This window comes from Podarcis bocagei (assembly GCF_964188305.1).
Source record: "Podarcis bocagei genome assembly, chromosome: 3".
NCBI lineage: Eukaryota > Metazoa > Chordata > Lepidosauria > Squamata > Lacertidae > Podarcis > Podarcis bocagei.
This window is the reverse complement of record NC_138127.1, coordinates 12,039,721-12,183,899: the sequence shown is the minus strand read 5'-3', so window position 1 is coordinate 12,183,899 and position 144,179 is coordinate 12,039,721. Positions and strand designations below refer to the sequence as shown.

Sequence of the window (144,179 nt, the reverse complement as noted above, 5' to 3'; positions counted from 1 at the left end):
CTCAAGGCAAATCTAAAAAAAAAAATGTAGTATAAATTGGGGAAACACTAGCCTGCAAGCACTCCAATTGGAGAACAGCCTTTACCAAAGGTGTCATGGACTTTGAAGACGCTTGAACTCAGGATGAAGGGAGAAACATGCTAAGAGGAAGGCATGCTTGGCAAACTCTCACAGTGATCAACTCCCGCCTGGAACCTATGTCCCCACTGTGGAAGGACGTGTGGATCCAGAATTGGCCTCCACAGTCATTTGCGGACTCACTTTTAAGACTGTGTTCATGGAAGACAATCTCACTAAGTTATGAATGACTGCCAAAGAAGAAGGGGGGGGGGAGAACTTATTTACAGTGGTGAAAGTTCTTAAATTGTTAGTACAGGAACTCAAGAGAGATTGGTAAGACTCATGTGGTCTGAACTGTAGCAACCAGCTCAGACCTCACATGTTGAGCTTCTTAGGTAGAGTGGGGAAAACAGAGGCTTGATTACCTAATCCCTCCCAAGGTGAGCTAAGCCTGGCAGTACATCTAACTCTATGGTTTTAACCCCTTCATCCATTAACTAGATTTAAATACCGTATGTTGGTTATTTAAGGCTAGTTATCTCACACTGTTAACCCCACCCACTCTGATGAGTTGTTTCTTAAAGGGCTATCGTCTGATTCTCCAGCTTCTGGTCCCTATTGTGTGGGAGTGGCGAGGACAATCAGTCTTTTAATTATTACAACAGACAAAAAAAATGAAAAGGAATTCTATCGCTGTATCACCATAACACTATTTTTTATATTATGGTGAAATAATGTGAATAATTATTTTTATTATTTTAAAAAAACATTGCTCATTGTGGGCCTTTTAACAGCATTTTTAATGGCAGTGACCAGCAAGGTTTTTAAAATGAATAAAACATCACTGTAGTGTGATATTTTTATAATTATTATGATTATTAAATATCTTGCCCACCCTTCACGAGCAAGTCCCAGGGTGGGCTACAGCGATCTTAAAATTCAGAATTAAAAACAGCTAACATATTGAGATTATATGTATTATAAAATATTTCAGTTGTAGTCTTATACCTCTCTTCCATTCAAACAAATTGTAGCTGAAAGATGGTTGAGGAATAATGACAAAAATATAGTAAGGAAAAAACAGTGTCATAAAATGGCAGCTATCACAAATGTTATAATGAGGGTGTGTAGAGCCATGGTAGGTTCACTTTCTTGATATATCTAATCTGCCCTTTTAAAAAGTTGGAAGAGCAGAGCTAAATTCAACTACACCTGTGGAGGTCATGCTCCTCTATCTATCTACTGATAGATGCTGGCCTTTTCAAAGTCTCGGAAAATATAGAAGTTCCACAGGGAAAATAGAAGATAACAATGAATGGGTTATGATGCCACATAGATGTGTGCAACTCACACATGGTAACTGCACACTACAAACACCTAGTGGTTAGGTGTTTAGACAGAGGGCCTTCTTGGTAGTGGTGCCCACCCTGTGAAACACCCTCCCATCAGATGTCAAGGAGATAAGTAACTATATAACCTTTGAAAGACATCTGAAGGCAGCCCCGTATAGGGAAGCTTTTTAACGTGTAACATTTTACTATGTTTTTATATATTGGAAACCACCCAGTGGCTAGGGCAGCCTAGTCTGATGGACGGGGTACAAATAATAAAATTATTATATTATTATTATTTAGAAGCACCCTATAATGCATTTAATAAAGCAAACAGTTGCCAAAGGAATCTCAATCTGCAACCATTTTGTTCATCTTTTATAGTACCACAAGATTTTTTGTTGTTTTTGTTCTGGCTATGAAGTTGCATACTATAAAATATTTCAAAATAATGCATCTGTAGTTTTATAGCACCAATTCTAAATCTGATTCAGCTATTACATCTTATGGATTCAGATTCAGAAAAATGTCAACCAATCAGCTCGAGCAGAATCTATAGCAAAGAATAACCGCATGTCTTACTAGTAAAGAACACATTTTTAACATCTCATTAAAAAAAAAATTAAATAACAGTGTTGCCCTTGTATTATAGCCAGTGGCTACTGGTCTTGGAATATTTATGATGATTTATGGCTGAAAATTCGGTTTGGAGCTATACAACTTTGTCTGCCTCGGCAGAACTATAATTCAACTACCACTGGCTACTTTGCAAGCAAAACCCTATTATAAAATCCCTCAGGTGTCTGGCCCAAGAATGTAAACAAATAAAGCTGGAAGGAAGGGGGGTTTACGCTAATGCCCACTTCAAAGGTCAGCTGATCGGAGTATAACATCTAACCTTTGAGGCTACATGGCCACATTTTGGGGGAAATCTCAATGAAATGTGACTTTTGCAACTCCTGGCTCTGTCACTTTCTCATCCAGTGAATGCCATCTACAGTGGCTCCCTGTTTGGCTCTGTAAGTTTGAATATTATCTTAGTGCTTACATTTCATACACTACAATATTTTGGAAAGGTAAGGTAAAGGTAAAGGTACCCCTGACAGATAGGTCCAGTCGCGGACGACTCTGGGGTTGCACGCTCATCTCGCTCTATAGGCCGAGGGAGCTGGCGTTTGTCCGCAGACAGCTTCTGGGTCATGTGGCCAGCATGACTAAGCTGCTTCTGGCGAACCAGAGCAGTGCACGGAAATGCCGTTTACCTTCCCACCAGAGCGGTACCTATTTATCTACTTGCACTTTGACGTGCTTTTGAATGGCTAGGTAGGCAGGAGCAGGGACCGAAGAACGGGAACTCACCCCGTCACGGGGATTCGAACCGCCGACCTTCTGATCAGCAAGCCTCTGTGGTTTAACCCACAGAGCCACCCGCGTCCACTGGAAAGGTACACCCCCCCTTTTTAATACAATGCTCCACTGTCAATTTAACATGGCAAGAACAGCTGAGGCAATCTACGCTTGGTCCCATGCAGCATCTCTAATTAAGGTTCCACTTCCATACTGCAGCCCAGAATGCTTGCCACAAGTAGATCCTACTGAGTTGCCATCTGCCATTTCAAAGAACTTCCATCTACAACAAGATAATAGAATCATATGATTCTATAGAATTGTAGAGTTGGAAGAGACCCCAAGGGTAATCTAGTCCAATCTTCTACAATGCAGGGATCTCAACTTAAGCATCCATGATAAATGGATATTGAACCTCTGTTTAAAAGCCTCCAAGGAAGAAGAGTCCACAACCTTCTGTAGGTTCACTCACTGCAAGAAATAAAGTTACAGGGAACCAGGTAGGGGGCCTTCTCGGTAGTGGCACCTGCCCTGTGGAATGCCCTCCCATCAGTTGTCAAGGAAATAAACAACGATTTCACTTTTAGAAGATATCTGAAGGCAGCCCTGTATAGGGAAATTTTAATGTTTTGTGTTTTATTGTATTTTTAATATTTTGTTGTGAGTCAGATGGGCAGCATGTGAATAAAACAGTCATTGTTATTCAGTTATTTTTGGAAATTCCCCAAATCTCTCAAGTTTGTTTTATATATTCCTTCACACAACCAGCAACGGACTGGCTCTACATTAGCCCAATTCAATACCCCAAAAGAACCCACAAGAGCTTAAACTGGAGAGGGCAATTGGATGTGCCCACCCTGTCTTATCAGGGTTCCTGATAAGGAGATTTGTGTGTTCACTTTCAAGCTCCCTTCAGATATTCTAGGAAGGGTAAGATGGGGAGGCATCTGGCACACAAGGGGACACTAGGGTGGGTTCAGCAGTTTAAGCTCTCAGGCATCATTTTGAACACTTGAACAATTTTGCCATTTCTCCACAATGTACATTCATTAACTTTGAAACATGCTTGTGAACACCCTGAGATGTTCGGCTGAAGGGTGGTATATGAATTTAATAAATAAGGGCACATGCACACATATTAAAGCTCAGTGTCTATATACCTAGACTTGGTTGGTGTTAGGGTTGGGGGGGATTCAATTCAGTTTGCCTTTAAGGTGAACCTTCCTAACCTGCATTTTCTGAAACTATAAGAGAACCAAACCTTAGAAATTCACATTTCCCCGAATTTTGCAATGCAGTTCTCCAGCCAAGTAATGTGGCTTGAATTCCTTGCCAACCTCAGAAAACCCCAGCCATCCCTCATTAACCCCACCCCCTAGACCTTGCACCCCCAAACCCCCACTAACTGATTACACTTGGGGTGGGAAATCTTTCTGGCTTCCATTCCATGGGCCAACTCTGACAGGTGGGCATTGCAAACCATTGGTCAATCACATGACATAACTCTGATGCCACATGATTGACAGGTTGGCTTCACTGCCCACATGTCCAGATCTGGACAACAGTGTTGGAAATTTGGAGCTTGGGAAAGGTAGCAAAACCTGTCCCGTGCTCATCCTTTCAACCCTTCGCAATCCGCCCTGTGTCAAAGGTGCAAAGGAGTGTTGGAGAAGGAATCAGACACTTTGTCTAGAAGGTACTGAGTTGAAAGGAGGGGAAAATGTCCTTCTCAACTGAAGAAATTTGCACCAGAATTCTGATGAGCTTTTTTGATTGTTAAACTGCGAAATGATACGGAAATGTGGGAATGTACTGAACTTCAGACTGGAAAAAGAAACAGAGAGAAGCCTAAATTGCCTGATTTGCGCTTCCCTTGTTGGTGTGGGGAGTTTTCTCGCTTCAGATTAGAAGAAAGGGATCATGATGTCTTTCTACACCCTGGCCACATCTCCCCTTCCAATAGTTGTGTAGGAGGAAAGAGCCGTCTATTTTTATGAAACACATAAGCTTCATATTTCTGTTGCAGTTGGCTTCGGCCTAATGCACTTTCAGCTTCACCTAGACATCATTGGTGCATATTAGCTGCTCCCATTTCGAAGACACCCTTGTTTAGAAGCCCCACCTTCATCATGCAAGCTGCCAAGGAAGAGAATTAAATGTAACCAGAGCCACCTTCCATTTGCAGCCACAGGGAGAAGTGATTAAATTTAATGGAAACTGCGGCTTCTAAATAAAGGCACCAAGAACTTCCACTCCTACACAGCAGGGAGCGAGGCTGCATACAGGGAGCTAAATTAATCCCTGGTATAACCACATTGCTATCGCAGGGCTTACACTACGGAAGCTTCTTGGCCTGTCGTATTCTTTCCTCCGGCTGTAATGAAACGGAAGAGCCACACACTCGCATTCAGTCACACACAAAATGGAATCCGGGACAAAACGTCGCCAAGCAGCCTAATGATGGGCCCTGCAAAAGGTTGCATTTCCTTGCTGGTAGATTCTACCATGTCACCTGCTTAGGGTGGACAAATGAGGGGGCCAAGGAATTCACAGCTAGATTTCCTGACTAAGCTTAATGAGAGGAGAGAGAGAAAGCTGCTACCAGAGGAATTAAATCTTCTCATTTCCTAGCCGATACAATCAGGCAGAAGACATTTTCCATATGCTGGGAGAGCTGGGATGTGTTCCTCCAGGAAATTAAAACCTCCTATTTGGTTGGATCTCCAGCAGAAGATGCAATTAAAATTAGATTAAAACAAAACAAAACCCAAGGCATTCTCACCTCAGTAAGAGTACATGTCTGACTGCCAGAATAAAGCTGAAGGGGGAAACAGGCCCTCAGCTCCCACAAAAGATTATCTGCACCATGATTATTACTTAGCTATCTTTAGTAACACTGTACAAATAAAAAACTCCTTTGTACATGACATGGGAGTTGAGGAGGGGGGCAGGGAGAAATGGGTAAACTCTAAATAATTCTAGTGAATACTGACATATTGTACTGCTTTTAAAAAATCCCCAGCTATCCAATGCAATTCCCCCATAAAGACTGCGTGTTTTTTAGGGGGGGGGGCTATATACAGCTTCAAAATGTGAAATTTCAGCTTTTAGTAGCATTTTAGAAGAAGGGGCACCTCTAATAATACACAATATCTGGCAATCCTAAATGACAGTGTGGTGATGCAGAGTCTTAGACAGCCTTTTCAGTCTGTAAATAATAATAAATAATAATAATAATAATAATAATAATAATAATAATAATAATAATAACAACAACCAGTGCATGTGGCTGGGTTTCCCCAGCTACTCTGGGTGGATTCCAGCACATATAAAAACATAAAACATTAAAAACATCCTGATACAGGGCTGCCTTCATAGGACTGATGTGCTAATAACTGCAGGAATCAGCAGTTTATTCCCATGGGTATGTTGAGGGAGATTCAGCTGCAGCTTCCATGCAGAATTACCAGCCAGTGTTCTGTTAGGTAAAGGTAAAGGGACCCCTGACCATTAGGACCAGTCGCGGCCGACTCTGGGGTTGCGGCACTCATCTCGCTTTATTGGCCAAGGGAGCCGGCGTACAGCTTCCGGGTCATGTGGCCAGCATGACTAAGCCGCTTCTGGCAAACCAGAGCAGCGCACGGAAACGCTGTTTACCTTCCTGCCGGAGCGGTACCGGAACGGTACTTGCACTTTTTGGCGTGCTTTTGTGCTTTCGAACTGCTAGGTTGGCAGGAGCTGCAACTGAGCAATGGGAGCTCACCCCGTTGTGGGGATTCGAACCGCCGACCTTCTTATTGGCAAGTCCTAGGCTCTGTGGTTTAACCCACAGCGCCACCCCTCCCATGAGTGTTCTGTTAGGTAACAAATCTTCGTAGGGCTGATGCCAGGGGTTCAGCACTGCAGGGCTGGAGTCAAGATCCACACTGTTATGTAGTGTAGTTTCACCCTGGGCCAACAGGGGGATACTGTATATAGTTTTCACTCAGGTCTGTAGATAGTTTTCACTCAGGTCCGCGGCAGTTAGTTTAGGCGGGAACTCTGAGCTGTTGTGGTTACAATGTTGACAGCCGGCTGCCTATAAATACAGGCCGGCTGAGCTGTTCGCAGTCAGTTCTATTCCAGCTTATCTTAATAAAGAGCTACTTGAAGAAATCGCTGTGCCGGCTGCTATGTCAACCCACTCTTTAACACTGGCGACGAAGGTGGGATAGGATGGACATCAGAGCACAGCCAGATGCGGCCAGCCTCTGAACTGAGCTGAATCACAGAGCGAAATCACTGAGCGAAATCACTGAGCGAAATCACTGGGCAGAACCAATTCAGAGCTGACTGTTCTGGCTAGAGCACTGTGTTCCATCCATCGCCCTTCACGCCGGCATCGGAATCATGGCTTCATTTGTGCCTCTACCGCCGTTTGCGCCAGCCTCTGAGTCATGGGACTCCTACCTCGCTCGGTTCGACTGCTACCTCCAAGCCAACGAGCTGACAGCAGTATCAGTGGATCGGAAGCGGGGCCTATTCCTCAGCCTCTGTGGGCCTGAGGTGTTTGAGACGGCCCGAGCATTGGTTGCGCCTGAAGCAGTCCAGGCAACACCATGGGACACGATCCAAGAGAAGCTCCGCAACCACTACGCACCAAAGCCGTCCAAGATTGCTGCCCGCCATGCGTTCTACCACCGGAACCAGGCAGAGGGGGAGTCAATCAACAACTACGCCACCGCCCTGCGACAGGCTGCAATGCACTGTGAGTTCCGAGACTTAGACGATGCCCTGATGGATCGAATCGTCTGCGGGGTCCGGGACATCCATCTGCAACGGCGTCTCCTAGCCAAGCCAGACCTCACGCTACAGAAAGCCATTGAGGAGGCTGTGGCCTCAGAAGCTGCTGAACGCTCCGCCCAGGAGATCCGCAAGTCCAGCAGCCCGCGTCTTGCTAGGGGGCCAGTTCCGGTGCATCATGAAGAGGCCAGCAGTGATGAGGCATCCTCCAGTGAAGACGATGACGTGCACCAGACAAAGCGGGAGCGCAGGAAGCTCCAACAGAAGTCCAAGGGCCAACCGGAATGTGCTGGCTGCGGAGGCGACCATTCCCGTGCCAAGTGTCGATTCAGAGACGCCATCTGTAGGAGGTGTTCCAGAAGGGGCCACATCGCTAAGGTCTGCCGATCGGCTCCGTCTGACACCCCCCCTTCATCGACTCGCAAGTTCAAGTCTTCACTCCAGTCTGCCAAGGAAAGTTGTTTCGCTCTCACCAACTGCCGCTGCTCGTCTGGAACCACGATTGGCCAAACCGACTCGTCTACGCGACGCAAGCTGAACGTCACGGTGCTCATTGAAGGAGCTCCATGTGACATGGAGATTGACACCGGGTCTGCCCTGTCCGTCGTGTCATGGAGCACCATCAAAAGACTGGTACCCAGAGTATCCAAAAGGCAACTCGACTCTCACCGCTTACACCTGAGAGACTACCAGGGAAACAACATTCCCGTGGTAGGCGTTGGCCGGTTCCGGATCGCCTTCAAGGATTTTTCGGGCCTGCTCCGGTTGGTGGTGGTCGAAGGTCAGCGGCCAAGCCTCCTAGGGCTAGACTGGTTTGATGCCCTCGGCCTGGAAGTCACCGGCATCAACTGCATCTCTAACGCAGAGACTGAGGGTCTGGTCAAAGACTTTGCCGAGGTTTTTGACGGTACCTTGGGACAATATACTGGTACGCCCATCTCCTTTAGCCTTGATCCACAAGTCGCCCCCATCAAGCTCAAGCCACGCCGGGTTCCCTTTGCTCTCAAGGCTAAGGTGGACGAACAACTGGACAAACTGATCGCCCAAGGAGTTTTGGAGCCCGTTGACCACGCAAAGTGGGAAACCCCCATCATCACGCCTGTCAAGCCAGATGGGTCGGTGAGAATCTGCGCTGACTACAAGTGCACAATCAACAAGGCACTTCAGCAGCACGCTTATCCGGTTCCTGTTGTCCAACACCTGCTGCATTCCCTGGGTGAGGGTAAGGTCTTCGCTAAGCTGGACCTTGCCCAAGCCTATCAACAACTGCCAGTCGATGATGCCACTGCTGAAGCCCAGACGATCGTCACCCACCGGGGGGCATTCCGTTGCCGCCAGTTGCAGTTCGGGGTGAGTGTGGCTCCTGGCATCTTCCAAAGCCTTATGGAGCGTCTCCTGCAAGGGCTTCCAGGCGTGGTACCATATTTTGATGACGTCTTGGTGTCTGCAGAATCACACCAGCAGCTGTTCGAGCGCCTCCGTGCCGTGCTGACCAGGTTCCAGGAGGCCGGGCTCAAGGTAAAGAGGGAGAAGTGCCTGATTGCCGTTCCACAGGTAGAGTTCCTGGGCTATCTTATCGATGCCTCCGGCCTTCATCCAACCACATCCAAGATCCGCGCTATCCAGCAGGCCCCCACCCCAAAGGACAAAACGGAGTTGCAGGCATTCCTGGGGCTGCTGAACTTTTATAACATGTTCCTGCCCCACAAAGCCACTGTGGCTGAGCCTCTTCACCGACTCCTTAGCACTAAGACGCCTTGGGCCTGGGGTCATCGAGAGACGGCGGCCTTCAACGCGGTCAAGGCTCTCCTTTCTTCAGACAGTGTGCTGGTACAGTACAGTGAATCCAGGCCGCTGGTCCTTGCCTGCGACGCCTCACCTTTTGGCATCGGTGCTGTCCTTAGTCACCGTTTCCCAGATGGAAGAGAAGCACCGCTCGCCTACTTTTCCAGGACACTATCTCCGACGGAACGGAATTACAGCCAGCTCGACAAGGAGGCATTGGCACTTGTGGCTGGAGTGAAGAGGTTGCATGAATACCTCTATGGCAGGACTTTTGACCTCATCACTGACCACAAGCCACTCCTGGGCCTCCTCGCCGGTGATCGTCCAACTCCACCGGTCCTCTCACCACGCATGCTGCGATGGACTGTTTTCCTGGCTGCCTACCACTACCGGCTCATCCATCGCCCGGGGAAATCGATGGGCCATGCCGACGCCCTCAGCCGTTGCCCTCTTCCAGCATTTGTGGAAGACCCGGCTCCAGCTTCATCGCTCCTTCTGATTGAGGATCTTCCGGCGGCGCCTGTATCGGCTGCCACTGTGGCCTCCGCGTCTGCCCAGGATCGCACCATCAGCCGGGTGCTCAACTGGGTGTGGAGGGGGTGGCCACAAGGGCCTTTTGCATCGGAGTTCCAGCCCTTCGCAACCAGACAACATGAACTCTCAGCTCATCGCGGCTGTCTGCTGTGGGGAGACCGCGTCGTGATTCCCCAGGGACTCCGTCAGCGCGTCCTGGAGGCTCTGCACGCTGGCCACCCGGGAATTGTCAAAATGAAGGCGTTGGCTCGGTGTTACGTCTGGTGGCCTAATATGGACGATGCCATCACTGCCTGGGTATCCGCCTGTCAGGCGTGCCAAGAGTCGAGGCCTGCACCACCGGCAGCTAAGGGACACACCTGGGAGACGCCAAAGACACCCTGGTCGAGGGTGCACATCGATCTGGCTGGCCCCTTTCACGGCTGGACATTTATGGTAGTGGTGGACGCCTATTCCAAATGGCTGGAGGTCACCCTGATGCCCTCCACCACTACCGAAGCTGTCATCCGGGTGCTGCGAGGCCTGTTTGCAACGCATGGGTGTCCTGATGTCCTTGTCTCTGACAACGGACCGCAGTTCACGTCAGGCACGTTTGAGCGGTATCTTTTGGGACTGGGCATCCGCCATGCCCTAACGGCACCTTTTCATCCATCCAGCAACGGGCAAGCGGAAAGAATGGTGCGCTCGACAAAAGAGGCACTGGCGCGCCTGGACCGGGGAGACTGGCATGAGCGGGTCGCCGAATACTTGTTCGTGCAGCACATCACTCCTCATGCGGCCACAGGGAGGAGTCCTGCTGAACTGCTTATGGGCCGCCGCCTCAGGTCACCGCTCGACCGGCTACACCCAGACTTTGCCGTGGCTGAACCCCCAGGCTGTGCCAACGCACCACGGTCATTTGTCCCAGGAAACCAGGTCTTTGCCCGGAACTATGTCGGGGACATTCCTTGGGTGCCAGCCACAGTAGTGGGAGTCACTGGACCTCGCTCGTACCAGGTGGCACTCGAAGACGGACGTTTGTGGCGACGGCACATAGACCAGCTTAGGCGCAGGGTTGGCGACTTAGACACTACCGAGGCGCCCCCAACTGTGCTTGCGGCTCCAGAAGAGACACGTACAGATGGCGAGGCCCCACCTACACCTCCCTCGCAAACTGCCAGCCTGGAGCCGAACCAAGCCGTCTCAGAACAGACTCAGACCACTCCACTTGCGGAGGCTCCACCCACAGCAGCGGATCCAGGGGAGTTGGTTCCAACGCCACCTAGGGTCGCACCACAGCCTCAGCGAGAACTGTGTGGCCCTCCGGACTTGGCTACCAGTCCCCGGCGGTCTGGCAGAGTTTCCAAGCGCCCAACTCATTTAAAGGACTACGTTGTTGGACAGGTATCACTGTTGGTCTAAGTATGGGAAATGTAACCGATATGCTTTTGTGCCTAATTGAACCATTACGCGTAGTGCTGTATATAAGGAAACCATTACGATTGTAACTAACGCCTTATCTCGGTGGGGAGGGGTGTTATGTAGTGTAGTTTCACCCTGGGCCAACAGGGGGATACTGTATATAGTTTTCACTCAGGTCTGTAGATAGTTTTCACTCAGGTCCGCGGCAGTTAGTTTAGGCGGGAACTCTGAGCTGTTGTGGTTACAATGTTGACAGCCGGCTGCCTATAAATACAGGCCGGCTGAGCTGTTCGCAGTCAGTTCTATTCCAGCTTATCTTAATAAAGAGCTACTTGAAGAAATCGCTGTGCCGGCTGCTATGTCAACCCGCTCTTTAACACACACCCTGGTAGGAGCCCATTCCAGAACTCTCTTCTCCCACTGCCGCCACCATTTGTTCACTTGCCCCTTCTGAGCAAGTGACAAGAACAAGCAGTGACAGGAGCAAGGAAAATGAGTGTCGGTCTCTCACTGTATCTCTCTGGCTGTGCAGTTAGTGCAGCTTGGCCCCAGTAGGAAAGGGCAAGCAATGAGCTGCTATGAGTTGATGGGACTCCTCAGAGAGGAAGACCCACCAAGGGCCAAATGATCCCCCAAACCTAGAGCTGGCACTTACTGCGGTCTGGAAAGCTAATTAAACCCAGATCCTGACACATTCCACCCACGACGCAACAGATCTAGCCCTGGCTTTTGCTGCTGTTTTTCCAAATTAAAATCTGCTCCTGCCTAGCTAGATTCCTCTAAGTCAGGGGCCGGCAACCCGCGGCTCTGGAGCCACATGTGGCTCTTTTACACCTTTGCTGCGGCTCCGGGGCGGATACTAGCGAGGGGAGGAGGCGCATTGTGCGCCCCGACACTCCCCACTGTGGCGGGCGCTGTACTGGCTGTGACGTTGCATGGGGGCGGTGCGTGCGTTAGTCACGCACCGTCCCGATGTCACCTTCCTGCCTGCCCACCCGCTACATTGTAAGGGGCATGTATGCTGGTCACTGCATTGAAAGGGGGCATGTACGCTGGTCACTGTTTTGAAGGGGAGTGAAGAACACACACACACACACACACACACACACACACACACACACAAAAGGTAACTTGTTAATTTATCATTTATTTCTGTGAGGAGGAGTAATTCTGAGGGGTCAAACAAAGAAATAATAAAAAAGTGACAAAAAAGTTATTTTTATAATGATGAGTTTTGCGGCTCCCAGTTTTTTTTCCTTCGGAAACGGGTCCAAGTGGCTCTTTTTGTCTTAAAGGTTGCAGACCCCTGCTCTAAGTTGTGCTCTCTGTCATGATTCTGCCCATAAGCCACCAGGCACTGCCCTTGTTCTGGCTTCCCTGACTATAACCACTGGAAATATTTTTGAAATTCAAATTTGGCAACCACTTGTACATCTGCAATCTGGGACTTATGCTTCCTCATCGCACCCTCTACAGCTTCCTTAAATACGCTTCTCCAACATTAATACAATGGGTGATGGACTCACATGAGCAGCGATTGGCACATGTCAGAGGCGATTCATAACATTCGAACCAGGAGGGATGTCAGATAAAAAGTTCAAAATTATGTCTAACCTTCTCTCACTCTCTCCTGAAATCACAATCCTGAAATCTTCCTCTTGGTCTCTGTTAGTAAACACAGAATGTTTGAGATGCTGATGGTCAGGTAAGGCTTTCTTCCAGTCGGAACTCGCTTCTGGAACCTCTCAGGTGGGTGCCATTGCCATTATAAGAGAACAAGAGGTGTTCATTGTGAGTTCTAGAAAAATAGCACCTCTGATGGTGTTGAAAGCACTCAGTGTAAGTACAGCATGCTGTAGAAGAGGGATAGGCAGACTTGTGAGAGCTTTTTATAAAACAAATAAATAAAAATAAAATAGAACTCTTGAGATACACCAACCAGAGCCTTCTGCAAAACATACATACATAGCAATAAATAATTATGAGCCCAGGAATTTGAGTACCAGAACTGGAAGGAGCCCACACTCCTTTTACACAATTTCTTCATTTCAGCACAATTATTTAGGGCAATAGGGGAGACATTTCATTGAGAGTTAGAAATCTTTGCCACTCAATTTTAAATCACCCAGTAGATCCAGATCTACCTTCTGCCCACCCCTGCAACAAAGATCAAATGAAAACCTTTTATTTTTGTACAAGATGATCTTTTTCTCTGAAGCATTCATATGCAAATTAATGGAATCTGGTTTTGATTTCACTTTCCCCCCTGCCTTTTAAGCTCCCCCACCCCACCCCCTACCTCATTACCATATATTTTCACAATTGCTGTAATTAGGTCTAATTACACAATTAGTGGAACCCATGCGTGATCATGTCACCAAAATGTGTAATGATGTGCAATTACATAATTACCACGCTTAACAGCACTAGGGTGCAAAGCTCCTAAAATATTACAAGAGAATGTTGTGTGGGTTCAGAAAAGGGGTATTATTTTTTCCTGGTACAAATAAAATAAATCAGTCTGCAATGTCAACAAACTTTATTAAAGAGATGATGGGCCAACTCTCCTACAGGTAGAAATGGACTTCAAAGTGCCTAATTAACTCTCCATTAAATCAATCATTTGTGCAGTAAAAGGAGTAATGACCAGTGGCTCCTTACTGTTGTGCAGCTCTGTTTGTCCCGCTTCAAGGTTACATTTTTGTCGGTGGGATACTGAACGGCTCCAAAGTGCTGTTCTATGAAAAATGTACTATTTCCACCCAATAAGTGCATTCTTTATTGTTGTGAATGTTGGTTTGCATGTGTTTCACAGGCTAATGGGTGTCATTCTTGATGTACCGTATTTTTCGCTCCATAGGACGCACCCGACCATAGGATGCACCTTGTTTTAGAGGGGGAGAACAAGGAAAAAAAAATTCTCCCCCTCTCTGCTCAGCGCTCCTTCAGCGAAGCAGCAGGATAAACGGAGCCCCTTCCATTTCTCCTCCCGCTTCGCTGAAGCGGCGCTGCACAGCTCTCCCTCTCTGCTGAAGCCAGGAGAATCTTGCTCTCCCGGCTTCGGCAAAAGGAACTCAAAGCCTTCGGAGTGCAGCGCAAGGTCCTGCTGCGCTCCAGAGGCTTCAGGCGGCTATCCCTGAAGCCTGGAGAGCGAGAGGGGTTGGTGCGCACCGACCCCTCTCACTCTCCAGGCTTCAGCAAAAGCAACGCGAAGCCTCCAGAGCGCGGAGGGAGCACTCCCTCTGCGCTTTGGAGGCTTCACATTGCTATCGCTGAAGCCAAGGGGCCTGCATTCACTCCATAGGACGCACACACATTTCCCCTTAATTTTTGGAGGGGGGAAAGTGTGTCCTATAGAGCGAAAAATACGGTAATTAGTGATTTTGTGAAGCCTTCACTTTAACACTGGATCAGAGACAGTCAAAAGTGAAGTGGACCAGTTTCAAGGTGTTGACACCTCTTCGGTGCTGCAGAAAAGTTTCTAAGGTTTGTTTTCACTAGTTTTATGTTATTTTCATAACTTCCCTCAAGTTCTCCATAAATGAAAAATGTCAGGCAGACAGCAGGTGGAGTTCAGGGCAGCAAACAACAAGTGATAAAACAATAGCTCAGTTGGTGATAGTTTAGTTGGTAGAGCATGAGAATCTCAGGGTCGAGGGTTCAATCCCCATGTTGGGTGAAAGATTCCTGTATTGCAAGGGGTTGGACTATTTTCATAGTCCCTTCCAACACTACAATTCTGTGATTCTGTAATAATTTTTTAAAAAAAACCATTGGGAAAGAACTCAAGTTAAAAGGCTACTTGAAAGAGGAAGGTCTTCAGTAGGTGCTGAAAAGAGAATAGATACCTGTCTTATAGTCAAGGGAAGGGAATTGCAAAGGGTAAGCACCCCAACCTTAAAGTCCTGATTCCTATATGCAGTGGGAAAGACCTCCTGATAAGATGGCATGTGCAGGAGACCTGCAGAACACAGCTATTGATTGGGTATATAAGAGGTGATGTCTCCTGCTCCCAAGCTGTGTAGAACTCTATACAACAAAACCAGCACTTTGTACTTAGTCTGCTGTTGTGCAAGTCAATTAAAAACCTTATCTTTTTGGGGGGGCATGCATTATTTGTCTGACATTTGGCAGGCTTCATCATCACAGAGAGGGACACGGGTGGCGCTGTGGCCTAAACCACTGAGCCTCTTGGGCTTGCCAATCATAAGGTCAGTGGACTTCTCCGCGACCCTTCCCCTCTGCAGGGAGGTGGGACCAATTCGGATGGTCCGCCCCCGCCACTTAATGGATCCAAATGGTTTCCAGAGACTGGTAGGGGATGCTTTATCCCATGTTGATGGCCTTTCAGCTGATTCCCTGGTGGCCCGCTGGAATGCGGAGTTAACCAGGGCTATCGACTGTCTGGCTCCGAAGTGCCCTCTCCAATTGCATGGAGCCCGGACAGCCCCGTGGTTTTCTTCGGAGCTGAGGGCGATGAAACAATCGCTGAGACGGCTAGAGCGTCGGTGGCAGAAAACTCACTCCGAATCTGACCGGACACAGGTTAGAGCTCAACGTCGAGCCTACCAAGTGGCGACAGCGACGGCGAAAAAGACTTTCTTCACCGCCTCTATTGCATCTGCAGAAAATAGTAGCAGGAGACTCTTTCAGGTGGTCCGCAATTTAACGGAACCACCTTTACCATCGGGGCCTTGTAAAGACCCCAAGATCTCCTGCAACGATTTTGCAAAGTTTTTTGCAGATAAAATCACTCATATTCGGAAGGAGCTAGACACCACCGTGGGAGCAGGGCTGGGGCGGGAGAGTGCTAGAGCCCTGTCTGGTCAAGTTGCATGGAATCAATTTCAATCCATTACCCCCGAGGATGTGGACAGGCTGCTTGGACGAGTGAAACCAACCACCTGTCTCCTTGATCCTTGCCCATCCTGGCTTATAAAAGCTAGCCGGGAAGGGCTGGGCGATGGGCTCTGCGGGGTGGTGAATGCTTCCCTCTGTGAGGGAACATTCCCAGATCCGCTGAAAGAGGCGGTCATTAAACCGCTTCTTAAAAAACCATCTTTAGACCCGGCCAGTATGGCCAACTATTGCCCAGTCTCAAATCTTCCATTCTTGGGCAAGGTGATTGAGCGTGTGGTTGCTGAACAACTCCAGGCATGCCTGGAGGATGCGGACCATTTGGATCCCTTCCAATCAGGGTTCAGGCCTCATCATGGGACTGAAACTGCCTTGGTCGCACTGGTTGATGATCTCCGGCGAGCTAGGGACAAAGGTGAGAGTTGTTTCCTAGTTCTGCTGGATCTCTCAGCGGCGTTTGATACCATCGACCATAACATCCTTCTGGACCGTCTAGAGGGGTTGGGAGCTGGGGGCACTGTTATACAGTGGTTTCGCTCCTTTCTCCTGGGCCGTGTTCAGAAAGTGGTGGGGGGGTGAGTGTTCAGACCCTTCGGCCCTCACTTGTGGGGTGCCTCAGGGTTCCGTCCTCTCCCCCATGCTTTTTAACATCTATATGAAGCCGCTGGGAGAGATCATCAGGGGGTTTGGACTGGGTGTCCATCAATATGCAGATGATACCCAGCTCTACCTTTCTTTCAAATCAGAACCAGTGAAGGCGGTGAAGGTCCTGTGTGAGTGCCTGGAGGCAGTTGGAGGATGGATGGCGGCTAATGGATTGAAGTTGAATCCTGACAAGACAGAAGTACTGTTTTGGGGGGACAGGGGGCGGGCTGGTGTGGAGGACTCCCTGGTCCTGAATGGGGTAACTGTGCCCCTGAAGGACCAGGTGCGTAGCCTGGGAGTCATTTTGGACTCACAGCTGTCCATGGAGGCACAGGTCAATTCTGTATCCAGGGCAGCTGTCTACCAACTCCACCTGGTACGCAGGCTGAGACCCTACCTGCCCGCTGACTGTCTGGCCAGAGTGGTGCATGCTCTAGTTATCTCCCGCTTGGACTACTGCAATGCGCTCTACGTGGGGCTACCTTTGAAGGTGACTCGGAAACTACAGCTAATCCAGAATGCGGCAGCTAGACTGGTGACTGGGGGCGGCCGCCGAGACCACATAACACCGGTCTTGAAAGACCTACATTGGCTCCCAGTACGTTTCCGAGCACAATTCAAAGTGTTGGTGTTGACCTTTAAAGCCCTAAACGGCTTCAGCCCAGTATACCTGAAGGAGCGTCTCCACCCCCATCGTTCTGCCCGGACACTGAGGTCCAGCGCCGAGGGCCTTCTGGCGGTTCCCTCATTGCGAGAAGCGAAGCTACAGGGAACCAGGCAGAGGGCCTTTTCGGTGGTGGCGCCCGCCCTGTGGAATGCCCTCCCATCGGATGTCAAGGTGATGGACAACTACCTGACATTCAGAAAACATCTTAAGGCGGCCCTATTCAGGGAAGCTTTTAATGTATGATATTTTAGTGTTTTTTGGTTTCTGTGGAGGCCGCCCAGAGTGGCTGGGGAAACCCAGCCAGATGGGCGGGGTACAAATAATAAATTATTATTATTATTATTATTCGAATCCCCATGACAAGGTGAGCTCCCATTGCTCAGTCCCAGCTCCTACCAACCTAGCAGTCTGAAAGCACATCAATGTGCAAGGAGATAGGTACCAATCCGGCAGGAAGGTAAACAGCATTTCCGTGTGCTGCTCTGGTTTTGCCAGAAGCGGCTTAGTCATGCTGGCCACATGACCCGGAAAAACTGTCTGTGGACAAATGTCACCTCCCTCGGCCAGTAAAGTGAGATGAGCGCCGCAACCCCAGAGTCGTTTGCGACTGGACTTAACTGTCAGGGGTCCTTTACCTTTTTTATCATCACGGAAGGAGCAGCTATGTCCGTAAATTTCATTCAACTCTGCCAATATATGAAGAAGTTATATGCATTGGTTAATTACCCATTGTGATCAATCAAGAAGGCATCAAGAACTTCAGAATATGAGGTAAAGCAGCCCTCTGCCTCAATCCAAGCCACTCAGCCACACAACCCCTCTGCAAGCCAACAAAGTCAGTTCCACTGTGAGTATTTTGTTTCTGTGGACAGCCCTACAGAATGCTACCATCAGACAGGGAGGTTCCAGTTACCTGCCATAACTGTTGATAAACCTATTCACCATTAATTTGTCCAATCATTTCCTAAAAACCATCTAAGTTTGTTGTCATCACCTTATCCTCTGGCAATGAATTCCATAAGTTATCTATGAAATGTTACTTTTACCTGCCTGATCATAATGAGTCTTGGATGAATTTATTGTCCAGAACTGCTACTTGCAGCTCCTTTTATCAGTGATGCCACAAATTGAACATGTGATCTACGGTACTGTTTTTGTTTGTTTGTTTTGTTTTATTAGACTTTGCCTTTTTGGCCTTTATAACACCTCAGCAACTAAGTTTAAATACAGCAATGCTTGAAGAAATTCTCACCTTAAGCCCCTGGGAATAAGTGTCCTCCCGATTTAGAAACAATTGTTCTTTAAACAATATGCAATTACATCCCACTTCAAATTCATAGGTTAAAAAAAAGTCAGAGTGTAATATATAACCACTTTTCATGGTTGGAATTACATTTCAAAGGTAATTAGAGATCTTGAAGTGTACAAAGCAATTCGCAAATGCTTCATTTTCTCTCCCAACTTTCTTAAATATATGTATATTTAGAGGAAATGTTTACCTCCCTTCAATAACTTGAATGAAAAACCACGGAACTTCCTACATCTCATGACCCTGAAAAGGCCCAAATGACTTTTATTGTATATCATTTTAGTGGTAATTTTTTATGGGGGGTGGTGGTTTTCATTTTTATGTTATCTTAGATCATTCTGACAAGCCAGTCTCTCATTTAGGGAGGGGGAGGAAAGTGCCATTTACAACAACATTTGTTATAAAATGATGTGAACATTACAAATGATGCTTGCCCAGGAAATTTATTGGCAAATATAATTATGAGCTCAAATGCGATAGAGCCTTATAAATCACCAGCCTCAAACTCCAGTGCCGTAATCCTCAAATAGGCTATTGTGGACCTTTAGTGCACCTTTCCCATAAAACTGTATGATATTTCATCTCAGGTGATGTTTGTGGGATTTTAAAAGTATACAGTCATGAGAACACTTTGGGTGTGATGAGCTAAACGAAACAGTGTATAATATTGTTGCACACCATTCCAATATCTGAGCTGTGTGAGATGCCAGGAATTCACTCAGAGTTTGTATTTCCTTTTGGGAATGCACCACAGTAGAAACTGTGGTGTCTTTATGGTATATGGTTTATTTACACACATATAAAACCTGAGCCTACAATGGAGAGGTTCACAGCATTAACATCCCAAGAAGGTTCTGCTTCTCCCATGGCCACAGCCTTGGATTCAATCAGAGATCTGGCATGGTGCTCCCTCACTCCTTCTCTCTCTGCTTTGCTTCAAGTTCACATCAGAACCCCAAAACTCTGCCTTAAAACTCAGGCTTTGTCCTTCTAACTATCTAAGAATTGAAGGGGGTGCCCTTTTCCTTTGTTCTCATAATGGCCCACCCATCACCCAGGTGATTACCTCATCAGGAAGCTAGCTTGATTTATATTTTAGCCTTTGTCATATCCAGGGATTAAGGCTCCTGGCACCCACAAACTCATAATATATCCAAGCAAACTGCTTCAAGTGTTTTATACTTCAGGACGTAGAAGAAGCCTGAGCCCACTCACAGCTTTGAGTTGAAAGATGAAACATCCACTGACTTCAAAGAAAACCAACAAGCAGTTTCTTACTCTTGGACTTGGAACACATCTACCATGGCCTTTTCAGCCCCACATTATATCTGTGCTATACCACTTAATCCCACCCCTGCCACCACTGAGAATTCTGGGAATTATGGTTTGGTGAGGCTGTTTGCTTGCCCACCCGCAGCTCACAGAATTACCAAAACCTCATGGGAAGGATAATCATTAAAACCAGTCTAACCCTCCTGCGCCATTACTGGAGACATTATCAACCCACTGACTATTGAGGTCTTCTAATGTCATAGCTGGATATAATGATTATGAGGGACATCCAAACATTGCCATCAATAAACAGAACAGACTTTCCCTTTCTCTCTTCTCCACTGCAGCCCCCTCACATTAGCTTACACTACACTGGATATCGCCCTATCATTTCAAAATGACCCCAATTCAAGAGGGTAGGGGAATAGATCACATTCCAAACCACTTGAATCTGAGTGGTGTGAGATTCCAGGGGTTCCAGGCACCTTTCCAAGGGTCAGTTTCCTTGGGATGAGGGCAGCAAAAACTGTTGTGTTTTTATTGGTTTATTTACACATACACATATATATAACCTGAGCCTATGATGGAGCGCCACAACCCCAGAGTTGTTCACGACTGCACTTAACTGTCAGGGGTCCTTTACCTTTACCTTTTTATGACGGAGGGCTGCACAACATTAACACTGCAAGAAGGCCTTGATTCTCTCATAGCCACAGCCTTGGATTCCAACAGAAAATAGGCATGGGTCTGTCTCTCAGCTGTCCAGCCTGCAGCTTCTTACTTCTAGCTCACACAACTCAACTCTTTGCTTTTGTCTTTCTAACTACCAGGCCGTGGAAAGAGGGGGCCCACCCATTTCACCTCTGGCGCCAAGCCACTTCCTTTGTTATCTTACTTCACCAGGCTAGTCCGTGAACTGAATCTGTACTGGATCCCAGAATTAGAAGGGGGCTCAGGCATACAGACTACCCATCCCCAAAACTCACACCAATAATCTAACACAAAAGCTACAGTGGTGCCTCGCAAGACGAAATTAATCCGTTCCGCGAGTCTCTTCGTCTAGCGGTTTTTTCGTCTTGCGAAGCAACCCTATTAGCGGCTTAGCGGATTAGCGCTATTAGCGGTTTAGCGGCTATTAAAGGCTTAGCGGCTATTAAAGGCTTAGCGGATTAGCGGCTTAGAAAAAGGGGGGAGCAGAAAAAAATCGGAACACTCACAAAACGTTTTCGTCTTGCAAAGCAAGCCCATAGGGGAAATCGTCTTGCGAAGCAGCTCAAAAACGAAACCCTTTCGTCTAGCGGGTTTTCCGTCTTGCGAGGCATTCGTCTTGCGGGGCACCACTGTATTAGGGTACATTGGATCTCCCAGTGTTACCTTAAATTCCTCATTGGGCTACCAGGAAGCCTTGAGGAAGAAACAGAAGAGGTGTGTTGCAAGTTTGTGTCACAGTCCGGTTCACGGGCGATCGAAGTCCCAGCAGGGGAAGTCAGTAACCGGGGCAAGATGGTGGGGTGGGAGTAGGAATGAGGGGCCAGAAGCCAAGAGTCCGAGGGTCAGAGAACCAGGAGTCAAGAAGCCGAGGGTCCAAGGGTCAGGAAGCAAGGAGTCAAGGGTCCGAGGATCAAGAAGCAGGGAGTCAAGAAGCCAAGGTTCTTTTTTTTAATAGATATTTATTAAAGTTTCAGAAATTATATACAAAAAACAAACAAGACACAGACAAAAAACAAGTATAATTTCCATCCCTTATTTTCTTATCCTTACTTCACTGACCTCCTCCTACCTCCCCTTTCTGTATTCCAATTTCAAAATATTTATTCAGCAAGTCCTCTCCCTTAATTTCCTTTAGTTTTAACCATTCCTTTCTTTTAACTTAAACATTACTGCTATAAACTACTTAGCTTCTAAACCATCATCATTCTAACATTTATTAATTTTGCCGTGTTTCTCATCCCTTTCTTCATCTTTATTAACCTTATTTTCATTTGGTTTAGTTCATTTAAAAAAGAAAAATCCAGTTTTACCTTATCCAAACTTAATCATCGAATTCATACCTCAGTTCATATTCTTAAAACATTTTTTCTAAGGTCGACCAAGGTTCCCTTCCACGAATTTCCCAGTTTACATAGCAATAATATAAGAAAATGAAAACAACAAAATAAATTATAATTATGAACCCTTTGGATTCCCAAGCTCCTCCCCCCCTTCCCGGTTTCAGCCCCCCAAAATGTCCATCAGTCTTAATCTATTATCAGCCTGGAGATCTCACGTCCGAGGCACTGGATTGTCTTTCAGTTCCTCTCTGCCGGTCTTTTGGATAGACCTTAATATTAAACACCAAATCTTGGAGAGGCTCCGGCCCAACAGGATCCATGTTCTTTCCGGCTAGGCCTCCATACTTAAAAATAGAGCCATTGGGGTGTTCAATTTCTTCTTTCTTGCTCCTTTCCAGTCCAAAAGTCCCCAAAGGTCTAACCTCCATCTTAACCACATTTGTAATCCTTAGGTCTTCTGATCTCCACATAAGAACATCTCTCCATTTCTCCATCTCCAATTCAGGCCATGCTTTCCACATCAGATTTTTGTATTCCTTTATTGCCGTCATGCCAGGCCTCAAAGTAGAACTCTCTTTTAACATCTGCACCCCAGCTCCTCCTTCCTTTCCTTCAGGGGCGACATATGTCTCCTTCTCCATATTCTCAACACTCTCGGATTTCTCTGTTTGTCCAATTAAATAGGCTCCTTGTTCCTAGTCCTTATCCGGTCCAAGAGTGTTATTTACTGTTGAGTCCACAGTTGAAAAATTTGTAGCCATAACATTATATTGACCTTGTAACTTTCCCAAGAGAACAAATGCTCTATACAATTCTGCCTGGATTTTCCCTCCTCCAGCCATTTCTGTAATATTGCTAGATCCCTCTAGGGGGATTTTAGTTCCTTAGTATTCTTTTCAGCTCTAGTCCGGAAATCCAGTTATTTTGTAACAGCCCTTCCTTATTGTCAACAAATTATAACAAATTGTATCCAATGTAGCTGGCAGAAGCAACCAAAACCAAAGATTTCTTTCTCTGTCTTGATAGCTGACTTGACAGCTGTCAAGCACTTCAATACTTCATCATCAGGCTCTCTCGGGGCGATCCCGGGTCTGGGGGGGGATGGAACTTCAACTCTCAAAAGTCAGTTCTTAATCCTCCAGTAAAATTTTTATGATGTCAGACCGTGAAATTAAAGTCTTTTACAAAAGAAAAAAAGAGAATTTTTACAACCTTAGGTAGCAGGTCCTTTGCTTTATAATGTTTACAAAGAGGGGGGGCGGACTTCCTTTTTAACCCTTCCCCGCTCGTTCCTGATTCAAACAAATTCTTCCTTTAGAGCCCAAATTTCCATGATTACTCACGAGTTGTTACTTTGAAATCCGATTATTAAAAAGAAGAAGTCAGCGCTCTCCGACAATGGCTCGCGGCTTCACTCCACAGAAGAAGAGGAAGTACTCTCAGCACCGCGCCGCACCCCAACCCCATTCCGGAGCCTTTAAAAAGGCTCCTTCGCAGATCGGGGGGGCGCAAATGGTGCCCGCTGAGTCACCACGTTCACAGGCTTCTCCACCTGTGATTTTTTAGGGTCCCCGCTTCGCCGCAGCGGTAAGACCCGATCCTGCAAAGCCGATTCCCTCCGGAGCTCGGAGGGAATCCGCCATTAGTCGCTGGTGCTAACCGGAAGTCCAAGAAGCCAAGGTTCAAGGATCAGGAAGCAAGAAGCCGAACACAGCAAGCGTGTTGCTGTGGCAAAGAGCCAAAGGGAAATGCTGAACTTATATCCCTTTCCAGCTCTTGCCACCAAGTGCTGTGAGTTACCAATCGGCCTCACCTGTGCAGCCACGCCTTGCCTCTTCAGAACAAACTTAAGAAGGCCCCAGTCCTGCAAAGTCCTATTGGTCACCGGGCCTGGCTCCTGCGCGCACACCTGACAGATTGTAAACTCCTTTGTTAAAATAAGCACAAATTGGAGCAGAATTAAGCCCTGGTGGAGGAATCCAAACCCCTTTGCACTGGGCAGCAGAGGGTTGAATAGCAGGGGGAGCCTCCCTCCACTCAACCCGGCCAAACTCTGCTGGACTTTGCCTATCAGTGAGCTACAGTTTCCCCCTTCCTCTCTTAGTTATACAGAAAATGTCTAATCTAGCAATTTAAAATTCGTAGGTAGTTTCCTATGGATGTCAGTGCAGTACAGATTGTTTTCAACATTTCTGGCAACGACAGCAATAAACCTGAAGGATTCCAAGCTGAGAGGCTCAAAGAAAACATAAAGTACCGTATCTGTTTAGGGATCTGGACAGCAGTAGTAATAAACAGGGTTATAACTACACATTTGCAACTTCTGCCTTTGCCAATAGCTAAAATTCATACAAAATCAAAGCTTGTGGTTAACTTAGTGAGCTTGTGTCCCCTTTTGCAAGTGGGATGTTTCTGTTTTTTTATGAGACAATTGGATAAAGTAATTGTTTTGCTTTGTTTTTTTGTAGAAACTTTTCCAGTGTGGCACCTCTGTGGCATATTAATTAAAGTCTTTGAAGTCTCACTTTTTGGGGAGTGTTTAAAGATATTATTTCCTTCTTGTCAATAAAACTGACATTTAGTGGTGCCGTCTTCCTCTAGCTCCCCCTGTGCGAATGCCTGCTGGCATTCTAAAACCATTAACACAGCTGCATATTTTCTGCATTTTTATAGAAGGCTTGAGACCTGAACAATCAAGATTATCATTTTACACTCCTGTTTGTTTTACCACTGGGGTGATAACATGATTAAAACAGTAAATGTCAATTTGTTCCTCCAATATATTATGCCTATATTCTACAGGTCAATTCGTCACAGAGATGCTTAATTTTTATGGCTTGTGTTTTTGGGTTTCTTTCTTTCTTTTCGAAAAAAAAAGATTTAAATTACTACTCCTACAAACAGCAGAGAAAGCATTACGGGACAAGACAAGCCGAGTTCTTCAGCATTTATTTCAAGTGGGTGGGGGTCTAGGAGGCGATTCATATGGTACCAGTTGCTGTAATAACTAGTCACCTCATAAATTAATATTTATCCTCATGGGATTCCTGTAAGCTAAACACAGCAATCCTCATAACCCCACGCCAGACTTGGGTAAGTTATGTCCCATTCCAAGCCATCTAGGAAGGCCAACTAGTGGCTGAAAACTAGGGTGAATGTGTGTCCTACTTTACAGAGGACACTCCTCTGTCTGAAGGTATATCAGAGGACAGTCTTCTGTTTGAAGGTGTCCTCCCTGTGAAAGGTTGTCTGGTCAAAGGTTGAAGCAAGGATGGGGAACTGAGAGCCAGTGTGGTGTAGTGGTTAAGAGCGGTAGTCTCGTAATCTGGGGAACCGGGTTCGCGTCTCCGCTCCTCCACATGCAGCTGCTGGGTGACCTTGGACCAGTCACACTTCTTTTAAGTCTCTCAGCCCCACTCACCTCACAGAGTGTTTGTTGTGGGGGAGGAAGGGAAAGGGGAATGTTAGCCGCTTTGAGACTCCTTAAAGGGAGTGAAAGGTGGGATATCAAATCCAAACTCCTCCTCCTCCTCCTCCTCTTCTTCTTCTTCTTCTTCTTATTTTTCAAAGATAACTTTCCAGGGGCCCATTGCCAGGCTATTTTGCTCCACAGGCAAGGCTAACTACTTGTACACACACACACACACACACACACACACCAAAAAAAAACCACTTCAATTTTCAAGAATAGATGTCATGTAGAAAAAAAAAGAAAAGAACGAAACTTGAAACTGCTAAATTTATTTTAAATTGCAAGAATAAGTAATACAACAATTTTTGATTGTTTTTCTCAAATGCAAAAGAAAATGTTTTAGTGCCCAAATCATGTGATATTAAATCAATTGTGATATTAAAATTTAAGTCTCTTAAAAGTTTCAATTTAATTTGCCCTTTGGTGCACTGAAACCAAATATACAACTCTTCCAAACATATGATATATGGAGTGAAGAAAATCCAAAAGATTTCAGTTTTACATTTCATTCAAGATTGTATGGCCCCCAATCTGGATTTTAATTTTTACTGCTCACTCCACAGTTAATTCCCATCGTAAAATTAGTGAAAATTGTTGAATGTTACCTGTTAATTTTGTTCTATCCTGTTTTTCCTTTTGTTTTGTTTTATCCAATTCATGAACCCAGAACCTATACAATGACCTCTAATGATGAACCATATGCTGTAGATATTATTGCAAATTTGGTATGCCATTTTCGGGACATGAGAAGACTTGGAATGTTTGTAGTATTTATTATTCAAATGATATTTGTTTATAAGACCCCAAAAAAGTTATTAAAAAAACCCAAATAGTAGAGAAACATTTTCCAGAAAAATAAATATCTCTAGAATATGGGCTATGCCCAAAAGCTTTTTCTAAAAAGTCTTGTTACTGCTACTATATGTTCAAGCAAATAAAAAAATTTCTCAAAATCCTTCATGACTGGCTTTACATTAATGAACCTAATTATTATTAAAAAGTATAGTCAGGCAAAAGAATAAAGAAAACCAAGCTACCACGTCTTGGGCTACTGTTCCCAGAGGCTAAAACCCCTGACAGTTATTTTTAATGAAGTTTTTATATATATATATTACTGATTCATACTAACCATAGAATTTATGGAATTTCTTTTCTGTTGGGAATATAATGGCTTCAAAGCATCTGGAGATGCCAAGGATTTCTTAGTCCAAGCAAGTATAATTAAAAATAAGGCTCCTACACTGAAGAAAACATTGATGGACTGCAGTAAAAATCATATTTGATGAAGTAACCGCTTCAGAATTTAAATTATTAAATCTCTTTCCACAAAGCTTTGATACAGCAAAACTGTATTGTTGTAATAGTATTCCATTGGTCATTTTTTCCCTCAAAGAAAAAGTAACCTTTGAGGAAGGGAAAAGCAGACGGGGTAGAATTTATAACTAGAAACTTTTTGAAGACCCTTCAGGGGGGCAAAGTAGCAGGCAAGAAGAGAGATTAAACATAGCTTCATACCTAAGATCCAAACTAGACATGATATGGGTAAGGCAATGCTCAATCATCTGGTGTTTTCCCACACATTTATCTTAAAACAGCTGTGTTTCTACATGTGAAGGTCTATCTTATCACCATCCATCTTGTTCAGATATCCATTTGAACATATTTTTATCAGCATCGTTGTTGATAATTTGTTGTCAATATATTGATGATTTCATTATAGGTGCCACTTATTATATTTGCTGGCCACGTTTCTCACATACTGACCCAAAGCAACTTACAATGAAAGCAGTTAAGAAAAACAATAGAAAGCTAAAAGCACAGCTATATAAATAAAAGGCAGGAGGACTACTGGTCCCACCTCACTGGAAGAGGCCACAATGCCACCCTTCAGATTAAGAGCCAAAAGCCCAGGTCAGCCTATTCTCACTGATTATATTAATATGTACAGTGGTACATCTGGTTACGAACGCTTCAGGTTATGAGCTCCGCTAACCCGGAAGTAGCTGCTCCTGGTTGCGAACTTTGCCACAGGATGCAAATAGAAATCCACAGCGGAAAGCCCCATTAGCAAAAGCATGCCACAGGATAAGAATGGTTTCAGCTTAAGAACGGACCTCTGGAACGAATTAAGTTCGTAACCAGAGGTACCACTGTATGTTTAAATTAGGACTGATGGGTTATTCTTATTGCTGATGTGAGCCACTGTTTCTTTTTTCTTTCTATTTGCAATTTTAAAAAGAAAACAGCGACGGGGGGAGCAACCCGCAGGGGGAGACCACATAGTAGTGGATTTTTTTTACTCCATACCATTCCCCAATTATTAGCCACAGAGGAGAAAAGGACAGATATAATAATACAAGTAGCCTTTATGCTTCCCCTTTAGGAACGAATAACAGTCCGAGGAAGATTTTCATTGGGGAAATGGTACAGGGGGAAAGGGTTAAACCTCACCTCCTCCCCACTGCACTCCTGGTCCACTCCCCACACCACGGCTGCTTTTAAGCAAAGAAAAGATCTCAAGGGATTTGATTGTGGATTTCCCAGGTTACATCTAATTTGGTCCTAAAGCAAAAGGCATCAAAGGGAGCTTGGGAGGACTGGGATTTCTCTGCATCACACTGTGCTTTGGAAGGTTTTCCAAGCACTGTGGAAAGTGCAACAGCAGAAAGATAAATACCAGTCCTCCTCCAGAGCTCTGGAACTGGAAAGTGAGATTATCTCTGAACCATACTCTGAGCACCTTCAGTTGTTCAGCAGGGTGCCTTTACTCCTGTCTGTGTCTGTACTGGATTTGGAATTGCTTTTACATATGAAATTGTTTTTAATTGTTTCTACACGTGGGAGCAGTTTTCATTGTTTTCATTGCTATAATTGTTTTTATATGTGAAATCGTGTAATTCTGCTTGTTAAAAATTTGCAGATGACACAAAACTGGGAGTGGTCCCTAACGCCGCAGAAGACAGAACTGGGATTCAAAGTGACCTTAACAGATTGGAGAACTGGGCTCAAACTAACAAAATGAATCTCAGTGGGCACAGATGTAAGGTTCTGCACTTAGGCAGGAAAAACCACATACACAAATATAAGACACCTGGCTTACTAGTCGTACCTATGAAAAGGTTCTAGAGGACTTAGTGGACCACAAGTTTAACATGAGTCAACAGTGTGGTGCAGCAGCAGAAATGCTAATGCTACTCCAGGCTGCATCAACAGAAGTATAATGTCCCAATTAAGGGAAGGGATAGTACAGTGGTACCTTGGGTTACATACGCTTCAGGTTACAGACGCTTCAGGCTACAGACTCCGCTAACCCAGAAATAGTACCTCGAGGTAAGAACTTTGCTTCAGGATGAGAACAGAAATCGTGCAGCAGCAGCAGGAGGCCCCATTAGCTAAAGTGGTGCTTCAGGTTAAGAACGGTTTCAGGTTAAGAACGGACCTCCAGAGCGAATTAAGTTCTTAACCCGAGGTACCACTGTATGCCACTCTGTTCTGCCATGGTCAGACCACACCTGGAGTGCTGTGTCCAGTTCTGGGCACCACAATTTAAGAAGGATATTGACAAGCTGGAATGTGTGCAGAGAAGGGCAACCAAGATGATCAAGGGTCTGGAAACCAAGCCTTATGAGGAACAGTTGAGGGAATTGGGTATGTTTGGTCTGGAAAAAAGGAGACAGAGAGGAGCTATGATAGGCATCTTCAAATATCTAAAAGGCTGTCACATGGGAAATGCAGCAAGCTTGTTTTCTCCTGCTCCAGAGGATAGGACTCAAACCAATGGCTTCCAGTTACAAGAAAGGAGATTCTGACTAAACATCAGGAAGAACTTTCTGACACTAAGAGCTGTTCAACAGTGGATTCCCCTGGGAGGTTGTGGACTCTGCTTCACTGGAGTTTTTAAAGCAGAGGCTGGACCACCATCTGTCATGGATTAAGTAGTTGAGTTTCCTGCATTGCAGGGGGTTGGACTAAATGACCGTTGGGGTCCCTTCCAACTCTATGATTATGATTGTCGCTACAGCCACAGCAGGCACTGTAACCTTCTAACAGTTTGACTTCACCCCCCAAGGCACACCCCTCTATTGTCTCCTGAGACAGACAGGTGCCAAAAATTACATTTATTGATTATATATTTGTTGTCAAATCACTTTGAGAGTGAATTAGACATAGGCAGGGGTAGTGCTGAACAAATTAAGGCAGGGGTAGTGCTGAACAAATCTGTTCTCAAAATGAAACTTGTTGTTTAGTCGTGTCCGACTCTTCGTGACCCCATGGACCAGAACACGCCAGGCACTTCTGTCTTCCACTGCCTCCCACAGTTTGGTCAAACTCATGCTGGTAGCTTTGAGAACACTATCCAACCATCTCGTCCTCTGTTGTCCCCTTCTCCTTGTGCCCTCCATCTTTCCCAACATCAGGGTCTTTTCCAGGGAGTCTTCTCTTCTCATGAGGTGGCCAAAGTACTGGAGTCTCAGCTTCAGGATCTGTCCTTCCAGTGAGCACTCAGGGCTGATTGCCTTCAGAATGGAGAGATTTGATCTTCTTGCAGTCCATGGGACTCTCAAGAGTCTCCTCCAGCACCATAATTCAAAAGCATCAATTCTTCGGCGATCAGCCTTCTTTACGGTCCAGCTCTCATGAAACTAGTTTGTGAAAAAGCACTTTCCAGGAGCATAAAATATGCAGTGGGTCCTGGTTGCGAGCAGATTAGTAAGAAAAAACTACGGCTTCAATGTGCACCCAGCTCTGCATTTAGCACTGTTTTAATTTCCCCTTTGTAGATCCGTTAGCAACTCCTTAAGTCTTAATATCTGTTATCATGGTTGTTCCTACATAGAATATCTAATCCTGTTTAGACCAATCTTCCTCAGAAGAAAAGGCTTCTCCTCGCTGTGTTCTCTGCCAATCTGAGTCGCAGCCTGGAGGGTCTGGTCTTTTTCTTTCCACCTCATCTATAACCATCTCTTTTATCTCAGTCAGATTCAGCCATCCGTTTATCCTCCTTCTCCAGCTAAGCATTTGATCATCTGCATTAATAAGTTGTTTACCGTTCAAGTTGTGTTCACATTTTTTTTAAAAAAAAATGGGAGATTGGTTTGTACAAAAGTGCAGCTTGGATGTGAGTTTAGCTGACTGGAGAGGCACATGCCTTAATGTGTGACAGAGAGGCTAGGGGGGTTTTGGTGCAAGATTTCTTGCTATAAAACAGCATCAAAGTGAAATATAAACCAGCATGGAGGTCATGAGAACATAAGAAGAACCTGCTGAATATGGCCAATGGCCCATCTAGTCTGCCATCTTGCTCCCACAATGTCCAAAGCGGTGACAGAAGTTTCTTATGTCTCCATAACTGAAGAGCCAGAATCAACAGCAGCTGTAAAGGGCAATATAGTGAAAGAAACAGGCAGAAAAGGCCTGGGATTCTGAACAAGCTATACCTAAGCTCAAGGCTGCCTCATTTACTAACCACTCACTTTCCCTTTCCCTGCTTTAAAAGAGCTCCCCCCCCCCATGGTTTCAATTCTCGTGAAGGACTATGGCGGCAGTCGAGACACAGAGACTATCAGTGTTTGGCAGGTGCGAAACATTTCCATTAGTAGCTGATTGCCTCTCTTAACTGTAGAGAGATGGAGTCGTTTTCATTTTTAATTTGCAATATAAAAATCAAAAGACCAAGAACCTAACATTGGTTTCCTGCCAAAGAGCTTCATGAAGCAATATGAGCTCCATGGGTGAAGTCTAAGCAGAATAATTATTGAAAAACCAGAAACAACAGCATATTCACATATCTGTATATGACATTTGTGTCTACACAAGCCATTGGACAGGAAAGCTGGATTTCCTGGTATACATTAACCAGTTGCAATGGAAGGGTCACATGTGATTGGTGCAGCAGCATGGGGGTGTGGCTTTAAACTCCTCCCCCTTTCCCATTTCCCTAATCTAAATCACACACGTGCATACACACTTCACGCTGTAGAAGAAAAGGTATTTCCACACCTGTACCCCCAAGAATCAGGGAAATGGAACCAATTGTATGTGGGAGACACACCCCAGCTGTTTAAAACAAACACCAACATTCAAGAAAAAACTATCACATATCTGCCACATAGGATGTAATTTAGTCTCAAGACTAGCATATGCCAGAGGTCTTCACAGGTACCTAGCTGGAAAGTAGACCAGAGTGTTATTGTTGCTAAAAATAATAATAGTAAATTATAACCAGCTGTTCTGGAAACGTTCAGTACACAAAGAAATAGTAGCTTTTAGAATAGATGTATTTGGGTCCATTATGTTTTACCAAAGGGATGCGGGTGGCGCTGTGGTCTAACCCACTCAGCCTCTTGGGCTTGCTGATCAGAAGGTCGGCAGTTCGAATCCCCGCAATGGGGTGAGCTCCCGTTGCTCGGTCCCAGCTCTTGCCAACCTAGCAGTTCAAAAGCACGCCCAAAAGTGCAAGTAGATTAATAGGTACCACTCCAGCGGGAAGGTAAACGGCGTTTCCGTGCGCTGCTCTGGTTTCGGTGTTCTGTTGCGCCAGAAGCAGCTTAGTCATGCTGGCCACATGACCTAGAAAAACTGATTGTGGAGCGGACAAACGCTGGCTCCCTCGGCCTGTAAAGCAAGATGAATGCCGCAACCCCAGGGTCGTCTGCGACGGGACTTCACCGTCAGGGGTCCTTTACCTTTTTTATGTTTTACCAGGACATTTTCAGGCTAGTCTGAGGCAGTATACACACTCCCATTTATACTGCTGCGCTCCCACCACTGGTTGCAAACAGGTGTGCACACAATTTCAGTCACAGGGGGTGTTTAGGGGGAAACCTCTGGCAATCCCATTCACCATTGAACTCAATATGCTTTGACTACGTATTCACAATTTTGGCTTTACATGCTATCCCCAGAATGTAACCCCTGAGAAAGTTGAGAGTCACATGTATTAGAAGAAGCATAAATGATATGGGCATTATCTAACATTATGCAGAATACCACGTTGCATACATGCGTATTGGATTTTGCCTAGGGAGGTGTGCCAAATGTACCTGATAAATTTTTACACCCAATAAAGTATTTCAGCTTCTCTTAATCCTTCGACTGTTTCACCTGAAAAGAAATATCAGCATTCATTTCAAATTTTGTTTTAGGTAAAATATTGTGGGACAGGAGGGACTTTCCTGAGAAATTTTACTAGTCATTGAGATCCTTTAAGCTTTCCTCCAAATTCTTCAGCCATTTTGCCTCAAGAGGATCCCCAACAGTTTTGCTTTAGGTCAAATTTTGGTGGCAACTCTTGCCCAATTTGTACCTCTCTTCTTCCAGACTTCAGCTCATGATTCAGTCTGAAGTTTCAGTATCTCCACCCCATCTTCTTTTTTAAAAAAAGAGGACTTATTTAAACCCCAAATGGCAGTCATTTCTCATCCAGAAGCAGATTTATCAGGCGAAAAGCTAAATAGTCTGTGATTCCAAACCATTAACACAGGTACCTGCCTGGTATATTATGCCTTCTCTTTTGTGTGGTTTGCATGTTTGTTTTGCTTTTTAGAGCATTTATGAGTTCTCCAACCCACTTTTAATATTGGTGGAAACAGATCTCTCCCCAACCCGACACCCACATACAGTGAGCTTAAGGTTATTAGGTCCCAGTGCATTTCCGTAAAACTCTCAAATTGAGCAGATAAAAAGGCCATGCAATGCATATAAAAAGAATAATCTGAACTTCCTACCTGACTGGGGGGGGGGGGGGAGATGGATAAAGGCTGGATTTTGTGGCTGTTGATTTCACAAATCATTAAACATTACAGCAAATAAAAAGAGAATGTTTCCTGCCCGTTTTTGAAATGTAATGTCATAGGGGTAACATTGTAATGTTCCCTGTGAGTGGTCATTAGATTGAGCATTACACAGGGGGCCAGTACATAATTGCTCCTGTGGTGTCATCCTGAAAAAGCAGATGCGGCTGGTTATAGCTCCAGGGGCAAAACTCACAAGTATTTACTTTGATTGCTGTCAGAGGTCTTATCTGTGTCCAGATTATTCATTTCTTTTCTTTCTTACCCAAGAGTGAACTACAGTGAAGCAGCTCCGCGGAGGCAAAACCTTGTTCTTTTCTTTAAAGAGGCAGTGTGAACAATTCCTTCGCAATGGGGATAATACTCTTGCTCCAAAACTGCAGAACACAAGAGAACACCTGCACTCATTAGGACTGATGACGGCGATGTTACATCTGCCCAATTATCTGGAAAGGACAAAGTGAGTGATTGTGGAGCAGCCAACAGGAGCCTGTCTCTTTCTGTTGCCTGAAAGGACCAGGGCATGGCATCGCGAGAGAAAGAAGAAAGCAGGGGGTGGTTTTGTGGGTGCTAGGTAAAGGTAAAGGGACCCCTGACCATTAGGTCCAGTCGTGGCGGACTCTGGGGTTGCGGCGCTCATCTTGCTTTATTGGCCGAGGGAGCCGGCGTACAGCTTCCGGGTCATGTGGCCAGCATGACTAAGCCACTTCTGGCGAACCAGAGCAGCACACGGAAACGCCGTTTACCTTCCCGCCGGAGTGGTACCCGACTGGCATGTTCTCTCCCTCCTGGTCAATCATTCAGGAGCTTCAAAAGCTTCCTTCAGCCCGAACATCACAGTAACCGATGCCAACACACCAGCACACTTAGGGACCCGCAGAGTTTGCGCATTTCGCGTAACAGACCTCAGCAACTCAGCATTTTGGCTAATCTACTTTATTTACATATAAACACACACAGAGCACTGCAACATGGCTCCTTCTCTCTATAGCATCAGACTGGCTCTGTCACAGTGCTGAACTCCACGCACCTCCCCATCTCAGGAACAAGCAGTGATGCTTGATGTTCAGCAGGCAGGTGAGCAACGTCACTCTACCTGAAACCCCACTGACTACTCCAGGTAAGTTCAAAACCCCACACCCACCAAAATTCCAAATAAATTCCTAAGTGCTCCAAGAGTGAGGCAGAAACATGCAAGCTTCATTCGCAACGGGAGAAAACTTGAGAGAAACTGGAGTGCCTGTTCCAGCACAGCGGTAGTTTCAACCTTCTCACGTCCATTCACAATCCGTCATTTCTGCAGCACCCCTATACTCAGGCTTTCATCTGGTGACAGTAATGAAGTGTCTTCTCTTGGACACTTCCCCTTCAAAGCGGCAGAGGAAATTGTAACATGCTGTCAACTGCCGTGTGTTTCTTCTACCCAGAAGCCTTTGGCACAACTTGAAGCCTCCACAGCACCACCTCACAACGCCTTGTTTGCATGTCTGCTGCCTCCTCCTACATTCCACCTTGAGGCTGTGACCAGATGCAGACTCTGTGGTTTCATCGCCAGCCAACCTTTTCCATTCCCTTCTCTCTTTGTTCTGTTAACCATTTAGCCTGATGAGGAGTTCTGGAGAGCTCAAAGGCTTGCAAAATATTTTGTGACACTTTGGTTGGCCTAATAAAGATATCCCCCCTGCCCCAATGGGTTATGGAATCTTTGAGAACTATCTCGGTGCATTGGTTTAATGTGTCTAATGGTACAAGCTGCATCTGGGTGAGTTAATGAACACTTTACTTTCCCAACCATTCCCCCAACACTTTCATTTGCTAGGTGTTAATCTCAGAGTGGGCTCAGGTAAACTGAGACTATCCAACATTTCTCAGGGTATGTCCAGTCCTGCCTATCTTCTTTCTTTCTTTTTTAAGCAGTGCCCCCTCCCACTGGAAAATGAAAAGACGTAATTCGTATCAATGTAAGAAACCAGCATGTCTTTCTTTTGCAACATTTTGTGCTTTTTCATTTTTGATTCCTGCTGTTCTTCCTCACTCCTCCAGGCGGTTTGAACCTCAACCCCACCATCTGAGTTTGAGGTTTTTCTGGAGCATATTCTGCTAAGAAGCAGGTTTTGGATAGCAGAATGAAGATCTGGCGCTCATTGTGCTCAGCTGTTTGTTTCTTTGCACTATGTATTACAGGTAAATTTGAAGAACTCAGAAATAAAAATTGTTTACAATTATATTTTCTTGGGCACGGTATGCACTTTTGGCCAAATACAGCTTTTTCTGTCGATTTAAACTTCGTTTTATGAGATTATAGTTATTAATTTTTACAAAATCATAGAGTAATAATGTCTAGCATTATGAATTATAAGCTGTTTATTTCATGAAGTAAGCATCTGGCAGGTACACCCTTGCCAACACGTGTTTTAATAAGAATGTTAGCTTTTAAATTTCAGTTTCATGTTGCAAAGTGTCATTCTGCCTATGCTGCAAGCTGCAAAGCTGCATCCAGCTCTGCCATTTTCCCCACAGCTGCAAGACTGTTCCTCACCACCACTCTCCAAGAAACCTTCCACCACAGATCAAGATCCCACCCAAAAAATAAATGGATTTAGCCCCTGTTGTATGCAAAGGGTTCCCCAAAATTCATGACACAATCTCTCGGCTTTCCTTCAACCCTGCACATTGGCTAACCACTTTGGCCCTTCGCTAAAGTATATTTCATCTTCTAGAATTAATTTAAACAAGATCCAGCAGTACCTGCCACATGAAGGCTGGGGTGCATTTGGGTAGAAGGCCTACATCTTCAATATTATTTCCTTCTTGGATGTATGTCAAAGCTAATGCCATGGTTCCTTTTAATATGATGGCCAAACCACCTCTGCACTAACATGGCAGAGGAGTTGGGGCAAGAAATGTGGCTGGTGCTTGTGGAGTGGGGAGTTGTTGGCAGGAGGAACTGGCGATGAGTCAGAAAGTCAGGCAATCAACTCAGATTTTTCAGCAGAACTGGAACATATTGGAACATAGAACTGATGAAATGACTAATATGGATATACTGAGTATGACATAACGCTGTGCAGCTGATGAAAACTGATTTAAGAATGGCATTGCAGAATTCAGTGAATAAACTACTTTCAAAAAGAATGTAAGGCTGGAATCAGAGGACATAACACTGGATGTTTGGTGGGGAGCAAATTAGCTGCTTTTACTTATATAAAATGAGACACTTACTGTATTGTTTGCCCTACAGGACGCACTTTTTCCCCTCCAAAAATGAAGGGGAAATGTGTGTGCATCCTATGGGGCGAATGCAGGCTTTCGCTGAAGCCTGGAGAGCAAGAGGGGTCGGGGTCCAGGCTTCAGGAGAGCCCCAGCGCCAGCCCCACAAGGTCGGGGGACAGCGGGGAGGCGGAACGCCGCCATCCCGCTGTCTCCCGATGTGGTTTGGAGGCTGACGGCGGGGAGATGCGTGCTTCTCCACGCCGCCAGCCCCGCAAGCTCCGGGGAAAGCAGGGAGGCGCAGCGCGTCTTCCCGCTTTCCCCGGACCTGGTCTGAAGGCGGGCGGCGGGGAGAAGAGCGCTTCTCCCCGCTGCCGGACCCACAAGCGCCTGGGGGGGGAATAATTTTTTTTCCCTTTATTTCCGCCCCAAAAAACTTGGTGCGTCCTATGGGGCGAAAAATACGGTATTTGGAAATGAAGTAATGGACAGTGGACTATAGTCCATTGGAAACATACAGATCAGGAGTGCGTAACTTTTGGCCCTCCAGATGTTGCTGAAATCGGACTCCCATCACCTTTAGTAAACATGGCCAATGGCTAGGGATGATGGGAGTTGTAGTTCAGCAACATCCATATGGATGTTTTAGCTGAGATTCCTGCATTGAAGGGGGTTGGACTAGATGACCCTTGGTGTCCCTTTCAACTCTACAGTTCTATGGTTCTTTGATCTGCAGGGCCAGAGGTTCCCCACACTTGATCTAGACAGATCTATGGAGCACCTAATAGGAAATGCCACCGTCAGGCATCAATTTCCCCTTGCCACATCACATCACATCCTGCCTGTTGTCATTCATCTTACTCCATACAGATTCATTGACACCAAATCAGATGCAGGCTTCAACACCACTTTCTTCAATACAAAGGTACACAGAAATAGCTAGCTGGTCTACTGGAATCCAAAATGAGGGGCATATTTCTTTGCGTAGATGGGGAAGTGTTTTGCGTTTTCTGGTGTCCTTAATTGTGCATTCTGGGACTACACGCACTTTTTGTTTAATACAGGTGAATTTTTATAAGCAGCATTAGAGTATGCCTGCATCCCAGGTAGAAGGTAATCGCAACTGGCTGAAAGTAGAGGCAAGCGGTGTCAGTTTTTTGCAGTAGTTTGCTCTTGCAAGTCAAACCAATCAGATCACAGGTGTAGTGTGGGTTGCCATTGCCCGGAGCTATGCGGAAGGGAGCAAGTGGGAGGGAGGGAACGCACGCATGCACATTCAACTGCCTAACAGTGTCCACGTCACCCAGGAGATTGCAGCCACAGAGATAAGAAATGAAGGGTTGTTCCATTGTCTGGAGATATCATTTCCTGGTTCACATGAAGAAGCCATTTTCAACAGATCCCAAGTACACAGCTGTATTGAGGCAGCAATGGGTGTTGAATTTTTACACCCCTTGAAAATTCTACACCTGGGACATCTGCCCCTATGCCCCCCATACTACGCCACTGATCACAGGTGAGCAAGGCTAACAACTAATGTTCCCTTGAAAGTGAGATGGGGAACATGTGGCTCGTAGTCCACATGTTGTCTGCAGAGAAGTGTGTGAAGGGCAGTGGAGTAAGAGAGAGGTGGTGTAGCACACAGAATTACAACAGAGCTATACAATGTGGCAAACTCCACTCATTCTAGCTCAGCCTCCACTCGGTTGGGCCCCAACTGACTTTTCCCATGGTTCAGTGACTAGGAACTCAGCTACATTAGTAAAGAAACAACGATTTGAATGTGTTATAAACATGGAACACCAGATGGTGCCAAAGAGCAGAAAGTTTTTCTACGCAAATTTCCATAGGGATTTTTTTTCTATTGTTATGATCAAATTTATTTATAGTGGGGGGTTTTCCCCCGTGTGTAGATCCATCCTAGTATTCATTCACTCATCCCACATTTTGACCTGGTACTTCCCAATTAGTTGGAAGTTGGCTGTTATAAATGGCCTCGGTCCAGTATTCCTGAAGGAGCGTCTCCACCTCCATCGTTCTGCCAAGACACCGAGGTCCCATGGCGAGGGCCTTCTGGCAGTTCCCTCACTGCGAGAAGCCAAGTTACAGGGAACAAGGCAGAGGGCCTTCTTGGTAGTGGCGCCCGCCCTGTGGAACGCCCTCCCATCAGATGTCAAAGAGAAAAAACGTTTAGAAGACATCTGAAGGCAGCCCTGTTTAGGGAAGCTTTTAATGTTTAATAGATTATTTTGTATTTTAGTGTTTTGTTGGAAGCTGCCCAGAGTGGCTGGGGAAACCCAGCCAGATGGGCGGGGTATAAATAATAAATTATTATTACATTATTATTATGAATATGTTGCCAGGATGCCAAAAGTGGGGCTCTAAGATAAATGCTAAGGGATTCTCTCTTCCAGTGCAGAGATCAGTAGAGATGCCGCTGAAACATTTAATAGTCAGATGTGGCTTGAAGTCTTTAGCAAGTTGAAACGCTCATCCCCGATATTAGGTGTATGTTACTAGCCCTTCCTCAAGTGCTCCTCTGGTGCAGATTTCAACCTGTGGCAGAGAAGAAACCAGCTGATCCCTCCCAGTTGTGCAGAAATAGTGGGGTGAAAGAAGTTCTTAATCTCTCTGTCGCTTCCTTCCTTTCTTCACCCACCTTTTCCTTCGGCTCTGGTGGCAGTGAGCCAGGAACCAGTAGCACTGGGGAAAGCAGTACACCTAGTGCTCCTGACAACCTGAATCTACAACTGCGTTTTGAACAAAGACAAAACTCCATTAGGTGGGTCACCTTTGTTAAAATACTTAAACCCACATGTCTTCAGCCTACAAGGTTTCAAAAAAGCCGTCACTATTTTTAACCAAAACCAAGATTATTTCTGCAATATTTTTTTCATGGCCTGATCAGATCTATTTTACAATTTAAGCATCTAATTCCTATAATGTAAGGCATCAGGGGTTTTGCACTGTATAATTATGCAGCTCATTATACAAAACTAGTACCACGTAGACTAATAAAGAGGTAGTTGTTTTAATCACTTTAACATTCCCAGCTTCCTTCTCAGTAAGTTTTTTTTTTTTCCCCCTACTCATAAAATTAAGATGCTGAGTGCACAGTAGCCGATTCCCAGCAACCATGTGATACGAAGCCGGCTAGGTTATAAAGCACTGCTACCTTTCTTTCTATTTTCCCAGAAATTTGCAGCTATTGTCCAAATCTCTTATCAAAAGAGATTTTGGGTAATGTCTTCTCGGTCATCTTAATGTGTACATCCTACCCACCTTTACCTTTCGTATTATTACATTTATATCTCACTTTTTCCTCCACGGAGCTCAAGGTGGCATTTTATCCCCACAACAAACCTGTGAAGTAGGCTAGTTTGAGAGATAGTGACCGGCCCAGGCTTATTCAGTGGACTTCATGGCCAAATGGGGACTTGAGATCTGGTCTCCCAGTCCTAATCTGACACTCTTAACATTTAGCTGTATGTGTGTGTAAATTTCACGTCTTCCCTTGAAAAGCAAAGTGACCAGGAGATTGAGCATTTGAAAGTTCCTTTCTCCGGCCCAAAATGAATGCCATTGTAGATGTTGGAGAGCATGTGGCTATGAGATATAAGCAATATAAACACTGTATTTCTTGCTGTTGCTATATGGTTGGTAGTAGTTAGTAGTAGTATCACTATCATCCTAATACAGGCATAGGCAAACTCAGCCCTCCAGATGTTTTGGGACTACTACTCCCATCATCCCTGACCACTGGTCCTGTTAGCTAAGGATGATGGGAGTTGTAGTCCCAAAACATCCAGAGGGCTGAGTTTGCCCATGCCTGTCCTAATACGTAGGGTCCTGGGGTTGAACTACAGATGTCAAAGCAGCATCCTGTCACTGGCATGCCAACACCCATGCAGAGCAACTGACCCTTATTCCTGCACCACAGGGGGTTGGACTAGATGACCCTTGGGTCCCTTCCAACTCTATGATTCTATGATTCCGTGGGTGTTAGCTTGCCTCACAGGGCCTTCTAAAACAGCAGCATTATGAGTCACAAGGAAAGCCTTATTGGCTGCATTGATTTTAAGAAGTGACCAAAGGGGCCATAATAAGCTAACTGGGACTAGATTTCAGCAAAGCATAGTATATTGGAAGCCATAGGATATATTGGCTAAATTAGATTGAAATGGATCTTAGAGTGGCTGGCAGACCCATTAACAGCCAGTAAACACAGAAGAGCTATAAATAGCGGTACGTTTCATTGGAATGAGGTGCCCAAGCGAGAAGCGGCAAGGTAAAACGTTGGGCTCTCTCTTTACTACCTCCAGCAATGTTCCTGGAAAAGGAAAGAAAAAGGCCAGAAGTAAATGGATTAAAAAAGCAGTGTATTGGTTTGTATGCAATGGGAGGATGTTATCAAAGGTGGAAGACGAAACTGCCCTTTGTGCAAGCTTACCGAGAACTGCACTCGCTCACATTTATGCTATTTCATGATGCCAATGATATTCCTCCAATTTGTGGGGTAGTAAAACTCTGAAGCATCTGCTCTGCATAATAATTTATACAGTACTTTTAAATGTGTTTTCCAGCTTTCCTTTTATTTATTACCATAGCAAATTAAGTCACTATTATTCCCATTTCACAGATCGCAAGCTAAAGAGTTCAGATTACAAAATGCCCCTCAGCCTCATAATGAGTTTATAACTAAGGAAAGGCTTGACCTTGCGATCTCCCCAGATTTAAGGGCCAAATTTTATGCCGGGGCTCAACAAACTGCTGCCTAATTTCATGCGAGTGGCAAGGGGGGGGAATGGGGGTGGCAGAGAGAGGAAGAAAAAGGAAAGTCTCATCCACGTTTGGTTCCAGCCTCTCTTTCACTGGTGGCATGGGGCTGCTAAGAGATTGCGCATGTGGAAATGATGTCCTCAGAAGAAATAAGTTGCTCACTACTGCTCTATGCCCTGGACCACATTCCAGAGACGCATACTGATCGGCAAGCCTTATGATAACAACGTAAACCTGCAGAAAGCTCTTGGCTAGGGGTAAGCAAGCTGTGGGGATTCCAGCAGAGAAGTAACAGGGGGAAGAGTTAAGCAAGCCCCAACAGTTTCTCCACTGAAAGTCACCTTCCTTTCCAAACAACTATTCCCCAGACAGACACATCTGTGCTGGGCCCAGGGCTAACCCGAGAACCGCGGTCCAGGTCCAGTCCAGAATCCGTAGGTTCCACTAGGAGTATGTCCGACAGGGTCAAGGCAGGGCACGAGGCAGGAAACCAGGCAAGGACAGGTACAGGATCTCAGGCAGAGTCTGGCATACAGCAATGTTGCTCCTGCAACCTGGGGTGGGGTCTGACAGCCTTTTATCTTTGTCGGGGTAACGGCCGGTCCTGATCCCCCAGCAACTCACCCCCGTTTTGCCTGAAGGCGAGCACTCCTCCTGCAAGTACTCAGGTCTCTCCTTCTCTCAGACCTTAGTCTCTGCAGCTCAGGAGACGTTGGTGGGTTACTAGACCCAGGGGCCGCCTCAGCCTCCCCTGACCCAACCAGTAGTGGAGCAGCTTGTAAGTGATGGCCCAGCTGAAGGCAACGAGGTAATCCCCACATCTGGAGCCAGGGCAGGCTCAGGCCCCTGACTCGGCTCAGCTGGTGTTTGTTGCAGGGGAACCTGTGCAGACTGGGACTCTTCAGGATCAGGCCCCAGACTTGGTTCAGATGATGCCTGAGGCAAAGGATCTGGTGCAGACTGAGACTCCTCTGGCTCTGAGTCCAAGCCCGAGTCCCAGGCCACCACAACATCATAGAGGATCTGGGCAATAACACATCCTGCCAGTGCAAGGCCCAAGACTCCCACCCCCACAGCCCCATTCCCCGTTTGCACACCCCCTATGCCATCCCCTAGAGCCCCATAACAGATTTTGGAGAGCCTCTGGAGCAGATTTAGGGGGTATGCGGAGAGATGAAAGGGGGGGGCCTTATGCTGATGGAACGCTCACATAGCTCACATAGTTGGATACGGACTTTGTTGCAAGTCACCTATTACGGTTTATGTTAGAGATAGGTAGCCGTGTTGGTCTGCCATAGTCAAAATAAAAAATTCCTTCCAGTAGCACCTTAAAGACCAACTAAGTTAGTTCTTGGTATGAGCTTTCGTGTGCATGCACACTTCTGAAGAAGTATCTGAAGAAGTGTGCATGCACACGAAAGCTCATACCAAGAACTAACTTAGTTGGTCTTTAAGGTGCTACTGGAAGGAATTTTTTATTTTGATTAAGGTTTATGTTTGTATCCTGAAACCAAGCCATTCACTTGCCCTTTCCTATCCAGACATTGTGCAGAGCTACGACATCTTGAACAGTGCTATTCATTGGCTCCTAGCATAGCAGGGATAGGCTAGGGCAAAAAGCTATACTGAAATTTATTTGCTTCATAATAAATAGTCGAGTCTGAAACACCCTGCTCGGGCTGAATGATTTGAGGTCACACGACAATAAACACATCTTTGATTCCGTCCACAACCTATAGAAACAACATCTGAACTTGTCTTTTCCCACTGTAAACCTGATAAAAATGGGCATAATAAGTATTATATTATCTTGGGTTTGGCCTTTTTATTATGCTCGAAACTTAAAAAATAAAACAAATATCAAAATAACTGCGGCGGAGGGGGCGTTCCCTACCCTAAAATTCTACAGTGGTACCTCAGGTTAAAGACGCTTCAGGTTACAGACTCCGCTAACCCAGAAATAGGACCTCGGGTTAAGAACTTTGCTTCAGGATGAGAACAGAAATCGTACAGCAGCAGCACAGCGGCAGCAGGAGGCCCCATTAGCTAAAGTGGTACCTCAGGTTAAGAACAGTTTCAGGTTAAGAACGGACCTCCGGAACGAATTAAATACTTAACCTGATGTACCACTGTATTTGCACCTCAATTTGCTTTTGTCAGGGGCCGACAGAGGGCCATTTCCAGTGGAAAAATGGCACAGGGGCTGTTAACCCCCTGCTTCCATACACTGCAGTCCCTAGTGGCTCCCCCATGGCTATTGTAAGTGAAAAAGAGAGAAGGAGAAGAGCCCAACCATGGGATTGAAAGAGGATGCATTTAGTGCCGCATTATAATTTGACCCTTGCATTCTGCTTTTTCCACCACTGTAACATTCCCATTTATCCTTGTTGTCAAAAGCTCTTCACTTCCACTGAAGTGCGCTGCACAAAATTCAGAGTACTGTAAGTAAGTACTGGGTGAGCGGCTGCGAGCCTGCCTTTCGCTCGGTAATGCACATTTGCTGAATTAATCAAACTTTAGGAGTCAGTAACCATAACCCTTTGGGAAATCATGGGGAGAGAATTTCTTTCACTGGTTGAACCTACGAGTCCTAATGTTTTCCCCATTAACCACAGAAACTTTAGACACAAGTTTGGAAGAAAGTTAACAATCTATAGGCTGTCACAGTAAATTTCTTCATTGAGTTATAGCCACAATTCTCATGGGACGTCGTAAGAAATCTGAGTTAACTTTCGACAGAAAAGGTTGACATTTGAGGCTGTAGCCCTTGTTCAATTTATTTATTTTTTTTGACTCCCCAATATATGCATTATGTTAGACTGTAAAAATGCATATTACCTCTGTTCTTTTTCATCCTTGGTTTAGGTTTGTTTGTTTGTTGTTTTTAAAAGATGTGCTACACATTGTGGCAAATTAGCTTCATTGGTTGGATTGTTTTTAGCTGAAAGAGTTTTTCTAATACAAAAATCAATACTGTTCATGTATGTCAACCCCTTAAAACAATTTTGACTTTAAGAAGGGCACCATTCTGATCCACACTGAGACTTCACTTCCTAATTAAATGATTGTAAGACATGTTTTGACATAAATCTACAGATTTACTGTATGAACTTTCTTGGGAAGTAGGCTAGGCAAAGGCTGATGTGTATGTGGAGAAACACTGACACCTTGTGACCATAACAGGTACAGCATACCTCTACCCCCTCCCCTTTGGCTATTTAAAATATCAAGCATTCTAGAGACCCCAACTCTCCAGAAAACAAAACCACATGCCTAGAGGGAAAATTGTAGAGATGCTTCCTGTTGGGCTGTATTCTTATACAATCCTTTCTTTCTCTTACCAGCTCATGACTGTGTAAAGACAGAAACAGGAAGCAGAGTAGTTAATTAAAAGTGATGGATGAAATTTAGATACACGTAAAAGATAAAGGTAAAGGGACCCCTGACCATTAGGTCCAGTCGTGGCTGACTCTGGGGTTGCGGCGCTCATCTTGCCTTATTGGCCGAGGGAGCCGGCGTACAGCTTCCGGGTCATGTGGCCACCATGACTGAGCCGCTTCTGGCGAACCAGAGCAGTGCACAGAAATGCTGTTTACCTTCCTGCCGGAGCAGTACCTATTTATCTACTTGCACTTTAACGTGCTTTCGAACTGCTAGGTTGGCAGGAGCTGGGACTGAACAATGGGAGCTCACCCCGTTGCGGGGATTCGAACCGCCAACCTTCTGATCAGCAAGTCCTAGGCTCTGTGGTTTAACCCACAGCGCCACCTGCGTCCCTGGTACACGAGATACACGAGGCCTCACCAATTCATAGAAGGATGTAAACCTTCCTCTAGGTCAGGGGGAAAAAATCAAATTTGTTGTCTCAGGTAACCAGTTCCATAGCGATTCATGCATGCAATATATTGCAAAGGATTCTGGGACACATTCTGAGGCCTACTGTCTGTCTGTGTTACAATAATAAGGCCTGTTAGGCTTAGTTATCAGCCAACATGAAATGAAGGAAAATTAATAGCCTTTGGCTAAGATCAAGTGTAGTGTAGTGTAGTGTAGTGTAGTGTAGTGTAGTGTAGTGTAGTGTAGTAATACTTCTGGTAAACGGTACACACAACACTTTCAAAGCATGGTACAACTGAAGCACATCTTTTCCTTCCAAGAATTCTGGGCAAAAATGGCAAAACCTTATGCTTCAGGATATGGTTTGGATGCAGGAGAGAGACTCTGATCATGACACAATCTGATTTGCAGTAAAATACATTTTAACCCCAAATACATCCATCAAGCAGACCTTACTAAATAGTGCAATATCTTAAATGCTTAATCACACCTGTACGTCTTTTTCTATATAATAGTGGATATGTGACTGCTGGGAGAAAGGTAAGCACCACATTTCTAACGACAAAAAAAACACATTATTGGGTGGACTGTGGTTGCGGCTGCTTTTTAAAAATCTTATGTTTTGTTGGCTCACATTCGTTCTTATTTTTGGGCAGCTGATAGCATTGGATGGTTTACACTTTTCTATCACCATTTTCCTCTTTTGTTTGTTTTATATTGTTCTAAAACAGCTTGGGTGGGCATTGCCCAGAAAGGCAGCCTATAAAATAAAATAATTGCACAAGTGGTGGGTTTGCCCCCAAAGCCAACCTTTTTGGACATCTGTCTTACAAGAAATATGCAAAATAACAAAGCAGGTATTAGAAGCAGGTATTGGAATATCTTCCAAGACAATAACACACACTCACACTACAAAGAACTCATAAGCCACCTACTCTCAGGACTCAGCTACATTAGTAAAAAAAAAAAGTTTTAGATTTATTATAACACTGGGACACCAGATGGCGCTGTGGAGTTCTGTCTTTCGGCAAAGTGATTTCCCATTATGTTTACAATGCATTTTCATGAAATGTTTTTTTGATGTGTGTAGATCCAACCTCAGCAGCCAGGAGCATTATAACTGGAGGGACCTGCCAGGAGTGAACATGGACCACTGGTACCATATCATATGGGAAACAGCCCTACTAGAAAAGCTAAGCAACTAACTGAAACTAGCACGGGGGCAAACAAAAGAGGACGCCTTCATGCCAGTGTGGCTCCCCTTTATTACACACACAGCTGAAAAAGACAAGAACCCACCAACAGCATACGAATCAATATCGCTAACTTGACCTAGCAACCACCTCCCTCTCTCACACACACAAAAAAACCCTCACTACAGTCAACTGAAGGCAACCAACCATGATCTGCACCCCCAATGTTTCCCACCACCAACAAAAACTAATAAATGTATAGAAATCTACCCACAAGCTGACACAAATATCTTGCACATACACTATGCAAAAGAACAAAAGTTTCCTACCTCCCCTCTCTTCCAACACCCCCTCTCTTCTCCCCCAACCTTATAGCATCTACAAAATTAGAGTGCCACATCAACTATAACTGATCTGTATAACGGGCCCTATGAACTGAAAGCAGGGATGCAGTGTGTACTTTTAGATTCCGGTAGGTAGCTGTGTTGATCTGACGCAGTCAAAATATATTTTTTAAAAAAATTAAAAATGTCCAGTAGCACCTTAGAGACCAACTAAGTTTGTTTCTTGTAATCCAAGAAAATATTTAATAAAAACGTTTTTTAAAAAAAATATAAATAAATAAAGGCAATGCCTGCCAAAGCTGTCATGTTAAATTGCTATTTGCACCCATGGCCCTTCCCTTTCAAGCTCAAATAGCAGCTTCGGGGAGGGGAAGAGATAATTTTCATAGTGAGAATAGCGCAAGGGGAAAGGATTAAACTCCCACCAGTGCAATGGTCCAGATCCAAACTGGGTCCCCTTGCAGCTGTTATTTTAATAATCCTATAACAACAGTAATGCATACATACAACAATTTGATCCCACATTTAATATGGTCTGTGTCTCCAAGTGCAACCTTTATTTCCCAAACAGATGATACTGGGACATAATCTAGCATTCTGTCTCTCACTATGGCAGTACCTGATGCTCCAGGGAAAATGGATAGAAAACTCAAGATCAACATTGCAGAAACACAGGGGACTTTCTGACCCAGTAAGATGACATCAGAGCAAAAAATTATCTTTTACAAAGCTCTTTCTCTCTGTTTGCATTTAATGCCTGGTATGGTGTAAATTCCATAGCAATGCCCCGAGTTAGTCATATTTTGAAAAGTCACATGATGTAACACATGGTGGGTTTTTTTGTTGAGGTTTCAAATGCACATTAATCTGAAGCAGAATTCCAGAGCCAGCATATTCTGAACTCTTACCTTAGGGGAAGCTTGGTACATTGGGAGAGCTCAAGTTCAAATTGCAGTCTGCTGTATATTGCAATGTGCTGTCACTCTCAGTACCGCTGGTTTGTTTCAGACAACTGCAAAAGGAGGAGATGAAGAGTTTCAGTAGCGGTGCTCATAAAATAATGGTTCTCCCTTGGGAATTCCCACAGACATTTTTAATATGGAACTGGGAGTGATATCTACCTTGGATTCCATTTCTGAAGCTAAGCAGGCCTGGACCTGACAACCCCAGAGACCCCCAGAAGGAAGAAGGGAATGCAAATGTAATGAACATTACAAAATAAAATGCTAGTGGTTTAGAGTTAGTTTCTTTGTTTGGCATAGCCTCCACTACATAAGTTCATCTCAAGTACCAGTCATTTCCTGAAATTTATTTTTGTTTTGTTTTTCCAGAAAAGGGGCTAGTGTGTTTTTTTATGGGAAAATTGGACTTCTGATCAAAACAACCCTGGGAGCAGCAATAAATGGATGCACAACCTGCCTACCCCTCCACTTTTTCTCCTTCCAAGGAAGAACTTTCATGCAGCAGGTGTTCACGATCTAAAATTGACATACAGCTAGGCTGACGTGACACCTCCAAGTAGCAGGGTTCTTTAAAAAAAGAAATGCAGCTGGACATAAAATGTGCAGTTATTTTTTTAAGAAAAAAATTATGCAGTTGGAAAGCAGATAATGTGCCCCCGGGGGGGGGGAATCGGGGAGGGGAACTAAACACATTGCATGAATGTGTTTAAAAAGTGCTTAAATGACAGATAATATGTACACAAAGTATATAAGGATATGTCCCGAACCACAGGGTACCTGGTGGCAAGTCTCGCAGGACTGCACAATCCCAAAGCAGATGCTAGTGCATATTCTGGCAGGCCACCAAGTCCCAAGTGCTGTCAGGCCAGGTTCCCGCCTCTGCAGCCGATCCAGGGGTCAGGGGACCTGCAGGTCAGTCCCACACAAGCACAGTCCCACCAAGATCCTGGAGTATCCAAGCTGAGGTCCATCAACACAGGCAGTTAAGTAGACCCACCATCTCAGCTCTGCTTCCCTTTCAAACTTTGCATGTTGACTGCAGCATCTGGGCTTGATGAGGCAGGTGACCCTCACCTGTTCCAAACCTTCTCCAGCTGAGGAATCATACACCTTCCTCCCAGAGCTAGCGAGCCTCACCTGGCCAGCTAGGGAGCTGGGCTGTGGGCCCTTGCCCGCCTCAGCCTCCTAGAGCACCCCCAAAAATAATATCATATAACATCAAGAGTTGCCCTGTTTCTTCTGTAAGGTCACAGCAATCAGTACTGAAAAGTCCACACTGCAGGCCCCGTTGACTGCAATGTAAAACTTTGCATTTTAAGCATAGAGTTGCCACCTTTGTTCTGGTGAAATACAAGACAGGACCAGTGAGGGGAGTTGGGGTGGGGAACAAACTTTTTTCTTCACTCGCTGCTGGAAATGACGTCAAAGCGATCCACTGCACTGGGTTGTTCCCTGCATTGGCCTTGCTCATACAGCAGAGCCAAAGAAATGCATGGATCTACATTAGTAATGTGCATTGATTTGAATGACTCCCATCCTCCCCACCTGCTGAATTTCTGCCTGTCGGAAGACTGAAAAATGCAGGAAGGAAGGAAGGAAGGAAGGAAGGAAGGAAGGAAGGAAGGAAGGAAGGGGGGAAGGGGGGAGCAACAAGCCAGTGTGGTGTAGTGGTTAAGAGCGGTAGTCTCGTAATCTGGGGAACCGGGTTCGCTTCCCTACTCCTCCACATGCAGCTGCTGGGTGACCTTGGGCTAGTCACACTTTTTGAAGTCTCTCAGCCCCACTCACCTCACAGACTGTTTGTTGTGGGGCAGGAAGGGAAAGGAGACTGTTAGCCGCTTTGAGACTCCTTAAAGGGAGTGAAAGGCGAGATATCAAATCCAAACTCCTCCTCCTCCTCTTCTTCTTCTTCTTCTTCTTCTTCTCCTCCTCCTCCTCCTCCTCCTCCTCTCCCTCACAGAGTTTTGCCTTCAGCATCCTGACAAGAGTTCACATAACCCCTCATCCCTCTGAGAGCTCCGATATATGAAGTTCATGTTGTTGTTTATTTATTTTCAAAACTACAGCACCACACATTTATATACCTTGCTATAACATTCCAAGTTGCAGCGGCTGCCTCAGGTCCATCTACCAGGCAGCCCAAACCCACTGAGATTACTGGGAGTTACTCCTGAGGTAGCAAGCTCTAGGATTTCCACAGTCCCTACATTTCCCACCTTTACACACACACACAATCTGCCACCCAATTAACAGGTGCTAGGCAGGATGTGGGTGGCGCTGTGGGTTAAACCACAGAGCCTAGGACTTGCCGAATGGAAGGTCGGCGGTTCGAATCCCCACAATGGGGTGAGCTCCCATTGCTCGGCCCCTGCTCCTGCCAGCCTAGCAGTTCGAAAGCACATCAAAGTGCAAGTAGATAAATAGGCGGGAAGGTAAACGGCGTTTCCGTGCGCTGTTCTGGTTCGCCAGAAGCGGCTTAGTCATGCTGGCCACATGACCCGGAAGCTGTACTTCGGCTCCCTCGGCCAGTAAAGCGAGATGAGCGCTGCAACCCCAGAGTCGTCCGCAACTGGACCTAATGGTCAGGGGTCCCTTTACCTTAGGCAGGACTTAAGCCCTCAAAAATGATAAATGTTGTGTTCAGTAAAGCAAGGCCTGCTGCCATGGGGGTACCAGCGAGGCCTGTCACCGCGAGGCCCGGCCCCTCAAGATTGGTGTCAGCCCTATGGAGTTGTATGTTAGTATATCATTTTTGTCTCCTTCATTTCTAGGGTCTCTGTGCCCCTGAAAGTAGGGAGCTGCTTAAACTTTTAACTGCTGATCATTGCATGACGGCTCCAGTAAACAGAAGGAGGTGGCTGGCCAAGGAATCCAGCACCCACAGAGAGGGCTTAGGCCTTTGCTTTGCTTTGCTAAAAAACCGACGCGTTTAAAATTGTGCATCCGTGGATGAATAAATTCTCAGAGTTGTATGGTGAGCTCCTGGCAGACTAAGTCAATATTAATTAGGATTGATATACAGCAGGTGCAAGAGGACGGGGTGCAATATGGATCACATTGATACCTGCGGCTACTATCTGCAACACTGAGGAAATGAAGAAGCTTATTACTCTAGCAGGACAAAATGAGAAAGGAAAAAAAGTAATTGCTCTGAAGGCAAAAGTGTGCGTCTCCTCCTCTGTCAGGTTGGGTGCCGAGTTCCCGGAGGCCCATTCTGAACTTATATATGACAGAGTGTTTATTGTGTTGTGTGCATTTGAGCTGGAGAGAATGTCCGGAGGGAAGGCTCCTGAAACTTTATTCCACATTTTAAGTCGGGTGGCTTGCCTTGCTAGTAAAAGAAAGACAAATAAGGGGGTTGGGAACATATCACTGAATTACCGGCCCCCAAGAATATGCCAGATGTCTCTTCAATATATCTTTCCTCATAAATAAACCCATTAACTTCAATGAGATTGTTACACGTCAATTCACACTAGGACACATCTACACTGCAGACTAGTTTAACAACCAGTCCCTCTACCCAAGAAACTCTGGGAATTGTAGTTCTGGGGGGGGGGGATATGTCCTTAACGAACTACTGGCCTCAGGATTCTTTGGGGGAAGCTATGACAGTTAAAGTGGCATAAAATCAATATAAATGTAAAAGTGGATGAGGCGTATGCTTAATCCAAATGGTGAAGCAGCGTGAAACAATCCAGGGTTATCACTTGGATAATTCACGGGGAGCACAGACAAAATTTAGCTTTGCACCCTATCAGATCAGAGGGGGAAATGTGGAAAGGAATGGGGCTCCCTGTTTTCCAGCATTACATGCAAAAGAGTAGAGGCATACATGTATTCGCCCACCCTACCCCTTCATGTGATTGATGTAAGAGTTCCTGGGGCAAAAGACCTGCTGGGGAAGAGCTTACAAAAATCTGCAATGATGCCCTACACAAATAGTGCCATTTCCTTCAAACTGCCTGCAGCTCTCCAGGGAGGGATGTGGTTGTCTTTCTGTAGCCTCAGTTTCTGCATCATGAACTTGGATGTTGCAATGCAAAAGTTTGCTAAAAACTGCATCCATGAAACCACTATGCTTTAATTCAAGTTTCACCATGAAATTTGGCTGTCTGGTAGTTGCCAAAAAGAGACACTTGATCACCACCCACCAAGATTCACATTTTGTTGCCCAGATTTGGGCTTTGCAGGCAATGTAATCATTTTACTGGATAATCAGCGGGTGTGAGCAGAATTGGCTGAAGTATCCCAGGAGAGGGGACATGGCTTGCTGGCTTCCTGGACAGGAGCACTCTGTATTGCCATATTCTGCTGCAGTTCCCGCTTGTTTGCTATAAGATTCAACCCGTAATTCTATGACAAATGAGAAGCATCTAGTTTGTAGTATCACACAAAACCAATGCTCTGAGGTCTGCAAGCCAAACTCCACTCATGCAAGAGGACTTCCCCTTCTTCTTCCTCCCCTGTGTACCTACAAAATCTCCTTCGGAGGGTCCCCCAACCCCCTGGGGCTGATTTTGAGGGTGTGCAGGTGTGCTGCAGGGGAGAGGAAAGTTCCATTCCACAAGTGAAATCCTCTTGCACTAGTGGAACAGGAACATTGGCTACCACCCAATGATTTTACAATGTGTCATATTCCGAATTCAGGAGCTCGTTGTGTTCAAACATAGTAGGAAAAAGAGCATGTTCCTGTGTGGCCTAATAGCCTTTTCATCCTCGCTATCAGTTGTCCTAGGTACTGACTTCTGCCTTCCCTGGGTTACACTTTGAAAACAAAATAAATGCCTCCAGTGCTTCCATGTAGCTTTTCCATATTTAATCAAAAGCATTCATGTGTCTGCTATCAACACGTTGAGTGGAGAATTTCCATGGCTCCAACCTGCAAGCCCTTCAAATAGTCTTTGTGATCTCACCTGAGCAGCACATGAAGTGCTGAGAAACAGAGAAAGCTTCTGGCGACGTGAGCTGAATTTTGTAGAACCAGCTGCCGTTTGATTGCTGCTTTGTGAAAGTTGGCAAGAGGCCATCTGGTCACCTTCCATGATTTCCACAATGAAAACACCATGTAAAGAAAAGATTCATAGACAGATCTTATGCATGTTCAACCACTGGTACCAGGTCAGAGTGTTGGTCCAGGAAAGCTCAGTATTGAGTCCTCTGGCTTGTAATGGGTCCCCAGGAAACGAGGCAGAGGTCCTCCTTTATCACTGGCTATAACCTGATCCTTTTAAACTGCAACTGTATCCCAGGATAGTTAGTGGATCATTTAAGGATGACCTAGAGACATCACCTTGCCAACAAAGGTCCGTATAGTAAAAGCTATGGTTTTCCCAGTAGTGATGTATGGAAGTGAGAGCTGGACCATAAGGAAGGCTGATCGCCGAAGAATTGATGCTTTTGAATTATGGTGCTGGAGGAGACTCTTGAGAGTCCCATGGACTGCAAGATCAAACCTATCCACTCTTAAGGAAATCATCCCTAAGTGCTCACTGGAAGGACAGATCCTGAAGCTGAGGCTCCAATACTTTGGCCACCTCATGAGAAGAAAAGACTTCCTGGAAAAGACCCTGATGTTGGGAAAGATGGAGGGCACAAGAAGAAGGGGACGACAGAGGACGAGATGGTTAGATAGTGTTCTTGAAGCTACCAGCATGAGTTTGACCAAACTGCGGGAGGCAGTGGAAGACAGGAGTGCCTGGCATGCTCTGGTCCATGGGGTCACGAAGAGTCGGAAATGACTAAACAACAACAAGGATGAGCTGGGGGTTGTTCCAGCCACCTTCTAATTTCTGTAAAAGGAGGGAGTCTCAATTGTTAGTAACCCTCTCCTACACTGCCCCTTCCTCTCCTATGTAGACATTCTGAATGTTCACATGGGGATCTTTATCAGCCCAAGGGATACACTCCCTTCTGGGCAACCTTTCAGATGCCCATGGTGCCAGTGCCAGTGCCAGAGGTAAAAGTGGGTTGAGAAACAAGTTTTGTTTTACGCATTTCTTTTTTAATGTAGCACCTGATAGTAGTAAAACCTCCAAGCGCTTTACAAGAAATATTAAAATTCCCAATAAAAGCAAAAACAAATTAAAACTTTTAAAGATAATTAAAATTAAGAGATTACATCAATCTCTTAATTAATATTGAAACACATCAACAACCACGTGTCTGGACAGGCTTGCTAAAACAAAATAAAGTAGTTTAAGATTTAGGCAGGCATTGAAAAAATTACAATGGAGGTGTCCACGTGATGTCAGTAAGCAGTGAGTTTCCAAAGTGTTGGTGCTGCCAAAGTGAAAAATTGATCCCTTACAGATGTGGAATAAGTATAATGTGGCACTGAAAACTGTGCCGGTTCTGAAGGTCAAAGTGGGCACACATGAAGTAAGGCAACCCTGCAAGATGAGAGTCTTATCTTAGTAAAGGTAAAGGGACCCCTGACCATTAGGTCCAGTCATGGCCGACTCTGGGGTTACAGCGCTCATCTCACTTTATTGGCCGAGGGAGCCGGCGTACAGCTTTTGGGTCATGTGGCCAGCATGACTAAGCCGCTTCTGGAGAACCAAAGCAGCACATGGAAATGCTGTTTACCTTTCCGCCAGAGCGGTACCTATTTATCTACTTGCACTTTGACGTGCTTTCGAACTGCTAGGTTGGCAGGAGCAGGGACCGAGCAACGGGAGCTCACCCCATCGCGGGGATACGAACCGCCGACCTTCTGACTGACAAGCCCTAGGCTCTGTGGTTTAACCCACAGCGCCACCCGCGTCCCACTTACCTTAGTACAGTCGGCTATATTTCACCCATGCAAAAATCAAACGTTTCTGATCTTCGAGAGTCTTCTGTAGCTGTGAACTGTCCCAACACACATACTTCCCAAAATCAATGCCACACAGCCATCCACTAAGTTCACTGCCACAACAGTGATCTGATGAAGAATGTCCAAGAGTTGCTGCACAATGTGATATTTCTAAACAACTTATAGCAGGATTGTCTGTGGCAAGAGGGTTCTTCTCTTAAATCATCTCAACCTTGAATAAACCATAAGTGTCTCCAAGGCAGCAATGTCTGCCTGAAGTTAAATACAAATAATGTGCAACACTGTCAAGTACCATTCACCTCAAGCAGACTGAAGAGAGAAAAACCAGAGCTGTGCATGGGAAATCAGCAATCAATGAGGATAATGAAGGAATGTACTCAAGTGCCGAGACTCCAAGAGGATAACTCCAGGCAAATTATTTGTCAAAAATCTAAGTTCATCTTCAGCTCACCGAAAAGATCTTTTGACACAGCAATCTATTGCGTGTAGAAGGGAATAACTGTTGTTAGGAACAGTTACGGCAAATAACTATAATGGGAATGAATGACAGAAAGTTCTTCATGTCTATCATGTTTGTGAATTTATTGGATAGTTTTGTTGGCTAGTACATCATGCAAACATATCTGCAGCTTCTCTCATATAATGTAACTGAAATATATGTACTATATATGCCCTGCCGTTCTTCTCAGAAATATGAGTGAAATGCATACATAACATGCTGCTTGTGGCAAAGGGCACATTCACATGCCAATTGTCCCATCAAATATATAGGGTACATGGTTCCCTACATGCCATGAACAAGCTATGAAATACCTGCGACAGCATTCCCAGCATCGGGGGCCAAGGGAAATGTAATTTTCCCAGGGCACCTGGCTTCCTAGGTGTCCTAGGAAAATAATATGTTCATGGCGCCTATTTTTCCTGGCAACTTACTTCCAGTTAAATGTCCATAGGACTGCAGCCTTTGTTAGGATTGGATGGTAGATCTACTAGAAATCTGTTTGTATATGCTGTGGCAAACAAGGTAGTGTTTCTAAGCCTATGGGAGAAGTACAGTCGTACGGCTACTTACGTATCCCTCTGGATATGGAATCTTCGGGTTATAGCCATGGCAAACCTGGAAGTGTATACTTCTGGGTTTCACCGCGCGCACATGTGCAGAAGCGCTGAATCGTGCCTCGCGCGTGCGCAGAAGCATGCCTCTATTTACATAATTTTCAGGATGCGAACGGACCCCCCAGAATGAATTAAGGTCGTATCCGGAGGGTCCACTATGTTCTATAGCCATAACGTTCATTACTACTTCTTTCTTTTCAGTATCTTCCTTCCTCTCTTATCCTCTCACCCCAGGATCCCAAGGCCTAGTAATCTTCAGGATATATTTTTTGTCAAAACTAAGATGTTTTGTACATTCTACTCTAAACTGGTATGCTGTGGGGGAGGGGAGACAAGATTGATGCTATCCTCGAAAACAGGATAGGTTTCTAGGAAAGTTGCCCTAACTATGGAAAGTAATGTATCCAGACATGTAGCATTCCTAAGGGAAATAAGCTCTCCCCCCCCCTTCTTTTTTTAAGGGCATCGGGGTGGATCTATGAGCAGTGTAATGGAAAAGCTCCAGAGATCCTCTAAAAAGAAAATCTCACCATGCTTCAAGTGTTTTAAAAATTAGGATGTCAGTAGCTCAGTAGAACTCCCTGAAGATATGCACATGAGCACAGAGACATGTAGTAGAGAAGAAATATCATGGCCCTTGCTACAGAAACAAGAGCAAACTGAAACACAGCTTGCTCCATCTGGAAAGAGAAAGAGAAAGAAATGTGAGCCTCATTGCTCAAATTGCCAAACTGCTACACTGGAAAATAAGCAGCCTCTGGGAAACCCAAGATGTTTTAAATAGCAAATGCTACTTGCATAACTTTCTGTAAACCTGTATCAGCCATCAGTGTTCCTAAACTGTGTTTCATTGCAAATCAATAAAGGATATCACAAAATGCATCCCACCACCATGGCATGGAACAAAAATGTTGCAATCCAAACCCACACCTAGCTGTCCCATTTATTTGCCTGTAATGGATAAGTAAGGTTTTTGCAGTTTCAGGAGCTGTACAGTGGCGTAGCGTGGGTTGTCAGCACCCGGGGCAAGGCAAGTAATTTGCGCCCCCTAACCCCCCACGCTACGCCACTGGGGCAGAGAGCTGCGAGTGCAAGCGCGTCCCCCCCCCAGATGTTGCGCCCGGTGCGGCTGCCCCCCCTGCACCCCCCACGCAATGCCACTGGAGCTGTATTTGGACTTTTAATGCTTTCTTGGCAGAATGGTCCCTGAGCCCCACCCCAAAGTATTTGTTTTCTGCAGAGCAGACAATATTTTTGCATCAGGACATAGTTTCATGATGCAACATTATGCAGGCTGTATGGACACACTGAAGCATATTTATAGGTAACTCATTTTCTTCCCATCTCTCAAAAACCATTAGGATTTTGCTTGGCAATGTAAAAATATATATATATGTTCTCTGGCGTTTCAAAATGGATCATGGTCAGCTTCAAGCGGGATGAGGCAGGTGGGTGGGGGGAAAGCCAATCTTTCTCTAAGCCAGTTAATTTTGTATGTATGTTTGCCATTATGAAAACACAAGTGACATTCATTTCTGATTCCTTTATATTAAACTATTGCCTTCCCTAAATACCTGCCTGCATCAAACAAGCACGCAACTCCTGCATATTACATAGGCACTTGTAAAAATGTCAGAACAAATTATACAGATTCTTTCAGTTCCCCGAGGCTAGCTTGTTATTAACATTTAACACTGACTTCTCCTGGAAATACTTACGAAGGGTGTACAGGTGCCTCGCTGGAAGTGTGCACAGATGTATTGTGTGCTTTGGAAATCACTATTGTATTAATAATAATAATAATAATAATAATAATAATAATAATAATAATAATAATTTATTTATACCCCGCCCATCTGGCTGGGCTTCCGCAGCCACTCTGGGCGGCTTCCAAAAAAATATTAAAATACTGTAATACATCAAACATTAAAAGCTTCCCTAAACAGGGCTGCCTTCAGATGTCTTCTAAAAGTCTGGTAATTGTTCTTTGACATCTGGTGGGAGGGCGTTCCACAGGGAGGGCGCCACCACCAAGAAGGCCCTCTGCCTTGTTCCCTGTAACCTCACTTCTCACAGGGAGGGAACCACCAGAAGGCCCTTGATGCTGGATCTCAGTGTCCGGGCTGAACGATGGGGGTGGAGAAGCTCCTTCAGGTATACAAGTCTTCCAAATGTTAATTTAGCTTTTTGGCTTCACCTCTTCATTTTTGTACAAATTCTGGACTTTCTTTTCCCATTAATAATTTTTTTAATGGTGTATTTATGAGGAGTGCCTTGTTGGATTTTGTTCATCCATTTAGTATTGCGTTCTCAAGTTTCAAAGGTTGCTCCTGATCTTCTTAAGCAATCTGACAAAAATGTCCAATTTCAGCATACTTAATACAGAAGAAAGCAGAGCGGTCTAAAAAACAACGAAGATGAGCACCACCTAGTGAATATGTCACAGAATACAAGTTCTCTCCATAAGGATGGTGCAAATAATGGTGCTTTTTAGATAAACTTTCAGCCACCAGTACAGTCTTCACTTCAGATGCAGCTCTGCACACAGAATGCTGCCCTTTCTTCTCCAAACAAGCTTTTGGAAGATGCATCCTATTGGGATTGGTGGTGATTGGAACTTAGCCAGCACAAAATCTCAAGCATGTGAGGATTAATTAGTATTGCAAAGACACCTTGAAGATAAAGTGAGCACAGTGTACATGCTCAAAGGCTACTGTTATATTTTTTTAAAAAACAACAACACACACACCATGATTAATAACTATTGGAAATTTCAACTGCACTCTCAGCAAATATTAAAGTACGGGTTTTCTTTATGTTAAATAAGATTTTTAATGGAGGTTGCTAGTACTTCGAAGAGGGCTTGAGACACGCAGAAATTCTTTCAAACAGAATCCAAATCTGAAATGCAGAAAATTCATCAGTAGTGCTTTCTATAAAATAATAATAATATATAAGCACCCATTATTAGCTTAACCCTACACTAGGGGTCAGCAAACATTTTCAGCAGCAGGCCGGTTCACTGCCCCTCAGACCTTGTGGTTGGGCGGGCTATATTTTGAAGGGGAAAAATGAACGAATTCCTATCCCCCACAAATAACCCAGAGATGAATTTTAAATACACATTCTACTCATGTAAAAACACACTGATTCCTGGACCATCCGCAGGCCGGATTTAGAAGGCAATTGGGCCAGATCCAGCCCCCGGGCCTTAGTTTGCCTACCCATGCCCTAAACACTGAAAAACAGCTCTTGCTGAGCAAAGACATGGGAGATTGATGGTCATATCAGGGTTTCAGTTCTCTTGGCTGTAGTGCACCACTGTGGCATCACTTCAGCGCCAAGTTCTCCATCTTGTGCTGGTGGCCCCAGGATAGGGGGTCACATCTGGCAGCCTAGAGCAGGGGTGAGCAACCTGCAGGCCATCTGGATGTTGCTGAACCATAGCTTCCATCTTATTTGGAAAGAAACCCTGGGTTATGCAGTTTGGGTAAGAGCAAAGGGAGAATATGAGAGCATTAGCAAAGGTATCTGCAGAACTCAGGAATGTCAGGATAGCAAATGATCAAATGTAACCCTTGGGCTGAAAAGGTTTCCCCACTTGTGTTGTTATGGGGAAGAATGTCCTCACAATCCAAGTGTGACTTCCAAACTAGTTGGAGATTTATCACTAATGATAATAATAATACAACAACCAGGCACTGGTAAACAGTTGCAGAGAGATTTGTGCAAGGCTATCACTGGCAGAAAAGAATGGGAAGGGACAAGAATGTGGGCCCAGGTCACATGCTATGCCCAGTGGACCAGACTGGTTCTCATGCTTGATTGTTCAAGATAACAAGGAATTCATTGCAACCTGCATCTTAGTAGAGCTGATAGGTAAAGCACAGCTGCCTTGAGCTACTCTACTTGCATGTAAGGAAAATGTGTGATAAAATAGTGGGTGCCTACCCCATGGTAAAATAAGCCTTTAAAGGCATACTTTAAATACACTGGTCATATAAGGTAAAGGTAAAGGACCCCTGGATGGTTAAGTCCATTCAAAGGCAACTATGGGGTGCTGCGCTCACCTCACTTTAGGCTGAGGGCACCAGCGTTTGTCTGCAGACAGCCTTTCCGAGTCATGTGGTCAACATGTCTAAACTGCTTCTGGCACAACAAGACACCATGACTAGTGCCAGAGCGCATGGAAACGCCATTTACCTTCCCGCCGCAGTGGTACCTATTTATCTACTTGCACTGGTGTGCTTTTGAACTGCTAGGTTGGCAGAAGCTGGTACAGAGCAACAGGAGCTCACCACCATCGAGCGGATTCGATTATATATAACCAGTGTTTCCCAAACTTGGGTCTCCAGCTGTTTTTGAACTACAGTTCCCATCATCCCTGACCACTGGTACTGCTATCTAGGGATGATAGGTGCTGTACTCCAAAAACAGTTGGAGACCTAAGTTTGGGAAACACTTCTATATACTGTGACACTGGTTCTCAAACTGCCTTCCCCCCCCCAACGTGTTAGATGTTGTATGGCTTTCCACTCTATTTTCACAGACACACAGCTGACCAGTTTAGGTACTCTGGTCTTATAATGTTCAATTCGCAGATGCTGAAATGGATGATTGCACATTCTAAAAATGCTGAAGCCAGCGCAGAAATTGTGACTCATAACATAATCTAATTGCCTGACCTTACTCCTTTTACAGTCACACACACCAGTGAGGTAACCAATTAGCCTCTTCCTGCAACATGATCTGACCATACTTCTCAAAGGTAAGCTGAATGTATGTTGGGCAACTGATCGGATTTCACAATTCCACAGTTTCTGTGTGCTTGGCATGGATGTGAAAAGGTGCAGAGATACACTAGAGAAAACAGAAAACCTCCTATTTCTTATGCAGGGGGAGGCCTACTGACTACAGTAAGTCTGTCCTGGAGTAAGTACCTCGTGGATTATAAAGCTCTTTGCGGAAGGGGGAAATGAAGAGAAAATGATCCCTGGGAAACTGTGGAACCGAATAGCATGTTAATGAGCATCTGTCATTTCTCAGTGAAACAAAATAATGTGAAAGTATTTGTGTGCATTGTGAAGGTAAGCTGTGGGAAAGAAAACCAGTTAACTTCAGAAATGACCCTTAGAAAAACGAGCTCTTCCTCCTCTGGTTGAACAAGCACCCAATCCAAAAAAAGAGAGCAAACACTTAGTTCCATTAGGTCCGTTTTGCCCTAAGCTACTATATGAGAGAAATATATTGCTTTCCCAACTTTGCTCATATTTAATTCTATTAATATCTAAGAAATGGTAATAGACTATCTCATCTCATACTGCATTTCCTCTTGATTTCTGAAGGTACACTTTTCTTCTCAGAGCCACCTGGTAGAGGATGAACTCTAAAATGCTAAAATGCTTTTTCACAGGCAGGTGGCATCTCATTTCTTTTTCTCTTTAACTTATCTTGGTAGAATCTTGCTTTCTGATCTACAGACAGAATGGGATTGTGGTCCCCCTCTAGGGTACATTTTCAGGAAAATGTTCAGATCATAACCAAAAGAGCTACCTGGTAGCTTAAGCATCCCAAAGCCATTATTATTATTTTCTTGTCACCAGAATCCACATGCTCAGCTTTAGCAATGTTTGGTTCAGGCTGGGATTTTGGAAACTGACTGCTGGTAGCTGTTACACCATTCTTCCTTCTTTATCTTAGAATGCAGCATGTAAAAAGTAGCTACTCGGTGAATAAAATGCCTGATACGAATCTGTTAACCAAACAGCAACAAGCGCTGTTCAAATCTAGTTCTGTATGGCAGAATATAGCTCCTCTCTGTTCCATCTTACTTGCTTCTGGATGCAAGAGATTATCTGTCAGAGTCTGTGCATGCTGATTTTGCTTCATATTTAAACAGTGTGTGAAAGCATGATCAAACAGCAGCATCAAGAGCGAAAACAAATGCAGCTCATTGCAGATGAGAGACTAAAGCTGAATTAACACAGCAATTTCATCAGAATAATTGGCAGAGATATGTACACGCATGCACGCACACAACCCAACCTACTCTTCCCCAAAACTATGCACAAATTGCCTTCTATGTTTGTGAAAGCTGCACTAACAATGTGGGCAAGTCTCAGAGCAGGACATCCTAAAAAATACCTGAAGCTAGGCTCCCCATCGGACTGCACCACATCTTAATGCAAGCGGAGGTTTCTATGCTTCAAGCTCCTCACATACTAGAAATATCCTGCCCATGGAAAGTTAGCATATCAGAGAGAAGAGCCTGGTGTGCCAGATTTCTATGTGCAGGAAATGTATTTATGGACCCACCCACCCCCATTTCTAAAGAAGGGTGCAACCTATTTAGCACAGTTATACATGACAGCTTGTTGGCATCCATCAGTCTCAAGAGACAGTGGAGTGCGCCTTTGGGGGGGGGATGAAGTCAAACCACTGCATTAGACTTACCCACCAGAGTGTAAGCCTAGCCAGTGTGTACAGAGGTCCTGGGCTGCCCAGATGACAAGATCTCCCCCTCCCTCCCAAATGTGGTCCAAAGGAAAGCAGAGCAATGCATTTGGCACCAGCTTGGCTGTAGGACTTGCCAGAAGGAGGCATACAAGGCGCCATCCAACCCTCTTAGCGACTCCACTCTGGATTTGTGTAGGATTTACCCCTTAGCCTTTTCTTCTCACGAAGATATCCCACAAGGTTTAAGGTCAGAGTTTTCCTTCTCCTAGATGGGCTACCTTCCCAAGTTGATGGCAACGCATTTTCTATAACTCTAGAAAATAAATGTCATTTACAATAACTTATCTGGAGGGCCCCCAGTGAATTGCTACTGCATTGTACAATAAACAGGACACAACTAGATAGCTCTTTTCCAAAATTTTCAGGATTTTATTTTTAAATAGCTTATAGCTTCCTTGTGTTAATTTTTTTGGATAGGATTCTTGTTTAAACTAATCTAAAAGATTTGTTTTGTCTGCGACTGAGCTAGATATTTCGTCATTAACGACGTGGTGATGTATCTGGCTCTGATCACAAAACTGACGGTTATCAGTCAGTAGAGAGCCTGTGTTTGAACTAGGTTGGAGTGAAATGCATACATCATTGAGCAAGGACTCATATGCCGTTACACTTTAGCAGTTTTATCATCATCAAGATTAATTGACCGTTCACTGGAGGGACTATAAAAAATGAAAATATATCCTCATTTCCTTTTATACCCACACCAGTAAGGGGTCTTTAATCTAACTGGCTAATTGGTGACTCATATGTTTATTTCACACACACACACACTAATTTAATATTATCAGAATGTGACCTACATAATGGATATGAAGAATGCTATTTTTTCACACACATTCTCTAGGGAAGTTCCAGAGGCGATCAAAACAGTTTGCAGCATATTATTCAAAGTTTGCACCTTGGAATAGTGTTCCTGTACCATGTGTAAGGTAAAGGTAAAGGGACCCCTGACCATTAGGTCCAGTTGTGACCAACTCTGGGGTTACGGCGCTCATCTCACTTTATTGGCCGAGGGAGCCGGCGTACAGCTTCCAGGTCGTGGCCAGCATGACTAAGCCGCTTCTGGTGAACCAGAGCAGCGCATGAAAACGCCGTTTACCTTCCCGCTGGAAGCTATTTATCTACTTGCACTTTGATGTGCTTTTGAACTGCTAGGTTGGCAGGAGCAGGGACTGAGCAACGGGAGCTCACCCCATTGCAGGGATTTGAACCTCCGACCTTCTGATCAGCAAGTTCTAGGCTCTGTGGTTTAGACCACAGCAGATAGCTGTAAAACCCCATGGGAAAAGATTTTGGGCATCACGTGGCAGGACAGTCTCTCAAAGATGTGCTCTCCCAAGCCCGCACTCACAGTATGTTCACACTCTTGTCTCAGGTCACATCCACAGAATGGAAGATAGCAGGATCAACGCCCCAGGATGTGCTTTACAGGGAGCTGGCTTCAGGCACCAGACCAACTCTGCATTACAAATATTTCTGCAAACATGACATGAAGGCTGGCAACCTCAACTCCACCATGTGGGAATCCCTTGCAGATGACCGCACTGCATGGAGACAGTCAGGTTCATCATCCATAGCAGTGACCAGAGGGGAAATGACCACTGGGAGGAGCGCAGAGAGAAAAAACACCATGGTGCATCTGCAGCAGCTCAACCAGACACCTTCATCTGCCCTACCTGCTTTAAAAGTGTGTTTCATAGGTACCTAAACAACACTATGTTAGGCGCCTGTCTAAATTTTGCTGGTAACTTGTTTCAAACTTGAAGTTACTAATGCTAGGGCCCAAAGAAGCCAAGCTATCTCGGCATAGGAATGGCTCTGGTTGTCCTACACCCAAATCTGTTAAAAGGCACTCCTGAGTAACCCATCTCCTGGGTATGCAAACCACCCACCCACACGTTTTCCCTGAAGTCTACTCGATTCTGATGGAGTTAACTAGAAAAGTAAGAAGCATCTTGGGACCGCAGCAGTCTTATTCCTGATTCAGTCACAATTTTTATGTGAAAATGATGCCCTCCAAGTAAAAAGAGCAGCTACTAGCTTGTCTCACCCTCCTTCCTTCTGGCGCTGCTCTTAGATATTCTCCTTTCAGGGGGAATAATCAGCAAGAAAGAGCTAGATTGTGTGAAGTATTGAGTCTGGCTCTGTCTCCTAGGCATTATCTAATGAAACATGGTGGCCACACGCTTTATTCTGTAGATACCAAGGACATTTTGACAGACAAGCTTGAGAAATAAATAGTTTCAAAAGCTGTTCACATCTGTAGTCTTGAGCCTGTTGTTTCTCATCTAGGATTTGGCTAGCTCTGCATCAAATATTTGTATTTCATTTGTGGAGGGGGGGGGAGAGCTACAAGTTCAAAAATAATGAACTTCGTTAAAAAATGACAAGGAGAAAAAACACTAGGGCTTATCATTCGGGAAAATATGGGTAGAAAACTGTATCTGCTCTCTGTGGATAAAACAACAGATAATTCACGTTATTTGAACAGAAGTCTGTCTCCTACTGATACGAATGCCAGGCTGCTACTGTACTTCAGATGCAGTTTAGTAATTGCATATACCAGCAAATATGTTTTGTTATCAGACTTGAGAGATTTTGGTTTTGGTTTTTTTTTAAAAAAACACCCTTGGTGAGCTATATTTGGATGACCACAAATCAAGGCTGGTATTTTTTTATTTAACAGAGGTGAAGTTCTTTCGTTTTCCAAGAGATTGTGGCTCACTTTAAAATTTCTCTGCTCTGTTGTGAGTCAAACTGAATTGTTCCTAAAACATATTCTGTTCTTTTAGAAATGCCATCAAACTGCGGCAAAGGGATCAGCATGCCATTCTACTTTAGTGTTTGAATGTTATTACTTCATTCTACCAAATTTAATCATCACACTCGTTCATCTCATGAGATGGTAATTTTCGTGCAAGTGCAATTATATTTCACAGCAGGACAGCTGATTAGGCAGACAGAAAAAAATAATTCATCAGGAAATTATAAAAAGAATTAATCGTCAACAACTTGGATAGTGAAAATCACTGCATGCTGCAGTTTTGCTAAATATTTTAAGACCTTCGTTCTCACCATACCTTAATGGGGAGCAGTATATATTCACCAACAAATAAGGAAAACATAACCCATAATTAAAGTTTACATTTCTATTTGTGCTGGAAAGATGGCACTCTTTAAATATATTTAATTGATAGTGATGGTACCTCCAGTGATAAACAAGATGTTTCATGAGCTCCAACATTAAAATCCTTTAAAAAAGGAAAAAAATGGCATTACACAAAACACCGCTACTAATATTTTACTGTCATATTTCATACAGATTTAACTGCCATACAGTGCACCCTCAGTACTTAAAATACAAATGACAATGTTTCAGTGACTAGGGCTAGACTAGTGCCATCTTAAAATACACCCATAATTGTTTTAAGAATAAGAAAACACTTATGAAAATCAGTTCTATGGGCCATTCCCTACATCTTTATACTAAATCACTAACAATAATTAAGCAATATCTGTACCTATAGTTAAAACTTAGATTTAGGACTTCCGGGGTGGCGCCACCGGCAATGGCGGACTCCCTCTGAACCAGAGGGACCAGCTCCGTGCAAAATGGGTCTTTTCCGCTGCGGCGAAGCGGGGACCCTTTCAGAAATCACAGGCGGATGAAGCCTGTGACCGTGGGACTTGGTGGGCACCTTTAGCGCCCCCCCAACCCGCAAAGGAACCCACTAACGGGCTCCGATGCGAAGAGGGGGAAGTGGCGCGGTGCTGTGAGTCAACTGCTATTTCCGTGGAGTGAAGCTGCACAGCCGTTGCCGGAGAGCACTGCCTTTTTCCTGGGAAAATTTGGCATCTAAAGTAATCACCCGTGAGTACTCAAACATTGAACAATTGGACTTCAAATAAGAACTGGCAATTAGAAAGGAATTGGACTTAAAAATTTATCTTAATCTGGTACTGAAATGGGAAGGTCTAAACAGGAAGTCAGCCTTCCGTTTCCTTGTAGTCAGAAGAAAGCAAAGACAACATAAACTAGAGCTTAGAAAATTACTTTTAAAGGATTGGTTTTTCACCATTTAAAAGCGTTGAACCCCCCTTCGGTAGCAGGAGAAGAAGGGGGATCTTTTTTGGACTGTTTAAACCTGCAGAAGTGAGTTTAAAGTAAAGTAACTTTCCACCGTCCTGACCCTGGAGCGGGTTTGTCAGAATTGACGTTTTGAAGCTCATTGACCAGAGACAAATGTTTTTGACAGATAGTTAAAAGAAGAGTAACATTTTGATTCCACTGTTTCCTTTCGCATTTTAAAGGAATAAATATTGACAAAATATCTTTAAAAAAGAAACTTTGTTGCTATTGTTTTTAAAAGAAAGAACAACCAGGAGTTTCCTCCTAGAGGGGGACTGGGAAACTGTAACCAATTCTAGGGAGCTTGCAGCTGCCAGATTACAACCGTGGGAAAGGACTTGTGACCTTGCAGGACAATGTTTTCAGAGGCACTGTTGGGTGCTTTCTGTAAAATAAATGCCCTATTGGATCAGTTTAGTCAGAGGACGGATTTGATGACTAATGCGGCCAGAACATTTGAACAGGTAGTGGAAAATTATATGGAGCCCACCCAGGAACTTAAACAGGAGTGTGTCCTGACAGAGCAGATGACAGAAGAGGATGCTGCAGAATCTTGGGTGCCAGAGATGGAGGGACTTTTGGCCCAGCAGGAAAATGAGCCTTTGGATTTGACAAATGAACTTGGAAAAAACCAGATTTGGAAAGACAAAGTTTGGATTGACTTGGAAATGGGGGGTTGGACTGACCCCCCTATGCAGCGATGTTTGGACTTTCCGAGTCTGGCAATGGGCCATCAGAGGTTTGGAGCTGTTGGGACTTCCAATTTTGGAGGGAATTTGAAACATGTCTTAAAATACCACATGGAGTCTAGTCTGGACTATGGGAAAAGGGCTGATTTGTTGAAAAGGGTCAAAAACACTATCAAGCTGGAGTTCCCACGAGTGAAAGGAAAATATGAAGAAGAGCTGCGGAAGGGACATGGAAGAGATTTGAAGGCCTCGGATATAAGATCACCAGGTTAATGTGCCAGACCAATGGTTTAAAAGGACTGACAATCCTGGGACCGGGGGGAGGGGACGCTGGAAGGAGATTAGATTGCTTTTATTCTCTTTTTTATTATTAGTAATGTTTTATGAACGCTGGAAAAATGTTGAAATGAAATTACTTGGCTCTTGTAAAAATGTTTAAAGAATTAGGTAAAAAGGTAATGGTTATGAGAAGCTGGTAAAAATAAGATTTAAGTTTTAAGTTTTAAGGTTTTTTATAAGATAAGATGAAAATAGAGTAAGGTAATGTAATAACGGAATATTATGAATTATGGAAAGGATTTGCTGTGACAATTATTAATCAAGATACAAGAGATGGGAGGAGGAGGTGGTCATGGAAAGAAGGTAATGAAAGTGGAGAATTTGAAAATGATGGTTTTATTTTTTTTTTATTTTTCTGTTTTCTGTTTTTGTCTTTTTTCTTTGTAATTTTTTAAAAAATTCTTTTTTTAATAAATATCATTTTTAAAAAAACTTAGATTTAGTAACTGGAATGTAGGAAATTTCTACAAATTGTGTGCGAGACACAATGAGTATATACTGTACCTTTGTAACAGATGGCAAGGTGTTCAAAATAGCCCCCTCAGTTGTAATCATATGCATCAAAATCTTCGTTTTTCTTATCGTAAGACAGTATTTTTGTATCTAATTTTCTCGAATCTTCGTTTGCTTCTTCATTTTGATCTAAAAATTAGATAAGTGTTTATTCAAATATGAAAGCCAGCTTCACATTGGTCTTGCAGTTAACAGTGTCTCTCCTTTGAACTCGGTGCTTCCGAGTATTGACTAAACTGTATTTCTCGATAACTGTAAATGCAATAGATTAACATGAAGATTATTTCACAGTTGGTTTCAGGCAATAGGAGCCTTGCTTGCTACCATCCAAAACTATATTTTTTCTATGAGAACAGCACCAGACTTTGTGAGTTTCTTTGGAAACTTTTTGCAGCCAATATCCACTTTATGTATGTAGCTTGTAAGTACCACTGGGCAGGGTGGGGGGCAAAAACAGCCTTACATGAATGGAAAGTTCTCAGACTCCAAGCCACACCCTTGCTTCAGAGTAGTGCCAGTTAGTTCCTACCACTGACTTGAGACTTCAGAGACCCTCATCATCACTGTGACCCTCTGTACAGCATAAATACCACATTGGTGTTAGGATTCCTTAGCCTGTCTTCCCTACCTTTCTTACCCATCTTTCCTCTAATGTTAGAACTGTTGTCCCAGACTCTCCTGACCACTCTTGTACAGCATTCCTATTACTGCTATACAGTGCTGCCCCGCAAGACGAATGCCTCGCAAGACGAAAAACTCTCTAGACGAAAGGGTTTTGCGGTTTTTGAGCAGATTCGCAAGACAAATTTCCCTATGGGCTTGCTTCGCAAGATGAAAACGTCTTGCATTTTTTGCAAGTTTGTTTCCTTTTTCTTAACACCGTTAATACAGTTGCGACTTGACTTCGAGGAGCAACTCATAGAACGCGGTGTGGTAGCCTTTTTTGAGGTTTTTGGCAATTTTTGAAGCTTTTCCAAAACTTTCCCGACTCCGCGCTTTGCAAGACGAAAAATTCGCTAGACGAAAAAACTCGCGGAACGAATTAATTTCGTCTTGCGAGGCACCACTGTACCTCCATTCCCAAACTCCCAACTAGTACCTCACTCTAAACTCCTATTTTCTCCCACTGGACACCTTCTTTCTCCATGTGGCTGTGGTGAGAGCACTGGGAGGCCAGCTGCTTTTGCCCAGTCCTGCATGCTCCCACCCCTCTCCGTCCATGTACTGCTGGTTGGCTAGGAAGCTTTACAGTGCAGAGTTTGACATCACTGGAAGGACAGATCCTGAAGCTGAGACTCCAATACTTTGGCCACCTCATGAGAAGAGAAGACTCCCTGGAAAAGACCCTGATGTTGGGAAAGATGGAGGGCACAAGGAAAAGAGGGGCGGCAGAGGACGAGATGGCTGGATAGTGTTCTCGAAGCAACCAGCATGAGTTTGACCAAACTGCAGGAGGCAGTGGAAGACAGGAGTGCCTGGCAGCTCTGGTCCATGGGGTCACAAAGAGTCGGACACGACTAAACAATTAAACACCCACGGACTCCTTGAAGGATCCAGGGAGTCCTGATGAGACTTCCACAGAGGTTAAAACCCCATTACCTTGAAGTAGCTAATGGCTGCAGAAGACATCAGCCCATCTAATTGGCCAGGAGTCATCATTGGGGAAGGGCTCCAGTCAGTATCTACCTAGCCCTGCTGTAAAACCCAGTTACTTCAAGGCCTTGCTGATGCAATGTGGCCTCAGCTGTTAAGAGCACTGTCTGTGGTCCTGAACTGACACACATTCATCTCCAAGGAACTTCTGACCTTCCCTTGCTTGGGTTACCATCCCAAGAAGAGGGCACAGATCAAAAGGGCAAAAAATGCAAGACAGTACTTACAAAGTAGATCAAAGGCCACCAGAAGAAGGAAAGTAGTAATTCACAAGAAAACGAAGGCCCTATTTCAGCCTTTCTCAACCTGTGGGTCCCCAGATGTTGTTGAACTACAACTCCCATCACCCCTAGCTAGCAAGGCCAGAGCTCAGGGATGATGGGAGTTGTAGTCCAACAACATCTGGGGACTCACAGATTGAGAACCGCTGCCCTATATGCTCCTCTCATAAAAATAACCCTCTGGGTAGACAAAAGCATTTGGATTTAACTATTGTATATATCTACACAGCAATTCTCATCCTTTAATACTATAGATTTGGAATGGGTAGAGTCTTACGTTACGAATCATTTCACTCATTCCGTGAGAAAATATTTTGGATGAATATTTTGAAAAATGGCAGACAAAAAATACCTCCTTCCCCCAACTTTACATGTCTAGTTGTAAACAAAATTTCAGGGGGGGAAAGTCCCACATTATATTTAGGCATCCAGGAGGATGTGAGGAAGAGACAAGGAAAAGCCAAATTAAATAATTTTCCCTGTTGTACTCAAGCTTAGCAATATTTTTAATTCTTTTATTATTTAAACAATTTATATACTACTTAATTATAGTCGTCTCTAAGTGGTGTTCAAGGAACTCAATACAATGCAAATAAATATCAGTTAAAATTAGAAATTGAGTTATTGATTTGTTCCTTTGCATTCTGCCTTTGCTCCAGACAACCTAATGGTGGTGTAGATGGTGTGTTAATCAATTTTAACTCTTAGGATTGTTGTGAGGATAATTTTGGTTGGGAGACAGCTGCTGACTCAAGATCACCAGAGACAAGAGAATTAATGATCCTGTTAACAGTGTGTCTACAGTGTGATGTCAGCTTCATGCAATGCCTAGTAAAAATTACCCTACGCCCTGACAACACTGTGGATTTCCTTGATTCCAATCACTGGCCATTTTTTGGCAGAGAAAAACAGCATAACAATATCAATACATGGGATAAGTTGTGTTACATGCCATAGCAGGGCACTGATTTTCAGTTGTTGTTTTTTTAAAGAAGTCTGCTTCTACCTAGAAATTCATGACTGAACAACCTAGGTCTCTGTAGGTTGGTAGTCAATGGGACTGGGGATTTTAATACAGTACTACATTATTCCGTTCACATCTCTAACCTACAAACAGCCACTACCCGTCGGCCTATGCAGTCTCCTATTTCATTTGCTACACACCTTCCAGCATGTTCAACAAATGAAGCAGAATCCTTCAACTGACGGCTCATTCATTATAAAATGCTAATTCATTCCCAGATTATTGTTAATACCATTTTTGCAGAACATCTCTGTGATCCCTTAAAGGGGGAAATGTAATCCCATAATCAAAATCATTATAGCAGCACACATAAGCAAGAACGGTCGATACCCTCTCCCATCTATGCTTAAAAATTAGCAAACTTGCATGCTAGTGTATAAGTATATGTAATTTGTAGTTAAGCCCCATGCCTTTTAAGTGGACTTTGAAGTACACACAGAATGCAGCCTTGGAAACATCTGCGCACAACACCCTGGGTGTGGCAAAGCTTTCTTTTCTTTTTATTTAGCTGTGATTTGCCCCAAGGCCTGGGGATGACAGAAGCTAGAAAGTGAGATGAAATAAATAATAAATCCATGATCCAATGGGTGGAAGCGTGAGAGCTCAGTGAAAGAAGGCATATGCCTATCAGGAGGAAGGTTTGGGGTTTTTTACGCATAATCACATTCCTGGAAATGACATAATCATTACTGCTGAAGTTTGCAGCCTGAGGCAGACCTGAAATGTTTCTACAACATTGTGACGGAAATGAAAATAGGATGTTCTGATGGAAAGCGTTAGGCCGCTCTAATGGAAAACACAGTACTGCAGCTTCATCTGCAATATAAACAAAATAATACAGAGGACTTACCCTCCTAGCTTCTATAATTATACCTTTTCACTATTGGAAGTAATTGAAAGCACAATGGATTTTTTTCTTCTTCTCATTACATTCATAATACTCAGTTATCTACCTAAAGTTAATCAACCAAGAAATGAAAACTATGTGTGAGAGGAAGAGTAAATAGGCTGTTGTCATTATTACACGGATTCTAACATAGTGAGGGTTCGTGCATTACAAAATTCACTTTAGGGTATTTTAGCATCTCTGCCTAAGCCAGCAGACCAAACATGCCGATTACCAACACTAGAGATATTTCAAGGAATGCAATGAATTTTGGGGGTAGGGAGCAGGAGGAAGAAAATGGAGACTTCTACTCAGAAAAGTAAACGTTATGCACTACAATATATTCTGAGCTGATCTATTTATTATACCCGTATTTAATTCGACACACTAGAAGCAAAAAAAATATCAAACGAAATAAGAGGGGAGAAGCTGTTGTGTACCATTATTAGTCAGAAGTCCAGAGTGCTAGCTAGGTGCCCAATCTGGCTGGCACCCCAAGCACACCCTTTAAGCTCCTTCAAGTTTGCTCTACAGGTGGCTGTGCAAAGCCGTACAGAGAAAGCAGGTCTGGTGTAAGCTAGCTGTCCTCATTAACAGGAGGCAAAGTATCTGGAAGGGAAAGAGTTCCAAATGAATGCTAATTCCTAACTCCGAACCAGATCGATTTGCCAACTCCCGTAGTTTGATTTGGCCATCAGTGAGAGCAGTGTCATTTTTTTCTAGGAAAAGAGGTGCCAGAACTCACCATGAACACCTTCCCTTGTTCTCTTATAATGGCAATGGTGCCCACCTGAGAGGTGCTGGAGCTGAGTTTCCAGCAAGTTTCGGTTGAAACAAAACCCATGAGAGAGGGAACAAAGCAACTTCCCCAATGAGCACAATCTTCACTTGAAAGTTATCAATAACAGTTAGAATCTCTGAATCATAGAGTTGCAGAGTTGGGTGGGACCAAGGTTGTAGCATATGCATAGCGGCATCCTATTTCTGCTCTGGCAGACAGCACAGCGCATTCTCCCTGTATGTGGCAACTCACCATCCTGGCTGATGGCTTTTACATCTCCAGTTGCATCATTCTGCATCAGCTGTTGTTCTGGCATGTTGACAGAGTCCGCTTGGTCCTTTGGCTGATCACTATGTCCTGTCTTCTCATTGGGTACAAGGTGTGATGGTTCATCTTCTTCCTGCATCTCCCTCCTCTTAGGTACAAGTTGTGCTGGTGCGTCTTGTCCCTCCATTTCTGGGGAACCAATGCTGTCTGTATCTCCCTCATTTTCTTTACTGTCCATTCTGGTAGAGGGATTCAGTGGCACTTCAGCTACAGGGGGTGGTTGAGTGGTGCCATAGACATTACTTGTGTGGCTGTCAGTTCCTACCACAGACCCAGCACTTCCAGCTAATAAGGTCTCCTCACCTGTGAACAAAAAATGTAACTGTAAATGAAATTGAGTCCAGGTAATGAGGAATTAAGAGCTAAGTGGTGCAGTGGTGTAAGGTTCTGGAGCCCTCATCTCACTAGGTCATGATGATCAAGGACTGATGTTACCCAGTAGCCCTACTGATGTTCTTTATGTGTGTGCCAAATTTTTATTAAACTTTAAAATCTTTAACATATAAATTCCAGATTTCAAATTTCTTATACATTTCTCTTTAAACTTTGACTTCCCACCTTTCCCTGCATGCTGTTCTTAATCCCATCCTATTTGAATACTGCATTCTAATAAAAGTTTCTCCTAAGACATATCTTCTATTTCATGTTATCATTTTTCTTCTGCTGCTCGTATTGCAAATCCTGCTCACCATTTCATCCATGTATGATATCTTTTTCAGATACTCATCCTTCCATGAATGGTCCATTATGTTGGTTTCCTGTTTTTTGCTGATTGTTCCACCAGCTCTGCAAGGTCTATTAGTCTTTCTGATGTTCTTGGTCCTCCTGTAATATTGAGGTACGGAATTCTAGATGAATCAAACAAAGCTTTCTTGGGCCAGTTCCAAGTGCCCCTACTATGCAGTGGTGCCCCGACTCATCCAGGGAAAAATGACAAATAGGTAACTAATGATCCAGTGTGCCACTGCTCTCAAACAGAGCATATTTTGAGCTCTTTGGATTTCTCTAAGCATGGTACTCTTTTTGGTATGAAACTAATGGATGGGCTGGAGAGCAATGTCTGAAGTGGAGAGCTTGTGCTGGTTTTTGTTTCTTTTGCTAAGGCAGGATATACCACCTCTTGGGCATATTTATAGTTCGGAAGACCAGGAGACACAATGGCTGCTTGCTGGCACTGAAATCCAACAGCCGTATGCTCTTCATCTTCAGCAGTTTCAAGTCCAGGCATTCAGTAAGACAAGCAACTTTCATGCATGAAGGTTTGCAAAGTTGTAACTGCACAGAGAAGTGTGATCAAGCGTGTTGAGACGGCACAAGCGTAGGTCAGAGACCACCCCTGAAAGACCACATGACTATTTTCTAAACTGGCACATGGATTGAATAACATCCATTCCAAAATCATCCATCATCAGGTGGTGTAGTTGCATCCAATAGCTAATCCACTGCTGCTCTGAGATGTGTTCATTTGAATGGTAAGGAGATAACTATATCGGCTGATCCACTCCACAGTGACCCATAATAAGAAATGTATCACACATGCTATATTTTCCACAATGATGTAATCTCTGCAGTAGTGCAGGTACTAGACCCATAGCTTCAAATTGCCAAGTGTTGCACGTTCTGGATTACACAATGTTGTAACATGGACTCAGCTTCCCTCTGCTGTTGAATAAAGGATGTCAGTGAAGTCCTTGAGTATATTTGTCCAATCAGCAATAACATTGCCCATGTTTCACACTTCATTTTATCTATTTTTTATATTTATCTGTTCGGTTAGTTTTGACATTGTCTTCTCACTGCATTGTAGCATTACAAGTCCTGGCACATCTTGACTTCATCAGCAGCATCAACCAATTCTAAACCACTTATATCTGGGATGTGAGAATACAGTCTCCCTATGAGGTGATGCCCTAATGCAGTGATGGCCAAACTTGGTCCTCCAGCTGTTTTAGGACTACAACTCCCATTATCCCTAGCTAACAGTCCAGTGGTCAGGGATGATGGGAATTGTAGTCCCAAAACAGCTGGAGGGTGTAGGAATGATCGCTGGGTGCGGAGCACACTCCCCACCCACAGGCAGCCTCAGCTGCCTGCACGCGTGACCTTGGGGTGTGGGGCACACTCCCCCTCACAGATAAAGCCGCAGCTGTCTGAACATCTTGCCCTCTGTCTAACCTTTTGTGGTTTCAGTGGTCTGCGGTGTCCTGTCTGTGACCTTTGTCTCTGAGATCTTTGTCTCCTTTGTTATACACTGAAAATGACATGGTGGAAAATGACATGGGGAAATGACACAGTGGAAACAGGTGCCAGAATAGCTTTGTACTACCCCACGATCTCGGGACTGGAAGATGTGTAAAGCCCAAAATGTATCTGCCTGGGTTTGCATATTGTGTCAATAAAAGGAGCCTCCATAGAGCTGGCCGGCAGCTTGCTTGCAGCTCACCTGTGCGCAGCTCACCTGCATTATCAACTCCTGCCTCATGTCCTTCACTTCAGAAGGGCCAAGTTTGGCCATCACTGCCCTAATGCATCAATAACTATTGTTGGTTCGGCACAGCTTTTTGCAGGGAGAATGCTGGCTGAGCAATGTGCTGCTGGTTGTGAGCTCACCACTATGCAATGCATGTTGATACCATGTTGTATCTTCATGACTGATGGTGAAGCAAATAACTGGTTAAAAACCACCGAGCATTTACAGTCGCAATGCTTTGTCATGGGAATCCTGACATCTTACCTATGCATCTTTCATATTTGACGCGCTAGCTCATCAGGAGCTGAATATGACAATGGATATACAACATTGCTTCTTACCCAGGCAATTTGGTAATCAAAGAAATATCACCATATGTCAAAGACGGGACATAGAGACAGTGAGCAAATTTCCGTGACTCAACTTCTACAGTGGTGGTACTCTGTGCCATGGCTGTGTGCTTGCAGGCCAAGGCTTCGTGCTTCCCTCTGTCCCCACTGTTCAGGGAGGGCAGAAGCAAGGTAACAAAATGCAAAAGGAATGCCAGAGGTCTGGCTGAGTCTCCAGTGACTACTATCAAGGGAATGCATTGCCAGGATAGACTAAGCCTTGGGTTTTTAAGTTTCCTTTCAGCCACTTGCTTTCAGTGAACTGCATTATTATTCAACCTGACTTCTTATATATGTGTTTCCCCCTGCAAGTATATATGGCAGCTTTCTCTCACACAAAAAAGACACCAAAGGTACCTCACGCAAAGGGGAAAGTAACTGCATTAGACCATATACTTAAAACCAAGACATTTGCGAAAATGTAAACTTCTAGCCATCTAGCATTACCCAAATGAATTTCTCAGGCTTTTGTAGTTCAGAAGCTACAGCAGCTTTTCAATGAAAAGCCAGTTAATGAATATAACTTCACCAAAAAAGATAGCATTCATGTGTAAGAAGAAAATGCATAACTCTGTAGCTTCCCAGCTGACAAAACGAGTCTATGACAGGACAAAGATAATAGTTCTCAAGAATGAATGAATTGGCTGGCGTTAAGACTCATGTTGAATAAGTTACCATACTTCGCTAGAAAATATTTCGGAAGAAACAACATTTAATGCTGTCAGAATATGGATTCACTCACAAGTGCAAATCTTTCTTTCTTTCTTTTTTTAAGCTGTAAAGATGAACTGCTGAGACAGCTTGTTTAAATCAAGAGGCTGTAAGTATTTTCCTGGCTGACTGTTGCAAATATGAGAAGCACTCTCTCGGGAGTTTACCTAAATTATCTGGTTATTTAATGTTAGTTACTGACTTTTCCTTTATCAAAACTTTAGGCGGAATGCGAGCAAGCCCTGTACTGGAAAGCATTACAAACCTATAGTTTTGTGTTGTATAAAGGGCCCATAGACCTATCTGAAGCAGCCCCCACCTCCACGCATGACATTTCACGGTGCCATGCACATACTATGAGCTATCACCTCCAATTTTTAGTTTTGACTTGCTGTAGATAAGCATGGCAAAGATCCACACACAGCTGGTCAGAGGGATTAAAGCCTGCCTCCCTCCCGTTAGCATTTGTACTTTATTTGTTAGGAAATGTATTTTACAAAGAATAAATTGTTAAAGGGGGAAAGGAAACATATGTAATGTAACAGCTGCAAAGCTTTTTGACTGGCCGGCTAAACCAGGTGAGAGTAGCTGATGGGTCTCAAACCCTCAGGGACGAATGCAAAGACGAGATCCAGCAGATTGAGTGGACAAGACCAGTAGTGGGTCCAATGGTCAATGGTTTCTGAACGTGCTTTAAAGCAAAGTGAGGGGCAGATAGGGCTTGTCAACCTGGGAAGGTAGTCCATTTAGGAGAAGGAAAACCCTGATCCTAAACCTCCACTGCCTATCTTCAGGAGAAGAAAATGCTCAGGAGTAAGCCCTACACCATGGGTAGGCAACCTGAGGCCTGGGAGCCGGTGCCAGCCTAATCGCTTTCTAAATCCAGACTGTGGACGGTCTGGGAATCAGCGTGTTTTTACATGAGTAGAATGTGTCCTTTTATTTAAAATGCATCTCTGGGTTATTTGTGGGTCACAGGAATTCATTCTTTTTTTCAAAATATAGTCTGGCCCCCCACAAGGTCCGAGAGACAGTGAGCCAGCCCCCTGCTGAAAAAGTTTGCTGACCCCTGCCCTACACAAATCCGGCATGGAGTCCCAAGACAGTTGGATGGCATATTGCACACCTCCTTCCGGCAACTTATGCAGCCAAGCTGGTGCCAAACGTATTGCTTTCCTTTCCTTTGGACCACATCTGCGAGACCAGGGGGCATGGAGGTCTTGCGGTCTGGGCAGTCCAGGACTGCTACACACTGCTTGCTAACACAGCAGCTTGCTTTCACCCCCAGAAGCGCACTCCATTGTCTCTTGAAACAGATGCCAATATACAAATATAAATTAAAATATGAGATGCAGGCAGCCCCCTGTGTACATGAAGGTTACCGTATTTTTCGCCCTATAGGACGCACTTTTTCCCCTCCAAAAATGAAGGGGAAATGTGTGTGCGTCCTATGGGGTGAGTGCAGGCTTTCGCTGAAGCCTGGAGAGCGAGAGGGGTAGGTGCGCACTGACCCCTCTCGCTCTCCAGGCTTCAGGAAGCTCTCCGCAAGCTGTGGGAGAGCTGCATGAAGTTGCGCAGATAGCAGCCTGTTCTGGGGCTTCCCCCGCCCCAGCCCCACGCCTGGGGGGGGGGAATATTTTTCCCCCTTTATTTCCCCCCCAAAAAACTAGGTGCGCCCTATGGGCCGGTGCGCCCTATGGGGCGAAAAATACGGTACATTCCAAGGTACCGCATGCATTGGTGGAATCGTGTATAAGTGAAAAATTGAGCAAACATCCCATCCCACCTCTGCCCAGCTTTTAGTGATGTCTCATTGGTATCGTTATGATGTTTCTGGGTCACTTCCAGGTTTGGCACGATACACGTATACACGATTGTGCACATATCAAATGCGTGTAAAAGGGGGGTTGCCTGTATATTCTAGGCATATTGATTTATCAGCCAAAAAATGAAGAGAGGAAAGGAAAGGAAAGGAAAGGGAAATAACAGTGAGATTTAAGGCACAAGGCTACAGCCAAGATCCACCAGCTACGGGGTTTTTTGATTTGGTGGAAGCCTTGCTAGTGCTAATTCAGCACAAAGGGAACCATGTTTTCAAGCTCCAAACACCAGCTGCAAATAGTTGTGCATGAAAATTCAGAGGCCAAATTTTAAGTCTCCTTCCTGATCAATGACAGTGAGAGTGTTGTTTTGAGGTTTCTAGCCTCGGCAGCTAAACATGTTGAGTATCACTAGTTTCAACAGCTGGTCTGACTTTCGAAAAAGACAACTTAGGGCCACACCACACAATTCACTTTTAGATGCACCTCTGTTTTGAAATACCCACGCAAACAATTAAAGAGTTAAAGTGACAAATGCATGTATGCTTATCAGGAAATCATGAATGGCTGTAGCTGTGCTGAGCATGCAATTCAATGGCAGATCTGGGTTTGCCTTTATGAGGCATCAAAAACTGCCCTAAGGACAGAGGTTAATAAATCATGAATGATGTGCAGAGTGTAAAAGTATTCGCTTTCAAAACATTTCTGATGAAACTGACAGGCAGTGAATCTAGGGCAAACAATGGAGGGTGGTTTGGGTTGGTTTTTACACACACACACACACACACACACACACACACACACACACACACACCAGTGGAGCCTACTACCAAAGAATGTTGTGACAATCATTAGTACAGTGGCACCTCGGGTTACAGACACTTCAGGTTACAGATGATTCAGGTTACAGACTCCGCTAATCCAAAAATAGTACCTCTGGTTAATAACTTTGCTTCAGGATGAGAACAGAAATTGTGTGGCAGCGGGAGGCCCCACTAGCTAAAGTGGTATCTCAAGTTAAGAACAGTTTCATGTTAAGAACCACAAGCATAATTTTCATATTAAGAAATAGTCAAATTCTGTAGATGATGGGGAGTAACCAAGAAAGGGGGACTAGCGGAACTACGTCTTGCTTGAAGAATTATGCTTAGCATATATCTGGTTGTCCAATGTCAGCAGAAAGAATGCTGAGCTCGGCAGAATTAGATCTAGCCAAGCATGGTAATTCTTACATTGTTGGCTTTCAAAAACACACACACAAAAGAAATACTGTAATCCCAGCATAATGGTACCGTAGAATAGATTAGCCATGGAGTATATTTGCTATTTCTTATTTGTATTGTAAATAAATTTATGACATACCTTTCTTCTTTGATCTTAAGAAGAATCCAAACATTTTTTTGAAAACGCCCTTTCTTTCCTGAAACAAAAATCAACATCAGTTAAGGTTCTAAAATACTCTAGATCATCAATACAGTATAATCATCAGTATGGAATAGCAATATTAACTATACGTGTGTGTGTGTGTGCAGAAAGGCTCATTCCTGCTGGAAGCAACTGCTGTGGGCCCAGCTGTTGGCTGGAGAGGGCGCTTCTGTCTCCTCTTGTTGCACTGACTGCTGGGGAACATGCCTGTCGGGGCTGCGGACGCCACTCCGAGGGGCTGGGGAGGGAGAACCTCTTCCTTCTGGTCCACTCCCTGATAAGGCCAGCAGTGCCGTGGCTTCGGCGGCCAGTAAGGCAGGCTGGATTTCCTATTCTCCTTCCACATTTCTCAAGGAGAGGTGGCGTTTGGAAAAGACTGTCTTAACCGTCTACTCATGATAGAATGTTCCTCAAGATGCCTCAGTAGGGAGTACTGCTCCAACCGGTGGTTTCAGAGGAAGAAACACGCAGATGTTGAAGTCATTCTGACAGAAAAGAAAGGCTGGGGGGGGCGTTGTGGAGAGCAGCAAAAGACCTACTCTCCAACACCTTTGTACAGGAATATGTACTCTGGTGAAGCGCTCAAGCACAAAGAGTTCAAAGCCCGAGTGAAGGAGTATGCCCGAGGCAAGAATATCCATCATTATTTCATGTCATTCAAAAAATGATGAGGTAATAGATGCCACCCAGAAAGGAAACTGCTCTCCTTTTATGAACCACAGCTGCGAGCCAAACTGTGAGACGAAGAAATGGACAATGAACGGGCAGCTGTGGGTTGGCTTCTTCACCATAAAACTTGTTCCGTCAGGCTCAGAGCTAAACCTTTTGACTACCAGTTCCAGAGATACGGCAAAGAGGCTCTGCCAACTGCCAGGGTTACCATTTCTGTGGTTTACGAGCCGCCTAAAGCTGTTGCTGGACCTTGCTATGGACTACACTGGTCACTGTATTAAGAGGCCAGGGAGGAATTCTTCTTGCAGACTAACCTCTGCAGGTTTTGCCTACTACTTCATCACAATCACCACAACTAGTTGGCAGAGAAGGCATTGGAATAGAAAAGTCATTGGCTGCCCCCAACCTCCCGCTTTGCTGTCATGGGATATTCCCTTAAGGCGGACTGTGGGGTGCTTCATGTCCAGATGCCAAACTTGGGGGCTGACGGTCCTTAGCACTCCCTCCCAGTGATCTTGTGGGCCACTCAGAGGTGATGCGTGTTGAAGAACAACCTTAAGCCTGGTCAGCCCTATTCAACCACCAAGCAGCAGTCAGGCGGCTGATTTCAGGATATACACTCAACGTCTACATCAAACCATCTGACATCTGTAACCAATTAATTCAATCATCTGATGATGTTTTGGTGAGGAAGCGGAACATATTCTGCACTTTGTACGGAATTTCTTTAGAATTCCACACAGCTCAAGCCATGACAATTGTTATCACGTGACAGAGTGAGGCAAGAGTAGCTGTTCTCTCTCTATATACAATAGTATTATGTATATCAGCTGTGCTGAAAACTGCACAGCATGAGAATAGGACGGGCATGGATGCATAGATATTTAGAGGTGATAGATACATGATGATAGATAGATAGATAGATAGATAGATAGATAGATTAAGTCCAACTTATTCAAATGTGATAAAAGGTGACAGACTGCACCACAGGGTAGAACAATCTAGCAATTCAAATCCCTATGAAATTTTAGTATATTTCATAGACACCAGCATAATAATTGCCGTAATAAATCCACTTTTGTAATGTCTTAAACAAGGTGCACCTGCAGTTAAAAACTGGTAAGATTTATTATAGCACTGAGGCATTCTCTGCTAGAAAATGACAAATTGCTAATGTATGCTTGTTATGTAATAGTTAAGACTCCGTTCTTCAAAGCCCAATGAATGGACTGATAAAAGGAAGTGAAGATTTGTTGAACGGGGGTGCAAGAGACTGATTCAGCTTTGGCTGCGTGAGAGAACTGACTTTTTTTGAACGTAGTAGCATTTAAAATATTGTGTGAGGCATCCTGAATTCCAGACAAACTAGTAACTTTTAAAATTAATGACATGTTTTGAGCTAACATGGGGGATAAATCCAGTAATCCTTTGGTCATGTGTACCAGAACTCCTACCCTAAAATATTTGGGAGCAGATATATCTGGACACACTGCATTTCAGAGTAAAAACACATTTATCCACCTTTTATCAACCTTTCCTGACATAAAGTCATCAGATATAATAAATACAGTTCTAATCATTTTCCATGGTTATAAAGCAAAGTATTCAGATAAAGCCGTAGGCTGCAGTCCTGCTACACACTGGCTAAATTCCATTTTCTCTCTCTGCATACTTACACTACTAAGGCTGCTATGCTATACACCAGGCATAGGCAATCTCAGCCCTCCAGATGTTTTGGGACTACAACTCCCATCATCCCTAGCTAACAGAACCCGTGGTCAGGGATGATGGGAGTTGTAGTCCCAAGACATCTGGAGGGCTGAGATTGCCTCTGCCTGCTATACACATCTACTTAGGCACTGGAAACAAGCTCCGTTGAACAGAGCTTATTTCTGAGTAGATAAGCATAGGATTCTACTATAAATCCCACTGTTTGCAAAGTTGCAGCCCTGGACCAAAAATCTTAACACTGAGGATTCTCCCCAATGCATTCCTGTTCGACAGCATTTAATACTTCTGGTTCAGTCAATATCAATCCTATTTTCAAGCGAAGTTCTAAAATACTTCAACCATACCCACAAAACAGTATCAAGAAAGTAAGAAGAGATTTTGTGAGCAATGCATAAGAAAGCCAATTATAAAATCAATGCGTATTTGATTTTACAAAATTTCACTGGCGGAGAAAATACTTAATATACACTTTATTGGCAGTTCGGGCATTATTAATTAAAGAAAACTCTTTTGCTGGTAGTTGATTGCTAAAGAAATCAATAGCACTAAATTATTGCTATAAATCTTTGCATATATTAAAACCCACAGCTTGTTTAATCTAATGTTAGCAGTTTATACTTTGCAACTGCTTCCAGAGCAAATCTGTAACATATTTTACCAATATTGCCCACTGCTATTCACTGTCTTTCAGCCAAGAACTCATGATTTTTCAACTTTAACAACGTGCTTAATTTTCTAAGTCTGATATTAATGTGGCGTGCTTAACTACACGGATATGTTGAAGTGATTCCATTTCAGATGCGTGAACCAGTATTTCCCTCTTCCTTCTCATCTCTTAGTATACTAACTAGTGTTGTCTCACATGACCAAGGTGGAAAGAAATGAACTGGATCCCGTGTCCCCATGATCGGAACTCTGTTCAGGGATGCTGCCGCTGGAGGAGGCAATTTCCACCAAACTTTTCTTCCCCCTGCAGCCCCAAGAAACTCTTGTTCAGGAGGGTTGGAAAAACAGCGTGAGAGATGATATGGGAGGCCACAAGAGAAATGGGAAATTGAAGGACAACTCAGGCCCCATAGGAGCCAACTTCTAAGGGCCGCGGGGGCTTCAGCCCCTACAATAAAATATTTGAGGGGGTCGTGCCCCCACAAAGTTGATGGGTATTCCCATTGAAATGGTGTGGATGCACTGCATCATATGACCAGTTATGTGGGGCGGGCTTACCTGGGCCCCCCATGATATTTTATTCAAGTTAGCACCCCTGTCAGGCCCCAAGCCAAGTCCAAAATATAATACAGAGAAAGTCAGTGGCTTAGATAAATGGGAATACTGAGCTCAGTTCAGATCAGTGTAAGGAAGCTGTGCTCCTTAAGCAATTTCTATCCCAAGTGCTTCCCCCAAGTCTGCATAAGTATTACAAATGACCAGACCACACTATAAGCACTTTCCTATTTTGTTATTATCTGAGCCTGAATAGATGGGAGAAACATATATTTTATATAAAGGGCTCCATCATTTCTGTATAGTAGGGGAGACATGAAAGATGGTCTTGTACCTCCTGAATTGATAAACTAATTCACTTGAGCAAATGCTTGTTGTGAAGAAAGGGGTCACCCCAATTTCCCCTGCTCAGTACTTCAGCTCTTGCTGTTTCATAATTTTTATACACTGAAATATTTGGGTATTTAAAACAGACCTTTTTCTCAGGTTTCACGTCTTGATAATATTCTTCAGCCTACATGATAACAATCACAAGCAATCATTAATCCTTCATTCTACTGTTACCTAAACATACAACTAAGCTAAACATACAACTAAGCTATACAATATATACCAGATTATAAAAAGGGAAGAATGGTATAAAGAGGTGTGGAGTGTAGCTATTAATGATAAATTAACATGTGACATTAAGGAAAGCAGGGAATATGCAGGAGAAATGATTCTGAGGAGATATGGAGGGTGTTTGTAGAATCTGTACTGTTAAAACAGAAAGGGGTCAAACCATCGCAGGAGGTGTTGAAATTTTGGGAGGATGGATAGTTACAATGGAATGGTCTTGCTTTTGGGGTGCACATTTTTATTCTTATTTATTTATGATTATTAGTTTGTCAAAATAAAATAATTGTGTGTGAGAGAGAGTACAAATTTTTATTTTAATACAGGTTCTTTTTATGAACAAGCTTCTTAGCTACATCTGGAAAGTACTACTATTAAAGTACCACTTTTAAAAGTACTTTAATAATTGAAAGGTAACGGAGAATGAAGCAAAATTCTCAAAAAGTAAGTTATGCATATGCTTAAAATGGAACCTCCATGATAGTGAAAGAGAAGGACAGCACTAAATTGTGCCCTCCTCCCCCCCCAAAAAATCCGGCAGGTCTCTTACCATCTCAAATTCAGTTTCAAATTAACTGTAAAGTGCACTATAACAAAATGGGGCTCTTACCCTATTTGCCCTCTAACCATCTGAATGGTGTGCTAGCATGCTTATGGCCGGGACATCATGGCCTGGCAGTTACTTAAAATTAAGCAAAGGCTTAATATTTGTGTTTACACATTGTGTTTACAAACATATTACAAACAGGTAGCAAAGGACTCCAACAAAACATAAATGTAGTTGCAGCCTGTCATAATGAGAATGGACATTATATCTTAGGAACTTTACACAATTCTGAGTGACAGCGACAGGAGCTCAGCCATTCCAGCTATATATGTACTTAGGGGTGGAGAAGTTTCATGTGATTATTAAAGTTGCATAAAGGAGAATTCCCTTATTTCATTCCCTGACATGAAAGCATACTTAGTAGTTACAAATGTTTTTATTGTCTACGTTAAATAATACAACTACACCTCTAAATAAAAGTATTGATCTCAGCAGGTCTGAACTAATGCAGTTTCCGGGGCTATACTAACCCATCTCAAATGCCACAATATGAATAGCTTTGGGTGTTAAGAAGTTTGACTGATGTAAAAATCGGCAAGGAACACCCCAGGATCAAGATTCCATTTTAACTCTATAAAAAAGTTCTCAAATACTGCAAAAACAAAACTAACCTCTTCTTCTGTACTCCAATTTGCATAAATGTCTTCATCGTGGACAACCTCAGCAGGAGCCTTGAGTATGATGCATTCCAATAAAGATTTGCATGAACACAAGAAAAGAAAAATGCTCTTATGTAATTTTATCACAAATCAGAAAAAAATCAAGCAATCGACTTGTTTCCCATGTCCCCACTCTTGAAAACAAACTAGTTATGCCTTACTGAAAGCTTGCCATCCTAAACTGGTGTTACAATATTAATGCTGGCTCCCTCGGCCTGTAAAGCGAGATGAGTGCGGCAACCTCAGAGTCGTCTGCGACTGGACTTAACTGTCCTTTACCTTTATTTTAATGTGACAGCCTGGAAATGGATAAAGTCCTCTCAAACAGTAAAGTGAACCTAAGGTCCCATTTTTGCAAATGGTAAATGAGGTGGTAAACTTCTAACTAGACTGCTTCACTTCAGAGTACAGGTGAGAGTTCACAACTGAATGTTTCTTCTGCCCTGGACACAGTAAGTCAGCAGGGCTTTGGATGAGATGGTGGCTCCACAAAAGGCATCTTCCATCACCTGCTCTGTAATGGTGGGTCATAAGGAGTGCTTCATCCGTGGCATCATAAAATCTGCTTTTCCTTTTAGAAAAAGAGTAGAAGGACTGAGTATATGTGGGTTGGGGGTAAGTATACGTTTATACAGCAGGGATGTGAAACATCTTTTGAAGGGAATTCTACTTCCTTCCCTCTTGATGCACACACAAGTAACAAGTGCCATCTCCCAGTTTTGTTAAAAGGAAGGAATGACTTTTAAGGTAAAGGTAAAAGGTAAATGACCCCTGTATGGTTAAGTCCAGACAAAGGCGACTATGGGGTGCAGTGTTCATCTCACTTTTCAGGCCGAGGGAGCTGGCGTTTGTCCACAGACAGCTTTCCAGGTCATGTGGTGAGCATGACTAAACCGCTTCTGGTGCAGCGGGGCACCGTGACGGAAACAAGAGCACATGGAAACGCTGTCTACCTTCCTGCTGCAGCAGTACCTATTTATCTACTTGCACTGGTGTGCTTTCAAACTGCTAGGTTGGCAGAAGCTGGGACAGAGCAACGGGAGCTCACCCTGTCACAGGAATTCAAACCTGTCACAGGAATTCAGATTCGAACTGCCAACCTTCCGATCAGCAAGCCCAAGAGGCTCAGTGGTTTAGACCACAGCGCCACCCACGTCCCTTACTGACTTTAGAACCAGTATATCCACAGTGCAGATCTGTTCTGAGCAAGAAAGTGAGTGAAGGGGGAAATACAGAAAGAGAAAAAAGGGACACAAACATTTATTTATTGTAAAATTAAAACTTCGCCTGACGTTTCAGGTTGGGGCTAAAGGTGCTTCCAGAATCTGGAAAGACTGAAAACAAATGGTTTAACAGAACAGGAAATAGTGGTCTACTTTTGGCAGAAAACAAAAACACACATTCAAATATCCAGAACTACAATCTAGCCAGATTTGAGCAATTCTGTCTTACCAATTGCAATAAGCTTTAAGTATATACGTAAGATTTCCATTGAAATTAGCAGCTGAAATCTAATAGCTGAAATCTAAAGGGCACTTCTAAAGGGGACGCAGGTGGCGCTGTGGGTTAAACCACAGAGCCTAGGACTTGCCGATCAGAAGGTTGGCGGTTCGAATCCCCGTGACGGGGTGAGCTCCCGTTGCTCGGTCCCTGCTCCTGCCAACCTAGCAGTTCGAAAGCATGTCAAAGTGCAAGCAGATAAATAGGTATCGCTCCAGCGGGAAGGTAAACGGCGTTTCCGTGCACTGCTCTGGTTCTCCAGAAGCGGCTTAGTCATGCTGGCCACATGACCCGGAAGCTGCACGCTGGCTCCCTCGGCCAATAAAGCGAGATGAGCGCCGCAACCCCAGAGTTGGCCACGACTGAACCTAATGGTCAGGGGTCCCTTTACCTTTAAAGGGCACTTCTGCATATCACCAGGCCTATTCTATTCTTCATCCTTCCCATTGCAGCCCCTTGCTCTACCCAAAACCCAACACTAGATGCTGGAGGACCCTTGAGAGATGAATTCAACATAGTAGATGGGGAAGCAGCCAGAAGGTAAAATTGCAGTCACCATCCTTTTGTGTATGCAGAACTGCTTTCTGCCCTTACACAGGGCAGTCTGCATCCATCCTAGTCAATGGGATTTAAATGCACTGAAATTTGCTGGATTGCGGCCAATCAATCATGCCCAATATTTGTTTCTATGCACAGGCAGATGGAAGAGAGAAAGAGGTGTTATAATCAATTCATTCAGAAGGAAGAAATGTACTTTAAATCTACCTGGTCAACAGGTACTTCCACTTGCAAATTTTTAGCTTCTTGTATTTGCTGAGCCTCTTTAATTTCTTCTGGGGGTGTACGAGCTTTATAGACCCCACGTCCTGAAAATAAACAGGATTAAAATATATCTGTATTAATCACTATCTACCCCACACTGTGAAAACTACCAGCATAAATAAATTATAACAATATTTAGGCGTAGCTAAAAAGCAATTACTTCTTTAAGGGCAATGTTTGTATACAATAAATATTTTCGAATAACAGCAGTCTGATAAATTTCATCATTTTGAAATGTTTTACTTCTGTATTAAGTAATAATAAAAAGGAGGCAGAAGATGATATGATGCGAAGTTGCAAGAGTCGTGTTATAAATAAGAGAGACATTAACAGTTACTACATACTGAGCTTTTATCTAGTAAAAGAATATGGAAATTATGCTGTAATTGTAAATTTAAAAACTTTTTCACTGAGAACATTGAAAAAGACCTGTAATGTCTGCAAATATGCACTGGTTTGCAATTGCTTCTTAATAAGCTTCTTTTTTTTTTAAGGCTTAGTTTCTCTTAGTTTCTCTGCTGCACGTTACACTGAATACAAGTATTTTGGCTTAAGCGACTATGTACCGTATTTTTCGCCCTATAGGGCGCACTGGCCCATAGGACACACCTCGTTTTTTGAGGGAGAAATGAATAATAATAAAAATTATTTCCCCCCCCCCCAGCCCACAGAACAGGCTGCTGCCCGCCAGCCTGCAGGAACTCCCGCCGGGCGCGCAAGGCTTGCGGACACCTGCCCGAAGCATGGGGCGTACTCCGGAGGGCACCCCATGCTTCGGGCTGCAGGCTGCTGCCTGCAAGCCTTGCGAGCCCGTGGGAACTCCCCCCGGGCACGCAAGGCTTGCGGACACCTGCGCGAATCAAGGGGTGTCCTCCGGAGGGCACCCCGTACTTCGGGCTGCAGGCTGCTGCCCGCAAGCCTTGCGAGCCCGCGGGAACTCCTGCGGGAACTCCCGCCAGGCTCGCAAGGCTTGCAGATAGGTTCCTGAAGCCTGGAGAGCGAGAGGGGTCGGTGCGCATTGACGCCTCTCGCTCTCCAGGCTTCAGCGAAAGCCTGCATTCACCCCATAGGACGCACACACATTTCCCCTTCATTTTTGGAGGGGGAAAAGTGTGTCCTATAGAGCGAAAAATACGGTACATTTTACAATCGGAGAAAGATAAGCATAATATGTAAACCAGGACATCAATACCAAATCTGCCTGCATTTAACTATGGGGTCTTAGGTACCAGATACAATATTTTGTGTTACCATCATCAGATGTCAGGTGCTTATTAGCCTCAGCGTCACGACTTGCCTTCTTGGGTTCTGCGTAATAAACTGAAGACCTATCTCCTGCTCCTCGTTTTGATGGTGGTATGGCAGGCTGCATGCCGGCTCCCCGTTTTGCTCGTTCTGTAGGAGGCTAAAGGTAACACACTCAATAAACATCCAAAGAACATCTATTCCTTTAGATCTGCAGCAAACGACTACTCTACCAACATTGTTAAAAGATTCAGAAACTAATACAGTTCAGTATTCATGGGCAGCAAAATATCTCAAGCTGCCTCTGGTTATATGAGCTATTCCGGAAGGCAAATGCCCTTTCCCCAACACTGTTTTCCTTTTGGGTCGGGGGCTTGTTTCAACAGGTACGCGGCTTTCAGCAACATTGCATAGGCAACCTTCGGTGCTCCAACTGTTTTGGACTACAAATCCCATCATCCCTGACCACTAGTCCTGTTAGCTAGGGATCATGGCTGGCATAGATCCTGGAACCTACTGAGCACAAGTCCCTAGTGAGTTGCCTGGTACAGTTTTTCTTTCTCTTATAAACTAACATTTTATGGAACAATGGACTGATCCAGAAGCTGCTATGTGAAAATTCATAGCTTTGCAGCTGACGGAGACATTGTACTTCAGTGTTTGAAACTCCCATTGTTCTAGGCACATTTTGCGACAAGGAATTTTGCCCATAACCTAGGTTTAAGGTGCCATTTAGCTCCTAGCTTTCATATCTCAGTTTCTAACACTGCTTCAAACAAAGCACAGTTGTTATACAAACCTACAGTGGTACCTTGGGTTACAGATGCTTCAGGTTACAGACTCCACTAACCCAGAAATAGTACCTTGGGTTAAGAACTTTGCTTCAGGATGAGAACAGAAATCATGCAGCGGCAGTGCAGCGGCAGCAGGAGGCCCCGTTAGCTAAAGTGGTGCTTCAGGTTAAGAACGGACCTCCAGAACGAATTAAGTTCTTAACCCAAGGTACCACTGTACTGCAATAATCTCAATACATTTTAAAATTATTAATCAGTCAATCAACCATTTTATTTGTATGCTGCCTATCCAAAGTTAAGACCATGCTCAAGATGGCTTACAACACATTTAACAAATGCATAATGACAAGCATAACAAAAGTAGCCATAAACAATTCAAAACATCAAAAAGTACACAAAGCTTGTATGAGATACCAAAGTTGTACAAGACAGCAAAGAAAAGTAGCTTTTCAAGGGCCAAGTGACTGGGGTATTCAGCAAGCCTACATGAAGGAAAGTGTCAGCCTATTCTGAAAATCAATCTCTCTCTTGCCATAACAAAGTGGAAGGCGAACCAGAAGACATTTGGCTGTTTTCCCAAGTGAATCTCATCATTTGAGTGGGAGCCTACATACTTCATCATACAGCACACATTTAATCTGAGCATTTATTAAAATGGAAGACTGGCTAACATTTGAACTCTAGCGCAGCCTCTTCATGATCTTGACTGATGACAGGGAATGTTTCACATTTATTGTGAGATACAGCCCTGTCCCTGGAATTACTAATCTGAAATGTCAGCTCTGAAGCAAACATTCTTCTCTGGACTTTACGTCTCTGGCATAAAGCATTAAACTGCTGGGTTTTATTGGTTAAGTTCCTATGATATAGCTCTCTTCCCCAACTAACTGAAACGGAAGCTTCCCTTAATGTTATTTTTTTCACCTTCTACAGTTTCTCTTTAGTACTTATGTTATGTATGTATGTATGTATGTATGTATATACCAGTATGTTTGTGTACAAACACATATATACTTATACTGAGAGAGGCAGGCAGGCAGGCAAGTGTTCAAATTAGGTCTAGCATTTAATGTAAAAATGCATGCATTCAATAAATCAACAAAAGTGTTAAAATATATGCAAACACCACTATTTGCATTTTTATTACAGGTTTTAATATTAACAGGGACATTTTGCAGCATCAGAAGACATGTAAACAAATTATTCCCTGTTGCTGTTTCCTAAAGCCTTTTTTTAACTACTGTTTTATTACTCTTCCACTAGCTTCATGACTCTAATACCTATTACAAAACTGAAATAAGTAGGTAAACAAATTAGATTTCGATTCGCAAAGACAACGTGCTGCATTTATGTTACCCTCCTTCTCAACCTCACAGGCATACAATTCAAAGAATGCATGAGAGCCCAATACCACTTTATGCAACTACCAACACATTACAGTCCAAAGCCAGGAGCCGCAGAGTGAGTCTATAACAGATTCACTGCCTGTGAGCTGAATGATATCTGTCTCTTACATATGCCTGGGATTTGCCTAGGCTTGGCTACCTGCACTGGCATGAGGGAGGGTGCAGTAGTATCAGTGCTGTGGCACATAATACATCACACCATGCGGAGAGAGAAAATTAAAGGGCCCCCTGATACACAATATAAATCACCACCATCTTTATTACATAGTTTGGAAATTCTTCTCATGACTCAACTTCAAGACAGAAGATAAATTTACTTGTAAGAGATCTTTTGCATTAAACACACACACACACAACCTTAACACATTTATTGTGGCATGAACTACGACCGACATATTCTGCAACATGAGCTACAGCCTGCTTTATCCATTGCAAAACCTGATGATGATCTCTATCATTTTCACGATCTGTGACAATGCGGGCCACATTCCAGTGGTGAGCAGGGCGAAACAAAATGAATCCTTAAAAAAAGAAAAATGCACACAAACGCACAGAGCACATTTCCAGCTCTTTCTCCACTATAGCACATGTCTGCAGGTGGCTACAAAGATCTCTCTGCCAGAGGAATTTTCTCTCCAGATCTTAGCACTATGTTCCCACCACTCTCATTCTAGCGCTTATCTCTCTTATCTTAGTGCTGTGCTGTGGTGCTTAGTGCTAAGATCAGAGATAACATTATTACTTTGCCAGCTCTTTAAGGGCTTGTTTTCAATCTAATGATTAAAACATGGTAGATGCACCAAATGATCCATTAGTCATGGCAAGATGACTAATGGTAAAAGCCATAAAACGACACCCCCCCCAAAAAAGCCATAAAATCACATGGGGTGATTAATAGGTGGGTGAGGCTCCGGGACAGGCCTGGCAGAGCAGCTTGAAGGATGTGGCTGGCTGGATTAGGCCTGCAGGCCAGAAGTTCCCCACTGCTGCTCTGAATTTAATTATATAACTTTTAAAACCTAATACGTTACTATCCATCTTAAGCCCATATGATAAGAGGGCTATATATCTGAACACACAAACAAGCAAACAAGTTGTAACTCTTTACTTCCTTTCCAAGAAAATGACAAAGTGTTGTATTACTACATTATGTTACTATTTTAGTTAATGACCGCTCCCCGCATAAAACGGGGGGCGCCCTTTGCGTGGACGCGTGCAGCCCCTAGATCTGGAGCGGCCCCAACAGCATAGGCTTGGCTTTGCCTTCCCTCAGGTGGGATACCTGGAGGTCTCCGCCTACCCCAGTCAGTTGTCCAATCCCACTTGGGGGAAGCGTTGCCAAGGAGACCAGACCAGGTAGGGGAGGGATTACCTGCCCACACAATAGAGGGAGGATCTTACCTGGGAATCCTCACTTGGCTCCAGAGCTTCTCCCACCCTACCCACCCTCAGTTAATGCCTTATTTTGCAGGTTAACTTTTCTTCACAGGTTTTGCAGGTTAACTTTTCTTACAGGTTTGCGGGCACTGCTACGTTAAGGTCGCTGTCAAAGGGCCGGAAAGGAATTTCCCTGCATTGGCAGGTTTCGCCTTTCCCGTAGCAAAACGTCACAACTTTGGCAGTATCAGGCCTTGGGCGGAATCCTTTTGTCCATCTTCCTCTTGCAGCGGCGATACCAGGGTTCCCCGGTAAAGGGGTTTCTGAAGGGAGGCTTTGACCGTACGCCGAAAGGTCATCATTGCTCTCCCCTGCGGCGGCGGCGTAACGTATGAACATATGTTGAACATATGTTCTCCAGAGCCGGCCCATCCCCCATACAAACACTAGATAACCCTGATGCTCCCTAGGTCCCCGGCTGGGGACTGGGGAGGGAGAACGCCCAATGCCTGAGCCAAGGTCTACCCACATTTGAAATTTAATAAAGTTGTGGCCAATTTAATTCCATAGCACATTGTCTTGAGTCATTATTCCACATGACGGGGGGGGGCCGCTCGGTACCTGGGGACTCCGCCTGTCCACGCAAATGTTGCTTTTTGGTGAAAAGCAGTATACAAAGGTTAAAACAAAATGTGAAAACAAGCAAATATTGGGTGAGAAGACCTACAACTAGCCTTCCTTTCAGTCAATAAAAAGCAATATTGATAAGGATGTCTTTTATAGGACAAATAAGGTTTCACATGCAAGTCTGACCCAACAAAGCAAGCAAACCTATATATCAAGTCAAAAATAAGCCCCACTGAGTTTAGCAGGGCTTGCTCCAAGGTATGTGGATACAGGATTGCAACTACCGACTGTTTAGTCATAGCATTTTCAGAATGAGGTGGGTGTTTTTGCTTTGGTGGCTGTGAAAACATATCCCAAATGGAAGACTACAGGTGTATGATTGACTGCTAAGGGCTGACTGCTGGCTAGTGCCTTTATGACATCACTAGAACCAAATACCCTCATCACTCCGAAGGCACTTTAAAAGTGAGGCTTTTGAACGCCAGGCAATACAAATCTCCACAAAAGGCAAATGTGATTCACTTTGCAGAGAGCTTTAGGCAGCTAAAGACCAAGCACTCATTAAGTATTCACTGTACAGTTAAGTTACAGTCCAATGGTATCCAGGTCTACTCAGAAGTAAGTTCACGTTTTACGGGGATTCCTCCCATTTAAGTGGCAGTCTGGACTTTGGTTCAGAGTTGGCATTGGAGAAAAGCGGATTTGCCTTTAACAGCTGTACAGGCAGGCAGAAATTCAACAGGTTAAGCCTCTTCTGGTATAGAAATGCAATTAGGGGAAAGCTTTACCATGACCGTCCCCTCTCTAATTTTGTGTGAGACACCTCCCAACAGCAGCCATATTGAATTATCCCCCCCCCCCCGCCATTTTGTGACTGGAGCCCACAGCAGTCTCTCAAAACTCAGAATGTGCTCACTGGTTCAAGAAGTTGGTGACCCCCTAGAATAGCAGCTGGGCATGATTAGGACTGAGAAAAAATACCTCACGCAAACTCAGTTCAACCCAAAACTTGGTGGCTTTAGGCAACTCACATTCTTTAATAAAAGTTGCTTCTTTTTACTGTTTGCCATCTCACATTAAAAACATTTCTTCTTCATGTTTTACTTCTTCTTATTACAGATAATTCCAAACTCAGGTAGTTCTGATAACTATAAGATTCACCCACATGGGGGAAAAAATGGCCCAAAGCCTATAATAATATAAAGAACAAGACTATAGCGTTCGAACACAATTGAAGGTATTTTAAAGAGATTTTTTCCTTATTTGCGCATTTGCTATTAAAAGGAGACAATTTTGAAATAAAGTATTATTGTAGCGCAAAGAAATTTTGCAGGGAAACAGACTGTGATAAATGTACTGCAAATCACACAATACAAGGAAAATGAAACAACAAGGTGGGGGGACAGACACCCCCCCCACACACACACACACCAGTGGAGTATGCATAAGCCTGCTCTGCCCCTGTCCCACCCCCTTTTCTGGCCACTTCCAGGTTGCGGTGATGCACACTTGAACGGTTGCACACATATTGGAGAAGCATGAATGGTCATTGCCTTTCTTGCTAATGACAATGGATAGGATTCAAAGAGCTACCATATTTTTCTGTCTATAAGACGCCCCCATGTATAAGACGTCCCCTATTTTGGGGGACTCTGATTTAAGAAAATGCTATCCATGTATAAGATGAGCCCAGATTTTGAACATTATTTTAGAGTAAAAAGCATCGTCTTATACACGGAAAAGTATGGTACTTTAATCACACTTAACAGTTTAAGCATGCCCTAGGATTTTTGATTCCACGTACACACACACACACCCCTTTGAAGATGAGATCTCTGGCATATCACAATCTGCTGTTCAAAGCTACCTGAGTAATGAACGCAGCTGGCACTGTGGCAAGGGAGGAAATATCTCCTTCACAGCACAGACTGAGCCGTGCAGTTCATTGGATCCCAACTACAGTGGTACCTCGGGTTACGAACACCTCAGGTTACAAACACTTTGGGTTACAGACTCCGCTAACCCTGAAGTAGTACCTCGGGTCAAGAACTTTACCTCAGGATGAGAACAGAAATCACACACCGGCAGCGTGGCGGCAGCAGAAGGCCCCATTAGCTAAAATGGTACCTCAGGTTAAGAACAGTTTCAGGTTAAGAACGGACCTCCGGAATGAATTAAGTTCGTAACCAGAGGTACCACTGTGTAGTAATTCACACACATTGTCCATGCAGAGCTACATGTAGACTGCAGAGCCTTGCAAATCCTTGAAGTTGGGCCAGAGATTGAAATTCATTTGGATGTGCCCAACTTGAATTCATCCGAAACTTGTTTGTTCGACAGTGAGCAGCTTTTGATGCCGCGTTTTTAAATGGGAGGAGAGGAGAGCATATAAGAATGTTTAAAAGCCATTATAAATAATCTTACCTTTTTCGGAGGGGGCCTTTCTAGAGGTCCAGGTGTGTTAGAATAATACCTAAAAATATAAAGTGTAATTTACTTAATGTGAATATTTATCAGTGTAAAGCTCAATATTGTTAGGACAACCATCTTGTTTTAAAATGCCATTATCTTTAAAGGTAGTACAAACTTAAGTATTGCCTATATGAATTCTGACTCACATCAGCCCTGGCCAGAATGACCAATGGTCAGGGATGATGGGAGCTGTAGATCAACAGCATCCGAAGAATCACAGGTTAGCCATCCCTCGTCTACATGATAACTGCAGGTCTATCTCAGGCAATAACCAATTGCCCGCAGACAAGCCAGGACGTATTGCTTGGTTTGATGTTTTGCACTGGTCTGAAAACAGCCAGGATGGTGGACCAATAAGATGGGCTGCCCCTAAAGACTCGGAAATCAAGCGAATTCAAAACTCTGCAGGCTGTAAGCACCTGCAGCTCACGCACTCCTGGTGATAACAACTAAGGAACTATTGCCTGGTCTCTAACACTCCTGGTTCAAATCCTTTGGTGCTTGGTGCTTAACTTCCATAGTCCACAAACAATGTGATGAGTAGTTATGGGTAGAAGCTTCCTTCCTACAACTTCCCCTAGGCATGTTCTTTCTGCTTAGAAAACTGTTTATCGATATCTGAAGGCATGTAAATGCTTCCACCATCATTTATTCCTCTAAGAGGCACCAACATCCAGTTGGCTTCTGGAAGTTACAAATGTCACTGTTTGATATAGTACTTTTTTAAGGGTGCAAACATTTTGCTTCTGAAGGGAGTGATTACTAGAGACCGTGCCAGGTAATGTTTAGACACTTGTTAGGCAGCAGCAATTCAAAGAACAAAAAACAAAACCATCTTCTAACATTTTCTTTATTCCTGAAACTGAACACTAAAGTAGGGCTGCAAAAATTTAGGGCAGGCAACCATGGTTTCTGGCTTCAAACTGATAGACCAGTGAGACAAATGTCTGCGCAGATAGGTACAGCATTACAATTTATTTATCATATGCAGTGCCAAAAGCAGGGAGTGACTACACACAGTCAGCCTATGTATTCTGTGCCTCAAATTTTGTAAATTCTGCAAGAAAGGACCCCAAATTCTGCAGTTGGAATAAACTGTGCAAATTAAGAATATTTCATACCATCTATTGATCAGGCATAATTGATTTTATATCCATGATTCATTTTTTTTAATAAAAAAAATGGGGCAGGGAAGTTGGAGAAACAGGAAAAAGGAAGGTTGAAGGACGATATATTCAAAAGCTTCTCTATAAAGTATGTATGCTATATATTTTTAAACATGAAAACAAATTTACTCAGGATATTGGAATAGATAACAGACCAAACTTTCTGTCTAATGCAGCAAACCTGTGGTTGTAAAGAAGGAATACTGCTCTATTTTATAAGAGAAAGAGAAAGCTGTTGACCTCTATGTCAGAAGCATTTGCTAAGTGAAGCAGATCTGCTGTCAATAATTCTGCCATAAGTTTTAAACAAAATAAAAATAAAAATGCAGCTCTTACTATATTTACAGAAACAAGGCTACTGCCTGCCTGGATCCTGTACTGTCGCTCACTACTGCAGTTTCTAGGAAGAGTTTACACTCAGCTGAAGCAATAAGCTTAATTGGTGGGACAGACTGCCTTTCTATTTATAACCATGGCTGAAAATAGTAAGGCTGTAATCTGCATAACTGTGCAACTCGGCCCCTTTGTAGCTTTCTACAAAGTCCAGAGCTTATGCACAAAAGTTGCGCCCACAAAAAAAACAAGAAACAAAACAAAAACAAAAACACACTGGGCATAACCCTGAGTACAAAATGAATGAATAACCATTACAGTGGACGCTCGGGTTGCGAACGTGATCCGTGCAGGATGCATGTTCACAACCCGCAGCATTCGCAACCCGCAGCAGTGCATCTGTGCACGCACGGGTTGCGATTTGGCGCTCATGCGCAAAGCACGATTTAGCGCTTCTGTGCATGCGCAACCGCCAAAACCTGGAAGTAACCCATTCCAGTACTACGGGTTTTGGCGCATCCATACCCCGAAAAAATGCAACCTGAAGCGTCTGTAACCTGAGGTATGACTGTATTTAAGTAGAGAGTGAGAGAATGTGAATAACTTTTACAAAGAAGGATCTAAGTCAAGGCCTATATCAAGATAAGGCGGCTTAATGAAAGTGTGGGCAGAGCTCCAAGAAGTCAGTCACCTGGTGTCTCTCAGCTAAAGGAATCTGATAGAGAGTGACTGGGGCAAAAAAAAAAAAAGCATTCTAACAAGATGGTCTGACTGACCTTCAGGAATGGACCTTCAGGATTTAGCTCTTGAGCGAAATCAGAGCAAATGGAAATACATTAAAGAATGTTCTATGACAAGTGTTTCCTGAAAATGAGCTGCCCTCAACCATAACATCATAAGCAAAGAGATGAAGGCATTTAGGTTGGGGAACAAACACTAAGAATATCTGTTTTATTTTACACAAGCCTAATTGGATCAGTATGAAAGCTGGGGGGGGGGGGGGACCTGAACCACAGACCAAGAAAACTCTCCCAACATTGTGGGAGAGTTATTGACATATGTTGCAAGGATGCCTAATCGCTTCAAAACCAGCTTCAGACACAGAAAGTAAACTGTGGTGAGATAACAAACATTACTGTGGGATGGAATAAAAACAATGGGGAAATACTTGGCCATCTGAACTACGGTAATTCAAGTCAACATGGCTAGATAACAGTTGCTCAGGGGCAAAAGAGCAAAGAAGAGCTCCCACCAGGTGCCATCTACATGTGCTGAACCAAAGGTGGACTGTTCCAGGTGCTCTGCTTACGCCATGTTGGTACTCAAGATGACCCCATCCTTAATTGGTAGTAAGCTGTAGCATGGAGCTCATACACAGCTTGCTTTGATCTCCACTAATTGGCCTGCTTGGATGGTACCCTTATCTGTGGGCCTGGGAGGTTGGGCACAGAGAGGAGAAACATTGGCAATGTTTGGGCATTTGCCACCTGTTTTCCCGTGTGACAAATGCTATTCCATTGTATAATGAATGTATGCAGTGCGGACAGTCCATCTCTGGACTAAGCCATCTCTTGCTGTGGAGTCCGTCCCACAGGTGCTCTTCAATAAAAGCACCAGAAGTGCTCACTCTGGCGTTTTAGACTTTCCTTGGTTCTTCTGCGAAATCAAACTCCTGTGAGCCCTCTGGCTCTGCAGGGTGCAACACTATAGACACTATGGCATAGAGGCTTCTAGAACATGCCTTCAGTGTGCCTGCAAAGGATGCTGGCCAGGTTGAAAGAAGCCTACAAATCTCTTGCACATTTCTGTTGACTTAGGTCAGGCATCCCCACACTCGGCCCTCCAGCTGTTTTGGGACTACAACTCCCACCATCCCTAGCTAACAGGACCAGTGGTGGAATTGGAATTGTAGTCCCAAAACATCTAGAGGGCCAAGTTTGGGGATGCCTGACTTAGGTGGTACTTTCATAAGCAGAGGCTGAATGGTCATCTGTTATGGATGCTTTAGTTGAGGTTACTGCACTGCAGCGAGTTGGACTCAACAACCCTTGGGATCCCCTTTCCAACTGTTCTGTGAATCCTATGTTCCTCAAGCAAGTTCACTCAGAGAGGCGGCCAGGCTAGAGCAGTGAACACAAGAGTTGTGCTATGCTTTCAACACATCCAGCTCCCTTTCTGTGTCCTGTCAGAGCAAAAGCTCTGAAAAGGGGGGAGGAGCAGCCGCAATGGCTCAGACTCACTGCTTGATTCTTCCACAAAGGGGGGAAAAGGAGGGTAGCACTGAAAAGAAAACAGAGAAGAAGAGATCCTAACAGCTGCTGGCTAGTAGACAAATCCACTGAAATGAATCCAACGTTCTCCAATTCTTTCACAAAGTAGTATCTCTTGTGCTGCGCTGACTGCAAGATCAAGTTCCCTCTAGTTTTCTGGGTTTGTTTTGCACCCCCTACCCTGTTACTTTGATGGTAGTTAGTGGTTTCCACTAACTATGCTCAGTTTAAAAACTTTTAACAGTTTAAAAACTTCTTCCCGCAAAAATAAAAAGGGGGGAGGAATCAAACCATGATGCACTTTATTCATTGAAGATTTGCACTGAAGTAGATCTATAATTTACTCCTCATCGATTTTACTACCATGCAGGGTCTATCACCTCTATGATATAAATCAGGCTTCCTCAGCCTCGGCCCTCAAGATGTTTTTGGCCTACAACTCCCATGATCCCTAGCTAGCAGGACCAGTGGACAGGGATGATAGGAATTGTAGTCTCAAAACATCTGGAGGCCAAGGTTGAGGAAGCCTGATATAAATAGTAAAATGTAAGTTCTCTGTAAGAACAAGCCAGCTTCAGAACCACAGAGGTTAGTGGTAAACCACAGAGGTTAGTGGTAAAACCACGATCCTGGGTTTGAATGCAATGACTCAATTTAAATGCACCCAAAGCTGCCAAAGTGCTCCTACTAGGAGTGTGTACACACTATGCCTTTAAAGCACATTCAAAGCACATTCTCTCTCAAAGAATTCTGGGCATTGTAGTTTTCTCTTGACAGTTACAATTCCCAGAAATCCTTAACAGACTACAGTGGCTGGATTCGTGTGTGTGTTTTTTTACGGGTGGACGCAAGGAGTGCAGGAAAGGCAGGGGTAGGGCGGAAGCCCAACCAGTGTTTGCAGTGCTAAGACATGGTTTAGTATGAAATGTAAACATATCCATAAATGGGCTAAGGATTTTGGTTATAATATTCAGTTAGAGTCATGGGGAAAGTTATGGAACGAAGGAATTCAATTTATTGCCTGTAGTGCTTTAAAAGAAAAGGTTATGATAATGATGTATAGATGGTATATAACACCAACTAAACTTGCTAAAATGTATAAGACTAGAAATAAGGAAATGTAAAGAAATGGATGGAAATTTCTATCATATCTGGTGGACATGCAGTAAAGTAAAACTTACTGGGAAATGATATATAATGAGTTAAAGAAAATTTACTAAAGTACATTTGTTTAAAAAAAACAACCAGAAGCATTTTCATTGGGTATAGTAGATAAAGAAATCCCCCCAAAAAGATCAGAAATTATTTATGTATGCAACAATGGCAACAAGGATTCTTTTAGCCCAAAAATGGAAGCAGCAGGAATTACCAACAATAGAAGAGGGGCAGATAAAGATGGTGGAATATGCAGAACTGGCGGAACTGACCAGGAAAATCCAAAACCAGCACGAACAAGCCTTCCAAAAAGATTGGAGTAAATTTGTACAATATTTGAAGGAAATTTGTAAACAATTAACAACAGTTAGGGAATTAGGGAAACCATTAGACAGGAGGGAGGGAAGTCGATTAGCTCATATGAGTAAAAACATATGTGAATAACAAAGATGTATTTAAATGTTATGAAATGGAAATGGAAAATTAATAAAAATAAAAATAAAAATAAATAAATACCACTGGTGCAAAATAGAAGTGCTATGAACCAATCATTTGAGGCAATGGGATTGCTGTGGGATCAAGCTGCTGCTTTCAATATATGTAAACCTTTCCAAACCATTTCATATTTCCTGTGCTTCTCAACTATTACGAAGTCACTTGTCCTGTAGCGTTTGCCCTTTCCCATTAAAAGAAACCCCAAAAAATGTTTAGCACTTAAATCCCAAGTGACATGAATATGAAAGTGAATCTATCGAATGCCTAAGAAAACAAGAGTTCGTCCTGTCCCTAAAAACTCCCTACAATAAAGAAAGCAACATTCTAAGATGGTTTCACAGGACTCAGGTGCTTAATGTTTACAGATTTCAATAGAATTTGGAACAATTTAGCAACAATTTAGCAACACTAACTTCTACTAAAAGGGCTGAAATCCAAATTAGCAAAATACTTATACTAAACCCAGCAAGGGGGGGGCAGGAGGTATAATGTCAGTTTTTAACATCCCAGCAATCTAACATCAATTAAGTTAAATTATTAATATTCTGCTCACCGCCGAATATCTTCTGGAACTCTAGGATGCTGCCAGTACGGCAAAGGCTGAAATTTTTCTTTGCCGCATGCAACGTAGAAATGGTTATGTTCTAGCTCATCAGACCCATGTACAGACTGGCCATTTAATGTAAACAGTCTGTAAGAAATGAATATTCAAAAAGTAAGTATATTATACCTATCAACAGAATACAGTCCCTCCAGTGTGCATAATTATCAGCTCCACTACCAGCTTGTTTAATTATAACTTTGGAAAAACCAAGAAAATCGGTTCCATTTTTCTGAAGCAATTTCCAAAGACTACCAGGGCGTAGCCAAGGGGGAGGCAGGTAAAGGCAGCTGCTCCTCCTGAATCAATACAAATAAATAAAAATACATAACTGAGGTTCTGCCCCGTCCCAAACAAGAGTCCTGCCCTCAATAATCAGCTCCCAACTGATTAAAAACAGAATAAACATTAAAAAAATCCCTAAACAGGACTGCCTTCAGATGTCTTCTAAAAGTCAAGATAATTGTTTATTTCCTTGATATCTGATGGGAGGGCATTCCACAGGGCAGGCGCCACCACCGAGAAGGCCCTCTGCCTAACAAAAGGCTTGCCCCCCCCCCCAAGTCTTGGCTACACCCATGAAGACTACACTGGCCCAGTGCAGACACAATGCTGGCCACCCAAATAACTATAGAAAGCCCACAAGTAGGGCATGTGGGCAATATAACTCTCTTGCTGTTGCTCCTCAGGAGCTGGCATTCAGATACTTGCTGTCTTATGAATGTGACTCAGCTGCTTTTAAAGTAATCTAAGGCTGTGTATACAATCCCATCTACTCTGCATCTGATGTACTCCCACCACTGTCTTCAGAAGTTGTGCACACATGACATTAGCCACATAAGCACTGCTTACCTGTGGATACCCCCAGAGCGAGAAGATACTTTTTCATTTATCAATCCAAGGACACCGTTCCAACTTTTGAGCGTGAACTTGGGAAGGAGAATTTTCACAGGCGGTATCAACATGTCTCTGTTTGTGAAAACACTATCAAAAAGACATATGAACAAGCTATTTTAAGTAAGGAAACTTCTGGGGGAAAATACTGTATTTAGAAAATTACTTTGATAAGGATATGTTTCATTAGGAATCCAGCTAGTTACATTTCAGGGACAAGCTTCAAATCTCAACCTCTCTGAGAAAACATTTTAACTCATCAGATAGTATTGTATATTTTCACCCATTTCCATCTGACATGATAGGGGAAACAAAAGTGAAATACGTTCAGGTGGAGAACCCAAGGAAGATACAGCCTTTGAAAATTCAATTACTTTCTCCTATACCGACAAAAGATGTCCTCAACAATTCCCAGAGGAAATAAACCACAATCCTTTTAAAGAGATAATAGAATCAATTGATTTCTTCAGTGAAGCTCACATTAGAAAATGGCTCTTCCTCTACCTGCAAAGATCCATGGAACCACTTTGAGACTAAAGCTGTAATCTTAAGTATACTGACCTGGAAGTTAAGTATAAATGAAATCAATGGGACTTACTTCTGAGTAAATATGATTAGGAACTGGGCTGCAAAAGCTTTGAAAAGAAGCAAAAGTTTGGATAAATCACAGACAGACACTAAGCCAGTTGAAGTACCTATATATTTTTGGAGAATGGCTATTCCAAATCTCCACTCCTCTATTTTCCCCTGCTTAAAGTGTGTCTGTGTAGTGGGGCATCATTCCTCCTACAGTAATAGTGTAATCAAACCAAGAGCCAACACACACAATACAGCAACAAGATTTGCTGAAAGGATTTTTCTTAAACACTGCTGTTAACTTCCTTAAAGCATGTTACTACGAAAGGGCAACACAAAAGGGGTAGTAGTTCTACTCTCTCATATGAAAAGCTAAACAACACATCTGATATATAAGGCTGGGTTAACTATGACTACAATAATATAAGCAGTGCTAAAGATCTGTATACTTGACCCCAACCTACTTTCACATCCTGCTTTAGCATCACAGAGTGTATCAATAAAACTACATTATGGCAGTGGTTCTCAAACTTTTCCCCATAGATCACTTCAGAATTGCTGAGGGTCTTGGTGGACCACTTAATTATATGCTGTTGTAGCAACAGCAACATGTTGTGCTAGATGCTGCCTGGCAGTGGCGTAGCGTGGGGGGTGCCAGGGGTGCCGGCCGCACCGGGCGCAACATCTGGGGGGGGGGGCGCGCTCGCTGCCTCCGGAGTCGCCGAAGAGCCTCGGGCGCAGGCTGTAGCGGAGCCGCATGTCTCGCGGAACCGACGAGCTGTGCGCGCGTCCGGGCTGAAGGCGCCCGGCAGGCAGCGGCTCTCAGCGCTCGCCGCGGAGGACGCGCCAGGCAGCCCCTCCTCACAGCCCCGCCTCCGCCGGTGCTGCTGCAGCTGCTGGGCCGTTGCATTTTCCTCGCCTCTCTGCCCCCCTCCTCCTCCGGGCAAGCGGCGTCGTTTGGGCGGCAGCGCCAGCGGCAACTCGCAGGTTAGGGGTTAGGGGGGCGCAAATTACTTGCCTTGCCCCGGGTTAGGGGGCGCAAATTACTTGCGTTGCCCCGGGTGCTGACAACTCACGCTACGCCGCTGCTGCCTGGTTTTTAATTGTATCTTTACAGACACAGTGTTGATTGTCACCTGGATGAAGCTCCTCTTTAAGTCTGTCAAGTGCTATGGTTCATTACTTTTGGGGTGAGAGACTGACTCAGAGGTGTTCTTTCCAGTCTACAGTATTCCCATTACAGCCGACCCTGCTCCAGAAGTCTTTTATGCATAAACTGGCTTTTCTTGACGGAAACTAAGAGAGCTGCAAAGCTCAAGCTTTTAAGATTCTGCTAACCATTCAGCTGGTTAATTTGGCTTCTAATAGAGTATTTCATACTTGCTTCTAACCTGTTACCCCCTGGCCTAAAGACTGCAGAGAGATAAGACAGAAAATGAGAAGGTTCATTCTGGGGCAGCAAAGATCACAATCTGGCTAGTTAGCAGTATATTTGAGGATTTGATATTACAGCTCTCTGCTTCATTCCAAAGAATAGCGCTGCATGATTTTCTAAGCTAATAATTTATCACAATTAGATTCCACCTTTTCCTCTAAAGAAATTAAGTCAGCATAAACGCCCCTGCCTCTCCCATTTTATCCTATTTACTAAATCCACTGAAGTTAACAGACATGATGATTTTACTCTGGTTCTTTTGTGCCACAACCACTCATTTTTGAATCCGTGTACACATAAATTTGTCCAGAATTATCCTGTAGTTTCTAGCGAAATACTGTGAATTGGTGTTCTTTCTCCCAAGCCACCTTAAAGGCAACTTGAACACATTGAAACCTGGGTCTGTACATTTGAGGTTTCCTTATGAATTTCCAGGGGTGGAAACTGTGTGGGGAAACAGTTCGGCAATTTCATAAGGTGAAGACATCACTACCCAGTTTCCACTTACTGGTGTGGGCACACAGCACGTGGCTTCAATACACATCAAGCCATGCTAATCTGCACAGCAACAGGCAAACTGAACTTGAAAAGCACAGAGAGAAAGCAACCTCGATGTGTTTTAAGCCACTAATGTGTGCACAGACTTAAGTTCATTAATTTCAATGAGTCTACTCTGATTAAGGTAACAACTTAGTTGAATACAGTTCCTAAACATCACAAGTAACAGGACCTCAACAGATATTTAATTCACATTACAAGAACTGTTATTGTGTGTGTGTGGTTACAAGTGCATTTTTATCTTATACATATTCAAATATCACCCACAGTACAGCTATGTACCCAAAATTGCAAGGTACAAACCTCCATGATCTGATATACAATTCTGGTCTCAAAACAAATAGGTTTATTGTTCAAGCAAAAGGCAATGACAGACTTGTGGCAATAGTATTAACAAAATAATACAGAACATCCATCCATAAATATGAACTACCATCTATTATGTAAGAGAGAAGCGTTACCAGAGACACCAACAAACTTAAATCCAGCTTGATTTCAGATTAACTCTCAAGTCAAATATTTATATTTGGCTGCTTATATTTAAAACAAAATTCTACAAGCCACAGAGGTTGCTATCAGAGGATATTTGGGGCCATCTAGTGGAATTCTCAGGGCATAGATACAAACCATGGACCCTAAATTAAAATGAATTTTATTTACAAATATATTGGACCAATAATAAATATGAATAGTCTAAAGAAAGTATTTCTTAGTCCTTCTGGTCAAGGATATCCCAACCCATTTTCAAGTACTTTTAAACACACCCATCCCTGCCATTTTTCTTTACATAACTCAGAAGTCTGAAAAAGTGAGAATTAGATCGTCTTTACATGATCCTCGTCAATCCAGATAAGCAATACAAATTGTTCAAATACTAGTTGCTGTGAATGCTGAAACTCTGCTTACATTCCTTGTCCTACAAAAGAACTAAAGACAGCAGCTTGCTCTGCAAAACGTCTCTCACATGGAGACAAACTTAAGTTCTGTAATTTATTCCGTGTATTTTTATCCCACCCATTCTCCAAGGAGCCCAGGGCGGTATACACGATTCTCTCCCCACAACCAGTGCTTTGATTTTAAGGGGCACTCAAGGGTACGCAGTACTGGAACCTCTGTTTTGCTGTTGTTAAAAAGAGTAGAACTTACTGTAACATCATGGTGAGTTAGGTTTCTAGAAAAAAAGCACTGTCCACAGCAATCCTATGCCATCCTAGGCTGAGAGGTAGCAGCCCCATCTGAATACCATGGTAAACCACAGTTAATCATTTACCATGAATGTGCCCAATAGTTTTGCTCCTTCCCACCAGCACACAAAGGGAGCAAAGACTGTCGTGCCCATTTGCAGCCCTTGTTCTGAGGCAAGTGTGGGAAACTTCAGGCCCTCGGATGTTACTGAACTACAACTCCCATAAGACCAGTGCACATGGTCAACAGCCAAGGATGATGCGAATTGCTCAGGGACATCTAGATCAGTGTTTTTCAACCACTGTTCCGCGGCACACTAGTGTGCCGCGAGATGTTGCCTGGTGTGCCGTGGGAAAAATTGAAAAAATCGAAAGATTTTTTTAAAAAATAATGTCACATTTTCACCCACTAGGCGGGCGCCGGACTGTGTCCACCCTATTTTCCATCCGTCCTGGGTGGGGATCAGATCGCATGGGATCGGATGAGAGTGGACAGGCGGTCCGCTCTCATCCGATTCCCCATAGAGAGCAGCGGGGCTCTGACATCTCCCTCTCTGCACACAGTGCGGACACGGAGCTGTCATCCGCCGGCTCAGCGGGGATCAGCGGATCGATCCCCGCTGAGCAGAGAACAGTCCGCAACGTTTTTGTTTGCCATTAAAGAAAAAAATATTAAACCATGCTTGAATGTCGGAACTGGTTACTAAATTTTTTGAATCCCACCACTGATGTTAAGTGTTTGTGTTTATTTGATTTGTGTTTATTTGATTCCTATTCAAGAGAATTACTTTATATATAGTCAATATAGGCACAGAGTTAAATTTTTTAACATTTTCTAATGGTGGTGTGCCTCGTGATTTTTTTCATGAAACAAGTGTGCCTTTGCCCAAAAAAGGTTGAAAAACACTGATCTAGATGGCCCAAGATTACCTGCACCTGTTCATAGGTAACATTAAGCTGGGGGTTGTTGTTTATTTGTCCCCAGTCTTTGTGCATGGCGAGCCATGGTTTATGCCATGCAGTGGGTGTCTAAACTTTTTTCAAAGAGGGCCAGATTTGATGAAGTGAAGGGCCGTGAGGGCCAACCAAAGGTGTTGAGGATTTAAGTTGTTGAGGGGTTTTTTAGGATTTTACCCCAGGAAATAAACTGCCACAGGGGCCAGATTAAACTAGCCGGCTGGCTGAATTAGGCCCCCGAAGCGGACTTTGGACGTGCCTAGCAGTGATGTTTCGGACACAGGCAATGACTAGCCAAAGGTCACCTGGTTAACTTCATGCCTAACTAAGGATTTGAACACAGATCCTAGTCAAACACTCTAGCCATCTGTATAGTTATTTTTTATTTCAGAAGAACATTGATAACATCTGAGGATTTGTTAATAATATATGCACTACTTTTAAACAACAACAATAACCACTTACCTAATATTTACTTACTTACCTAATATTTAGTGGCTTATTATAGTTTGATTGCCATTTGGAAGGTACTTTTATATTACTGTGGACCACGGGTCGAATCTGCAAAAACAGTGAAACTCAAATTGTATGATGCAACATGTTTCTAAAATTTAATAATTAAAGCAGGCAGTATATATAAGTAAAATGATATAATTTAACCTGCTACACTTGGTCAGAAGTTGGAGAAATCTACCAGGATCCTAAAGTCCCAATTTATATATGATTTGCACTTCGTAACACACTGTGTCACAACCACTGCCTTTTCAGCAACCTTTGAAAGTTGCTGTTTGCCACAGAAGGAGAGTCACTATCAGGCAGAAGGAGGAAGTTCCTTCCCTTCAAGGCAAAACAGATGTTCCATGCATGTGAACTATCTGGACTGGGACCACAGGTATGCGGGAGGAGAGAGGTTAGCTTTTCCACCCCAATACTGTCTTCCTGATTATAATCTCCCTAAAACAGCTATCTATTTACTCCATGGCCAAACTTATAGGTCTCTCTATGGCCAAACAACAGCATCGAAAGGGAGTGGGGGTTCTTTTCTTTGCTTCCAGTTTTAAACTACCCACTGTTTGCAGTTTTGCATAAACTCGAACAAATCATGGTTAGTCTAAACCAGGAGTAGTCAACCTGGTCCCTAGTGCCCACTAGTGGGCGTTTCAGGATTCCAGGTGGGCGGTAGGGGGTTCTACACCACATGTTACTGCAGCACTAGTGGGCGGTAAGGAAATTTTACCATCAAGAAAAAAGCATTAGTGGGCGGTAAGTATAAAAAGGTTGACTAAAGGTAAAGGGACCCCTGACCATTAGGTCCAGTCATGACCGACTCTGGGGTTGTGGCGCTCATCTTGCTTTATTGGCCGAGGGAGCCGGCGTACAGCTTCCGGGTCATGTGGCCAGCATGACTAAGCCACTTCTGGTGAACCAGAGCAGCGCACGGAAACGCCGTTTACCTTCCCGCCGGAGCGGTACCTATTTATCCACTTGCACTTTGACATGCTTTTGAACTGCTAGGTTGGCAGGAGCAGGGACCGAGCAACGGGAGCTCACCCCGTCGCGGGGATATGAACAGCCGACCTTCTGATTGGCAAGTCCTAGGCTCTGTGGTTTAACCCACAGCACCACCCACGAAAAAGGTTGACTACCCCTGGTCTAAAGGAAGGGTGGGGAACCTGCGGTCCTCCAGGGATTTAAAAATCACTGGTCATTGGGGCAATGCTGGCTGGGGCTTATGGAAGTTGAGCATGACTTTAGCATAACTTCAAAGGTGCCTTGAACTTCTCTATTTAAATGAGTTGGTGTTAGGAAGACTGAGCAAACGTTTCCTGCTGCCAAATAAATGAAAACGCCACTGGATCAAATACTCACCACCTCATCCCTTTTCTTTCTTTGAGGTTTCTTTGCCCCTATACTGAAATAACTTAAAAGGAAAAATATAATCAGAATAAACAAAATGTTATTCAACAGCTTGCAAATTCAGTTAAACATTTTGGCCTCACGGAATACAGGACCTTGATTTATCTGAATCTTCTTAGTCCAAACTAATACTAGAAAAAGAGGCTGCTGTACCACCAGATACAGGCATCTGACTTTGAAAGAGCAACTCGTTTTGAAGTCTCAGAGCAGGAGAGAAAGGGTTTAAGCTTTCACTGACGTAGATGAAGTAGGGATAAGTCCACAAAAGTTTATGCCATTATATGCCATCCATATGCACCTACCCAGACCCTGAGGTCATCTTCTGAGGCCCTTCTTCGTGTGCCTCCTCCAGGAGAGGTCCAGAGGGTGGCAACACGAGAAGGGGCCTTTTCTGCAGTGGCTCCCCATCTGTGGAATGCTCTCCCCAGGGAAGTTTGCCTGGCGCCTTTATTATACACCTTTAGGCACCAGTCAAAAACATTCCTTTGACATCTTATGCCCTTTTGAAATGTGTTGAGGGGGAGGGTTCCTGGGTGGTTTTGTTTTTATTTTGATTATGTATTTTGTGGTATTTATATTCTGATTTTATTCTGTGAACTGCCCTGAGACTTGGGAGTATAGAGTGGTATATAAATTCAATAAATAAATAAAGTAAATAATAAACTTGTTACTCTTTAAGGTTCCACAAGATTGTTGTTTTAGAAACATTCAAGTTTTCCACAAATGACTGCCTCATAGAAAATGCGTAAGCATAAATAATAATAAAAATGACGCTGTAAAGTTACTGTACTTTACCATACCCATAAACAGAATGTGCTTGGGATCTTTCAGTTTATTTTAAATCTACTGTGGTGTGGTGTCAATTTCAATTCTTCAAATGCATAAGAAGAGTCACTTCACAGGCATCCAAGTTCACAAATTTATAGGCACTTTACAAACTTGTAACCTGCAGTGAAACCTCTGCATTTCATGTTTACTCCAAATGTATTGAACTCTGAGAAGAGCAAGGAAATGGATTTTATTTCCTCTGCCCTGAAACACTAATAAACAAATGCAAACAGCAGGCATCCTGCATTTGTGAGGGCATAAGTAGGTTCAAACAAAAATCTGATCAAACGGGTTTGCACTTACAACACAGAGAGGAATGTAAACACAGCCTACTCAAAACCGCTGCTCAGAATTAAAATAAATGGCCTTGAAAGCTGCATTTCAGTATTCAAAGAATTGTTATCTGTGAGTGATTCCAATTTCTGCCTGCACTTCTCTCCATTAAATTCACCAAGCAAGAACAATGTCAGGAACACGTTGGTATAATGCTTTTTACTGTTGTATTCCAGACAGGAGATTCACATTTAAGTTGGAAATCTTAGATGTTTTTACTCAATCACCCTTTAGTGAAATAGTAAGTAATCATAAGAGTCTGCAGACTTGTTTTGGGCTCGTAACCAAGGGAATGAAGGAGGGAAGGATAGAGGATTGGCAACGGAGAGCATAATAGTGAACACTATCAAAGAGCACTGGAAAGGGAGAAGACACAAAGCAGAAAAAGAAGTTGTTTGCGTTAAGAGTAATGAACAGGGAGTCCTTCATATGTTATTGGATTATATTCAACTCCGATCAGCCCTAGCCTGGCAAACAATCAGGAGTGAAGGAAGTAGCAGTCCTGCAACATCTGAAGCGCCACAGGTTCCTCAGTCCTGTATTAAGAGGCCAGTCCCTATTTGCGTATGTCTACACAGGTAGGGTTTGGATGCATTCGTTCTCTGTAAAGAGTGTAAGCTATCTGAAAGGCCAGAATTGCAAAATCAAAGCAAGGTGGCAAAGTCCACATGAGGGAAGGGGGACACAGTGGCGTAGCGTGGGGGGTGCAAGGGGTGCAAGCCGCACCGGGCGCAACATCTGGGGGGGGCGCGCTCGCTGCCTCCGGAGTCGCCGAAGAGCCTCGGGCGCAGGCTGTAGCAGAGCTGCATGTCTCGCGGCGCCCGGCTGAAGGCGCCCGGCAGGCAGCGGCTCTCAGCGCTCGCCGCGGAGGACGCGCGCCAGGCAGCCCCTCCTCACAGCCCCGCCTCCGCCACTGCTGCTGCAGCTGCTGGGCCGTTGCATTTTCCTCGCCTCTCTGCCCCCCTCCTCCTCCGGGCAAGCGGCGTCGTTTGGGCAGCAGCGCCAGCGGCAACTCGCAGGTTAGGGGTTGGGGGGGCGCAAATTACGTGCCTTGCCCCAGATTAGGGGGCGCAAATTACTTGTGTTGCCCCGGGTGCTGACAACTCACGCTACGCCGCTGGGGGGACACGAAACCTTTTGCAACTCAGGCACTTTTTTCTGGTGTAGTACATTCATGTGTCAAGCCTAGGTAATGGAATATGGCTGTGCTGTCAACCTCAGAGATTCCTTAGCTGTGATTCCTGACCTTCCAGGCTCTACAATTCTATCTTCTTGGGAAATACAGGGACAACCCTTTCATATGCAAGGCTAACATTTTAAAATTCTCTACAATGTGCATGTCTTGGCAAGCCACTCCGGTTTCCGATGGAAGAGAAATCTCAAGTTCCTGCGCATTTTGATACACTAGACTACAGGATCTGCAACACCCAAATTGTTCCTGATCGCCTCCGTTCAAACCTCTTCATACTTACTTCAGTTTCCTAAACCTTTCCCTGCCGGCAACCACGTATCTGCCTCCTTGCTCAATGTCGGTCAGGTCCATAACTGAATGCCCTTGGCGGGGTGTGTATATGTTCCTCACCCCAAAGGGTGTGGCCACGCCTTCGTTGAGTTGTATCATTAAGGCTTCAAAGTTAGGCACGTAGCGGTGGTGGATCACAAACTTCCTTCCCAAATAGAAGGGGTCGCCATTACGGTACACCCAAATCGTCCGGGCAGGGGTGACGTCTGTCAAGCTATAGACGGCTCGAGGCCGAGTCGCTCCCACCATACTGAAGTCACCAGTTCAGACAGACGGTGAGGGCTGGGGAGGAGTGGCGTTTGGGGAAGAACACAAAATATACAGCAGTGCATTTAAAAAAGAAAGGAAACCCCAATAAACAAATCCAGGACCCCTCCCATACACCCCAAAGCAAAGGGAACTGGGGCAGAGGAGGTGGCTGCAGATCTCCTGTTCAGACCTCTAACCACCTACTTCATAGTGGCACCAAAGTGGGGACACTCCCACCCCCACCCCAAAGTCTTCCAGGGGGTAACTTTGTCTCTCTCTCTCTTTCTCTCTCCCACCTGAGCTTCATACCCCCAATACATAAAAGCCTGACATCACGCCATGTGTGTGGCAGGATTGTGACTGCAGCCCTCAGCAAACAAAATAGGTCCCCACAAGGGTTTCCCTGGAAACGCATTGGGAGAGGGAGGGAGGTGGCTCAGGCTGCAAAGGGATTCCCAGGCGCGCCCTGAGGGCTGCGCGCGATCCCGAAGCCTTGGAAGGCGGGAAGCGCGAGACTTGTGCGGGCGCGCGCCTCCTCGCACGGCGGCTTTCCTTTGGAGCCAACCGAGTGACCCGCCTGCCCCACTTATGGGTCAAGGAAAATGGCCACATGCAGCTCCCCTCAAACCAAGAACTCTCCCTTTCCTCGGGAGTTTCTCCATTATCTAGAAGTCCTCACTCACCGCGCGCTTCATTTCCAGCTTAAAATAAAAGGGTGAAAACCCCGCAGCGCCTTCCTCTTGCTCCTCATTACTGTCTCCTCAGAGAGTTGCAACTACGCACCCCCCCTATTCTGGGGGTGCAAAGTTATCCCCTCTCTCCTCTCCTCCTGATTCTTTTCCCCACACAACACAGATCGACTGCAGCCTCGCGCCCCGCCTAGGCTTATTGCTATGCCCTCTCCTTGATGCAAACAAAACCAAACCCAGGTTGTGTGTTTCCCTCCTTCGTCGAAAGAACCGACGAGCCAGCCCTGTTAAATCTGCACAGCCTTCAGCAGATCTCTCGCAGCAACGCAAATGCACTTGTGGGAAAGGGAGGGCATTTCAAAATAAGGAGGAAACAGATCTTCCGCCCTTTTTTTTCTTTTGCAAGAATCAGCTGGGACCTGATCGTTTGGAAAGCAAGATATTGGAAGGGGAGGCCGGCTCAGGGCGTGACTTTGTGAGAGAGAGGGATACAAGCAAGCAAACGTTTTTTAAACCTCCCAGTGCAATGCCAAATCGTGTTCATTGCGGCTGACTCCTAGGTAAACGAGCATAGCCGTATCTGAAGAAGTGTGCATGCACATGAAAGCTCATACCAATAACAAACTTAGTTGGTCTCTAAGGTGCTACTGGAAGGAATTGTTTGTTTGTTTGTTTGTTTCCATAACCGCATAGGCTAAGCATATAGCTAAACAAGCTATAGTTTAGGGCCCCACTCCCTTGGGGGACCCCAAAAAAATTTAAAGGAAAAAAAATCTGGATGTACATTTCCAAAATATAAGATAAAAAACAAATAAAATAAAACCTACATACAGCAACAGTGGCAAATGGCTTTAGATACCTATTAGGTCCATAAATTACCATACAGCATATATTCAACACAAAAAACAGCAACAATTTGTTGTTGGCAAAGGACAGCTGGACGTATAAAGGGCCCCATTACCTTCAGTAGCTTATCAAACCTAAATCCAGCCCTGACTGCATCTTCCAATAACTCTGGGAGGGAGCCCCATTGGAGATACGCTTCTGTGTAAACATACATAGGATTTCACCATGGGTGGGATTCAACTCTGTTTTACTCAGAGCGGGCCAAGCTTAGTCCTATTTATTAATTTCAGTGGGTCTACTCTTAAATCAAATCCAGTTCAATACAACCCTATCTAACCATGTTTTTTTTTTTTTTACTATATTAATTTTATTATTACATGTGACTTGGCTCTAAAAAGGGGCGTTGTTCTCCCATTCAAGGAACACTCAGAGAAGCAGGCCTATTTATTTTCATCAAATCTTTTCGTTTATTCTTACTAGAAATGGGGCAGGGGTGTTATACATCCGTTTTCCAACCCCCAACGTTGTTTTAGCTCAGGTCAGCAAACTTTTTCTGCAGGGGGCCAGTCCACTGTCCCTCAGACCTTGTGGGGGGCCGGACTATATTTGGGGGGGGGGGGGGTGAACGAATTCCTATGCCCCACAAATAACCCAGAGATGCATTTTAAATAAAATTACACATTCTACTCATGTAAAAACACGCTGATTCCCAGACCGTCCGCAGGCTGGATTTAGAAGGTAATTGGGCCAGATCTGGTCCGGGGCCTTAGTTTGCCTACCCACATCTGAGGCAAAGTTATGGTAATCACAAAGAAAGGTGATTGAGTATGAGATCTGCTAGCTTGGTAGTATGTCCCAACACCTGAAAAGCACACACTATCCAAAACAAAACAAACAACCAGAAGTACCAACAAAAGTTAAATAAATTTGGGTCAATAGGAAAAGATGGAAGCACAGAATATAAAGTATGCAATGTACAAACCAGGAAGGGTAAGTATTCTTTTATTATAACATACGGTAATTCAATTTTAGATGGCAAAAGGAAAAGATAGGCACAACTATCTAAGCAAAAAATAATAATAATGCAAGATTTATTCTTAGCACACAAACCTCAAACATACTGAAGCATATTCTTGCACAGATGTTCAATACAGTTTTGCTCTCTGTTTTGATAATTAATAGTTCCAGAATCTCTCAGCTATTTGTGATCAGCACTACTTAACGTTGCACTCCTAAGCACACTTGCTCAAATTCTTCAATCAAATCAAGCAGGATTGACTTCCAAGTTAACATAGAATAAGGCTGTGATAAACGGCATCATATATGAGGACATATTTTGGATATTCCGGACTAAGGTAAGCAAAACTGAAAATTAGATTACACATAGGATTTGATTTTATTTTTAATGAATAGGGCTGGTCCTCACACAAGGCAGAATGAGCGGGAAACCTCAGGGAGCTGATTTTGGGTGCCATTAAATTCTTAGTTTTTAAAATTTTATTCTTATTGCCAGGGAGGGGAGAAGTGTGATTTTCTGCTTTGGGTACTATTGACATTGACAGGGCAGGGGATGCCTTTTGCAGCGCCACACATCGGGCAGCAAACTGCCTTGGGTCAGTCCTGGTTATTTATTATTGCATTAATATCCCACCTTTCACCTAAGGAGCTCAAGGTGGCAAATGCAGTTCTGCCGCTTCCCTGTTTTATCCTCGCAACAACCCTTTGAGGCAAGAAACTAAGAGTATGTGACTGGCCCAGGGTCAACCTGTAGGCTTCATGGCTGTGTGGGGATTTGAATCCAGGTCTCACAAATCCTAGTCCAACGCTCTAAACAATATAACCGGCTTGATATGTAACTGTGCTTTAAAAAACAAAAACAAAACCTTTCTACCTTATGTGCTCTATCTGTTCGACAGCTGCATTCATTGCCTCTTAACATTGTTTAATAAATAATACTATTTTCCAAATCTGATAACCTGTTAGCAAATATATATGTAAATTATTCATTCAGCTAGAGAAATGATGTTATTGTACAACCGTAACAAATTGTTGCATTTGAACCAATGATGTGGAAAACTGTATAATTCAATGAATGCAGATAGATGAATTGTATTCCGTCTTGTATTAACCATGAGTGAAATTCTGCAGAGCCTTTTTCCTGAGAACATTTTTACTTCCTCATGTCTGGCAAGGCCCGTGGAAATCCCCAGAGACGCATCCTACTTACACCTCCATCAGGAGCAAAAGTAAGTTTCACATGAGTAAACACATCCAGCATCTTTATGGCAGTACCATCAAAAAAATGTCTCGTATGAGGTTTAAGCTGGGGGGAAAGAACACAATAAATTTGGTAATAGTAGTTGCAGACAAGATTCTCATTCCAATCTTATATTTTTTTGTCTAGTTGCGTGTCGAGGTCCCCAAGCCACCCCCTAAATAAATCACAATTCACACAGAATTTTTGTTTAAGGTTTTTGGCATAATTTTGGCCACAACTTTATTAAAATACATAAACGTGAGTGGTTGTGTAGGCATTGGTTCCAACTATCTGTCCCCGTCCAGGGACAGAACTGACTTCCGGATTTTGCAGTAGGCAAAAACCAAATGGCACCAGCCAATCTGCCAAATGGACAAAATTCCTACCAGGCCCCTGCCCCAAAAGCAGATGACCCCATGACAGGCATAGCAATGTCAAACGCAACAGCCCTAAATTAGGGAGGGTGAGCGGGCGATCCGATGCACGCAGCAAAAGAGACTGAAAAAGGCTACATGCCAAGAATATATAACCTTCGGGCCAACCCTCTAAATGGTAACATCAAAATCCCAACAACAACCCAAATTGGCCCAATCACAGTCATGGCCATCCAAATGGTCCCACCCAATAACCAAGAGGGGGTGTCCTGTTAGACCCTACCACAACACGTGCTCTCCATGAAGGAGAACACACTTTGTGGATGTTGTATGTTTGTGGCTTTTTGTTTTTCTGGAACTCATAATTGCTTTTTGTAAAGTGCTTCCCACCCATAATATAGATATATTCATATTCAGTTGATCTAGAGATTCAAAGCTGACCTTTGTTGCAGGTACCAGTGTGTTCCATTTTGGACCTTGCTTCAAAGTCCACTTTTGTGCACTATATTCATTTTCTTCTTCTGTATTCAAAATACAGGCCTCAAGTTTAAATGTATCTGGAAAGTTTCCTAGTAGTAAAATAAAATAATTGAATGTGATATACTAATAGTTCCTTCCAAATAAATTAGGGCTGCAATCTTATATACACTTACCCAGGAAGAAGTCCCATTAAACTCAGTAAGTATTACTTCTGAGTAAAGAGATATATGGTTGCATTTTAAGATTGGAACCCTTTCCACACTTGCTGAGGTAAAACTCCACTGAATTCAGTGATAAGAGCCCCCCCCCCAAATAAACATGCTTAGGATCATACTGCACAGATTATATAGTAGTACCCTGTGGCATTTTCAAAGGTGAAATATGAATATTACCCACTACAGCCTGCTTCTTAAAACATCTGCCTGACTCTTACAGCTTGAAAGGAGGGACAAAATTTTAAAACATTCATTATGCTCGATTTAGTATAACAAAATCTGCTGAATTTTAACAAAATCTTCCATATCTATCTATCTATCTATCTATCTGTTTGGACCAAAATCTTTGGAAACACATTGAATAGTAGTAAACTTTTCACAGAGTTATCTAGGTAAAGAGGGTTTGACATAAGACTAACATAACAAGAAATTTGTACCTTTAAAGTGACTGGTGTCTATTTCTATGTGCGTTATAACACCTGAATGTCCCAATCGAAAGACTGCCCATTCACTTCCTGGTACAAGTAAGATCCCTTTGTCACCAAGCTGGAATTAAAAGGAAGACTCTTTTTTTTTTAAGTGGTTGATTCCCCGTCGTAATCCACTCATATATTAATATCCATTTGTGGGGGATTCCAATATGCAGCAGTTTCCATGTTAGCTCCTTCGCTCAAAAAACTGCATTTTGTCTGGAAACGTATTGTTTCAATATACTGTTGTTTGTGTTTGTTGTTGTGGGAGGCATCATAAAGATCAATAAAACACTTTAGTGACAAGAAATAGCTGAGCAATACTGAAAATAATACATTCATTGCAGCTTCTAAAGATCAGTGTTCTTCTGTATATGAATTATGTTTAGGAATTGCATAGGAGTTGTTTTAAATAATTTGTTTCTTACCTTTAAAATAGGTGGCCTTTGCAGACTTCTGCCTGTTTCCCATCCATCTTTCATGGACTTTGCTCTACCTGGTCCTAACCCATCACCAAAACAAAAGAATAGAGACACTATATAGAGAGAATAACTCAAAAGTCTTAACTATGAATCACCTTATTCCTTAATTTTATATGTTCTAAAGTGATTTTTTCTGAACTTAGTAGGGCTATCTGTTGATGAGAAAAACCTCAGCTAATTAACTGTAAATATTGTAATTGGTCATTTAATGATGATTTTTTAATTAAAATTCTGTAACAATAAAACAACCGTTTCCAAGGGGGGAAATGCTTTAGCCAGGTTCCAAAGAACCACACAATTAGTTCTGCATACCCAATAGGGATTTGGACTTGTGCATATTAAACATTAATTCGAGTGAAGCTTCAAAATGAGTTTCTGATATGGCATATCGACCTGCTGTTCAAATACAAGGGTGTCAAAATTTTCACTAAGCACATTCCTGTACTTATGGGTTCCCTAATTAATAAGAGGCATGTTTGTAGCTGACAAAACCATTTTCAATTAATTAATCAAACTAATTCAATAACTAAATATTGCAACCCAGAATTTAGTGTTCGTGGCAGATCACATTTGATTTTCATCCATATTGCAGATAGATATTAATACCTTATTTAGCTGGGTCTTTCTAATACAAATCCTTCATCTAGACATGATTTTTACTCTGTTCATATATATATATATATATATATATATGCAGGTTTTGGTGTCTTCGGGTGTCTTCCCGTGTAAGAGTTGGGGTGTCTAGGCGACGTTTCGACGAGGTCTCACTCGTCATCTTCAGGCTGGTGCTTTCGGCTTCTTGTTACTGGAACAGAGCAGGATCTCAGTGTTTGAGTTCCTATAAATACTGTTGGGGGGGTGTGGTGTATAGTCTCCAACGTTCTGGGCGGAGAGGAAGTTCCCAGGTTAGTGTGCCTTTTCTTCTTTTGTTCATTAATTACTTGAGGGATATCTTGAGTGATTTCTTGAGTGATATTCTGAGTACCACTTAGGAGGGTCATTAGGTGTGGATTAGTTGCTAAAGCTTTCGTGTCTTGACCTCTTGAGCTTGTGAAGAGTTTTTCTGAGAAGATGGCTGTACTGCAAATAGTTGTGCTCTGGCTTGGCTTCGTGTATAGGGGCGGGCTGTGGTTTTGTGTCCTGTGCCAGCCAGATCTGTGTAGGGATTGCAGGGGGGTGCAGCATCCGGAGGTGCCACTATGGTTTGGCTACTGGATGGTGTCTGTAATTTATCTGTGGCGAGGGTCTGGGTTTGGGTCTGGTGTGGTTGATTGGAGATGGCGTTCTGTGTGCCTCTGGTTCTGTTGTCGGTTTTTGTGGGGAGGGCTAATTTCCAGATGTCTGGCAGGCGGGACGTGTCGTCACGCTTGTTCATGTTGTGAGGGTGTTTCTCTATCTCGATGGCTTCCATGATTATTCTCTTGTGGTGATGTTCCATGTTAAAGAGCAATTTGGAATCTGCAAAATTAATTTCGTGTCCTGTTTCTTTCATGTGTTGGTAAAGAGAGGAAGTTTTTTCTTCTTTTTTGACGGCATTCTTGTGTTCTGCGATACGTGCATTTATTCGTCTGTTTGTTTGTCCAATGTACGTGGCTGGGCAGACTTTGCAGGGTATTTCATAGACCCCTTCGTTTTCTAACTGGATTTTATCTTTGGGGTTTCTGAGGAGACAACAACTTAATTCCCACATGCTTCCAACTTAAATTCCACTCTAAAACCCCAGCTACCGAAAGGATCCTGAAACGAACTGAACTATCCCTAATCAGAAACGAACTACATAAGAAAAGATACCTACTAAACCAAACCAACAAAGATCTGCTCACTCTTCACCTCAAACTCTGTAACAAAATCCACCCTGCACTCTGGGACAAATGCAAACAACTAGCCGTTTGGAGAGCTGAAACTGAGTCCTCTCACAAGACAGATACACACACCAACAAACTCCACAAACTAGAGAAACGCCAGAAGCCCAGCCACCCTCCACAACAACCCATGAAACAAACAGTACATAACATATCAGACAGGATCCTCACCTCAACTGAAACCAAAGTACTCTCCAAAGGTTTCAACTTTGCAGTCGCCCCGAGACGCATCCCCACGGAAAACATCATATGCGGAGTCGAAGCTAGCCTAACCAAAATCAACCCAGATGAAGCCAATAAAATCAGACTTGAAGTCACCAACATCCTCTGCTCCAGCAAACCACCAAGAAGCAATTTACACAAAGAAGAACGGAAAGCACTCACCAACCTGAGGAAAGACAACAACATAATCATTCTCCCAGCAGACAAAGGTAATGCCACTGTTGTGATGAACACATCGGACTACCAAGCAAAACTATCAAATCTACTCCAAGACCCTACCTACCAACCTATAAAAACAGATCCCACCACCTATCTGGAAAAAACCACCAAATCCAAAATAAAAGCCTCTCCTATCAGTGAAGAAATCCAGCTAAGAATCATCCCCAGAGAAAAATCATCCAGATACCCCAAACTCTACGGTCTCCCCAAGATACACAAAGAAGGAACACCACTCAGACCAATAGTCAGCTCCATAGGCTCACCTCTACAAAATCTCGCTAAATTTCTCGCTAAGCAACTTCAGCCCTATGCAGAATCTATCGCTTCACACGTTACAAACTCCTTCCAGTTCATAGAAACAATAAAGAAGCAAAACCTACATCCCGATGACCTACTTGTGAGCTTCGATGTTGTATCTCTCTTCACACAAGTGCCCATTAATGAAGCCTTGACAGCCATTCAAAACAAATACAATCCCCCCGAATACATCCTGGACCTGACCAACCACTGCCTAACCAACACGTACTTCATCCACAATGGACAAAGATACAAACAGATAGAAGGAGCACCTATGGGATCACCCCTCTCTCCGGTCATCGCAAATCTGTACATGGAACACTTTGAAACCAATGCTTTAGACAAGTCAGAACACAAACCCAAACTTTGGCTCAGATATGTTGACGACACCTTTGTAATTTGGCCACACGGGAAGGAAAAACTACCGTATTTTTCGCCCTATAAGACGCACTTTTTCCCCTCCAAAAATGAAGGGGAAATGTGGGTGCGTCTTATGGGGCGAATGCAGGCTTTCGCTGAAGCCTGGAGAGCGAGAGCGGTAGGTGCGCACCGACCCCTCTCGCTCTCCAGGCTTCGCGGACCTCTCCTCAAGCAGCGGGAACGTTCCCACTGCTTGGGGAGAGTTGCCGGCATCCCGAAGCCTGCAAGCGCTGATCCCAGCACGTGCAGGCTTCGCGGATCTCTCCCCAAGCAGCGGGAACGTTCCCACTGCTTGGGGAGAGTTGCCGGCATCCCGAAGCCTGCAAGCGCTGATCCCAGCACGTGCAGGCTTCGCGGATCTCTCCCCAAGCAGCGGGAACGTTCCCACTGCTTGGGGAGAGTTGCAGGCATCCCGAAGCCTGCAAGCGCTGATCCCAGCACGTGCAGGCTTCGCGGATCTCTCCCCAAGCAGCGGGAACATTCCCACTGCTTGGGGAGAGTTGCCGGCATCCCGAAGCCTGCAAGCGCTGATCCCAGCACGCGCAGGCTTCGCGGATCTCTCCCCAAGCAGCGGGAACGTTCCCACTGCTTGGGGAGAGTTGCAGGCATCCCGAAGCCTGCGCGGGCTGATCCCAGCACGCGCAGGCTTCGCGGATCTCTCCCCAAGCAGCGGGAACGTTCCCACTGCTTGGGGAGAGTTGCAGGCATCCCGAAGCCTGCGCGCGCTGATCCCAGCACGCGCAGGCTTCGCGGATCTCTCCCCAAGCAGCGGGAACGTTCCCACTGCTTGGGGAGAGTTGCAGGCATCCCGAAGCCTGCGCGCGCTGATCCCAGCACGCGCAGGCTTCGCGGATCTCTCCCCAAGCAGCGGGAACGTTCCCACTGCTTGGGGAGAGTTGCAGGCATCCCGAAGCCTGCGCGGGCTGATCCCAGCACGCGCAGGCTTCGCGGATCTCTCCCCAAGCAGCGGGAACGTTCCCACTGCTTGGGGAGAGTTGCAAGCATCCCGAAGCCTGCGCGCGCTGATCCCAGCACGCGCAGGCTTCGCGGATCTCTCCCCAAGCAGCGGGAACGTTCCCACTGCTTGGGGAGAGTTGCAGGCATCCCGAAGCCTGCGCGGGCTGATCCCAGCACGCGCAGGCTTCGCGGATCTCTCCCCAAGCAGCGGGAACGTTCCCACTGCTTGGGGAGAGTTGCAGGCATCCCGAAGCCTGCAAGCGCTGATCCCAGCACGTGCAGGCTTCGCGGATCTCTCCTCAAGCAGCGGGAACCACCGCTGGGCTCCCACGGCTTGCAGAGAGCTGCCTGTTTGGGGGCTGGGGTCGGGGGAAGCTCGGGCTGCCCCAGCCCCGTGCCTGGGGGGAAAATAATTTTTTCCCTTTATTTTCCCCCCAAAAAACTAGGTGCGTCTTATGAGCCGGAGCATCTTATGGGGCGCAAAATACGGTAGATAGCTTCCTCACACATCTCAACAGCCTACACCCCAAAATACAATTCACTATGGAAATAGAAGCCAAGAACCAACTTCCCTTCCTTGACGTCCTAATCTACAAAAAACCTGATGGCTCCCTAGGACACACTATCTACCGGAAAAAAACACACACCAACCGCTACTTACATGCACAATCACACCACCACCCTGCACAAATAAACTCCGTAGCCAAGACTCTCATCTCCAGAACCAAACGCCTGGCTGACAAAGACCACTTGACAACTGAGTTACAGAATCTCTCAAATTTGTTAATCGCCAACGGATACCAGCAAAACAGGGTTACGAAACTAATCCAAAAAGAAACACCCCCCAAAAACCAAGACACAGAAGAAAACAATGGCATGGCCCTCCTTCCTTATATCAAGGGCACTACAGATAAAATTAGCAAAATCCTCCATAAACACAATATCAAAACAGCCTTTTGCACCAACCAAAAAATAGCCAATATCCTCAGAAACCCCAAAGATAAAATCCAGTTAGAAAACGAAGGGGTCTATGAAATACCCTGCAAAGTCTGCCCAGCCACGTACATTGGACAAACAAACAGACGAATAAATGCACGTATCGCAGAACACAAGAATGCCGTCAAAAAAGAAGAAAAAACTTCCTCTCTTTACCAACACATGAAAGAAACAGGACACGAAATTAATTTTGCAGATTCCAAATTGCTCTTTAACATGGAACATCACCACAAGAGAATAATCATGGAAGCCATCGAGATAGAGAAACACCCTCACAACATGAACAAGCGTGACGACACGTCCCGCCTGCCAGACATCTGGAAATTAGCCCTCCCCACAAAAACCGACAACAGAACCAGAGGCACACAGAACGCCATCTCCAATCAACCACACCAGACCCAAACCCAGACCCTCGCCACAGATAAATTACAGACACCATCCAGTAGCCAAACCATAGTGGCACCTCCGGATGCTGCACCCCCCTGCAATCCCTACACAGATCTGGCTGGCACAGGACACAAAACCACAGCCCGCCCCTATACACGAAGCCAAGCCAGAGCACAACTATTTGCAGTACAGCCATCTTCTCAGAAAAACTCTTCACAAGCTCAAGAGGTCAAGACACGAAAGCTTTAGCAACTAATCCACACCTAATGACCCTCCTAAGTGGTACTCAGAATATCACTCAAGAAATCACTCAAGATATCCCTCAAGTAATTAATGAACAAAAGAAGAAAAGGCACACTAACCTGGGAACTTCCTCTCCGCCCAGAACGTTGGAGACTATACACCACACCCCCCCAACAGTATTTATAGGAACTCAAACACTGAGATCCTGCTCTGTTCCAGTAACAAGAAGCCGAAAGCACCAGCCTGAAGATGACGAGTGAGACCTCGTCGAAACGTCGCCTAGACACCCCAACTCTTACACGGGAAGACACCCGAAGACACCAAAACCTGCATTCCTATACCCGTGAAAATCTACGAAAGCATATATATATATATATATATATATATATATATATATATATATATATATATATTCCTTCCTTTTCCATGACCATGTGTTTGGAATTCTGCTATAAATAGCAAAGGAGTCTGAAGATTTATAACTGCCAGGCAAAAAGCAGTCTTGGGGAAACAAGAGGAATCCAAGAACGGGCTGTTTAGGGGAATCAATACTGTGTTAAAGACTAGTGGTTCTCTGTTCCCCTGTTTTGTAATAAGTCTTGGAAAAAAGAAATACCACAAATTACATTCTCCTCAGAAGGAGAATGTGCGAACCACTATCCACTGCAATTTCCTAATGCTAGGGGAAATGAGGAGTGTGAAAAAATATATCTGAAAAATTATATCCAAAATTCTCTGCCTTGCTCTGCCCATTCATCTACTGTATCTATAAACTGGAGAAACTATTTTCAGCTGGGCAGAACATCATGCTTAACCAATGTCATTGGACTCTCAGCTAAAACAGAATGGAATTCACCAAACACTACTGCTTGCACCATGCCTGTTTATTTCACTTGGGTTTACTGAGCGTAAGTGTCATTAATGGACATAGTATTTCATGGATTATTCCCACAAACAACAATTGTGAGGGATTGTTTAGCGGTTCACTAAAAAGTTGACAGCTTAATTTCACGAAAACATCACGCTCAAACTGCATTACATGAAACCAAATCAATGGCTATAAACAAAGCCTGGTGTGATTCTTACCTAAAATATTCCCAGGATGGCCTAGCTGAGCATCACTGTATCCAACACAGACACCTCCGTTCACCATTGCCACCAAATCACTCAAGTGGTTCAGGCCAGAGAGTGGCCATTCTCTCTGCATTGTACCGTACACTTTTAAACGTGCAATTCCACCATCTGGGAGGGGGAAAGTGTTTTAATTCTGGTTTCATGCCAGAAGAAAAGGATGCACATATTTTGATTAGAGAAAACAATGCATATGCACATTTCTATATTTTTAGGTAGTTACATTTTACAATAACATACGACGGATATAACTTAATATATGCTATGGTTATAATTAAGGGAGAGACAGAAATAACAAGGAAAGAATGTGAGCAAATGGTGTTACATATACAGCTGTGGTACAGCTTCATCGCTGTGGTTCTCCAGATGTTCATCGTTTCCCAGCTCCCATCAGTACCAGCCAGCATGGCCAATAGTCAGGGATAACTAGACTTATCACTCAGCAACATCTAGAGGGTCACAGGTTCTTTTCCTCAGATACGGATCTTACCTGGATATATGTTGAGTCTTAGATGTGTCCATTTTTGCTTCGAAGCTGCAACAAAATAGTTGTGGGCAGCATCAAGGTTTCCTGATTTTATCTTTGAGATGGGAACTAAGGAAGTCCATTCATCTGACCTCATCTAAAAATAAATATTCATTAGCTGGTTAACTTTCAAGGAAATGATAACTTTACTTAGATTTCTTTTTAATACACCTGAGCTGGTATAGAGGTGGCCCCACGCCCATAACAAGACTACCTTTAAAATATTTAGGGTGCTTACGTAACTCAGGTGTAAAACTTTTCAAATGTGCAGTGCTGCTAAAACTGGCCTCTTTAATGCAAGCTTGTTGTTGTTTAGTCGTTTAGTCATGTCTGACTCTTCGTGACCCCATGGACCAGAGCACGCCAGCCACTCCTGTCTTCCACTGCCTCCCGCAGTTTGGTCAAACTCATGCTGGTAGCTTGGAGAACACTATCCAACCATCTCGTCCTCTGTCGTCCCCTTCTCCTTGTGCCCTTCATCTTTCCCAACATCAGGGTCTTTTCCAGGGAGTCTTCTCTTTTCATGAGGTGGCCAAAGTATGGGAGCCTCAGCTTCACGATCTGTCCTTCCAGTGAGCACTCAGGCAAGCTTAGTAGGTGACTAATGTAACAAACTTGTAGATAGGTGTGCTCTGGTAAACCAGCCATTCATAGCACAGCCCCGTAGGCCACTTGTTGTCCCGTAGGCCACTTGTTGTCCCCATCTTGTTTACTTGTTTACTCCTGGGAAATTCCAGATACCCACTGTTTATAGCCCTTTCTCAAGTATAGAAATATCTAAGGTCTACCTGAGCGCATCAAAAGCAGGAATGGTGATAGGAGAATGTCTTCATCACGATTCACATGCTCTCTTTTATGTATTCTGTTCATAGTGAGAAATGTTGCTGGACTCCCCTGCATTGCTCTCTCTGTTAGCCCCAACCCTGATATCCACAGATTGAAGCAGGGCCTTTGCACATACAACAATTGTATGCACATAGGCTTATACCCTATCACAAACTCTTGTATATTCTCCTGTGATGGGATGATGAGCTGCTTGTGCGTAAAATCGTAGTCCCTCAGAGTTTGTGCAACTCCACAAACCTCTGTCTGTGACAGAGCTCCTCAGACATGTCTGCTCTAGTCACTTGCAGATTCCGACAGTGGTTGTTTTCGGAAGCGCTTCCAGCATAAAAGCTCCTTAACGGAAACACGTCTTCGGGACTCACGGCGTGACAGCTTCCAGCGAGGAATGGGTCTCCCTATGGGAGCTTCAGACACCTCCCCACTGTTCTCGCTGGACGTGTCCCTGAGCCCTCCCTCTTGCTCGCTTTCCCTCAGAGATCCACCTCTCACCCTGCTAGTTCCTGCTTTAGCTGCTGAGTCTCTCTCAGCCTCCGTGAGACTTTCCTCCAGAGACCCACCTCTCCCCCTGCTGGTCCCTGCTTCAGCTGCTGAGTCCCTCCCAGCCTCCGTGAGCCCTTTCCCCACCTGTTCCTCCGATGGCAGTTCCCTGACATCCACCTCCCCTCCAGGGCCCCCTTCACCCCCCCGTTCCCTCTCCTCTGGGCGGTGAGGAGGTAAAACCCCGAAAAGAATCCTCTTCATCTTCAGACGTCTCGAACATTTCCCTCCATCGGTCGCCGTTCCGGCTCGCTGAATCCTCCTCCTCCTCGGAATCTGTGAACCCCTCCAACTCCTCTTCTTCGTCGGTGGTGGCAAAGTATTCCCTCCGGAACCTCGCCACAGGCTGAGGTTTACCTGGGAACCTCTGATGAAAGGTTTCTATTAAAACCTCGTCATTGACATCCTCTGCCATGACCCAGGTGTTTTCCGACTCCGGTTCCCCTTCCCACATTACCAAATACTCTACTTGATCTCCCTTCCACCTGGAATCGAGGATCTCCGCTACATGGTAGCTGTGTTCCCTTTCCTCCATTGCTGGTCCCCGAGTGACCCTCCCTTCTCTGTCCCCTTTATACGGTGACAGCAACGACCTGTGGAAAACTGGGTGCAGCTTCATGTGGTTCGGTAACCGGAGTCTGAAAGCCACTGGGTTGACCTGTTGCGTGACTTCAAAGGGACCCAATCTTTTGGGTCTTAACTTCTTACAACCCCCTTTGAATGGTAACCCTTTGGTTGACAGCCACACCTGGTCCCCCACCCTAATGGTTTCACCTTCTCTTCTGTTTTTGTCTGCCTGCCTCTTATATTCCTCCTTGGCCCTGTCTAAGTTAAGTTGGAGCTGGCGATGGATCGCTTCCATTTCTTCTACGAACTGTTCGGCAACTGGAACGCTCCAGTTCTCCCCTTCCCCCCCGGGAAAGCCCGGGGATGGCACCCGTAATTAGCCAAAAAGGGGCTCATCCCCGTGGACACGTTCTCCGCATTGCTGTAGGCAAATTCTGCCAACGCCAGCTTCTCCACCCAATCATTCTCTCTGTCATTCACATAACACCTCAAATATTGCTGGAGGATGCCATTGGCTCTTTCCGCCTGCCCGTTGGTTTCAGGATGCCGGGCAGTCGAAAAATTGACCTCTACATGCAGTAAGCTCATGAGCTTCCTCCAGAACCTGGAAGTAAATTGTTTCCCTCAGTCTGAAACCACCCTCAAGGGGGCGCCATGCAACCTAAACACATTTTCTACAAACAATTTAGCTGTTTCTTCTGCCGTGACAGCATGTGAGCAGGCTATAAAGTGGGCCATTTTGGTTAACAGGTCTACCACAACCATGATGGCTGTTTTCCCTCTGGATTTTGGCAAATCAGTCATGAAATCTATTGCCACTGCTTCCCATGGTCTTTCAGGTGTGGGTAGCGGTTCTAATAACCCTGCCGGTGCCCGCCTCTCCCCTTTGGCTCGCTGGCATTGGTCACACCCTCTCACATACTCCCGCACATCTTCCCTGACCTTGGGCCACCAAAATTCCCTGGTAACCAGCCACATGGTTTTGTGTTGCCCAAAATGCCCTGCTGTGGGGCTATTGTGCAGCTGCTTGAGTACCTTTCCCCTCAAATCTCCTTCTGGTATATATAACGCTCCCTTGTAATACAACGCCCCGTTTCTCTCCTCAAAACCTCCGGGTTTATCTCCCTCCCTCCTGAGACCCCTGAGTTTGTCCTGGGCGTATTCATCATTCTCCGTTCCCTCTACCAGTTCTCTTTGCCCCACCAATGCCGCCCCACACACCCAGCGGTCCTCTGGAATGACATGTCTTTCTTCGGGTGCTCCCTCCCCCTCCAAATATTCAGGTTTGCGTGAGAGAGCGTCCGCCCTAACGTTCTCTGGGCCTGGCACGTAACAAATCTCAAAGTTAAATTTGGAGAACTCCTGGGCCCATCTCAACTGCCGTTGGTTGAGCACTCGTGCCGTTCTCCAATACTCTAGGTTCTTGTGGTCAGTGCACACTTGCACCTTATGTTGTGTGCCAATTAGCAGGTGCCTCCATCTCCGGAAAGCCTCATGAATGGCAAGTAGTTCTCGGTCATACACCGTGTAATTCCTCTTGGATTTGTTCAGCTTTCGCGAAAAAAAGGCACACGGTCTCCATTCTGACTCCTCCTTCCCTGGTTGCAGAAGAAGCACCGCCCCTATGGCTCTGTCTGATGCGTCTGTTTCCACTCTCAGTTTTTTTTGTAAATCCACATGTAGAAGTTGTTCTTCAGAGGCGAAGGCCCTTTTCAGCTCCTCAAATGCTCGCTCCGCCTCCTCAGTCCAAACGAATTTCTTCTTACTGCTGAGACAGTCCGTAATGGGCGCCGTCAGGTGCGCAAAATTTCGGATGAACTTACGATAAAAGTTCCCAAACCCTAGAAACCTCTGCACATCCTTCTTTGTTTTGGGTGTTTTCCATTCCAGCACTGCCTGGACCTTTCCGGGATCCATGGCCAATCCCTTGTCTGACAGGCGGTACCCCAGGAATTCCACCTCCTTGGTATGAAACTGACACTTCTCCAGTTTCACCCACAGCCGGTTGGCTTGCAGCCTGCTTAACACTTCTCTGACGTCGCTCACATGCTGCTCCTCATTCTCCGAGTACACCAACACGTCATCTAGGAAGGCCACGCAATTCTTGTAAAGCAAAGACCCCAGTACATGGTTCATAAACGATTGGAAGCACGCCGAGCCTGCTTGTAGGCCGAAAGGCATTACTAAATATTCAAATGCCCCCAAAGGGGTGAACATGGTGGTTTTCCATTCATCCCCTTTCCTTATGCGTATCAGGTTGTACGCCCCCCTGAGGTCCAGCTTTGTAAAAATCTTTCCCTTCCGCACCCTGTTCAAAATGTCGTCGATCCTGGGCATAGGGAAGGCCGCTGGTTCTGACACTGCGTTTAAAGCCCTGAAGTCACACACCAGTCTCGGCTTGTCCGTGTTTTTCTTATCCACAAAAAACACTGGGCTGCCTCCCACCGCTCTGGACTCTCTGATGAAACCTCGCTTCAGGTTCTTGTCAATAAACTCTCTTAACTCCTGCATCTCTCTGTCTGACATGGCGTACAGCTTGCCTACAGGGAGCTGTGCCCCAGGGAGTAAATTGATTTGACAGTCAAAGGGTCTATGCGGGGGTAGTTGGTCAGCTTCCCTTTCGCTGAACACGTCGCTGAGATCTGCGTATTGTCGTGGTACCTTCACCTGCTCCATTACTTCCGTCCCTGCTAGGGTAGCTTGGGCCCCTGCTGAACCCTTTCCTTCCCTGCAGTGTTCTAAGCAATGTGTGGAACCAAAGGAAACCACTCTCTGATGCCAGCCCACCAGCGGATCATGTAACGCCAGCCAGCTCATCCCCAAGATAATAGGAGCCCCTCCCAAGGTGGCCACATTAAACGCTATCAGTTCGGTGTGCCTTGCCACCTTCATGATCATTGGGACGGTCTGCAAGCTGACTTCTCCTCCCAACAGCTCCCTGCCATCGATCGTGGTCACCTGCAGGGGGTTGCTTAAAGGGATCGTCTGTATCTGGTGTTCAGCTGCAAACTCTTTGCTCATAAAATTGCAGGAGCTGCCTAAGTCCAACAGCGCCTTGATCTTTAGAGGGTAGCCGTTTTGCAGCTCTAGGGACACTTCTATCACTAAGGCAGGTTTAGGAGGTTCTGGCTTGGGCACTTTCACTGCTCTTTGGCCTGGCTGCTGTGCCCCGACGGTGGCAGCCAGGCGTTGGCTTTTACTGGCTCCGGTATTTCCTCCACTCCTCCCTCCACAGCTCCCACCATCCCTTGCCATTCCTTCCTCTGGGGGCAGACTCTGGCAAAGTGACCTGGCTGTTGGCAGAGATAGCATTTCCGGGCGCCTTTTCCATCCTTCTTTCCCCCCTCACTGGGTTTTGAAACTACGCGTGCGCGCGCTGTTCCGATTTCCATCGGCTCCGCCGGTGGGAAAGTTGGCTCTGGAATGTCTGGAATGCGGAACTCCTTCCACCATTCCCCTTTCCCTTCCCGCCTCTCCAAGGCTCTCGCCTCCTGGCGCGCCCCTATGGTCAGCGCAGATTTGGTCAGCTGATCCATAGAAACCGCCCTGGGACTCCGGGAAAGTTCGTCTTTCACAGCCGAAGCAAGACCTTCTTCAAATAGCATTTGAATGGGTTCCGCCGATAAGTCCCATCCCAATCTATGAACCAGCATGGTGAACTCAGTCCAATACTCACGGACAGATCGGCTCCCCTGTTTGCAAGCCATTAGCTGTCTGCGGACCACTCCCTGCTCAATATCGCTGGAAAACATCAAATCCATCGCACGAAAGAACTTCATTGTGTCCTTTAGGGCGTCATTATTCGTTGCCATCAGGGGTCTAACCCAGTCCCTCGCCCCCCTTTCAAGATGCCCAATCACGAAAGCCACTCGTGATTCCTCATCAGGGAATTCATCAAACTGCACATTGAGGGCATATTGCATCTCTGTCCTAAAGGCATGGTAGTCCTTGGGGTCCCCCCCAAACTTCTGCACCAATCCTGGTACCTTTCTGGTGAACTGGGTGGCTTTCCCCTTCTTGTCTGCATCCTGAGCCCTTCTCTCCTCAAGCCCCGCCGTCTGCAGTGCCAGTTGGATTTCCAACGCTTGGTACCTTTCTTCCAAGCTTGGACCCGCTCCAACTCCTGCTTCTCCGGTTCCGGCTGGGTCGCTCATGATGCCTTCTCCTGCACAGGCAGCTTACAAAGACTGTCGGAATGCTGTTATGGGATGATGAGCTGCTTGTGCGTAAAATCGTAGTCCCTCAGAGTTTGTGCAAATCCACAAACCTGTCTGTGACAGAGCTCCTCAGACATGTCTGCTCTAGTCACTTGCAGATTCCGACAGTGGTTGCTTTCGGAAGCGTTTCCAGCATAAAAGCTCCTTAACGGAAACACGTCTTCTGGACTCGTGGCGTGACAGCTTCCGGCGAGGAATGGGTCTCCCTATGGGAGCTTCAGACACCTCCCCACTGTTCTCGCTGGACGTGTCCCTGAGCCCTCCCTCTTGCTCGCTTTCCCTCAGAGATCCACCTCTCACCCTGCTAGTTCCTGCTTTAGCTGCTGAGTCTCTCTCAGCCTCCGTGAGACTTTCCTCCAGAGACCCACCTCTCCCCCTGCTGGTCCCTGCTTCAGCTGCTGAGTCCCTCCCAGCCTCCGTGAGCCCTTTCCCCACCTGTTCCTCCGATGGCAGTTCCCTGACATCTCCTTTACAAATGTTGTATTAATTTAAAAAATGGCATAATGTTATGTGTGAACCCAGGCCAGCAGCTTTAACAATGGTTTGTTTACGGCCAACAAAGCACATTCTGAATCTATGGTTTGTTGGTGGCTTACTAACCTTGGTTTGTTTTAACTATGGCTTGGTGATATGTATGAACCCATCACCCTTCCTTAACCTTGGCTTGTTTGGCACGCCAGGCACTCATTGAATTATAAAAGCCATGAGGCAAGAGCAGCTAGAAAACAACCCAAACTTTGGAGAAACAAGCCATGAAGAAGAGGAGGAGGAGGAGGAGGAGGAGTTTGGATTTGATATCCCACTTTATCACTACCCGAAGGAGTCTCAAAGCGGCTAACTTTGAGCCAGTGTGGTGTAGTGGTTAAGAGCGGTAGTCTCGTAATCTGGGGAACCGGGTTCGCGTCTCCGCTCCTCCACATGCAGCTGCTGGGTGACCTTGGGCTAGTTACACTTCTTTGAAGTCTCTCAGCCCCACTCACCTCACAGAGTGTTTGTTGTGGGGGAGGAAGGGAAAGGAGAATGTTAGCCGCTTTGCGACTCCTTAAAGGGAGTGAAAGGCGGGGTATCAAATCCAAACTCCTCCTCCTCCTCCTGCTCCTCCTCCTCCTCTTCTTCTTCTTCTTCTTCTTCTAACATTCTCCTTTCTCTTCCTCCTCCACAACAAACACTCTGTGAGGTGAATGGGGCTGAGAGACTTCAGAGAAGTGTGACTTAACCACTACACCACACTGGCTCTCTTTGGAGAAACAAGCCGTGGCTTTTTTGGTGGTCTGGGATAACTCATAGTTAACTTGTGGTTTAACAACTCATTCCTTATCATTATTTGTAAAGTAGGCTTTAGCGATTAGGGCTGCAGAGACAGCTGTGGGTAAATAAATTGAGAAAGAGGGGATATGTGGGAGATGGTTCAGAGAAGCAGAAGATAGTATAGAGTTCAGAAGCATAATAGGCCTTTATGACCATTGGTTGCTGCTAGTCACTCCCTATATGTGGCACCTACATGGTGCAGCCTATCCCCTTTCCCCACCTTCATATTTTGCAGATGCCAAGAGGCAATTTCATTGGGACGCAGGTAGCGCTGTGGTCTAAACCACTGATCGTAGGGCTTGCCCTGTGGAACGCCCTTCCAGCAGATGTCAAAGCGATAAACAACTACCTGACATTCAGAAGACATCTTAAGGCAGCCCTGTTCAGGGAAGTTTTTAACGTGTGATATTTTGCTGTATTTTTGGTTTTTATGGAAGCCGCCCAGAGTGGCTGGGGAGGCCCAGCCAGATGGGTGGGGTATAAATAATAAATTATTATTATTATTATTATTATTATTATTATTATTATTGCCGATCAGAAGGTCGGCAGTTTGAATTCCTGTGACAGGGTGAGCTCCCGTTGCTCGGTCCCTGCTCCTGCCAACCTAGCTGTTCGAAAGCACGCCAGTGCAAGTAGATAAATAGGTACCGCTCCACACTAATAGGTGGTGAAGTTAGTCTAAAATAATGTGCCTTAACATTTTGATGAAACACAGTAATTTTAGCTCAATAAGTCAGTGTTATCTGGTGCTTTTCCTACACAGGCATCCCAGTTACCTCCTGGACAACCCTCAGCTCTTCATCCGAAGCGGCTGTTCCTATTCTGTTCCCTCTTGCTGGCAGCGCTGGTACCTCCTCTGCAAAGACAATACGCCCAACAGAAATTTAAGTAGATAATGTGGGCATAATCAAAACCTCTTCCACATCCACTTCCGAAAAGCTAATTGTTTAGATTCACTATATTAGCAAAAGGATATCTACGGGTTAGTCTTGCTGGCCACATGACCCAGAAGCTGTACGCCAGCTCCCTCAGCCAATAAAGCGAGATGAGCACCGCAACCCCAGAGTCGGTCACGACTGGACCTAATGGTCAGGGGTCCCTTTACCTTTACCTTATCTACTGTAGGGCTAAGGGGGCAGGGGACCTTTGGGGAGACTAAAGAGCAAACTAAACATGACTTTGAACACCATGTGCAGAAACATGAAAACATGAAAAACTGCTGATATATGAGAGTCAACACCCGCTTCCATCATTGCCAACACGACCATTGCCGTTTACTAAATTGATACTGTTGGGGTAAAGAAAGCTTCTGTCAGGATGTCCCTGTGATGCAGATGAGGTTGGGATTAGCACAATGTAGCAGCATGTGGGATGAATGCATCATAATCAGTGCACACTCTCCTAATCACATTTGTGCCATTTCAGATATTGAATCATAGAATTGTATTGTGGGAAGAGACCATCTAGTCCAACCCTCTGCAAGGTAGAAATCTATTTGCCCGACGTGGGGCTCGAACCCACAACTCTGAGATTAAGAATCGCATGCTCTACTAACTGAGGCATCTGGATACCCTTGCTGTTCATTTATAGTCAGCATAGCTCTGTGCCGGTAACTATCCACATAGAAGATTAGAAACAAGCAGTCATGAATGGTGAAACATTACTATGGCTTTTTTATCTCCAGTGCCTGTATTAGTCCCTAGATATCCTGTGTGTGGTAGCTAAACCTGAAAAAGTCTCTCCTTCACACTTTCCCAATAGCCAGTCCCTCCTGCTGAAGGTCCATATTTGGCTTCCCTTGCCCCCTCCATGACGTTTCGTAACCTCTAGCCCAGGCATAGGCAAACTCGGCCCTCCAGATGTTTTGGGGCTACATTTCCCATCATCCCTGACCACTGGTCCTGTCAGCTAGGGATCATGAGAGTTGTAGTCCCAAAACATCTGGAGGGCCGAGTTTGCCTATGCCTGCTCTAGCCCTAGGCATATCTGTCAGCCTTCCCCTTTTTTGCGGGAAATTCCCTTATTCCAGCACTGTTTCCCACTGCTATCCTGGATTGCTGCTGATCCCTTCTTTTCAAATCTGAAAGTTGACAGCTATGGCCCTAGGCCTTGAAGAAAAGTTTCTCTCAATGATGCTCATCTCCCACTGGGTTTCAGGCAACGTAACTGTTCTCCTGATGTTGCTCCCGCTAGGATCCCTTTTCTGTCACCTTTCCGTGTTCTGATACAGCGTAATCAGAACCTCTACAAAGTTCTTGAGATCTTAAGTTACCTGGCTTCAAGCAAGCAGCTTGGATTGATATCTGAGGAGCGCAGTTTCCAGCAAAGTAAGATGTATCTGCCTCAAACCCATAAATTGTACCTGGCACCCCCAGCTGAATGATGCACCAATCATGACCTAAGATGCAAAGGAAGAACTTTTAAAATGCAACACCCAACCAAAGTTAATATATGTAGATTTAGGAAATTTTCCATCCTATTTATTTACAAGATTCCTTACCATAATCTCAGAAATTCTCTCAGAAAAGAAAAGTCTTCTAAAAATAAATAAATGTCGGTTCAGCTGTTTTACCTGGAATTCGCTTCCTCCTGGTTTCCCATCCATCCCTCCATTTCCCAAACTCGGTGAATAGGTCTGCATGATATGCTGGTCTTTGTTTCTAAGCAAACATATATTAAAAAGATCAAGGTAGTGCTTGCATTATGCCCTTCATTTTAATAAGGTTTAAAGCTGACAGAATGTTTATATGTTTATAGTAGGTGCTTCAGAATGCCTTGATTCGGGGGTTTTGTGTTCGTTATGTGAAATGAACCAAATTAAAAGTGAACTGGGCAAGGGGAGGGCTAGTGGGCTGGCTAGCCGCCTATGGCCATTCCCTTGAGATTGGTGTCAGTCTGAAAAAGGCCTAGAACATGAACAGCAGCTATCATATAGTGGTGCCATTGAGGATGGAATTCAATTCAGAAATCCAGTGGGCTACGACCCCAAATGAAGCAGAGCTAGTTTATAAGCTAGTTTATAAGCTAGTTTATTTGTAATGTAAATAAATAGTTTATAAGCTAGTTTATTTGTAATGTAAGGCCATTTGAAATAAGTGAAGTTGCACACCATTACCACCTAAAGAGATGCTCTTCCATGTACAGTGGTACCTCAGGTTACATACGCTTCCCAGAAATAGCGCTTCAGGTTAAGAACTTTGCTTCAGGATGAGAAAAGAAATCGTTCTCCGGCGGCGCGGTGGCAGTGGGAGGCCCCATTAGCTAAAGTGGTACCTCAGGTTAAGAAAAGTTTCAGGTTAATAACAGACCTCCGGAACGAATTAAGTACTTAACCTGAGGTACCAATGTACAGTCATTAAGGCCAGAGTCTGAAAATACCTAACTTCTGTATATTATCACTACCACAATTGGCCAAATGCTTATTCTTATACAAAGGAAACAAAACTCTGTAGTGTATGCCCCCCCAAAAAAACTTTTAACAGCTTCAAAAAGGCAACTGTGCAGCAATACCTTAAGCATTAGACTGTTAACTGGCCTTTATTTATCTATTAAATTTATATACCACCCTTCATCAGAGGGTCGCAGTGGCCTTTATCACCAGAATACATCTGGAATCCAAAGAAGAGCCATATAGATATTGCATACCTACCTTTAAGAGATTTTCTGCAGGAGCAAAAAAGTCATCCGTTGCGAATAAAACCTTTACAAAATAAAAAAGAAGCATGAATTACAGCTGCAATTTACATGTAACTACGAATTTTATTTTACATGTGACATTGGAAATCTCTCTTTGAGATTAGGCAGGCTGGTATGAGGGACAGGGCCTTCTCAGTGATGGCCCCCCAAGTTATGGAATTCCTTTCCCTGAGACATACTATCAGCCCTCACCTTGTTTTTTTATGTGAGCTCTAAAACCATTTGTTCACAATGACTTTTAGTGCGGGGGGGGGGGGGTTTCAATGAGTAGTGAATTCTGTTTTTTAATCTTTACCAGAATGGCTTGCTGGATACATTGGATATCTTGAAATGAATCAAATGCTACAGATGAATTATTATTATCATTATTATTATCATTATTGCTATTATACTTATCGTGTTGATATGGTTTTAAATTGCTTAAGGTGCTGTAGGATGATATCCAATTGCACCAGCTTGCTCACGCCACATAACACAAAAGGCAAATCCAATGGGTGTCTTGTATGTGAGAAAGAGGCTACACAAATCCTAGTTCAACTGCTATTATTATTGCCTCAATAACACTTAAACTTGTGCACCTATGATACCATTTGCACAAGAACATCAACATTACACTTGAAAGTGTGCAATTGTGTTTGTAGCCCTGCAGGAAGGAGCTGCTTTTGATTTAATATTTTATGCAGCACTTTTATTTGAAAATGTTATCAAAATTAATTATGGAAATCTATTGTTTTTTACCAAAATATTTTCAAACAGACAAACACATCTTGGCATCATAATAATTAGGATAACAACTTTATACAGTGGTGCCTCGCAAGACGAAATTAATTCGTTCTGCGAGTTTTTTCGCCTTGCGAAGCACGGTTTCCCATAGGAATGCATGTATTAACGGTTTTAAGAAAAAGGAAACAAACTTGCAAGACGTTTTTGTCTTGCGAAGCAACTCAAAAAACGAAAAACTCTTTCGTCTTGCGAGTTTTTCATCTTGCGAGGTACCACTGTATCTCTAGAAGTTAGATTTAAAAAAAAAAAAAATTCAAAATCCCTGCACAAAAGCTAAACATCATCTACTTTTATGAACCTCTCTTGTTTCGGTGAATTTCTTTGAATTTACCTTCCCTCCTACAGATTCACATCCCAAGTCATTCAGATGCAGGAAGTCAGGTAAAACATTGCCCTTTTTTTCAGAGAGATGAACGGTCATCTTTCTTCAAAAGATCACACTGAAATTTGTTGTTGTTGTTAAAAAGATATTACTCTTCTAAAAGGGAAGAGAAATAAAGTAAATAAAAAAAACTCCACCTTATCACATTAAGCTCCCCCTTTCTTAAAAGCAAACTTGTAATTTGATTAAATAAATAATAGTGATCAAATAAATAACTCCAGAATTTACTGGCTGGAGGAACACAAGGCTACTACAGGTACGGCTATTTTCTCAGTACAGGCACAACCCCATAGGCGCCGACTCCATGGGGCCTGAGGGGGCCCGAGCCCCCTCAAAAATTCGTTTGGGGGGCTCCGCCCCCCCAATAATCTCGGGCACCCCTCTAGCAGAGCGCCACCGCCGCCCCTCCCCCAGCCCAAAATGCACAGGGTCGGGCTGCATGCCTCCTGCCCTCCCTCCCGAGCAAAAGCTCCACCCAATTTCCTTCGGAGCTGATTAATAGGCGCAGCACGCTCTCCCCTATTCGCTCACGAGGAGGCGGCGCCACTTTATCTGCATATTCATGAGCTTATTTATTATTCATGAGCTTTCGCGGGCTCCCCCAATGTTTTTTATAAGTCGGCGCCCCTGCACAACCCACAATTTGTGTGGAAAGGAAAGCAGCATACTCACTCGCTAATAACAGCGATATGTGACCAAAAGGAGCAGGCAAACGCTGGATCAAACAGCATCTACACCACTATAAATGGTAAATGCAGAATGGCCCCATGTGGCTGGCGTTCTGGAGTTCCCTTTTAGCTGTGGCCATTAGAACTGAAGTATCATTTCACCTCATGGATTTAAATCCTCTTTGAGCCCCATTTAAGCCAGTGGGCTGTGTCGCCATATCTTGCGGCAGCAAATTCTGTACATTTATTGTAATTTAACAGCAGTTCTGAATCTATGGTGAACTGGTTTAACAGGGTGACCTCCACTTTCTAGGTTTAAAAGAGAGGGAGAATAGTATTTTCTCTACCTGCTTCGTCAAAACTGTGCCTAATGTTCTAAGACTTTATTCACTATCATCTATTTGTTGCCTTTTACGAAAAAGAGCCCCAAGCACTTCTATGAAAGAAATTCTAACATTTGCTCATTGGGTTTGCCCTTTTCTGCACCGTTTCCAGTCTCCGCTCCTCCACCTGCAGCTGCTGGGTGACCTTGGGCTAGTCACACTTCTCTGAAGTCTCTCAGCCCCACTCACCTCACAGAGTGTTTGTTGTGGGGGAGGAAGGGAAAGGAGAATGTTAGCCACTTTGAGACTCCTGAAGGGCAGTGAAAGGCGGGATATCAAATCCAAACTCTTCTTCTTCTTTCTTCTTCTTCTTCTTCTTCCATTATATTTAATTTAAGCGTGCCCAGCATTCCACAATTTGGCAACTCAATAGATTTATATCAAAGTCTTCCGATGCTGGCAGTTTTATTTCTAATCCCTTTCCTAACGATCCCAAGTATGGAATTTCCCTTTTTCACAGCTTTCTTACATCCCATCAGTTTATATATGAAGTTGGTAATCGCTCCCCCTAATGAGCATTACGTACTTACTTGCACTGAATCTTGTTTGCCATTTTGTTGCCCAATTATTCAGTTTGGATAAATTATGTTGGAGCTCTTTCCTTGAATATTGACCTGAATAATCAAGTGTCAGCTGCAAATTGGCTACCTCACTGTTCACTCTTTACCGCCAGCTCATTTATGGATGTTAAATTAAAAACACTGGTCCACATCCACAATACAGATCCTTGTACAGTTCATTGCCTACTTGCCTCCATTTTGAAACAAGTTTATTCCTTCCATCTGCTTTATGTTTAGCCAGTTACTGAACTAAAATGGACCAGCCCTATTTACCACATTTGCTAGGTTTAGCCTGCAACCCAACCCCACTTACCTGGGAGTAAGCGCCTCAGAATTCAATAGGACTTACTTCTGAGAAGATATTATTACTGTTGCAGTTACTCATGAGTCTTTTGTCAGTATCTTTTTTCGAAGTCCAAGCATATTATGTTTATATACAGTGGTGCCTCGCAAGACGAAATTAATCCGTTCCGCGAGTCTCTTCGTCTAGCGTTTTTTTCGTCTTGCGAAGCAACCCTATTAGCGGCTTAGCAGATTAGCGCTATTAGCGGTTTAGCGGCTATTTAAGGCTTAGCGGCTATTAAAGGCTTAGCGGCTAAAAGGCTATTAGCGGCTTAGCGGCTTAGAAAAGGGGGGGAAGGGGGGAAATCGCAAGATTCGCAAGACTTTTTCGTTTTGCGAAGCAAGCCCATAGGGAAATTCGTCTTGCGAAGCGCATCGAAAAACGGAAAACCCTTTCGTCTAGCGGGCTTTTCGTCTTGCGAGGCATTCGTCTTGCGGGGCACCACTGTACTTGGACGTCCTCCTGACCAAGTGGGACTGCTGAAAGGTTGCCATTTCTTTTTTGTAAAAACAGTTAAAAGATTACTTTTCTTCAGTTATTAATATAAAACCATGCTGATTTTTGTTTTTAATTGCAAGGTTGCTAATAAGACGTGAATAATTGTGCTACCATAATTATTTCAATGCAGAGCAATGGCAGTTCAGTTGTAAAAGCTAGTGCTATATATTCTAATAACTATAAGCTAATCAATTACAGGCAAAATAGCCAAGTTGTGTCGTCTAGGCACACCATCAAAAATGGGAACAAAATAGTTAAATTATACTGAATTGAAACTTTTCACAGTTCACTGGAAAACATGAAATATGGACATTCCTGTGGATATTTTTAAATAATTCAGTCTAAAATATATTTGCCATAACATCTTAAGAGAAATGAATAAAAATCAATTAGTCTTACTCTATTAGTAGTTTTGGTCCACGACAGCCGTAAATAATCTGCACTGTGAAGAGACTAGTGTTTCAAACGGATTGGTGGACAATCCCCAATAAGCAGGTTACACAACCAGTAGACAATCATTAGACTATATTGATTCTGTAAAGCATCTATGTAAACACCCACCCCTTCCTCAAACAAACATACAAAAAGAATGTACAGTCTCTTTATGAATCTAAAATATGTTTTTTTTACTTAAGCAGCGTATTTTAAATTAACCTCGCAAATTGCACGAAGCATGGTGTTTTTGACACATTTTAAACTCATATTTTCTACCACGATCCTGGCCTTCACAAACTTTGCTCCTGGAACCATTCCTGGAATGGAAGGTCTCTTTTGCAGTATTAGCAGCACAACAGCCAGAGGATGATCATTCTCATGTAGCGTGGACTTACCTTGGCAGAAAGCCTGTAGTAATACTGCGTGAGTGTATATATGCACAACATATCCCATCTGCTGAAACAGGAGGCTTGGGTGGTTTTTTCTCCTAATAGCAAATTGACAGCATCGAAGCTGGTCAGTTGCCAGGGCCCTAAGACCATCAGCACTGCAAATGGTTCCCCGCATGCTCCCCTTCAGTTTGCAACGAGCAATCCCTCTTGATTTGCTGTGCTCTTCCTTATTTCTTCCAAGATTTGTCCAAGGTTCTTTGAATTTATTAATGTTATATTATATATATTTTTATTTATTCCGAGTTTGCCTCTAAAGCGGACAGCTTTTTTTAAAAAAAAAAGGCTGGGCCAGGGGGGGGAGAGACTTACGTTTTACTGACATAAAACCAAAAATTGTCCAGGAGCTATGAAAAGAGAAGTCTTCATACTTCTATTTTCTCTTCTCTATTCACATGTGCCTATAAAATTTAATTGCATGTTTAAAAAAAATCCGGAAATAAATAAAATGAAAAATTTAACACAAACAAAATTCCATCAGAAGCTAGCTATGAGCCATTAAAGGTAAAATCCAACCACTTGATGAAATACGAAATATTAAGTCAATTATATCCTCCACTGCCTGTTTTAAATGAAAAATGGCTAAACTAAACAGCTTATCATATTGCATTTCCTTTTCATTCCTCTTTTCAAGGCAACACCTATGCATAATAATGGGCTTATTTAATCCTGCTCCTTCCTGCTGAGTGTTTGCCTTTAATTCATCCTTATTTTTATGGCATCCTCCTCAGTAATAAGCCATGCATAGGTACTCTCTATCGTGCACCAACAGATCTCCTGAACTGCCGCAACGGGTACAAATGGGCTCCTAAATCTATTTTATATTATATTAAAACTAATTTCCAAATATTAGTTTAGCGTTAACTGTGATTTTTTTGGAGGTGACTCTTGGCTTTACTTCAATTCTTTAAACCTGCCAAAGGTCTTCCAGAACTGTTTTAGGGTGACATCTTGCAAAGGAGTCAGGGTGGCGAATCCAGAGACGAATAAGCTCTCACGAAAAAGGGTTTTCCTGACTCCCTCTGACCATTATATCCACTGCCACTCAAATGGTGTGGAATGAGGTGGAGTAGGGGCCTATGCTGAACAAATTCAGAGGGACCAGGCTTGCGCAAGTGGAAGTGCTTTTCTGCCAACGGAGGACATCTCTGAATCCAAGCCCGTTACCTGAATTTGGTTATTCTGCCTGCACCCAGAAGCTTGGGACGCGCTGAGCTCAGCACACCCTAAGCTTCGGGCTTCGTGCAGCTCTCCGCTAGCCGTGGGAGAGCTGCGCAACTTCACGCAGCTCTCCCACGGCTAGCGGATAGCAGCCTGTTCTGGGGGCTGGGGTCGGGGGAAGCTTGGGCTTCCCCCGCCCCAGCCCCGCACCTGGGGGGGGGATAATTTTTTTTTCTTTATTTCCCCCCCCCCAAAAAAAAAACTAGGTGCGTCCTATGGGCCGGTGCGCCCTATGGGGCGAAAAATACGGTACTGGCCAGAGAGACAGCATAATGCATTAGCAGCCAGTCCAAGTGGCACTTACAATGAGAAAAACAGTGACACAAGGCTAACACCACATTTCAGATCAGTGTTCCGGCTGCCTTGCCTGCAAAATAGCAAACTCAAAGCAACTGTTTCCAGTACGGCACTAGAGGGCAGCATGGTAACGCAGAGATGATTAAACTGCACGCTGGACAAAAATGATTAAGTCAGGGCTGGCACTGCTGACATGTTTGTAGCATATAAGACAGATGTGTTGTGACAACATTATAGTCTCTATGGGGGCGGGAGCAGTTACCTTCCAACACACAGGGACACATAGTACTGGTGTGCTGGGAAGATGCAATTGGCTACAGAGACGTGGTGCGTGTCCACCACCATGTATCCACATCTCACTTTGAAACACGGTGGTTTGCATTGCACAGGCATTGCTAGAAAACCCTCTGCCATATAACGTCTAAAGGAACGTTTTTTCAGTAGTGCATTATCTCTTGGAATGTTATCAAAGCTTTTCTTGACCAATGGTTCTCAAAAGCGTGTTGCAAGCTGCATTGGTGTGGCAGAGGAGGGTGGCAAACGTTCAGGGGCAATCAAAGAAACTTTTACTGTATTTTTCGCTCCATAAGACGCACCTGACCATAAGGCACACCTAGTTTTTAAGGGGGGAATGCAAGAAAAAAAAATTATTTAAAGGGAGCACTGAGCAGAGCCTGTATGCACCCCAGGCGCTGCTCAGCACTCCCTTTCACGAGCCGCGTGGAGCGTGTGTGTGGCACTTGCAGGCTTTTCCCCGAGGAGGGAGAAGCCCCCAAGAGCCATACATACACTCTGCGCGGCTCTTTAAAGGGAGCGCGGCTCTTGGGGGCTTTTGCAGGAGGTGGGGGAAGTAAGAGAGCCGCGCTCTGTCCCTTCCCCCACCTCCCACAAAAGCCACAGATAGCTGCACGAAGCCTCCGCAGGGCAGCGAGATGAAGGCTCCCCGCTGCCCTGCGGAGGCTTCATGTGGCTAAGCCAGAAGCTAGACCAGCGAGAGGGAGCGCTGCGCAGCGCTCCCTCTCACTGTTCTGGCTTCTGGCTTAGCCCACGAAGCCTGCATTCGCTCCATAAGACGCACACACATTTCCATTTACTTTTTAGGATAGGAGGGGGAAAGTGCGTCTTATAGAGTGAAAAATACGGCAAACATTTTAGTGTAGTTACAGATAGGTAGCCGTGTTGGTCTGCCATAGTCAAAATAAAAAAATTCCTTCCAGTAGCACCTTAAAGACCAACTAAGTTAGAAAACTCTCTAACCTTTCTAACCTACAGGCTACTAATCAAAACAAGATCAACAATATTGTCAATCTCTCACACCAAGCACTCAGCCCAGCCGAGGAATCAGTCCTTTCACGTGGACTGTCATTCTGCCCTGCCAAATCCCCACACATGATTCAGTTCTACGGGGACTTGGAAGCATTTTTCCGCCGTTTACGCCTGAAGGAGTATTTTCAACACACACAACAACAAGACAAATCAGAACAAACAACAACTTCACAACACAACACCTCTCAACCCACTGGAGAACAACAACCACCCTCCCAACAGAACACTGACCACCAACTACCACTGAAAAAGTGTTACACAAAAAGGGACTCCACATGGACCCCTCCTGATGGACGCAATACCACACTGGACTTGTACATTGACTGCTTCCGCCACAGAATCCAAACAGATGTGACTTTTTCTAACTTAGTTGGTCTTTAAGGTGCTACTGGAAGGAATTTTTTCATTTTAGTGTAGTGTATCAAAATATTTTTTATTTATTTGCAGAAAAATGGATAGATATCTTTTCTGACAGATATGAAAGATCAGAAAAAGAAAGGCTTCTTTGTGTTTATGAAGAGCTGAGACCTAATATAAATTAATTACCCAGCAAAATCAAGTTCATATCTCTCATTGATCTTATATACATTCTTAAGGTATGCATGTAAGAAGCCAGTCAGATGGGTGGGGTACAAATGTTGTTGTTGTTGTCTGCTGCTGTTGTTGTAGGGCGTGATGATTTCTTATGTTGCTGCATTGTTTTAAATTTTCTGGGTGTCCCATGATTATATTACAAAGTAGTTGTGCTCTACATTATAAATCAAGCGACTGCTAGGAGCTGTTCCTTTTTGTTTTCCAATGTGCTTCTTGCCAATTAAAAACTTGTTGTGGCACGAGCAAATGTTTATTCTG

The 144,179-nt window shown here is 44.3% G+C and overlaps 2 protein-coding genes and 2 long non-coding RNA genes across 8 annotated transcripts; 2 read left to right on the top strand and 2 right to left on the bottom strand.

The window, feature by feature from the left end:
• Positions 1–57,379: 57,379 nt before the first annotated feature.
• Positions 57,380–112,311, bottom strand: DCDC2C (doublecortin domain containing 2C). Of its 3 annotated transcripts, none has more exons than XM_081189123.1 (14): positions 111,440–112,311; positions 108,759–108,810; positions 107,374–107,450; positions 102,138–102,269; positions 101,238–101,375; positions 95,218–95,266; positions 88,596–88,749; positions 87,288–87,388; positions 84,975–85,034; positions 83,617–83,655; positions 79,455–79,512; positions 72,628–73,005; positions 67,742–67,879; positions 57,380–58,465 (listed from the first exon to the last, which is right to left on the bottom strand). In XM_081189123.1, the coding sequence occupies exons 1-13, from the start codon at positions 111,736–111,738 to the stop codon at positions 67,779–67,781; spliced, it is 1,638 nt and encodes a 545-aa protein (XP_081045249.1). In that variant the 5' UTR covers positions 111,739–112,311; the 3' UTR covers positions 57,380–58,465; positions 67,742–67,778. The 3 variants fall into 3 exon arrangements, with proteins under 3 accessions (XP_081045249.1, XP_081045248.1, XP_081045250.1); XM_081189122.1 differs by lacking the exon at positions 57,380–58,465 and adding an exon at positions 65,215–65,331 and having other exon boundaries at positions 111,440–112,308; XM_081189124.1 differs by lacking the exons at positions 57,380–58,465; positions 72,628–73,005 and adding an exon at positions 65,215–65,331 and having other exon boundaries at positions 111,440–112,284.
• On the top strand, positions 58,477–63,760 carry LOC308584517. Its single transcript, XR_014006876.1, has 2 exons — positions 58,477–63,004; positions 63,341–63,760. It is a non-coding gene; the product is annotated as an uncharacterized lncRNA (long non-coding RNA).
• Positions 93,029–96,680, top strand: LOC308584509. Of its 2 annotated transcripts, none has more exons than XR_014006860.1 (3): positions 93,029–93,411; positions 93,913–94,030; positions 96,608–96,680. It is a non-coding gene; the product is annotated as an uncharacterized lncRNA (long non-coding RNA). The 2 variants fall into 2 exon arrangements; XR_014006861.1 differs by lacking the exon at positions 96,608–96,680 and adding an exon at positions 95,607–95,740.
• A 3,065-nt stretch (positions 112,312–115,376) lies between the features above and the next one.
• ALLC (allantoicase) lies at positions 115,377–140,074 on the bottom strand. 2 transcript variants are annotated; one of them, XM_081189171.1, is made up of 12 exons: positions 139,999–140,074; positions 137,097–137,243; positions 135,936–135,986; positions 134,859–134,946; positions 134,559–134,684; positions 133,063–133,142; positions 124,776–124,908; positions 124,241–124,396; positions 117,498–117,571; positions 117,037–117,145; positions 116,346–116,473; positions 115,377–115,596 (listed from the first exon to the last, which is right to left on the bottom strand). In XM_081189171.1, exons 2-12 carry the CDS (start codon positions 137,184–137,186, stop codon positions 115,444–115,446), a joined length of 1,188 nt encoding a protein of 395 aa, XP_081045297.1. In that variant the 5' UTR covers positions 137,187–137,243; positions 139,999–140,074; the 3' UTR covers positions 115,377–115,443. The 2 variants fall into 2 exon arrangements, with proteins under 2 accessions (XP_081045297.1, XP_081045298.1); XM_081189172.1 differs by lacking the exon at positions 139,999–140,074 and adding an exon at positions 139,072–139,144.
• Positions 140,075–144,179: the final 4,105 nt, after the last annotated feature.

Bases quoted from the DNA above. Each gene is read 5' to 3' on its own strand.
- DCDC2C (XM_081189123.1), bottom strand. From the start codon at position 111,738: ATGGTGGGAGCGACTCGGCCTCGAGCCGTCTATAGCTTGACAGACGTC. The intron at 88,750-95,217 runs GTAAGATTATTT...TGTTACCTTTAG, and splicing joins AAAGGCCCCCTCCGAAAAAG to CCTCCTACAGAACGAGCAAA. The intron at 73,006-79,454 runs GTATGTCATAAA...TTTTGTTCACAG, and splicing joins CTTAAGATCAAAGAAGAAAG to GTGAGGAGACCTTATTAGCT.
- ALLC (XM_081189171.1), bottom strand. From the start codon at position 137,186: ATGACCGTTCATCTCTCTGAAAAAAAGGGCAATGTTTTACCTGACTTC. The intron at 134,947-135,935 runs GTAGGTATGCAA...ATGTTTGCTTAG, and splicing joins CTGCAGAAAATCTCTTAAAG to AAACAAAGACCAGCATATCA. The intron at 133,143-134,558 runs GTAACTTAAGAT...TTGTCTTTGCAG, and splicing joins AGCTGCTTGCTTGAAGCCAG to AGGAGGTACCAGCGCTGCCA.